This window comes from Coloeus monedula (assembly GCF_965178545.1).
Source record: "Coloeus monedula genome assembly, chromosome: 29".
Lineage (NCBI taxonomy): Eukaryota > Metazoa > Chordata > Aves > Passeriformes > Corvidae > Coloeus > Coloeus monedula.
The window spans coordinates 2,380,962-2,520,396 of NC_138809.1; the positions used below are offsets into that span (position 1 = coordinate 2,380,962).

At 62.3% G+C, this 139,435-nt stretch overlaps 9 protein-coding genes across 18 annotated transcripts in view; 2 read left to right on the plus strand and 7 right to left on the minus strand.

Annotated features, from left to right (window-relative positions):
- Positions 1-270: 270 nt before the first annotated feature.
- USF1 (upstream transcription factor 1) lies at positions 271-18,579 on the minus strand. The gene is made up of 11 exons (XM_082298547.1): positions 18,484-18,579; positions 14,663-14,731; positions 12,305-12,354; positions 10,522-10,640; positions 9,381-9,482; positions 7,461-7,650; positions 5,877-5,964; positions 4,960-5,018; positions 3,406-3,500; positions 3,194-3,322; positions 271-590 (listed from the first exon to the last, which is right to left on the minus strand). Exons 1-11 carry the CDS (start codon positions 18,540-18,542, stop codon positions 501-503), a joined length of 1,050 nt encoding a protein of 349 aa, XP_082154673.1. The 5' UTR covers positions 18,543-18,579; the 3' UTR covers positions 271-500.
- Positions 18,580-18,594: 15 nt separating this feature from the next.
- On the minus strand, positions 18,595-44,220 carry ARHGAP30 (Rho GTPase activating protein 30; the record flags this gene model as incomplete). The annotated part of the gene is made up of 13 exons (XM_082298614.1): positions 18,595-18,866; positions 30,227-30,536; positions 31,582-31,817; positions 32,396-32,785; positions 34,086-34,163; positions 34,252-34,352; positions 35,288-35,423; positions 36,150-36,277; positions 38,242-38,349; positions 38,489-38,571; positions 38,680-38,824; positions 42,431-42,533; positions 44,112-44,220. 13 exons carry the CDS (start codon positions 44,218-44,220, stop codon positions 18,595-18,597), a joined length of 2,199 nt encoding a protein of 732 aa, XP_082154740.1.
- A 5,066-nt stretch (positions 44,221-49,286) lies between these two features.
- On the minus strand, positions 49,287-64,024 carry NECTIN4 (nectin cell adhesion molecule 4; the record flags this gene model as incomplete). Its single annotated transcript, XM_082298732.1, has 9 exons — positions 49,287-49,565; positions 50,269-50,388; positions 52,559-52,637; positions 52,974-53,121; positions 55,637-55,800; positions 56,534-56,648; positions 57,739-58,029; positions 58,968-59,315; positions 63,955-64,024. 9 exons carry the CDS (start codon positions 64,022-64,024, stop codon positions 49,287-49,289), a joined length of 1,614 nt encoding a protein of 537 aa, XP_082154858.1.
- A 1,937-nt stretch (positions 64,025-65,961) lies between these two features.
- Positions 65,962-67,837, minus strand: LOC309583089 (lens fiber membrane intrinsic protein-like; the record flags this gene model as incomplete). Its single annotated transcript, XM_082298615.1, has 4 exons — positions 65,962-66,029; positions 66,846-66,980; positions 67,224-67,364; positions 67,669-67,837. 4 exons carry the CDS (start codon positions 67,835-67,837, stop codon positions 65,962-65,964), a joined length of 513 nt encoding a protein of 170 aa, XP_082154741.1.
- Positions 67,838-74,722: 6,885 nt separating this feature from the next.
- On the minus strand, positions 74,723-90,780 carry LOC309583274 (V-type proton ATPase catalytic subunit A-like; the record flags this gene model as incomplete). Its single annotated transcript, XM_082298885.1, has 14 exons — positions 74,723-74,860; positions 76,787-76,958; positions 79,090-79,184; positions 80,788-80,991; positions 82,270-82,333; positions 82,448-82,562; positions 84,289-84,411; positions 84,623-84,731; positions 85,025-85,187; positions 85,928-86,079; positions 87,565-87,702; positions 88,497-88,711; positions 89,742-89,870; positions 90,699-90,780. 14 exons carry the CDS (start codon positions 90,778-90,780, stop codon positions 74,768-74,770), a joined length of 1,854 nt encoding a protein of 617 aa, XP_082155011.1. The 3' UTR covers positions 74,723-74,767.
- Positions 90,781-94,319: 3,539 nt separating this feature from the next.
- PFDN2 (prefoldin subunit 2) lies at positions 94,320-101,955 on the minus strand. Its single transcript, XM_082298880.1, has 4 exons — positions 101,885-101,955; positions 98,786-98,874; positions 97,387-97,510; positions 94,320-94,581 (listed from the first exon to the last, which is right to left on the minus strand). Exons 1-4 carry the CDS (start codon positions 101,945-101,947, stop codon positions 94,399-94,401), a joined length of 459 nt encoding a protein of 152 aa, XP_082155006.1. The 5' UTR covers positions 101,948-101,955; the 3' UTR covers positions 94,320-94,398.
- A 65-nt stretch (positions 101,956-102,020) lies between these two features.
- Positions 102,021-110,825, plus strand: NIT1 (nitrilase 1). 2 transcript variants are annotated; one of them, XM_082298810.1, is made up of 7 exons: positions 102,021-102,052; positions 103,544-103,624; positions 104,951-105,205; positions 106,646-106,749; positions 107,058-107,191; positions 107,768-107,893; positions 108,394-110,825. In XM_082298810.1, the coding sequence occupies exons 3-7, from the start codon at positions 104,955-104,957 to the stop codon at positions 108,688-108,690; spliced, it is 912 nt and encodes a 303-aa protein (XP_082154936.1). In that variant the 5' UTR covers positions 102,021-102,052; positions 103,544-103,624; positions 104,951-104,954; the 3' UTR covers positions 108,691-110,825. The 2 variants fall into 2 exon arrangements, with proteins under 2 accessions (XP_082154936.1, XP_082154935.1); XM_082298809.1 differs by lacking the exon at positions 102,021-102,052 and adding an exon at positions 102,065-102,118.
- Positions 110,826-113,105: 2,280 nt separating this feature from the next.
- DEDD (death effector domain containing) lies at positions 113,106-135,035 on the minus strand. The gene is made up of 5 exons (XM_082298879.1): positions 133,721-135,035; positions 125,591-125,951; positions 119,847-119,954; positions 116,044-116,190; positions 113,106-113,501 (listed from the first exon to the last, which is right to left on the minus strand). Exons 2-5 carry the CDS (start codon positions 125,943-125,945, stop codon positions 113,125-113,127), a joined length of 987 nt encoding a protein of 328 aa, XP_082155005.1. The 5' UTR covers positions 125,946-125,951; positions 133,721-135,035; the 3' UTR covers positions 113,106-113,124.
- Positions 135,036-136,995: 1,960 nt separating this feature from the next.
- S100A10 (S100 calcium binding protein A10) overlaps positions 136,996-139,435 on the plus strand; it is a 9,858-nt gene continuing 7,418 nt past the window's right edge. For 5 of the 9 annotated variants that reach the window (XR_014227143.1, XR_014227144.1, XR_014227145.1 and 2 more), the window contains exon 1: positions 137,005-137,275. Coding sequence is in view for 2 of the 9 variants with exons in the window: in XM_082298811.1 (XP_082154937.1) it covers positions 137,066-137,275 (210 nt within the window). In the remaining 7 variants the exon portion in view is untranslated. Of the gene's footprint in view, positions 137,276-139,435 lie in introns of all 9 variants that reach the window. The other 4 variants (XR_014227140.1, XR_014227141.1, XR_014227142.1 and 1 more) reach the window with 2 other exon arrangements.

The following is a 139,435-nucleotide window of genomic DNA, read 5'->3' on the forward strand; positions in this document are numbered from 1 at the left end:
TCCCAAAATTTGTGGGGGATGGGGGGGGAATTTCCCAAAATTTTAGGGGTGGGGGAGGGGTCCCCTGAGGGTGGGGGAGGGGCGGGGCCGGCACCCACCGGGCCGAGAGCGTGGGGGGGGGGGAGGGGATGAAATTTTGGGGGGTGGGGGTGGATTTTGGGGGGGGGGGGGGGATGGGGCGGCATTTGAGGGGATTTGGAGGAATTTTGGGAATTTTGGGAAGGGGGGGGGGGGGGTCTCGGAGCTTCCTCCCCCCCCCCCCTCCGAGACCACGTGGGGGGGGTGGGGTGGGGGAGGGGTCGGTTCATGATTGGGGAATGGGGGGGGGAGGGGCACAAACCGAGCGTGGGGAGGGGTTTGGGGGGGAGGGGGGGATTTTGGGGGTGCTGAGGGGGATTTTGGGGGTTCCGGGGGGGGGTTTTGGGGGTGCTGAGGAAGATTTTGGGGGTGCTGAGGGGGATTTTGGGGGTTCCGGGGGGGATTTTGGGGTGCGGGGGGGGTCAGTGGGTGTCGTTTTTGATGACGATCTCCAGCCCGTGCTGGCGCAGCTGCGCCCGCAGCAGCAGGTTCTTGTTCTTCAGCTCCTCCACCTGCGTTTGGGGAGGGGTCCCGAGGGGATCAGGCACCCCCTGAACCCCAAAACATCCCCCTGCACCCCAAAATATCCCCCAGTGCTCTCCCAGTAACTCCCAGTAACTCCCAGTACCCCAAACCCGCAGCAGCAGGTTCTCGTTCTTCAGCTCCCCCGCCGGGATTTGGGGAGGGGTCCCGGGGGGATTGGGGGGGATTCAGGCACCCCCTGCACCCCAAAACGTCCTCCAGGACCCCAAAATATCCCCCTGCACCCCAAAACAGCTCCCAGTGCCCTCCCAGTACAGCCCAGTGCCCTCCCAGTACAGCCCAGTGCTCCCAATAGTCCCCAGTAACCCCAAGGGTTCTTCAGCTCCTACAACCGGATTTGGGGAGGGGTCCCGGGCCGGGAGGGGCCGGGAGGGGTTGGGAGGGGGTTCAGACCCTCCTGGCACGCCAAAACAGCCCCCAGCACCCCAAAATATCCCCCTGCACCCCAAAACAGCCCCCAGTGCCCTCCCAGTACAGCCCAGTGCCCTCCCAGTACAGCCCAGTGCTCTCCCAGTACCCCAAACCCGCAGCAGCAGGTTCTCGTTCTTCAGCACCCCCACCTGCGTTTGGGGAGGGGTCCCGGGGGGGGGTCAGGCACCCCCTGAACCCCAAAATTTCCCCCAAGACCCCAAAATATCCCCCTGCACCCCAAAACATCCCCCAGTGCCCTCCCAGTAACTCCCAGTGCTCTCCCAGTAACTCCCAGTGCTCTCCCAGTAACTCCCAGTACCCCAAACCCGCAGCAGCAGGTTGTTGATCTTCAGCTCCTCCGCCGGGATTTGGGGAGGGGTCCCGGGGGGGGTCAGGCACCCCCTGCACCCCAAAACATCCCCCTGCACCCCAAAACATCCCCCTGCACCCCAAAATATCCCCCTGTGCTCTCCCAGTACAGCCCAGTACAGCCCAGTACCTCCCAGTAACTCCCAGTACCCCAAACCCACAGCAGCAGGTTCTTTTTCTTCAGCTCCTCCGCCGGGATTTGGGGAGGGGTCCCGAGGGGATTGGGGGGGACTCAGGCACCCCCTGCACCCCAAAACGTCCTCCAGGACCCCAAAACAGCTCCCAGTGCCCTCCCAGTACAGCCCAGTACAGCCCAGTGCTCCCAATAGTCCCCAGTAACCCCAAGGGTTCTTCGGCTCCTACACCCGGATTTGGGGAGGGGTCCCGGGCCGGGAGGGGTTGGGAGGGGGTTCAGACCCTCCTGGCACCCCAAAACAGCCCCCAGCACCCCAAAATATCCCCCTGCACCCCAAAACAGCCCCCAGTGCCCTCCCAGTGCTCCCAGTAACTCCCAGTAAAGCCCCAGAACCTCCGGTGCTTCCCAGTTCCTTCAGCTCCCCCACCCGGATTTGGGGGGTCCTGGGCGGGTTTGGGGGGGGTCAAACCCTCCCCGCACCCCAAAATCCCCCCCAGTGCCATCCCAGTGCCCCCCAGTGCCTCCCAGTGCCTCCCAGTGCCATCCCAATGCCATCCCAGTATCCCCAGTGCCTCCCAGTGCCTCCCAGTGCCATCCCAGTCCCATCCCAGTGCCATCCCAGTCCCATCCCAGTCCCATCCCAGTCCCTCCCAGTGCCTCCCACTGCCATCCCAGTGCCTCCCAATCCAATCCCAGTCCATCCCAGTGCCTCTTAATTCAATCCCAGTGCCTCCCAGTGCCTCCCAATCCAATCCCAGTCCAACCCCAGTGCCTCCCAGTCCATCCCAGTGCCCCCCACTGCCATCCCAGTGCCTCCCAGTGCTCCCAGTTCCCCACCTGCTGCCGCAGGACCTCGTTGTCCATCTGCAGCTGGTCCAGGCCCCAGTCCCCTCCCAGTCCATCTCAATCCCATCCCAGTGCCTCCCAGTGCCTCCCAGTGCCTCTCAATCTCATCCCAGTGCCTCCCCATCCAATCCCAGTCCAACCCCAGTGCCTCCCAGTGCTCCCAGTTGCCCACCTGCTGCCGCAGGACCTCATTGTCCATCTGCAGCTGGTCCAGGCCCCAGTCCCCTCCCAGTCCAATCCCACTCCATCCCAGTGCCTCCCAATCCAATCCCACTGCCATCCCAGTGCCTCCCAGTCCATCCCAGTGCCCCCCACTGCCATCCCAGTGCCTCCCAGTGCTCCCAGTTCCCCACCTGCTGCCGCAGGACCTCGTTGTCCATCTGCAGCTGGTCCAGGCCCCAGTCCCCTCCCAATCCAATCCCACTCCATCCCAGTGCCTCCCAATCCAATCCCAGTCCCTCTCAATCCAATCCCAGTCCAACCCCAGTGCCTCCCAGTGCCATCCCAGTGCCTCCCAATCCAATCCCAGTTCCTCTCAATCTCATCCCAGTGCCTCCCCATCCAATCCCAGTCCAACCCCAGTGCCTCCCAGTGCCTCCCAGTGCCTCCCAGTGCTCCCAGTTGCCCACCTGCTGCCGCAGGACCTCATTGTCCATCTGCAGCTGGTCCAGGCCCCAGTCCCATCCCAGTCCAATCCCACTCCATCCCAGTGCCTCCCAATCCAATCCCACTGCCATCCCAGTGCCTCCCAGTCCATCCCAGTGCCCCCCACTGCCATCCCAGTGCCTCCCAGTGCTCCCAGTTGCCCACCTGCTGCCGCAGGACCTCGTTGTCCATCTGCAGCTGGTCCAGGCCCTGCAGCTCCTCGCTCAGCCGGAGGTTGCTCTGCCGCAGCTCCTGGATGTAATCGCAGGCCTTGGACAGGATCCCGCCCTTGCTCTGGGAATTCGGGAATTCGGGGTCACCGGGGGGATCCCCAAAACCCCAAATGCGGCCCCAAATCCCCGGGGAAGGGCTGGGACCTGTCCGGATTTGGTGTTTTCCATGGAGCAGTCGGGGATGATCTTGGAGAGCTGCACGATCCAGTTGTTGATCTTGTCCCGGCGCCGGCGCTCCACTGGGAACGGGATTGGGAATTGGGGTTGGGAATGGGGGTTGGGAATGGGGGGTTCCCAGTTGGAAATGGGGATTGGGAATGGGGGATTGGGAATGGGGGATTCCCAGTTGGGAATGGGGATTGGGAATGGGGGATTGGGAATGGGGGGTTCCCAGTTGGGAATGGGGATTGGGAATGGGGGATTGGGAATGGGGGGTTCCCAGTTGGGAATGGGGATTGGGAATTGGGGGTTCCCAGTTGGAAATGGGGATTGGGAATGGGGGATTGGGAATTGGGGTTGGGAATTGGGATTGGGAATTGGGGTTGGGAATTGGGGGTTCCCAGTTGGGAATGGGGGATTGGGAATGGGGGGTTCCCAGTTGGGAATGGGGATTGGGAATTGGGATTGGGAATGGGGGATGGGAATGGGGATTGGGAATGGGGGATTGGGAAGGGGGATTGGGAATGGGGGCTTCCCAGTTGGGAATGGGGGATTGGGAATGGGGGATTGGGGATGGGGAATTGGGAATAGGGGATTCACAGTTGGGAATGGGGGATTGGGAATTGGGATTGGGAATGGGGGATTGGGAAGGGGGGATTGGGAAGGGGGATTGGGAATTGGGGTTGGGAATGGGGGATTGGGAAGGGGGGATTGGGAAGGGGGATTGGGAATTGGGGTTGGGAATGGGGGGTTCCCAGTTGGGAATGGGGATTGGGAATGGGGGACTCCCAGTTGGGAATGGGGATTGGGAATGGGGGATTGGGGTTGGGAATAGGGGATTCACAGTTGGGAATGGGGGATTGGGAATTGGGATTGGGAATGGGGGATTGGGAATGGGGGATTGGGAAGGGGGGATTGGGAAGGGGGATTGGGAATTGGGGTTGGGAATGGGGGGTTCCCAGTTGGGAATGGGGATTGGGAATGGGGGGTTCCCAGTTGGGAATGGGGATTGGAAATGGGGTTTGGGAATTGGGAACGGGATTGGGAATGGGGTTGGGAACAGGGATTCCCAGTTGGGACTGGGGGACTGGGAACAGAACTGGGAACGGGATTGGGAATGGGGGATTGGGAAGGGGGATTGGGAATTGGGGTTGGGAATGGGGGGTTCCCAGTTGGGAATGGGGGATTGGGAATGGGGGATTCCCAGTTGGGAATGGGGGATTGGGAATGGGGGGTTCCCAGTTGGGAATGGGGGACTGGGAATGGGGGATTCCCAATTGGGATCGGAGCACTGGGAACGGGGGGATAACCCCACCATGGGGATGACCCCGGAACCAGGATGACCCTTCAGGATTGGGGTGACCCCTGGGAATTGGGGCGATCCCTCGGGTTTGGGGTGACCCCTGGGATTGGGGTGACCCCTGGGTTTGGGGTGACCCCTCAGCTTTGGGCTGACCCCTCAGATTTGGGGTGACCCCTCAGGTTTGGGGTGACCCCTGGGATTGGGCTGACCCCTGGGGTTTGGGGTGACCCCGGTACCTTCGTTGTGCTGTGCCCGGCGCTTCTCGTCCCGGGTGGCTCGGGGAGCCTCCGACTTCCTGCGGGAAACGGCACCGGGGGGGGGCTCAGGTGGGCACAGGGGTGCCTGGATGTGTCCCAGGTGTGCCCCAGGTGTGCCCGGGTGTGCCCAGGTGTGCCTGGATGTGTCCCAGGTGTGCCCCAAATATGCCCCAGGTATACCCCAGGTGTGCCTGAATGTGTCCCAGGTGTGCCCAGGTGTGCCCCAGGTGTGTCTGGGGGTGTCCCAGGTGTGCCCCAGGTGTGCCCCAGGTGTGCCCAGGTGTGCCTGGATGTGTCCCAGGTGTGCCCCAAATATACCCCAGGTATGCCCCAGGTGTGTCTGGGTGTGTCCCAGGTGTGCCTGGGTGTGCCCGGGTGTGCCTGGATGTGTCCCAGGTGTGCCCCAAATATACCCCAGGTATGCCCCAGGTGTGTCTGGGTGTGTCCCAGGTGTGCCTGGGTGTGCCCGGGTGTGCCCCAGGTGTGCCTGAATGTGTCCCAGGTGTGCCCCAGGTGTGCCCGGGTGTGGCCAGGTGTGCCCCAGGTGTGCCCAGGTGTGCCCCAGGTGTGCCCGGGTGTGTCCCAGGTGTGCCCAGGTGTGCCCCCAGTGTGCCCCAGGTATGACCCAGGTGTGCCCAGATGTGCCCCAGGTGTGTCTGGTTGCAGCCTGGGTCTGCTCAGGTGTGCCCAGGTGTGGCCCAGGTGTGGCCCAGCTGTGCTCAGGTGTGCCCAGGTGTGGCCCAGGTGTGTCCCAGCTGTGCTCAGGTGTGCCCAGGTGTGGCCCAGGTGCGTTTGGGTGCGTTTGGGTGTGCCCAGGTGCGCCCAAGTGTTCCCAACTGTGCCCAGATGTGTCCCAGGTGTTCCCAGGTGTGCCCCAGGTGTGCCCAGGTACTCACGGCGAGTAGGGGTGGGCACGGGGGGCGATGGAGCGCTGGGCCCCGCCCGGGAGCACCTCCTGAGGTGACATCATCACGAAAAACTGCCCTGCGAGCCCGAACGGGACAGGTGAGACCCCAAACCCCACAGGGGAGACCCCAAACCCCACAGGGGAGACCCCAAATGGGACAGGGGAGACCCCAAATCCCACAGGGGAGACCCCAAATGGGACAGGGGAAACCCCAAACCCCACAGGGGAGACCCCAAATCCCACAGGGGAAACCCCACAGGGGAGACCCCAAATGAGACAGGGGAGACCCCAAAAGGGACAGGGGAGACTCCAAACCCCACAGGGGAGACCCCAAATCCCACAGGGGAGACCCCAAATGGGACAAGGGAGACCCCAATCCCACAGGGGAGACCCCAAATGCATCCAGGTGACCTCAAACCCCACCCAGGTGCCCCCAAACCCCACCCAGATGCCCCCAAACCCTATCCAGATGCCCTCAACCCCACCCAGGTGAGTCCCAACCCCACCCAGATGCCCTCAACCCCACCCAGGTGCCCACAAACCTCACCCAGGTGAGTCCCAACCCCACCCAGGTGAGTCCCAACCCCACCCAGATGCCCTCAAACCCCACCCAGGTGAGTCCCAACCCCACCCAGGTGAGTCCCAACCCCACCCAGATGCCCTCAACCCCACCCAGGTGCCCACAAACCTCACCCAGGTGAGTCCCAACCCCACCCAGGTGAGTCCCAACCCCACCCAGATGCCCTCAAACCCCACCCAGGTGAGTCCCAACCCCACCCAGATGCCCCCAAAGCCCACCCAGGTGAGTCCCAACCCTGCCCAGGTGCCCACGAACCCCACCCAGGTGAGTCCCAACCCCACCCAGGTGAGTCCCAACCCCACCCAGATGCCCTCAACCCCACCCAGGTGCCCCCAAACCCCACCCAGGTGAGTCCAAACCCCACCCAGCTGCCCCCAAACCCCACCCAGGTGAGTCCCAACCCCACCCAGATGCCCCCAAAGCCCACCCAGGTGCCCACAAACCTCACCCAGGTGAGTCCCAACCCTGCCCAGGTGCCCACGAACCCCACCCAGGTGAGTCCCAACCCCACCCAGGTGAGTCCCAACCCCACCCAGATGCCCTCAACCCCACCCAGGTGCCCCCAAACCCCACCCAGGTGAGTCCAAACCCCACCCAGCTGCCCCCAAACCCCACCCAGGTGAGTCCCAACCCCACCCAGATGCCCCCAAACCCCACCCAGGTGAGTCCCAACCCCACCCAGGTGAGTCCCAACCCCACCCAGATGCCCCCAAACCCCACCCAGGTGCCCTCAACCCCACCCAGGTGAGTCCAAACCCCACCCAGGTGAGTCCCAACCCCGCCCAGGTGCCCCCAAACCCCACCCAGGTGAGTCCCAACCCCACCCAGATGCCCTCAACCCCACCCAGGTGCCCACAAACCTCACCCAGGTGAGTCCCAACCCCACCCAGGTGAGTCCCAACCCCACCCAGGTGAGTCCCAACCCCACCCAGATGCCCCAAACCCCATCCAGATGCCCTCAAACCCCCCCCAGGTGCCCACCCCGCCCCTCACCTGTGGGCGTGGGCTGCCCCAGCAGCGCCTCGGAGCTCTGGGTGGTGACGACGGCGGTGGCGGCGGTGGCTGCGGTGGCGGCGGCGCCGTCGGCCACGCCCGCGGCGGGGAAATAGGTGTAGTGGGTCTCGGTGGCCGCCGCCTCCGTCTCCACCGCGTCCTCGCTCGTGAAAGCGCCCTGGATCACCGCCTGCACAGGTGGGACACGGGAGGGACAGGGGGGACAGGTGGGGACAGGGGAGAGACAGGTGGGGGAGAGGTGGGGGGCAGATGGGGGACAGGGGAGGGACAGGGAAGGGACAGGTGGGGGAGAGGTGGGGGAGAGGTGGGGGAGAGGTGGGGGGCAGATGGGGGACAGGGGAAGGACAGGTGAGGGACAGATGGGGGACAGGGGAGGGACAGGTGAGGACAGGGGAGGGACAGGAGAGGGACAAGGGAGAGACAGATGGGGGACAGGGGAGGGACAGGGGAGGAGCAGGTGAGGACAGGTGAGGGACAGGGGAGGGACAGGGGAGGGGCAGGTGAAAGACAAGGGAGGGACAGGTGAAAGACAGGGGAGAGGGACAAGAGAACCACAGGTGAGGGACAGGTGGGGGACAGGGGAGGGACAGGGAAGGGACAGGTGGGGACAGGGGAGGGACAGGTGAAAGACAGGGGAGAGGGACAAGAGAACCACAGGTGAGGGACAGGTGGGAGACAGGGGAGGGACAAAGAAGGGACAGGTGAGGGACAGGTGAGGGACAGGTGAGGGACAGGGAAGGGACAGGTGGGGACAGGGGAGGGACAGGGAAGGGACAGGGGAGGGACAGGTGAGGACAGGAGAGGGACAGGGAAGGGACAGGTGGGGACAGGGGAGGGACAGGGAAGGGACAGGGGAGGGACAGGTGAGGACAGGAGAGGGACAGGGGAGGGACAGGGGAGGGACAGGTGAAAGACAGGGGAGAGGGACAAGAGAACCACAGGTGAAAGACAAGTGGGAGACAGGGGAGGGACAAAGAAGGGACAGGTGAGGGACAGGAGAGGACAGGCGGGGAAGGGGGGAGACAGGTGAGGGACAGGTGAGGGACAGGTGAGGGAGAGGGGAGGGACAGGGGAGGGACAAGGGAGCCCCAGGTGGGGGACAGGTGGGGAACAGGTGAGGGACAGGTGAGGGACAGGTGAGGGACATGGGAGGGACATGGGAGGGACAAAGGAGCCACAGGTGAGCCACAGGTGAGCCACAGGTGAGCCACAGGTGAGGGGGACATGGGTGGGGCAGGTGAAAGGCAGGTGATGGACAGGTGGGACAGGTAACGAACAGGTGAGCAACAGGTGGGCAACCGGTGAGGGGCAGGTGGGCAACCGGTGAGGGGCAGGTGGGCAACAGGTGAGGGGGACACGGGTGGGACAGGTGGCACAGGTGAGGGGAACACAGGTGACACAAGTGGGACAGGTGGCACAGGTGAGGGACAGGTGAGGGGGACGCAGGTGGTACAGGTAAGGAACAGGTGGCACAGGTGAGGGACAGGTGGCACACGTAAGGAACAGGTGGCACAGATAAGGGCGACGCAGGTGGCACAGGTGGAACAGGTGAGACACAGGTGAGGCAGGTGGGACAGGTGAGCCCCAGGGGCACAGGTGGGACACGGGGGCACAGGTGGCACAGGTGAGACAGGTGGGACACGGGGGGCACAGGTGAGACCCAGGGGCACAGGTGGGACAGGTGGGACACGGGGGGCACAGGTGGCACAGGTGAGCTCAGGAGCACAGGTGAGCCCCGAGGGCACAGGTGGGGCACAGATGAGCCCAGGGGCACAGCTGAGCTCAAGGCTACAGGTGGCACAGGTGAGATCCAGGGGGGTGTGGCAGGGGCGTGGCCAGGTGACCCACCTGTGTCACGGATGGCACAGGTGGCACAGAGGGCGTGCCCAGGTGACCCACCTGTGTCATGGACTGCGTGGCCGGGTAGCCGCTGATGGCGCTGGTGCCCTCGGTCTGCGCGTCCAGCTGCCCGTCAGCCACCTGGATCACCCGGTACATCACCTGGCACAGGTGGGCACATCGCACAGCTGGCACGCGGGCACCCCCCAGAGCCACCCCACCTGGTACCACACCTGCCACAGGTGGGGTACCTCACGTATGCCCAGGTATACCTGGGTGTGCCCAGGTGCCCACAGCTGCCTCCCAGGTGTATCCAGCTGTGCCCCAGGTGTACCCCAGGTGTCCCCAGAGTGTGCCCAGGTGTGCCCCAGGTACCCCCAGGTGTCCCCAGAGTGTGCCCAGGTGTGCCCCAGGTACCCCCAGGTGTGCCCAGGTACCCCCAGGTGTATCCAGGTCCCTCCCAGATGTATCCAGGTGTATCCCAGGTGCCCCCCACGTGTGCCCAGGTGCCCCCAGGGTGTGCTCCAGGTGTGCCCAGGTATCCCCAGGTGCATCCAGGTCCCTCCCAGGTGTGCCCAGGTGTATCCCAGGTGTGCCCAGGTGCATCCCAGGTGTGCCCAGGTGCCCCCCAGGTGTGCCCGGGTGTATCCAGGTGTACCCAGGTGTGCCCAGGTGTGCTCCAGGTGCCCCCCAGGTGTGCCCAGGTGTATCCAGGTGTACCCAGGTGTATCCCAGGTGTGCCCAGGTGTGCTCCAGGTGCCCCCCAGGTGTACCCAGGTGTATCCCAGGTGTGCCCAGGTGCCCCCAGGTGAATCCCAGGTGAATCCCAGGTGTACCCCAGCTGTTCCCAGGTGTGCCCAGCTACCTCCAGGTGTGCCCAGGTGTGCCCAGGTATATCCCAGGTACCCCCAGGTGTGCCCAGGTACCCCCAGGTGTGCTCAGGTGTACCCCAGGTACCCCCAGGTGTGCCCAGGTGCCCCCAGGTGTACCCAGGTGCATCCCAGGTGTATCCCAGGTGCCCCCCAGGTATGCCCAGGTGCCCCCCAGGTGTGCCCAGGTACCCCCAGGTGCATCCAGGTCCCTCCCAGGTGTGCCCAGGTGTATCCCAGGTGTGCTCCAGGTGCCCCCCAGGTGTGCCCAGGTGTGCTCAGGTGTACCCCAGGTGTGCCCAGGTGCCCCCAGGTGCCCCCAGGTGCGGTACCTGCGTGCCGCCGCCCTCGGTCCTGAACACATACTTGACGCCGGGGTCGGGGAAGGTGGCGGCCGATTGGATGCTGGCGATGGCCACGCTCGTGGGGTCCTCCCCGGTGGCCACCGAGCCTGGGGGGGGGTGGTGACACCCAAACTTGGGGGGGAGGCACCCCAAACTGGGGATGGGCACCCGAAACTGGGGAGGGGGCAACTCCAAATTCAGGGGAATACCTGAAATCGGGGAGGGGGCACCCAAACTGGGAGGGGGCACCCACAACTGGGAGGGGGCACCCAAAATTGGGGGGAGGGTACCCAAACTGGGAGGGGGCACCCAAAATTGGGGGGAGGGCACCCACAACTGGGAGGGGGCACCCAAAATTGGGGGGGGGGGTACCCAAAATTGGGGGGAAGGGGGCAGAGGGCACTGCCCCCTCCTCAGACCCACCCTCAGACCCCCCCAACCCCCCCCATAAGCCCTCTTGACCCCCCCAAACCCCCCCACAGATCCCCCCAGCCCCCCATAACCCCACAAGGCCCCCCCAAAACTCCCTCATGGACCCCCCAAAACCCCCCAAAACCCCCCCAAAATCACCCCGTACCCTCCCATAACCCCCCAAAACCCCCCAATATCACCCAAAAAACCCCCAAAACCACCCCATACCTCCCCATAAACCCCCAAAACCACCCCAAACCACCCCAAAATCACCTGAAAACCCCCCAATATCACCCCATACCCCCCATAACCCCCCAACCCCCCCCAAAACCCCCCCACACCACCTCATAACCCCCCCAAACCCCCCCAAAATTCCCCCATACCCACCAAAACCTCCCCAAAATCACCCCATATCCCCCCAAAACCCCCCAAAATCACCCCATACCCCCCATAAGCCCCCAAAACCCCCCCAAACCACCTCATACCCCCCCAAAAACCCCCCAAAACCCCCCAAAACTCACCCCAAACCCCCCAAAATTACTCCATACCCCCCAATACCCCCCAAAACCCCCCCAAAATTACCCCATACCCCCAATATCACCCCATACCCCCCAAAACCACCCCATATCCCCCCAAAAGCCCCCCCAAAATTCCCCCATGCCCCCCATAACCCCCCATATCACCCCCATAACCCCCCAAAACCCCCCCATAACCCCCCAAAACCACCTCATACCCCCCCAAAACCCCCCCAAAATTACCCCAAAATCATCCCATAACCCCCCAAAACCCCCCCAAAATTACCCCATAGCCCCCCAAAACCACCCCATACCCCCCCAAAACCCCCCCAAAATCACCCCATAACCCCCCAAAATCCTCCCAAAACCCCTCATACCCCCCCCAAACCACCTCATACCCCCCCAAAACCCCCCCAAAATTACCCCATAGCCCCCCAAAACCCCCCCATAACCCCCCAAAACCACCTCAAAGCCCCCCAAAACCCCCCAAAATTACCCCAAAATCATCCCATAACCCCCCAAAACCCCCCCAAAATCACCCCATAACCCCCCAAAATCCTCCCAAAACCCCTCATGCCCCCCCAAAACCACCTCATACCCCCCCAAAGCCCCCCAAAACTACCCCATACCCCCCCCATAACCCCCCCAAAACCCCCCCAATATCACCCCAAAATCATCCCATACCCCCATAACCCCCCAATATCACCCCATACCCCCCCAAAACACCCCCAAAACCACCCCGTACCCCCCAGACCCCCATAATCCCACCACAGCTCCCCCCAAAATAACCCCATAACCCCCCCAAAGATCCCCCCCAAACCCAATTTGGGGGGTCCCCCCCTCACCCTCCTGGATCTGCACCGTCCCCTCCTCCGTCTCAGCTGCTTTTTGCTGCCTGGGGATGGGCAGGGGGTTAGGGGGGGGTCCCTGAGCCCCCCAAACCCCCCAAACCCCAAATCCGGGACCCCCCAAATCACCCCCACCCCCCCCGGCCCCCCCCCCCCCCCACGGGGCAGTTTTGGGGGTCCCAGCATGGGGGGGATGGGTCCCTGTGCTGATTTGAGGGGGGGTCTTGGGACCCAGAGGGGTCCCAGAGCTGTTTTGGGGGTCCCAGATTGAATTTTGAGGGTCCTGGGGCAGTTTTGGGGGGGTCCCAGTGCTGCTTTAGGGAGGTCTTGGGGCAGTTTTGGGGGTCCTGGGGCCATTTTAGGGGTCTCAGAGCTGTTTTGGGGGTCCCAGATTGAATTTTGGGGGTCCTGGGGCAGTTTGGGGGGGGGGGGGTCCAAGGGTCGTTTAAGGGGTTCTGGGATGGTTTGGGGGGTCCTGGGGCCATTTTAGGGGTCCCAGATCGGATTTGGGGGGTCCTGGATCAGATTTGGGTGTCCCAGGGCAGTTTTGGGGGGGACTCGAGGGCCTTTTATGGGGTTCTGGGGCAGTTTTGGGGGTCCCAGCATGGGGGGGATGGGTCCCTGTGCTGATTTGAGGGGGGGTCTTGGGACCCAGAGGGATCCCAGAGCTGTTTTGGGGGTCCCAGATTGAATTTTGGGGGTCCTGGGGCCATTTTGGGGGTCTCAGAGCTGTTTTGGGGGTCCCAGATTGAATTTTGGGGGTCCTGGGGCAGTTTGGGGGGGGGGGTCCAAGGGTCGTTTAAGGGGTTCTGGGATGGTTTGGGGGGTCCTGGGGCCATTTTGGGGGTCCTGGATCAGATTTGGGTGTCCCAGGGCAGTTTTGGGGGGGACTCGAGGGCCTTTTATGGGGTTCTGGGGCAGTTTTGGGGGTCCCAGCATGGGGGGGATGGGTCCTTGAGCTGATTTGAGGGGGGGTCTTGGGACCCAGAGGGATCCCAGAGCTGTTTTGGGGGTCCCAGATTGAATTTTGGGGGTCCTGGGGCCATTTTGGGGGTCCCAGATTGAATTTTGGGGGTCCCAGATTGAATTTTGGGGGTCCTGGGGCCATTTTGGGGGTCCCAGAGCTGTTTTGGGGGTCCCAGATTGAATTTTGGGGGTCCTGGGGCCATTTTGGGGGTCTCAGAGCTGTTTTGGGGGTCCCAGATTGAATTTTGGGGGTCCTGGGGCAGTTTGGGGGGGGGGGTCCAAGGGTCGTTTAAGGGGTTCTGGGATGGTTTGGGGGGTCCTGGGGCCATTTTGGGGGTCCTGGATCAGATTTGGGTGTCCCAGGGCAGTTTTGGGGGGGACTCGAGGGCCTTTTATGGGGTTCTGGGGCAGTTTTGGGGGTCCCAGCATGGGGGGGATGGGTCCTTGAGCTGATTTGAGGGGGGGTCTTGGGACCCAGAGGGATCCCAGAGCTGTTTTGGGGGTCCCAGATTGAATTTTGGGGGTCCTGGGGCCATTTTGGGGGTCTCAGAGCTGTTTTGGGGGTCCCAGATTGAATTTTGGGGGTCCTGGGGCAGTTTGGGGGGGGGGTCCAAGGGTCGTTTAAGGGGTTCTGGGATGGTTTGGGGGGTCCTGGGGCCATTTTGGGGGTCCCAGATGGGATTTGGGGGGTTCTGGATCAGATTTGGGTGTCCCAGGGCAGTTTTGGGGGGGATTCGAGGGCCTTTTATGGGGTTCTGGGGCAGTTTTGGGGGTCCCAGATGGGATTTGGGGGAAGCCGGGTCAGATTTGGGGAATCCTGGGGTCAGTTTTGGGGGATCCCAGGTCTGTTTGAGGGGTCCCAGAGCAGATTTTGGGGGTCCCGTGTCAGTTTTGGAGGCCTTAGGTCAGATTTCAGGGGGTCCTAGAGCTGTTTGGGGGTTCTGGGGTAGTTATGGGGGGTCCTGGGTCCATTTTGGGGTCCTGGGCCAGATTTGTGAGGTTCCAGAGCAGATTTTGGGGTTCCAGGTCAGATTTGGGGTGTCCTGAGCCAGATTTGGGGGGGGGGGGGGGTGTCCCAGGGCTGTTTTGGGGATCCTGGGTTGGATTTAGGGGGTTCTGGGTTCATTTTGGGCAGTCCTGGGTCAGTTTGGGGGGTCCCAGGTCAGATTTGGGGGTTCCAGGTGAGTTTTGGGGGTCCCAGGTCAGGTTCTGGGGGTTCCAGGTGAGTTTTGGGGGTCCCAGATCAGATTTTGGGCGTCCCCGGTCAGATTTTGGAGTCCCAGGTCAGGTTCTGGGGGTTCCAGGTGAGTTTTGGGGGCCCCAGGTCAGGTTTTCGGGGTTCCAGGTGAATTTTGGGGGTTCCAGGTGAGTTTTGGGGTCCCCACTCACCCCTTCATGGCTCGGCTCCCTCGGGCATCAGCGGGGCGGGAGCGGAGCAGCCTCACAGCCTTCAGAGCCCTGCGGGGACAGCGGGGTCAGGGACAGGGGGACAGCGGGGTCAGGGACAGGGGGACAGCGGGACAGGGGGACAGGGGGACATGGGGACAGCGGGGTCAGGGACAGGGGGACAGCGGGACAGGGACAGGGGGACAGGGGGACATGGGGACAGCGGGGTCAGGGACAGGGGGACAGTGGGACAGGGGGACAGCGGGGTCAGGGACAGGGGGACAGCGGGACAGGGACAGGGGGACAGGGACAGGGGGACAGTGGGACATGGGGACAGCGGGGTCAGGGACAGGGGGACAGCGGGACAGGGGGACAGCGGGACAGGGGGACAGCGGGGTCAGGGACAGGGGGACAGCGGGACAGGGACAGGGGGACAGTGGGACATGGGGACAGCGGGACAGGGACAGGGGGACAGTGGGACAGGGACAGGGGGACAGCAGGGTCAGGGACATGGGGACAGTGGGACACGGGGACAGTGGGGTCAGGGACATGGGGACAGTGGGGTCAGGGACAGGGGGGTCAGGGACAGGGGGGTCAGGGACAGGGGGGTCAGGGACACAGGAACAAGGGGGCAGTGGGGTCAGGGACATCGGGATAAGGGGACACAGGGACACCAGGGTCAGGGACACCAGGACACAGGGACACTGGGGTCAGGGACATTGGGATAAGAGGATACAGGGACATTGGGGTCAGGGACACCGGGGTCAGGGACACCGGGATAACAGGACACTGGGGTCAGGGACATTGGGATAAGAGGATACAGGGACACCGGGATACAGGGACACTGGGGTCAGGGAAACCGGGATAAGGGATACAGGGACACCGGGATAAGGGATACAGGGACACTGGGGTCAGGGACATCGAGATGCAGGGATGGGGTCAGGGACACCGGGATATCGGGACACTGGGGTCAGGGACACCAGGATAACGGGACACTGGGGTCAGGGACACCAGGATAAGGGATACAGGGACACCGGGATAAGGGGACACTGGGACACTGGGGTCAGGGACATCGAGATGCAGGGATGGGGTCAGGGACACCGGGATATCGGGATACAGCGGGATGGGGCCAGGGATAGCAGGACAGGGGGGTACAGGGACACAGGGATGGGAACAGGGACACGGGGACAGGGTTAGGGACACAGGAATCCAAGGATGGGGACAGGGATAAAGGGACACACGGATGGGGACAGGGACACGGGGACTCGCATTTAGGGACAAGGAGGGTTGGGGATTGGGATAGGGGTGCAGAGACAGGGACATGGGAACAGGGATGGGGACAGGGACACAGGGATGGGGACAGGACAGGGATATGGGGACAGGGGGACAGGGATGGGGACAGGGACACAGGGATGGGGACAGGACAGGGATGGGCACAGGACAGGGATGTGGGAACAGGGGGACAGGGATGGGGACAGGGACACAGGGATGGGGACAGGACAGGGATGTGGGGACAGGGACAGGGATGTGGGGACAGGGACACAGGGATGGGGACAGGACAGGGATATGGGGACAGGGACACAGGGATGGGGACAGGACAGGAATATGGGGACAGGGGGACAGGGATGGGGACAGGGGGACAGGGATGGGGACAGGACAGGGATATGGGGACAGGGGGACAGGATGGGGACAGGGGGACAGGGATGGGGACAGGACAGGGATATGGGGACAGGGACACAGGGATGGGGACAGGGACACAGGGATGGGGACAGGGACAGGGATATGGGGTCACAGGGGGTCAGGGATGGGAACAGGGACTGGGACACCAGAATGGGACACCGGGATGGGACACCGGGATGGGACACCGGGATGGGACACCGGGATGGGACACCGGCCACCCTGACCAGACATTGGTCACCACGATGGGCCACTGGTCACCACAAACAGCCACCGGCCACCATGATGGGACACCGGTCACCACCATGGGACACCGGCCACCACAGCAGGACAGTGACCACTGGGATCAGACACCAGTGGGACACCGGTCACTGCTATGGGACACTGGTCATTGTGACTGGCCACTGGCCATGACAGGACACTGGCCACCACGACCACACACTGGCCACCCCAACTGGCCACTGGCCACCACTAAGGGACACTTGTGACCAGCCACAGCCACCATTCCCAGGTGTCCCCCTAGGTGACAACGTGTCCCCAAACCCCCACGATTTGTCCCCAAACCCACCAGCTCCCCCAGGGTGACACTTTGGGGTGGCCATAACCCCTCACCCCCCTCAATGGGGACACCCCGAGCGGTGGCAGGTCCCCACCTTGGGGTGGCACCGGGGGAGGTGACAAGTTGGGGGTCACTGAAGGGGGGGTGACAGATGGGGGTGGCAGAGGGGACAGTGACACACCGGGAGGGACAAGAATGAGGCCGGGGGGGACATTTAGTGGGGTGACAGAGAAAGGGGGACATGAAGGGGGGTGACAGTGACGGGGCAGGATTGACACGAAGAGGGGTGACATGAAAGGGGGGTGACAGTGATTGGGGGGGGTGACATGAAAGGGGGGTGACATGAAAGGGGGGGTGACAATGATTGGGGGGGTGACATGAAAGGGGGGGGACACCTGAAGGGGGGGGGGGGTGACAGTGACAGACCCCGGGGAGGGACACGGGGTGGGGGAATGGGGGGGTGACAGTGATGGAGGGGGTGACACCAAGAGGGGTGACATGAAAGGGGGGTGACACTGACAGGGGGGTGACACGAAGAGGGGTGACACGAAAGGGGGTGACAGTGATTGGTGGGATGACATGAAAGGGGGGTGACAGTGATGGAGGGGGTGACACCAAGAGGGGTGACAGTGATTGGGGGGGGTGACATGAAAGGGGGGTGACAGTGATGGAGGGGGTGACACGATGAGGGGTGACAGGAAAGGGGGGTGACAGTGACAGGGGGGTGACACCAAGAGGGGTGACATGAAAGGGGGGTGACAGTGACAGGGCGGGGGTGACATGAAGAAGGGTGACATGAAAGGGGGGGTGACACGATGAGGGGTGACAGGAAAGGGGGGTGACAATGATCGGGGGGGTGACACCAAGAGGGGTGACATGAAAGGGGGGTGACAGTGACGGGGCGGGGGTGACATGAAGAAGGGTGACATGAAAGGGGGGGTGACACGAAAAGGGGTGACAGGAAAGGGGGGTGACAATGATCGGGGGGGTGACACCAAGAGGGGTGACATGAAAGGGGGGTGACAGTGACGGGGCGGGGGTGACACGATGGCGGCTGAGGGACCGTGGGGGAGAAGGGAGGACACGGAGCAGGGGTGACAAAGTGAGGGGGGGGACACGAAAGGGGTGTCAGCGACACAACGGGGACACACACACGGAGCGGGTGGGGGGGGTGGGGGAGGCGACACAAAAGGGGTGACAAAGTGGGGGGGTGGGGGGGGAGGGGGAGGAAAAAGCCACCAAAGGGGCGACACTGACAGAACGGGCCGGGGGGGACACGAAGGGGTGACAAAACGGGGGGGGATGGGCGCGACACCGACACACGGGGGGGGTCGTTACCGAGCGCGGGGAGGGGACACGAACGGGGGACCTGGGGGGGTGACAGTGACAACCGGCTGCGCGCGCCTGAGGGGGGGGTCACCCCCACAGGCCTCCACCCCCCCCCACTCCCCTCCCCCGCCCCTCCCCGCGGGCCCGGCGGGCGCGGCCGCTCCCCGCCCGCGGCCGGGGCTGTGGCGGGGTCGCGGTGTCCCCGTTCACGGCGGGGTTCGCCCCTCGGTGTCCCCCGGGGACCCCCTCCCCCCGGTACCTCTCGGCCTCGGGCCCTGCGCGCCTTCGGCCCCTTGTCTCGCCATGGGCCCCGCACATGCGCACGGCGCCGCCGCGCCGCCATCTTGGGCGCGGGCGGAAGCTCCCCCCCTCACGCAGCCCCTGCCCGGCTTCGCGCCGCCATCTTGGGCCGGGGCGCCGCTCCGCGCCGCTCCGCGCCGCCATCTTGACGCCGGGCACGGCCGCCCTCACGGCCGGGCGCCATCTTAGCGCGCGGGGCCGCGCGCGGCGCCATCTTAGACGGCGAGGCCCGCGGCGCTTCCGCCCCGCCGCCGCCATCTTGGGTGAGGGCGGCGCCATGTTGGAAGAGGGAGGCGCTCGGTGAGGGTGGCGACGGGGATGGAGGAACAGGGCCGGACACTCCTGAGGGTGAGGGATGCCCGCCCGGTTCATCGGTCCCGGAGGGGTTTGGGGGCTGCGTTCCGAGAGCCCGGTTCGTCCCCGCTGTGAGGGCGCTGTGGGCGCCGCCATGTTGGGGCAAAGATGGCGGCGGTGTAAAACAAAGGCCTGGGTGTATTGCTGGGCTTGTGTCCTCTCAGGGTCCCCTCAGGGTCCCCACAGTGTCCCCTCAGTGTCCCGTCAGTGTCCCCTCAGGGTCCCCTCAGGGTCCCGTCAGTGTCCCCTCAGTGTCCCCTCAGGGTCCCCTCAGTGTCCCGTCAGTGTCCCCTCAGGGTCCCCTCAGGGTCCCCACAGTGTCCCTGCGTCTCTGTGGATCTCGATCCCAATATCCGCATGTTCCCCTGTCCCCATGTCCTCAACATCCCGCTGTCCTAATGTGTCCCTGTGCCCATCTCGCCATGTCCTCATAGCCCGGTTTCCCTGCGTCCCCGTGTCCCCATATCCCAATGTCCCCATATCCCAATGTCCCCATTCCACCATGTCCCAATGTCCCTATATCCCAATGTCCCCCTGTCCCCAATGTCCCCATTTCTGCATGTCCCCATATTCCAATTTTCCCAATGTCCCCCTTTCCCAATGTCGCCCATCCCAATGCCCCCAAATGTACCGATGTCCCCCCCATCCCAACGCCCCCAAATCTCCCAATGTCCCAATGTCCCAATGTCCCCATATCCTTCATCCTCCATTTCCCCATGTCCCCGATGTCCCCCCATCCCAACGCCCCCAAATGTCCCAATGTCCCGCTGTCCCCATGTCCTTCATCCTCCATTTCCCCCGTCCCCAATGTCCCCATATCCCCAAATGTCCCCAAATGTCCCAGTGTCCCCCTGTCCCCATGTCCCCCATCCCAATGTCCCCAAATGTCCCAATGTCCCGCTGTCCCCATATCCTTCATCCTCCATTTCCCCATGTCCCCAATGTCCCCATATCCCAACGCCCCCAAATGTCCCAATGTCCCGCTGTCCCCATGTCCTTCATCCTCCATTTCCCTGTCCCCAATGTCCCCATATCCCAATGTCCCCATATCCCAATGTCCCCATTTCTTCACGTCCCCATGTTCCAATTTTCCCAATGTTCCCCGTATCCCAACGCCCCCAAATGTCCCAATGTCCCCCCATCCCCATGTCCTTTATCCTCTATTTCCCCCTGTCCCCAATGTCCCCATATCCCAATGTCCCAATGCCCCTAAATGTCCCAATGTCCCCCGTCCCCAATGTCCCCATTTCTGCACATCCCCATATCCCGATTTTACCAATGTCCCCCTTTCCCAATGTCCCCATATCCCAATGTCCCCAAATCTCCCAATGTCTCCATATCCCAATGTCCCCAAATCTCCCAATGTCCCCCTGTCCCCATGTCCTTCATCCTCCATTTCCCCCTGTCCCCAATGTCCCCATATCCCCAAATGTCCCCGAATGTCCCAGTGTCCCCCTGTCCCCATGTCCCCCATCCCAACGCCCCCAAATGTCCCAATGTCCCGCTGTCCCCAAATGTCCCTATATCCCCATGTCCCCATATCCCAACGCCTCCAAATATCCCAATGTCCCCCTGTCCCCATGTCCTTCATCCTCCATTTCCCTGTCCCCAATGTCCCCATATCCCAATGTCCCCATATCCCAATGTCCCCATTTCTTCACGTCCCCATGTTCCAATTTTCCCAATGTTCCCCGTATCCCAACGCCCCCAAATGTCCCAATGTCCCCCCATCCCCATGTCCTTTATCCTCTATTTCCCCCTGTCCCCAATGTCCCCATATCCCAATGTCCCAATGCCCCTAAATGTCCCAATGTCCCCCGTCCCCAATGTCCCCATTTCTGCACATCCCCATATCCCGATTTTACCAATGTCCCCCTTTCCAATGTCCCCATATCCCAATGTCCCCAAATGTCCCAATGTCCCCATATCCCAATGTCCCCAAATGTCCCAATGTCCCGCTGTCCCCATATCCTTCATCCTCCATTTCCCCATGTCCCCAATGTCCCCATATCCCAATGTCCCCAAATGTCCCAGTGTCCCCCTGTCCCCAATGTCCCCCCATCCCAACACCCCCAAATGTCCCAATGTCCCGCTGTCCCCAAATGTCCCTATATCCCAATGTCCCCATATCCCAACACCTCCAAATATCCCAATGTCCCCCTGTCCCCATGTCCTTCATCCTCCATTTCCCTGTCCCCAATGTCCCCATATCCCAATGTCCCCATATCCCAATGTCCCCATTTCTTCACGTCCCCATGTTCCAATTTTCCCAATGTTCCCCGTATCCCAACGCCCCCAAATGTCCCAATGTCCCCCCATCCCCATGTCCTTTATCCTCAATTTCCCCCATCCCCAATGTCCCCATATCCCAATGTCCCAATGCCCCCAAATGTCCCAATGTCCCCCTGTCCCCAATGTCCCCATTTCTGCACATCCCCATATCCCGATTTTCCCAATGTCCCCCCATCCCAATGTCCCCAAATGTCCCAATGTCCCCAATGTCCCCATATCCCAACGCCCCCAAATGTCCCAGTGTCCCGCTATCCCCAATGTCCCCATATCCCAACGCCCCCAAATCTCCCAATGTCCCGCTGTCCCCATATCCTTCATCCTCCATTTCCCCATGTCCCCAATGTCCCCATATCCCAATGTCCCCAAATGTCCCAATGTCCCCCTGTCCCCGATGTCCCCCCATCCCAACACCCCCAAATGTCCCAATGTCCCGCTGTCCCCAAATGTCCCCATATCCCGATGTCCCCATATCCCAACGCCTTCAAATGTCCCAATGTCCCCCTGTCCCCATGTCCTTCATCCTCCATTTCCCCGTCCCCAATGTCCCCATTTCTTCACGTCCCCATATTCCAATTTTCCCAGTCCCCATATCCCAATGTCCCCGAATGTCCCAGTGTCCCCCTGTCCCCGATGTCCCCCCATCCCAACGCCCCCAAATGCCCCAATGTCCCGCTGTCCCCAAATGTCCCCATATCCCAATGTCCCCATATCCCAACGCCCCCGAATATCCCAATGTCCCCCTGTCCCCATGTCCTTCATCCTCCATTTCCCCGTCCCCAATGTCCCCATTTCTTCACGTCCCCATATCCCGATTTTCCCAATGTTCCCCGTATCCCAACGCCCCCAAATGTCCCAATGTCCCCCCATCCCCATGTCCTTTATCCTCTATTTCCCCCTGTCCCCAATGTCCCCATATCCCAATGTCCCAATGCCCCCAAATGTCCCAATGTCCCCCGTCCCCAATGTCCCCATTTCTGCACATCCCCATATCCCGATTTTACCAATGTCCCCCTTTCCCAATGTCCCCATATCCCAATGTCCCCAAATGTCCCAATGTCCCCATATCCCAATGTCCCCAAATCTCCCAATGTCCCGCTGTCCCCATGTCCTTCATCCTCCATTTCCCCATGTCCCCAATGTCCCCATATCCCAATGTCCCCGAATGTCCCAGTGTCCCCCTGTCCCCAATGTCCCCCCATCCCAACGCCCCCAAATGCCCCAATGTCCCGCTGTCCCCAAATGTCCCCATATCCCAATGTCCCCATATCCCAACGCCCCCAAATGCCCCAATGTCCCCATGTCCCCAAATGTCCCCATATCCCAATGTCCCCATATCCCAACGCCCCCGAATATCCCAATGTCCCCCTGTCCCCAATGTCCCCATTTCTGCATGTCCCCATATCCCGATTTTCCCAATGTCCCCCTTTCCCAATGTCCCCAAATGTCCCAATGTCCCCAAATGTCCCAATGTCCTTCATCCTCCATTTCCCCCGTCCCCAATGTCCCCATATCCCCAAATGTCCCCAAATGTCCCAGTGTCCCCCTGTCCCCATGTCCCCCATCCCAATGTCCCCAAATGTCCCAATGTCCCACTGTCCCCATATCCTTCATCCTCCATTTCCCCATGTCCCCAATGTCCCCATATCCCAACGCCCCCAAATGTCCCAATGTCCCGCTGTCCCCAAATGTCCCTATATCCCCATGTCCCCATATCCCAACGCCTCCAAATATCCCAATGTCCCCCTGTCCCCATGTCCTTCATCCTCCATTTCCCTGTCCCCAATGTCCCCATATCCCAATGTCCCCATATCCCAATGTCCCCATTTCTTCACGTCCCCATGTTCCAATTTTCCCAATGTTCCCCGTATCCCAACGCCCCCAAATGTCCCAATGTCCCCCCATCCCCATGTCCTTTATCCTCTATTTCCCCCTGTCCCCAATGTCCCCATATCCCAATGTCCCAATGCCCCTAAATGTCCCAATGTCCCCCGTCCCCAATGTCCCCATTTCTGCACATCCCCATATCCCGATTTTCCCAATGTCCCCCTTTCCCAATGTCCCCATATCCCAATGTCCCCAAATGTCCCCAATGTCCCCATCTCCCAATGTCCCCAAATGTCCCAATGTCCCAATGTCCCCATGTCCTTCATCCTCAATTTTCCCCTGTCCCCATGTCCCCCCATCCCAACGCCCCCAAATGTCCCAGTCCCCCATCCCAATGTCCCCAAATGTCCCAATGTCCCCCTGTCCCCATGTCCCCCATCCCAACGCCCCCAAATGTCCCAATGTCCCGCTGTCCCCATATCCTTCATCCTCCATTTCCCCATGTCCCCAATGTCCCCATATCCCAATGTCCCCAAATGTCCCAGTGTCCCCCTGTCCCCATGTCCCCCATCCCAACGCCCCCAAATGTCCCAATGTCCCCCTGTCCCCAATGTCCCCATATCCCAATGTCCCCAAATGTCCCAATGTCCCCATATCCCAATGTCCCCAAATGTCCCAATGTCCCGCTGTCCCCATATCCTTCATCCTCCATTTCCCCATGTCCCCAATGTCCCCATATCCCAATGTCCCCAAATGTCCCAGTGTCCCCCTGTCCCCAATGTCCCCCCATCCCAACACCCCCAAATGTCCCAATGTCCCGCTGTCCCCAAATGTCCCTATATCCCAATGTCCCCATATCCCAACACCTCCAAATATCCCAATGTCCCCCTGTCCCCATGTCCTTCATCCTCCATTTCCCTGTCCCCAATGTCCCCATATCCCAATGTCCCCATATCCCAATGTCCCCATTTCTTCACGTCCCCATGTTCCAATTTTCCCAATGTTCCCCGTATCCCAACGCCCCCAAATGTCCCAATGTCCCCCCATCCCCATGTCCTTTATCCTCTATTTCCCCCTGTCCCCAATGTCCCCATATCCCAATGTCCCAATGCCCCTAAATGTCCCAATGTCCCCCGTCCCCAATGTCCCCATTTCTGCACATCCCCATATCCCGATTTTACCAATGTCCCCCTTTCCCAATGTCCCCATATCCCAATGTCCCCAAATGTCCCAATGTCCCCATATCCCAATGTCCCCAAATCTCCCAATGTCCCGCTGTCCCCATGTCCTTCATCCTCCATTTCCCCATGTCCCCAATGTCCCCATATCCCAATGTCCCCAAATGTCCCAATGTCCCCCTGTCCCCGATGTCCCCCCATCCCAACGCCCCCAAATGTCCCAATGTCCCGCTGTCCCCAAATGTCCCCATATCCCAATGTCCCCATATCCCAACGCCCCCAAATGTCCCAATGTCCCGCTGTCCCCATGTCCTTCATCCTCCGTTTCCCCCTGTCCCCAATGTCCCCCCATCCCAATGTCCCCAAATGTCCCAATGTCCCGCTGTCCCCATATCCTTCATCCTCCATTTCCCCATGTCCCCAATGTCCCCATATCCCAATGTCCCCAAATGTCCCAGTGTCCCCCTGTCCCCAATGTCCCCCCATCCCAACACCCCCAAATGTCCCAATGTCCCGCTGTCCCCAAATGTCCCTATATCCCAATGTCCCCATATCCCAACACCTCCAAATATCCCAATGTCCCCCTGTCCCCATGTCCTTCATCCTCCATTTCCCTGTCCCCAATGTCCCCATATCCCAATGTCCCCATATCCCAATGTCCCCATTTCTTCACGTCCCCATGTTCCAATTTTCCCAATGTTCCCCGTATCCCAACGCCCCCAAATGTCCCAATGTCCCCCCATCCCCATGTCCTTTATCCTCTATTTCCCCCTGTCCCCAATGTCCCCATATCCCAATGTCCCAATGCCCCTAAATGTCCCAATGTCCCCCGTCCCCAATGTCCCCATTTCTGCACATCCCCATATCCCGATTTTACCAATGTCCCCCTTTCCCAATGTCCCCATATCCCAATGTCCCCAAATGTCCCAATGTCCCCATATCCCAATGTCCCCAAATCTCCCAATGTCCCGCTGTCCCCATGTCCTTCATCCTCCATTTCCCCATGTCCCCAATGTCCCCATATCCCAATGTCCCCAAATGTCCCAATGTCCCCCTGTCCCCGATGTCCCCCCATCCCAACGCCCCCAAATGTCCCAATGTCCCGCTGTCCCCAAATGTCCCCATATCCCAATGTCCCCATATCCCAATGTCCCCAAATGTCCCAATGTCCCGCTGTCCCCATATCCTTCGTCCTCCATTTCCCCCTGTCCCCGATGTCCCCGAATGTCCCCAAATGTCCCAATGTCCCCATATCCCAATGTCCCCCATCCCAATGTCCCCAAATGTCCCAATGTCCCCATATCCCAATGTCCCCCATCCCAATGTCCCCAAATGTCCCAATGTCCCCATATCCCAATGTCCTTCATCCTACATCTCCCCCGTCCCCAATGTCCCCGTATCCCAACGCCCCCAAATGTCCCAGTGTCCCCCTGTCCCCAATGTCCCCAAATGTCCCAATGTCCCCCTGTCCTCATGTCCCCATATCCCAATGTCCCCCTTTCCCAATGTCCCCAAATGTCCCAATGTCCTTCATCCTGCATTTCCCCCTGTCCCCAATGTCCCCATATCCCAATGCCCCCAAATGTCCCAGTGTCCCCCTGTCCCCAATGTCCCCAAATGTCCCAATGTCCCCCTGTCCCCAATGTCCCCATATCCCAATGTCCCCATATCCCAATGTCCCCCATCCCAATGTCCCCAAATGTCCCAATGTCCCCCTGTCCCCAATGTCCCCAAATGTCCCAATGTCCCCAAATGTCCCAATGTCCCCCTGTCCTCATGTCCCCATATCCCAATGTCCCCAAATGTCCCAATGTCCCCCTGTCCCCAATGTCCCCCATCCCAATGTCCCCAAATGTCCCAATGTCCCCATATCCCAATGTCCCCATATCCCAATGTCCCCAAATGTCCCAATGTCCCCATATCCCAATGTCCTTCATCCTCCATTTCCCCGTCCCCGATGTCCCCGAATGTCCCCAAAAATGTCCAAATTTCCATTCAAAGGAGCCATTTTTTGGTGTTTGATCTTTGCCACTTTCCAGCTCGGAGCGACGTCCAGAGGCCGGAAAAATCCATTTGTGGGACTCGTTCAAGGTCAGTCATTAATTAGGTATTAATTGCAGTATTGCATGTAATTATTTTATGTAACATTGATATTATTTATACGTAGTTCTATAACAATTTCTTTTTGTGCTTTTATTTTTATTAATATAGAGCTGTTACGTGTTGTATTCGAGTTGTGTATTTACGTGTATTTGCATATATTTGCGTGTGTTTGCATATATTTGCATACGGCTGTACTAGTTATAAATAATCCATGAATTAAAAATAGTAAAAAGTTGGTGTTGTTTTGGGCTGGATTTGACAACTCAACTGTAAAACACAAAATAAAATATTGCAAAGAGAAGAGAATGTAATCAGTACATAAATTATATTTATATTTATATTTATATTTGCATGATGTTTATATTTATGTTTGTATTTGTACTTATAGTTACATTTATATTTATATTTACACTTATATTTATACTCTTATATATATTTATATTTATATTTATATCTATATATTTATATTTATGTTTATGTGTATATTTATTTTTATTTTTGTGGTTTTTTATTTATTTTATATTTTTATTTTTATTCATTTTATATTTATACTTACACTTATATTTATATTTATATTTATATTTATAATTATATTTATATCTATATCTATATCTATATCTATATATTTATGTGTATACTTTTATTTTTATATTTATTTTTTGTTTTTATTTTTACTCATTTTATATTTATACTTTTATTCATTTTATATTTATATTTATATTTACATTTACATTTTTATTTCTATTTTTATTTATTTTTGTTTATATTTACATTTACATTTATATTTATATTTATGTTTATATTTATACTTATATTTGTATTTACATTTATATTTACATTTATATTTATATGTTTATATGTATATGTTTATGTATATGTATATATTTATATTTATGTTTACATTATATCTACATTTATATTTCTATTTCTATTTACATTTTTATTTATATTTATATTTACATTTATATTTATACATCTATTTATATGTCTGTTTATGTTTATATGTATATGTTTATGTATATATTTATATTTATATTTATATTATATTTACATTTCTCTTTCTATTTTTATTTTTATTTCTATTTATACTTATATTTGGATTTAGATTTAGATTTACATTTAGATTTAGATTTACATTTTTATCTATATTTCCTGCTGTTATTACAAATACTATTTCTATTATTCATATATTAAGTGTAAATCTAAATATTGATAACATTTTTTCTATAATTACATATAATTATTACGAGCTGCTACCTACATATAATTATTCTAAAAAATCTTAGATTTAGTTTTTAAGTTAAATTAAATTTAACTAAATAAAATTTGAAAAAATATAAAATAAAATAAAATAAAATAAAATAAAATAAAATAAAATATGTAAAAAATTAATAAAATAAAATAAAATAAAATGTATAAAAAATAAAATAAAATAAATTATATAAAAATAAAATAAATAAAATGTATAAAAAATAAAATAAATTATATAAAAATAAAATAAAATAAAATAAATAAAATAATATAAATAAAATAAAATAAAATGTATAAAAAATAAAATAAAATATTAGAAAAATAAAATGAAACAAATTAAATTAAATTAAATTTAAAAATAAAACAAAATAAAAAATAAAATATATAAAAAATAAAATAAAATAAAATAAAATAAAATAAAATAAAATAAAATAAAATTCAATTCAATTCAATTCAAAATAAAGTATAACAAAAAAATAAAATAAAACAAAACAAATAAAATATTTTAAAAATAAAATAAAACAAAATAAAATATTAAAATCTCTAAATAATTACAACCAACCACCCAGCATCTCTCGAGGGCGAATCGATCCCGTTGCTGGTTTTATCAATATTTTTATTTATTTTATTATTCTTTGCTCACCATTCCTTTGCCCTCCGCTCAGCGCTTGCCCCCCCCCAGGGCTGCGCTCGGGGCTCCCGGGGGGGCTCGGGGGGGGTCCCAGGGGAGTCCCAGGGGGGTCCCGGGGGGGCTCTCGGGGGTCCCGGGGGGTCCCAGGAGGGCACGGGCGAAGTGGGGCTTGGGGGGCACCACGGGCACGGCCCGGGCCAGCAGCACCCGGCCCCCCAAAATGGGGAGGGGGCGGCGGGAGCTGCGCGGGGGGAACGGGACGGGCTCCAGGGATTTGGGGCGCCCGTCCCGGAGCAGTTTTGGGGTTCCGGCGGTGTCCCAGGATTTGGGGGGATCAGCCAGGATCGGCTCCAAGGATTTGGGGCGTCCGTCCCGGATCAGCTCCAGGGGTCTGGGGGTGTTCCGGGATTTGGGGGGATCAGCCAGGATCGGCTCCAGGGGTCTGGGGGTGTCCCAGGATTTGGGGGGATCAGCCAGGATCGGCTCCAGGGGTCTGGGGGTGTCCCAGGATTTGGGGGGATCAGCCAGGATCGGCTCCAGGGGTCTGGGGGTGTCTCGGGATTTGGGGGGATCAGCCAGGATCGGCTCCAGGGGTCTGGGGGTGTCCCAGGATTTGGGGGGATCAGCCAGGATCGGCTCCAGGGGTCTGGGGGTGTCTCGGGATTTGGGGGGATCAGCCAGGATCGGCTCCAGGGGTCTGGGGGTGTCCCGGGATTTGGGGGGATCAGCCAGGATCGGCTCCAGGGATTTGGGGCGTCCGTCCCAGATCAGTTTTGGGGATCCAGCGGGGTCCTGGGGTTTGGGGGATTCATCCTGGATCAACTCCAGGGGTTCCGGGGGGTCCCAGGATTTGGGGGCGTCATCCTGGATCGCCTTCAGGGCTCTGGGGGTGTCCCAGGATTTGGGGGGATCAGCCAGGATCGGCTCCAGAGATTTGGGGCGTCCATCCCAGATCAGTTTTGGGGATCCAGCGGGGTCCTGGGGTTTGGGGGATTCATCCTGGATCAACTCCAGGGGTTCCGGGGGGTCCCAGGATTTGGGGGCGTCATCCTGGATCGCCTTCAGGGCTCTGGGGGGCTCATCCCAGATCGGATCCAGGGATTTGGGGGGCTCTGGGAATCTGGGGGGCTCATCCTGGATCAGCTCCAGGGATTTGGGGGGCTCTGGGAATCGGGGGGGCTCGTCCTGATTCGGCCCTGGGGATCTGGGGGGCTCTGGGGGCCCGGGGAGCTCATCCTGGATCAGCTCCAGGGATTTGGGGGGCTCTGGGAATCTGGCGGGCTCATCCTGGATCAGCTCCAGGGATTTGGGGGGCTCATCCCAGATCGGCTTTGGGGGTTTGGGGGTCTCCGGGGATTTGGGGGGCTCTGGGGGCCTGGGGGGCTCATCCTGGATCAGCTCCAGGGATTTGGGGGGCTCATCCCAGATCGGCTCCAGGGATTTTGGGGGCTCCTCCTGGACCAGCTCGAGGAGGCCGGGGGGCTCTGGGTGTCCAGGGAGCTCCGGAGATTTGGGGGGGTCAGCATAGACGGGCTCCAGGTTTTTGGGGGGCTCATCCTGGATAGAGTTCGGGGGTCTCGGGGGCTCATCTTGAATCAGCTCTGGGAATTTGGGGGGCTCTGAGGGCCTGGGGGGCTCCGGGAATTGAGGATCCTGGTCCTGGCTCAACTCCAGGTTTTTGGGGGGCTCATCCCAGATCGGCTCCAGGTTTTTGGGGGGAGCTGCAGGGGCCGAGGCAGAGGGAGAGGGAGAAGTTGGGGTGACCCCGGCCCCATCCGGGACAACCTCGGGAACAGCCCCAGGAATTGGGGGCTCTGGGGGCTCCCGGGGGGGCTCTGCCGGGGACGGGGCTGGGGGAGACCCCTCTAAAACCCGGGAATTCCCCTCCCCCTCCCCCGGGATGAGGGGCCGGGATCCAGCTCCGTCCTCTCCCCCATTCCCAGCGGGACCCCCGACCACCCCTCCCTCATCCCACATCCCCGTCCTGGGGCTGGAAGCTCCCTCCGCAGCCCCCTCCTCTTCACCCCCTTCCCCATGGGGGTCCCGGGGGGGGTCCCCTACTCCCGGACCATCCTTTCCCAAGGGTTTTGGGGTCGGCATCTCTGGGATCTCTGGGACTTTGGGGATCTTCAGGATCTCTGGGATCTCCAAGGTCTCCGAGATCTCTGGGATCTCCGGGGCCATCCCCACGCCCGGGGGTCCCTCGGGGCTGTCCGGGGCAGCCCCCAGCGGGCTGAGCTCATCGTGGGCGCTCAGGAAGATTTCGTCGGAGTCGGAGTCGGGATCGGAGGCGCCGGGAGCCAGGAAGAACATGTCCTGCTCCGTGCACTCCTCGATGGACAGGTAACTGTCCGGCTGCTCCGGCCGCCGCTCGCCGGGCTGGGGGTGGGGGGGACAGGGCTGAGACCCCCCGGGAACAGCTGGGACAGAGCCCCAGGACCCCAAGGATGTCACAGTGTCCATCCCATCCCATCCCATCCCATATTCCATTCGGTCCCATCCCATCCCATCCCATCCCATATCCCATCCCAAATTCCATCCCATCCCATCCCATCCCATATTCCATCCCAAATTCCATCCCAAATTCCATCCCATCCCATCCCATCCCATATCCCATCCCAAATTCCATCCCATCCCATCCCATCCCATATTCCATCCCAAATTCCATCCCAAATTCCATCCCATCCCATCCCATCCCATCCCATCCCATATTCCATCCCATATTCCATTCAGTCCCATCCCATCCCATCCCATCCTATATTCCGTCCCATATTCTATCCCATATTCCGTCCCGTCCCATCCCATCCCATATTCCATCCCAAACTCCATCCCATCCCATCCCATCCCATCTTATATTCCATCCCATATTCCGTCCCGTCCCATCCCATCCCATCCCATATTCCATCCCAAACTCCATCCCATCCCATATTCCATCCCAAATTCCATCCCATTCCATCCCATCCCATCCCATATTCCATCCCAAATTCCATCCCATCCCATCCCATATTCCATCCCAAATTCCATCCCATCCCATCCTATCCCATATTCCATCCCAAATTCCATCCCATCCCATCCCATCCCATATTCCATCCCAAATTCCATCCCATCCCATCTGCCATCTCAAATTCCATCCCATCCCATCCTATCCCATATTCCATCCCAAACTCCATCCCATCCCATCCCATCCCATCCCATCCCATCCCATCCCATCCCATCCCATATTCCATCCCATGTTCCGTCCTGTCCCGTCCCATCCCATATTCCATCCCAAATTCCATCCCATCCCATCCCATCCCATATTCCATCCCATCCCATCCCATCTTCCATCTCAAATTCCGTCCCATCCCATCCCAGTGTCCCCATCCCAAACCCTTTCCCTGCCCCCTTCCCACCCCAAATCCCGGGAATGCCGCCAGGAACTCACGTTCATGAAGCCGCTCTCCATCCCCTCCTCCACGGCCGGGAACCCTTCCCCGATCCCGGGGCTCTCATCCTCGATCCCGGGGGTCCCATCCTCGATCCCGGGGGTCCCATCCTCGATCCCGGGGCTCCGCGCCGCCGCCTCCGCGTCCCCGCCGCCCTCCAGCCACGTCTCGGGGCAGTCCAGGAAGGCGAAGGAATCCCGGAGCTCCAGGGACAGCCGGGTCTGCTCCGCGTCCTCTGCGGGGAAAACGGGAGCGGTCGGTCCCGGGATCGTCCCCATGCCGGTGTTCCCCAGATCCCGGTGTCCTCCCAGTCCCGGTGTTCCCCAGATCCCGGTGTCCTCCCAATCCCGGTGTCCTCCCCATCCCGGTGTCCCCCAATCCCATTGTCCCCCGATCCAGGTGTCACCCCCATCCCTGTGTCCCCCCGATCCCGATGTCACCCCGATCCCGGTGTCCCCCCGATCCCGGTGTCCCCCCGATCCCAGTGTCATCCCGATCCCAGTGTCACCCCGATCCCGGTGTCCCCCGAATCCCGGTGTCTCCCCGATCCCGGTGTCCCCCGATCCCGGTGTCCCCCCGATCCCGGTGTCCCCCCGATCCCAGTGTCCCCCCGATCCCGGTGTCTCCCCGATCCCGTTCTCCGCCCGATCCCGGTGTCCCCCCGATCCCGTTCTCCCCCCGATCCTGGTGTCCCCCAGATCCCGTTCTCCCCCCGATCCCGGTGTCCTCCCCATCCCGGTGTCCCCCGGATCCCGTTGTCCCCCAATCCCGGTGTCCCCCAGATCCCACAGCGATCCCACAGCGGGGTCTCACCGGAGCAGGACCGGGGGTCCCGTGCGGGCTCGGGGGGGCTGTCGGGGGCCGGTTCCCGTTCCAGCGCGGGGCACGGCAGCCCGCGGGTGAGGCGGGACAGGTTGGAGGTGATGTGGAACGGGACGGTGACCGAGAAGGGGCCCGAGATGTGGAGCCCCGCGCATTTCTCGGCACGGGAGCGGCCGGAGAGCCCCGGCCCGGCCCGGGGGGCTTTGGGGGTGGTGGGCTCCGATTTGGTGCTGCTCTCGGCCGCCGCTTCCAGCGGCTCCTCCAGGCTCTCATCCAGCTCCGGGTGGGATTCCGGGAGCGCCGGGGCGGCGTCCGAGCTCTGCTGCCGCTGCGGCCGCAGCTTCACCGACAGCTTCGGGAGCAGCCCGGCGGTGTCCGCGCCTGGAAGGGGCGAGTCCGGAGCGGGCACGGGGTGCGGGGGGGTCCCGGGGTGCCGGGGAGGGTCCCAGGGTGCGGGAGGACCCCGGGGTGCCGGGGGGGTACCGGGATATGGGAGGGATCCCGGGGTGCGGAGGGATCCTGGGGTGCGGGGGGATCCCGGGGGGGGTCCCGGGGTGCGGGGGGATCCCGGGGGGGGGGTCCCGGGGTGCGGGGGGATCCTGGGGTGCTGGGAGGGTACTGGGATATGGGAGGGATCCCGGGGTGCGGGGGGATCCTGGGGTGCGGGGGGATCCCGGGGGGGGTCCCGGGGGGCGGGGGGATCCCGGGGTGCTGGGGGGGGGTCCCAGGGTGCAGGAGGGTCCCAGGGTGCCGGCGGGATCCCAGGATCTGGGGAGCGAATCCCGGGCTCCAGAGGGGATTTCAGGGTCCAGGGGAAGGTTTTGGGTCAGGAGGGGGTCCCGGAATCCCGAAGGAAGGGTCAGGGTCCAGAGGGGATCCCAGAATCCCATCCCATTGATCCCAGAATCCCATCCCATCCCCGCTCCACTTCCCCCATTCCTGCCCTGGCCCAAGGATCCCTCCTTGGGATCAGGGACAATCCCAAAGGGTCAGAGGGACAATTCCCGAGGGATTGGAGGGACAATCCCAAAAGGTCGGAGGGACAAATCCCAAAGGGTCGGAGGGACAAATCCCAAAGGGTCAGAGGGACAATCCCAAAGGATCTGTGGGACAATCCCAAAGGATTGGAGGGACAATCCCAAAGGGTCAGAGGGACAATTCCTGAGGGATTGGAAGGACAATCCCAAAGGGCCGGAAGGACAATCCCAAAGGGGTCAGAAGGACAATCCCAAAGGATCGGAGGGACAATTCCCAAGGGATCGGAGGGACAATCCCAAAGGGTCGGAGGGACAATCCCAAAGGGATTGGAGGGACAATTCCCAAAGGATCGGAGGGACAATTCCCAAGGGATCTGTGGGACAATCCCAAGGGATCTGTGGGACAATCCCAAAGGGTTGGAGGGACAATTCCCAAGGGATCTGTGGGACAATCCCAAAGGGTTGGAGGGACAATTCCCAAGGTTTCCGTGGGACAATCCCAAAGGGTTGGAGGGACAATTCCCAAGGTTTCCATGGGACAATCCCAAAGGGTCAGAGGGACAATCCCAAAGGGTCAGAGAGACAATTCCCAAGGTTTCCGTGGGACAATCCCAAGGGATCAGAGGGACAATCCCAAAGGGTCAGAGGGACAATTCCCAAGGTTTCCATGGGACAATCCCAAAGGATCAGAGGGTCCCTCTTACCAGGGGGTCCGGGGGGGCCGGAGCTGAGCGAGTCCATGCTCTTGGCCGGCCGCAGACTGACCTTCCCGCACTTCTCCTCTGGGAATGGGGGTGGGAGAAGGGGATTGGGGTGGATTTGGGGACACAACCCCCCCCCCAATCCATGGGATCCCCCCGGAATTCCCACCTTTCTCCTCCGCCTTCCCCGGCTTCCGCTTGGCCTCGTGCCCAGAGCGGCCCAGGTTGAAGATGGATCTCCACTTCTTGGCCTTGAGGGAGCCCTTGCGCCTGTGGGGACACCTGGGATGCACCTGGGCACACCTGGGCACACCTGGGGGCACCTGGATACACCTGGGGCACACCTGGGGGCACCTGGGGGTATCTGGACACACCTGGGATACACCTGTGCACACCTGGGCACACATGGAGGCACCTAGATACACCTGGGGGCACCTGGATACACATGGGCTCACCTGGGGACACCTGGGCACACCTGGGATACACCTGGGCTCACCTTGGGGCACCTGGGCACACCTGGGGGTGCCTGGATACACCTGGGGCACACCTGGGGCACACCTGGATACACCTGGGGCACACCTGGGCACACCTGGGGGCACCTGGGCACACCTGGGGGTGCCTGGATACACCTGGGGCACACCTGGGCACAGCTGGGGGCATCTGGGCACACCTGGGATACGTCTGTGCTCACCTGGGGACACCTGGGGGAACGTGGGCACACCTGGGGGCACCTGGATACACCTGGGCTCACCTGGGGGTGCCTGGATATGCCTGAAGACACCTGGGGACACCTGGGATACACCTGGGCTCACCTGGGGGCACCTGGGCTCACCTGAGGGCACCTGGGCACACCTGGGGCACACCTGGGCACATCTGGGGTACACCTGGGATACACCTGTGCTACACCTGTGCACACCTGGGCACACCTGGGATACACCTGGATCATGCCCAGGTAGGACCACCTGAGCCACGCCCCAGCTGGGGGGTTCCCTGGGGGTCCCCGGGGTGGGCTGGGGGTGTCACCTGTCCCTGTCCCCAGGTGTCCCCAGGGTGGGGTGCAGGTGTCACCTGTCCCTGTCCCCAGGTGTCCCCAGAGTGGGCTGGAGGTGTCACCTGTCCCTGTCCCTGTCCCCAGGTGTCCCCAGGGTGGGGTGCAGGTGTCACCTGTCCCTGTCCCCAGGTGCCCCCAGGTGTCCCGGCCGTACCTGTGGTCGCCGAGCTCGATGATGGTGTGGTAGGGCCGCATCTGGGGGGGACCGTCCCCCTGGCTCAGCGCGGCCGGGACGTGCAGCGGGGGCGTCCCCCCGGGCAGCAGCAGCGAGCGACGGGGCGAGTCCCCACCTGGAGACCCCAAAAAGGTGGGACAGTGTCGCCCCAAAGACCCTCGGGACCCCCAACCCAGGATCAGGGAGTGACGGGGCGAGTCCCCACCTGGAGACCCCAAAAAGCTGTGACAGTGTCACCCCAGAGACCCTCGGTGTCCCCTGGGGACCCCCAACCCAGGATCAGGGAGTGACGGGGCGAGTCCCCACCTGGAGACCCCAAAAAGGTGGGACAGTGTCGCCCCAAAGACCCTCGGTGTCCCCTGGGGACCCCCAACCCAGGATCAGGGAGTGACGGGGCGAGTCCCCACATGGAGACCCCAAAAAGTCACCCTGGGACCCCTGGAGAATCCCCAGGACCCCCAACCCAGGATCAGGGAATGTCGGGGGAATTCCCCACCTGGAGACCCCAAAAAGGTGGGACAGTGTCACCCTGGGATCAGGGAATAACAGGGGAATTCCACACATGGAGACCCCAAAAAGGTGTCAGTGTCACCCTGGGATCAGGGAATAACAGGGGAATTCCACACATGGAGACCCCAAAAAGGTGTCAGTGTCCCCTAGAGACCCCCCAGAACCCCCACCTGGGGGCAGGCAATGATGGGGGGGATTCCACACATGGAGACCCCCAAATTGGGGTGTCCGTGTCCCACCAGGACCAGGGAACGCTGGGGTGAATCCCCACCTGGAGACCCCCAAATTGGGGTGTCCGTGCCCCCCGTGCCCCCCGGTGCCCCCCGGGTACCTCGGAGTGGGGCATCCCCGAAGAGCTGCTCCACGTGGGTGAGGATGAACTCCACCACGATGGACTGGACCCGCACCTCCATGAACGCGGCCGTGCCATTGAACCCCGAGGCCTCGATGTCCCTCGAGCTGGGGACAGCGGGGGACACGCGGGGTCAGCTCGGGGTGAGGGGGACAGAGAGGGACACGCGGGGTCACCTCGGGGTGGGGGGGACAGAGGGGGTCACCTCGGGGTGGGGGGGACAGAGAGGGACACGCGGGGTCACCTCGGGGGGGGGGGATATTGGGGTGGTGGGGATGGGAGAATAGGGACAGGGATGGGGGAATAGGGGCGGGATCAGGGATGGGATCAGGGATGGGATCAGGGGTGGGATCAGGGATGGGGGATCAGGGATGGGGGATCAGGGATGGGATCAGGGATGGGGGATCAGGGATGGGGGATCAGGGATGGGATCAGGGATGGGATCAGGGATGGGGGATCAGGGATGGGGGATCAGGGATGGGATCAGGGGTGGGATCAGGGAGGGGGGATCAGGGATGGGATCAGGGATGGGATCAGGGGTGGGATCAGGGGGGGATCAGGGGTGGGATCAGGGAGGGGGGATCAGGGATGGGATCAGGGAGGGGATCAGGGACGGGGGATCAGGAATGGGATCAGGGATGGGATCAGGGAGGGGATCAGGGATGGGGGATCAGGGATGGGATCAGGGATGGGGGATCAGGGATGGGATCAGGGATGGGATCAGGGATGGGATCAGGGAGGGGGGATCAGGGAGGGGGGATCAGGGATGGGATCAGGGATGGGATCAGGGAGGGGATCAGGGATGGGATCAGGGAGGGGGGATCAGGGAGGGGGGATCAGGGATGGGATCAGGGACGGGATCAGGGATGGGGGATCAGGGATGGGGGATCAGGGATGGGATCAGGGATGGGATCAGGGATGGGATCAGGGAGGGGATCAGGGATGGGATCAGGGAGGGGGGATCAGGGAGGGGGGATCAGGGATGGGATCAGGGATGGGATCAGGGAGGGGATCAGGGATGGGATCAGGGAGGGGGGATCAGGGAGGGGGGATCAGGGATGGGATCAGGGATGGGATCAGGGAGGGGATCAGGGATGGGATCAGGGAGGGGGGATCAGGGAGGGGGGATCAGGGATGGGATCAGGGATGGGGGATCAGGGATGGGATCAGGGATGGGGGATCAGGGATGGGGGATCAGGGATGGGATCAGGGGTGGGATCAGGGATGGGATCAGGGATGGGGGATCAGGGATGGGATCAGGGATGGGGGATCAGGGATGGGATCAGGGAGGGGATCAGGGACAGGGGATCAGGGATGGGATCAGGGATGGGATCAGGGATGGGATCAGGGATGGGATCAGGGAGGGGGGATCAGGGATGGTGAGGACCAAAGGATGGTTGGGACAAGGACAGTGGGGACCCTGGAGCGATGGGGACGGGGATGGTGGGGACAAGGGGTATGGGAGGGCAGGGGGTGGTGGGGACAACAGGATGGCAGGGACAGGGGGACGGCATCGGGGGGATGGCAGGGACAGGGATGGCAGGGACAGGGGGACGGCATCGGGGGGATGGCAGGGACAGGGATGGTGGGGACAGGGGGATGGCATGGGGGGCACGGCAGGGACAGGGATGGTGGGGACAGGGGGATGGCATCAGGGGGATGGCATCGGGGACACGGCAGGGACAGGGATGCTGGAGATGGACAGGGGGATGGCATTGGGGGGATGGCATCGGGGGGATGGCAGGGATCAGAGGGAGGCTGGTGACAAGGCTGGCAGGGACAGGGGGATAGCGGGGACATTCGGGCAGCGGGGACAGGGATGGTGGGAGGCGGGTGGCGATGCCAGTGACAAGGATGGCAGGGACCGGGATGTAGATGCCAGGGATGGCCGGACAAGGGACAGCGGGGCCGGAGCTGACAGGAACAAGGCTGGCGGTGACGGGGGCTGGCAGTGCCGGGGCTGGCAGTGCCGGGGCTGGGGGTGCCAGGGCTGACGGTGCCAGGGCTGACGGTGCCAGGGCTGGCAGTGCCAGGGCTGGCAGTGGCGGGGCTGTCCCCGCTGTCCCCTCACCGCAGCAGGTTGGGTGCCCACACGATGGCCAGGTTCCGCGCGTGCATGTTGGTGCGGCCGCTGTGCCCGGCCATGCGCAGCAGGTGCCGCATCAGGAACTCCAGCGTCCTGCCAACACCGGCGGCACCTCAGCCACCGCCACCCCGCCAGGGGACACCGGAGGGCCGCCAGGGGACACCGGAGGGCCACCAGGGGACACCGGAGGGCCGCCGGGATGTCCCCACCCCCCACCCCTCCCCCCCTTTACCTGTAGTGAGGCACCGGCAGCTCCTTGAGCACCTCTTTGATCTTCACCAGCCGCGCCTCCTCCATCTGGATGGCCACGGCATCCTGCGGGGACAGCGCGGCGAGCGGCGCGGTGACGCGGCCACCCGCGGCGCTGGGGACGCTCTGGGGACATTTAGGGACACTTGGGGACATTTGGGGACAGGGACTCACGGCGAACTTGTCGTAGAGCTGGTAGGTGAGCAGCGGGTTGGGCAGCTCGCGGCAGTAGGCCTTGCACAGGGAGCTGACGCAGTGAACGTCCTGCAGGTAAACGGGGCGGGCCAGCTCCGGGCTGCGCTGAGCCTCGAACTCGGCGCTGCGGGGGGATCGGGAATATGGGATCGGGAATATGGGATTGGGAATATGGGATTGGGAATATGGGATCGGGAAGATGGGATTGGGAATATGGGATTGGGATCGGGAATATGGGATTGGGATTGGGAATATGGGATTGGGAATATGGGATTGGGATCGGGAATATGGGATCGGGAATATGCGATTGGGATCGGGAATATGGGATCGGGAATATGGGATTGGGAATATGGGATCGGGATCGGGAATATGGGATTGGGATTGGGAATATGGGATTGGGAATATGGGATTGGGAATATGGGATCGGGAATATGGGATTGGGATCGGGAATATGGGATCGGGAATACGGGATTGGGAATATGGGATCGGGATCGGGAATATGGGATTGGGATTGGGAATATGGGATTGGGAATATGGGATTGGGAATATGGGATTGGGATCGGGAATATGGGATCAGGAATATGGGATTGGGATCGGGAATATGGGATCGGGAATACGGGATTGGGAATATGGGATCGGGATCGGGAATATGGGATTGGGATTGGGAATATGGGATTGGGAATATGGGATTGGGATCGGGAATATGGGATCGGGAATATGGGATTGGGATCGGGAATATGGGATTGGGAATATGGGATTGGGAATATGGGATAGGGATCGGGAATATGGGATTGGGATTGGGAATATGGGATTGGGAATATGGGATTGGGAATATGGGATCGGGAATATGGGATTGGGATCGGGAATATGGGATTGGAATATGGGATTGGGAATATGGGATAGGGATCGGGAATATGGGATTGGGAATATGGGATTGGGAATATGGGATTGGGAATATGGGATAGGGATCGGGAATATGGGATTGGGATCGGGAATATGGGATCGGGAATATGGGATCGGGAATATGGGATTGGGATCGGGAATATGGGATTGGGAATATGGGATTGGGAATATGGGATAGGGATCGGGAATATGGGATTGGGAATATGGGATTGGGATCGGGAATATGGGATTGGGAATATGGGATCGGGAATATGGGATTGGGATCGGGAATATGGGATCGGGAATATGGGATTGGGAATATGGGATCGGGATCGGGAATATGGGATTGGGATTGGGAATATGGGATTGGGAATATGGGATTGGGAATATGGGATCGGGAATATGGGATTGGGATCGGGAATATGGGATTGGGAATATTGGATCGGGATCGGGAATATGGGATTGGGATTGGGAATATGGGATTGGGAATATGGGATTGGGATCGGGAATATGGGATTGGGATCGGGAATATGGGATCAGGAATATGGGATTGGGATCAGGATTTGGGATCAGGATTTGGGGTTTGGGAATATGGGATCGGGATCGGGAATATGGGATTGGGATTGGGAATATGGGATCGGGATTGGGAATATGGGATCGGGAATATGGGATCGGGAATGTGGGCATCGGGATGGGCATTGGGATCAGGAATATGGGCATTGGGATCAGGGTCTGGGCTGCGCTGAGCCTTGAACTCCGCGCTGCGGGGGGATCGGGAATATAGGATTGGGATCGAGAATATGGGATCGGGATCAGGATTTGGGGTTTGGGAATATGGGATCGGGATCGGGAATATGGGATCGGGAATATGGGATTGGGAATATGGCATTGGGATCAGGAATATGGGATCGGGAATATGGGGTCAGGATCGGGAATATGGGATTGGGATCGCGGTCTGGGCTGCGCTGAGCCTCAAACTCAGCGCTGCGGGGGGATCGGGAATACGGGATTGGGATCGGGATTTGGGATCGGGATCAGGATTTGGGGTTTGGGAATATGGGATCGGGATCGGGAATATGGCATCGGGAATATGGGATTGGGAATATGGCATTGGGATCAGGAATATGGGATCGGGAATATGGGAATATGGGATCAGGATTTGGGATCAAGATTTGGGGTTTGGGAATACGGGATCGGGATCGGAAATATGGGATCGGGAATGTGGGCATCGGGATGGGCATTGGGATCGGGAATATGGGATCGGGATCAGGAATATTGGATCAGGATTGGGAATATGGGATTGGGATTTGGGGTTTGGGAATATGGGGTTTCGGTTCGGGGTCCGGGTTGTGCTGTGCCTCGAACTCCGCACTGGGATGGGATTGGGATCGGGATTGGTGTGTGGGGTATGGGAGGTGACAGGAAAAGGGGGGTGAGGACAGGGATGGAGGGGACAGGGGGAGGTGCCAGGGACACCGAGGATGTGGGAAAAGGTGGCATAGGAGGATCCTGGGCACGGGGGGACATTGGGGACACCATTGGGGACACAGAGGACCCCGGCAATTCTGGGGTTCCCCAGGAATAGGGGAGAAAAGAACTCAGGGAAAGAAGCAAAAGAGGGAAAAAACGGACCCAAAACCGGGGAGAGTGGAAGAGAAGGGGCAGGAAAACCCCAAAAGCAATAAAGAGGGAAAAGGGGAAGGAAAGGAGCGGGGGAAGAGGGGCCGGAGCGGGGTGGGGGGAAGGGAAGGGGCCGGGGGAAGGGAGGTGGGGGCTGGATCCGGCCAGGATGGGGAGAAATGGGGCTTTGGGGGGGAGGGAGGGGGTCCTGTGGCCCATCCCCCCCGGCCCTGTCACCCCAAGTCCGGTCCCATCCCCGGTTCCGCCTGATTTTATCCCATCCCCGTCCCCTCCCTCCCTCTCAGTCCCGGCATCCTCCAGTCTCCACCCCCACCCCATCCCATCCCATCCCATCCCATCCCACCCCATCCCATTCCACCCCATCCCATTCCATCCCATCCCACCCCATCCCACCCCATCCCATCCCATCCCATCCCACCCCATCCCATCCCATCCCATCCCATCCCATCCCATCCCATCCCATCCCATCCCATCCCACCCCATCCCATTCCATCCCATCCCATCCCATCCCATCCCATCCCACCCCACCCCATCCCACCCCATCCCACCCCATCCCACCCCACCCCATCCCACCCCATCCCATCCCATCCCATCCCATCCCATCCCATCCCATCCCGATTCCGATCCCCATCCCAATCCCGACCCCCGATCTGTCCCCATCCCCATCTCGATCCCCACTCCGTCCCAATCCCGCTCCCCATCCCCATCCCGCCCCGTTCCCATCCTGCTCCCAATCCCCGTCCCCACTCCGTCCCCATCCCGATCTCCGCCCCACCCCGATCCCGCTCCCGATCCCGCCCCGTTCCCATCCTGCTCCCAATCCCCGATCCCGCCCCGTTCCAATCCCGCTCCCGATCCCGCTCCCGATCCCGCCCCGTTCCAATCCCGATCCCGATCCTGCTCCCGATCCCGCCCCGTTCCCATCCCCATCCCCATCCCCGTCCCCGCTCCGTCCCCATCCCGATCTCCGCCCCACCCCGATCCCGCTCCCGATCCCGCTCCCGATCCCGCCCCGTTCCCATCCTGCTCCCAATCCCCATCCCCGCTCCGTCCCCATCCCGATCTCCGCCCCGCCCCGATCCTGCTCCCGGATCCCGCTGCCGATCCCTGCCCCGTCCCCATCCCGATCCCGATGCCGCTCCCGCCCCGCCCTGTGCCCGGTGCCCGGTGCCCGGTGCCCGGTGCCCGGTGCCCGGTGCCCGCTGACCGCAGCCGCTGGATGTTGGAGGACACCCCGGACAGGCGGTAGATGCCATCGACCACCCCGTGCTGCTCCACGAACTCCGTGCAGCTCCGGAGCACCTGCGGCACTGCGGGACACGGACCGCGATCCCACGGGATCCCACCGAGCCCGGATCCACCAGGGTCCCACCGAGCCCGGATCCCACTGAGGAGGGTCTGACTGAGCCTGGATCCACTGAGCCCAACTGAGCCCGGATCTGACAGGGTCTGACTGATCCCGGATCCTGGATCTGAGAGCATCCAACTGATCCCGATCCCACAGAGCCCAGCTGAGCCCAGATCGGAGAGCATCCAACTGATCCCGGATCCCACTGAGTCCGACTAATCCCGGATCCGAGAGCATCCAGCTGATCCCAGATCTGCCAGAGCCCAACTGATCCTGGTTCCTACAGAACCCAGCTGAGCCCAGATCCAACAGCATCCAGCTGATCCCGGATCCATCAGTGCCCACCAGATCCCGGCCCCAGCTCCAGATCCCAAATCCACCAACATCCACCTGAACCCAAACCCGAATCCTGGATCTGACATCGCCCACCTGGGCCCAGTCCCGGCCCCACCAGTGCCAAGGGAATGGGGAGGACCTCGGCCACCACCCCAGGTGTCCCCAGAGTCCCTGCACCAGTCCTGGGCCACCAGCTCCGCAGGGGTGGGGACACGGGATCCCCATGGGTGGAGACACCAACTTCATAGGGATGTGGCCACCGACCCCCAGGGGATGGAGCCACCAGGTCCACAAGGGCGGGGCCACCGTGGGGTCATCAGCTCTGCAGGGACAAGGCCACAGACCCCACAGGGAAGGGCCAGCAACTCCACATTGGGATCACTGATTCCACAGGGATGAGGCCACCACATCCCAGAGGACGGAGCCACCAACCCCACAGGGATGGAGCTACCAAATCCCAAAGGATGAGGCCACCAACCCCAGGGGATGGAGCCACCAACTCCAGAAGGACAGAGCCACCAAATCCCAAAGGATGAGGCCACCAACCCCACAGCGATGAGGCCACCAAATCCCAAAGGATGGAGCCACCAAATCCCAAAGGATGGAGCCACCAACCCCACAGGGATGAGGCCACCAAACCCTGAAGGATGGAGCCACCAACCCCACAAGGATGAGGCCACCAAATCCCAAAGGATGGAGCCACCAACCCCACAAGGATGGAGCCACCAACCCCACAAGGATGAGGCCACCAAATCCCAAAGGGTGGAGCCACCAACCCCACAAGGATGAGGCCACCAAATCCCAAAGGATGAGGCCACCAAATCCCAAAGGGTGGAGCCACCAACCCCACAGGGATGAGGCCACCAAATCCCAAAGGATGAGGCCACCAAATCCCAAAGGGTGGAGCCACCAACCCCACAAGGATGAGGCCACCAACCCCACAGCGATGAGGCCACCAAATCCCAAAGGACGGAGCCCCCAGTGCCGACCCCCCTGAGATTGGAGCCCCACCGAGCTCCAACCCCCCCAAATCCCGGCGGAGCCTCGGTGGCCACGGCGCTTCCTGGAGCGGCGATGACGCAACGCGTGGCGCAAGTCCCCCTCCCGTCCCCTCCGGGGCCCCCTCCCCGCTTCCGTCGGTGGCCCTGGTGGCCCCGGTGGCCCCCGGAGGGCTCGGGGGGCTGGGTTGGATGCTGGCACTCACCGTCCTGCCCCGAGCGCTGGAGATGCTCGCGGAGGTCGCAGCCGAAGAGCCGCTCCCGGGAGCCGCCCTTGCGCCTCGCCCGCTGCCGGGCCTTGAGCGCCAGGGACATGGGGACGGGGCCACGGGGACGGGGCCACCACGGGGCCGGCGCTGGGGACACGGCCGGGGCCACGGGGGCCACGCCAGGGGGGTCCCGGCGCTGTCCCCGCGAGGGTGACAGGAAGGCGGAGGCCGCGCTCGAGGCGCTTCCTGCTGCCGTGGCCGCGAAACCGCGGCGAGGGCGGGGACGCCTGCGCACACGCGTGTGCAAGGGACACGCCCTGGGGACGTGGGGACACAGGGGTGTGCAAGGGACACGCCCTGGGGACATGTGAGTGTGCAAGGGACACGCCCTGGGGACACAGGGGTGTGCAAGGGACACGCCCTGGGGATGTGAGTGTGCAAGGGACACACCCTGGGGATACAGGGACACACGGGTGTGCAGGGGACACTCCCTGGGGACACTCAGGTGTGCAAGGGACACGTCCTGGGGACACAGGGGTGTGCAAGGGACACGCCCTGGGGATGTGAATGTGCAAGGGACATTCCTGGAGGACACAAGGGTGTGCAAGGGACACGTCCTGGGAATGTGATTGTGCAGGGGACACGCCCTGGGGACACACGGGTGTGCAAGGGACATGCCCTGGGGACATGGGGACACATGGGTGTGCAAGGAACACACTCTGGGGACATGTGAGTGTGCAAGGGCCACGCCCTGGGGACATGGGGACACACGGGTGTGCAAGGGACATGCCCTGGGAATGTGAGTGTGCAAGGGACAGTCCCTGGGGACATGTGACTGTGCAAGGGACATTCCTGGAGGACACAAGGGTGTGCAAGGGACACGTCCTGGGGATGTGAGTGTGCAAGGGACACACCCTGGGGACACAGGGGTGTGCAAGGGACACGCCCTGGGGATGTGAGTGTGCAAGGGACACGCCCTGGGGACACGCATGTGTGCAAGGGACACACCCTGGGGATACAGGGACACACGGGTGTGCAGGGGACACTCCCTGGGGACACACGGGTGTGCCAGGGACACGTGCTGGGGACATGGGGACACACACATGTGCAAGGGACACGCCCTGGGGACATGTGAGTGTGCAAGGGACAGTCCCTGGGGACATGTGAATGTGCAAGGGACATTCCTGGAGGACACAAGGGTGTGCAAGGGACACGTCCTGGGGACATGTGAGTGTGCAAGGGCCACGCCCTGGGAATGTGATTGTGCAGGGGACACGCCCTGGGGACACACGGGTGTGCAAGGGACATGCCCTGGGGACATGGGGACACATGGGTGTGCAAGGGACACACCCTGGAAATATGTGAGTGTGCAGGGGACACGCCCTGGAGACACAGGGACACACGGGTGTGCAAGGGACATACCCTGGGGACATGTGAGTGTGCAAGGGACACGCCCTGGGGACACACACGTGTGCAAGGGACACGCGCTGCAGAGACGGGATGGGAATTCACACAAGTGCCCAAAGGGACACACGAGTGTGCAAGGGGACACACGAGTGTGCAAAGGGACACACGAGTGTGCAAGGGGACACACGAGTGTGCAAGGGGACACGCCCACAGGAGCCGGGCTGGGGACACAGGCGCGTGTGCAAGGCCGACGCGCACCCACAGCGCTCGAGCCTCGCCCTGGCACGCGCCGGTGCGCGCACCCCCTTGCACGCCCTCGCACACTCACTCATGGGTCACCCGTGTCATCCCCATGTCACCCGCGTGGCTCAGTGTCACCCCTGTGTCACCCATGTGTCACCCGTGTCACACGTTGTTACCTGTGTCACCTGTGTGTCACCCCCCGTGCCACCCCTGTCACCCATGCGTCACCTGTGTCACACGTTGTTACGTGTGTCACCCCTGTGTCACCCCCATGCCACCATGTCACCCTCATGTCACCCATGTGGCTCAGCGTCACCCATGTGTCACCTGTGTGTCACCCCTGTGCCACCGTGTCACCCATGTGTCACCCGTGTGTCTCAGTGTCACCCGTGTGTCACCCGTGTCACACATTGTTACATGTGTCACCTGTGTGTCACCCGTCTGGCTCAGTGTCACCCTCATGTCACCCGTGTGTCACCCATGTCACACATTGTTACGTGTGTTACCCGTGTGTCACCCCCATGCCACCATGTCACCCTCATGTCACCCATGTGGCTCAGTGTCACCCCTGTGTCACCCGTGTGTCACCCGTGTCACACGTTGTTACGTGTGTCACCCGTGTGTCACCCCCATGGCTCAGTGTCACCCTTATGTCACCCATGTGGCTCAGTGTCACCCGTGTGTCACCCGTGTCACACGTTGTTACTTGTGTCACCTGTGTGTCACCCGTGTGTCTCAGTGTCACCCCTGTGTCACCCGTGTCACACGTTGTTACCTGTGTTACCTGTGTCACCCATGTGTCTCAGTGTCACCCATGTGTCACCCATGCGTCACCTGTGTCACACGTTGTTATGTGTGTGGCCCGTGTGTCACCCCCGTGCCACCATGTCACCCTCATGTCACCCATGTGGCTCAGCGTCACCCATGTGTCACCTGTGTGTCACCCCTGTGCCACCGTGTCACCCCTGTGTCACCCGTGTGTCTCAGTGTCACCCGTGTGTCACCCGTGTCACACGTTGTTACCTGTGTTACCTGTGTGTCACCCTCATGGCTCAGTGTCACCCCTGTGTCACCCATGTGTCACCCGTGTCACACGTTGTTACCCGTGTCACCTGTGTGTCACCCGCGTGGCTCAGTGTCACCCCTGTGCCACCGTGTCACCCGCATGTCACCGTGACACCCTCACGTTACCTGTGACACCTGCATGCCACCGTGTCGCCCCGTGCCACCCACGTGTCACCCACGTGTCACCGTGTCACCCCCACATCACCCGCATATCACGGTGTCACCCCCACGTCACCCGTGTCACCCACGTAACCTCCGATGTCACCTGCGTGTTAGCCCTGTCACCCACGTGTCCTCCGTGTCACCCACGTGTCCCCCGTGTCACCCGCGTATCACGGTGTCACCCCCACTCACCCATGTCACCCGCGTGTCTCGGTGTCCCCCCTGTGTCACCCCCGTGTCCCCCATGTCACCCACGTGTCTCAGTGTCCCCGTCGTGTCCCCCCGTGTCCCCTGTGTCACCCGTGTCACCCACGTGTCACCCACATGTCCCCCGGGTCCCTCGTGTCCCCTGTGTCACCCACGTGTCTCGGTGTCCTCCCCAGTGTCACCCACGTGTCGCCTGTGTCACCCACGTGTCCCGGTGTCCCCCCCGTGTCCCCTGTATCACCCACGTGTCACCCACAGGTCCCCCGGGTCCCCCGTGTCCCCCATGTCACCCACGTATTACGGTGTCCCCCCCGTGTCCCTCGTGTCCCCCGTGTCACCCACATGTCCCCCGTGTCCCCCGTGTCACCCACGTGTCTCAGTGTCCCCCCAGTGTCCCCCGTGTCCCCCGTGTCACTCACGTGTCTCGGTGTCACCCACGTGTCTCAGTGTCACCCACGTGTCTCGGTGTCCCCCGTGTCCCCCGTGTCCCTCGTGTCACCCACGTGTCTCGGTGTCCCCCCCGTGTCCCCCCCGTGTCCCCAGGCTGTCACACTCGGGCCCAGCCCCGCGGGTCGTTTATTTACAGGGTCTATACACGGCTGTACAGCCCCTCCCCCAGCCCGGGGGGGAGGGGACACGGCTGTCACCAGTGCCACCACAGTCCCAGGGGGGAGGGGACACGGCTGTCACCAGTGCCACCACAGTCCCAGGGGGGTTTGGGGGCACGCGGGGGCTCCTGCCCCGCTCAGTCCTGGGGAGTTTGGGGAGTCCTGGGAGGTCGCCGGTGTCACCACGAGTGTCCCCAGCCTGGGGTCGGGTGACACCTGGGGACAGGAGCTTGTCCTGGGGTTTGTCCCCAAGTCGGTGCCAGCAAGGAGGTGGCACTTGGGGACCAGAGTCCATCCTTGACCCCACACCAGCAGGGAGGGGACACTTGGGGACCGGAGCATGTCCTAGGGGGTAGTGGTGTCCCCACGCCTATGACAGCAGGGAGGTGGCATCTGGGGACAGGAGTTTGTCCTGGGGGCTTGTCCCCAAGCCTGTGCCAGCAGGGGGGGTGACACTCAGGGACCAGAGAATGTCCTGGGGCTTGGTGGTGTCCCCAAGCCTGTGCTAGCAGGGAGGTGGCACTTGGGGACCAGAGCATGTCCAGGGGTGCCATGCGTGTCCCCAAGCCTGTGCCAGCAGCCAGGTGACACTTGGGGACTGCAGAATGTCCTGGAGCTTGGTGGTGTCCCCAACCTCATGTGCCAGCAGGGAGGTGACACTTGGGGACCAGAGTCCATCCTTGACCCCCCACCAGCAGTGAGGTGGCACTTGGGGACTGCAGAATGTCCTGGGGCACTGTCCTTGTCCCCAACCCCACACCAGCAGGGCGGTGACACTTGGGGCACTGTCCTTGTCCCCAGCCCCACACCAGCAGGGCGGTGACACTTGGGGCACTGTCCTTGTCCCCAACCCCACACCAGCAGGGCGGTGACACTTGGGGCACTGTCCTTGTCCCCAGCCCCACACCAGCAGCGAGGTGACACTTGGGGCACTATCCTTGTCCCCAACCCCACACCAGCAGGGCGGTGACACTTGGGGCACTGTCCTTGTCCCCAGCCCCACACCAGCAGGGCGGTGACACTTGGGGCACTGTCCTTGTCCCCAACCCCACACCAGCAGGGCGGTGACACTTGGGGCACTGTCCTTGTCCCCAGCCCCACACCAGCAGCGAGGTGACACTTGGGGCACTATCCTTGTCCCCAACCCCACACCAGCAGGGCGGTGACACTTGGGGCACTGTCCTTGTCCCCAGCCCCACACCAGCAGCGAGGTGACACTTGGGGCACTGTCCTTGTCCCCAACCCCACACCAGCAGGGCGGTGACACTTGGGGCACTGTCCTTGTCCCCAACCCCACACCAGCAGCGAGGTGACACTTGGGGACTGAAGTCCATCCTTGACCCCACACCAGCAGCGAGGTGACACCCGGGGACCGGAGCAGCGGGGGCAGAGCCAGGCGGGCGCGGGGTGGGGCTGGCTGTCCCCTGGCTGTCCCCTGGCTGTCCCCTGGCTGTCCCCAGGTGTCCCCCCGGTGCCCGGCTCACACCAGGTGGCCACGGCCGTTGATGTAGATGCCGTTGGAGCTGGGCTTGGCCTGCAGCATCCCGTTCTCCTGCACGAAGTGGGTCATGGCCTGCTTGATGGGGTCCCCCCCGCCGCCCCCCTCCTCCTCCTCCTCCTTGGGCTCCTTCCCGGCCGGGTCCGGCGGCGGCGGCAGCGTCGAGGGGACAACGGGGACGACAACGGGAACGTCCGTCTGCGTCTCGATCTCCCGCACCGTGGACAGCGTGGAGTAACTGCGGCCCTCGGGCTCCTCGCTCTGGGGACAAGGGACACGTCAGGGGTGCCAGCGGGCAGGGGGATGCGGGGATGGATGGGGACATGGGCACCGTGGGGACACGGGGGCTGAGAGGGATGTGGGCACTGCTGGGGACATGGGCACCGTGGGGACACGGGCACTGATGGGGACACAGGTGCCACCAGGAGCACGGGCACCGCTGGGGACACAGGGACCAACAGGGACACAGGTGCCACCAGGAGCACGGGCACCGCTGGGGACACTGGGACCAACAGGGACACTGGTGCCACCAGCGTCACGGGCACTGCTGGGGACACTGGGACCAACAGGGACACAGGTGCCACCAGGAGCACGGGCACCGCTGGGGACACTGGGACCAACAGGGACACAGGTGCCACCAGGAGCACGGGCACCGCTGGGGACACTGAGACCAACAGGGACACTGGTGCCACCAGGAGCACGGGCACCGCTGGGGACACTGAGACCAACAGGGACACTGGTGCCACCAGGAGCACGGGCACCGATGGGGACACAGGGACCAACAGGGACACTGGTGCCACCAGGAGCACGGGCACCGATGGGGACACAAGGACCAACAGGGACACAGGTGCCACCAGGAGCACGGGCACCGCTGGGGACACAGGGGCTGATGGGGACATGGACACCAGTGGGGACACAGACCCAGGTGGGGACACGGCCGGCACCAGTGTGCCCCGTGTCTCACCATGGCAGAGCAGATGCTGGTGCCACGCAGGCTGTCCCCTCGCAGGCTGTCCCCTCGCAGGCTGTCCCCTCGCAGGCTGCCCTGGCGACTCTCCGTCCGCAGCTGCAGCGTCTCCTCCAGCTGAGACGGGCTGGTCAGTGCCCAGGACACCCCACAGACACCCCCGGACAATGCCCAGACACCCCATGGACAATGCCCGGATACCCCATGGACACCCCCGGACAATGCCCGGATACCCCATGGACACTGCCCGGATACCCCATGGACACCCCCGGACAATGCCCGGACACCCCATGGACACCTCATGGACACCCCATGGACAATGCCCGGATACCCCATGGACACCCCCGGACAATGCCCGGATACCCCATGGACACCTCATGGACACCCCATGGACACTGCCCGGATACCCGATGGACACCCCACAGACACCCCCGGACAATGCCCGGATACCCCATGGACACCTCACGGACACCCCATGGACACCCCATGGACACCCCATGGACACCTCACGGACACCCCATGGACAATGCCTGGACACCCCATGGACACACCACGGACACCCCCAGACATTCCACAGACAGCCCAAGGACACCCCATGGACACCCCACTGTCCAGCCCTGTGGACACCCCATGGACACCCCTGGACACTCCATGGACTCTCCAAGGACACCCCATGGTCCAGCCCTGTGGACACTCCATGGACACCCCATGGACACTCCACAGACACTCCATGGACACTCCACAGATACCCCATGGACACCCCATGGTCCAGCCCTGTGGACACCTCATGGACACTCCATGGACACCCCACAGTCCAGCAGCCTGATCCCATGGACACCCCATGGACATTCCATGGATACCCCTGGACACTCCATGGACACCCCATTGTCCAGCCCTATGGACACCCCATGGACACTCCACAGACACCCCATGGACACCCCATGGACACTCCATGGACACCCCACTGTCCAGCCCTATGGACACCCCATGGACACTCCATGGACACTCCACGGACACCCCATGGACATCCATGGACACCCCAGGGACACTCCATGGACACCCCATGGTCCAGCCCTATGGACACCCCATGGACACTCCATGGACACCCTATGGACACTCCAAGGACACTCCATGGACACTCCATGGTCCAGCCCTATGGACACTCCATGGACACCCCTGGACACCCCATGGACACCCCACAGTCCAGCCCTATGGACACCCCATGGACACCCCATGGACACTCCACGGACACCCCATGGACACCCCACAGTCCAGCCCTATGGACACCTCATGGACACCCCATGGACAGTCCATGGACACCCCACAGTCCAGCAGCCTGATCCCATGGACACTCCACGGACACCCCATGGACATCCATGGACACCCCATGGACACCCCATGGACACCCCACTGTCCAGCCCTATGGACACCCCATGGACACTCCACAGACACCCCATGGACACTCCATGGACACTCCAAGGACACTCCACGGACACCCCATGGACATCCATGGACACCCCAGGGACACTCCATGGACACCCCATGGTCCAGCCCTATGGACACCCCATGGACACTCCATGGACACTCCATGGTCCAGCCCTATGGACACTCCATGGACACCCCATGGACACCCCATGGACACCCCACAGTCCAGCCCTATGGACACCCCATGGACACTCCACGGACACCCCATGGACACCCCACAGTCCAGCCCTATGGACACCTCATGGACACCCCATGGACACTCCATGGACACCCCACTGTCCAGCCCTATGGACACTCCATGGACATCCATGGACACCCCTGGACACCCCACAGTCCAGCCCTATGGACACTCCATGGACACCCCATGGACACTCCATGGACACCCCACAGTCCAGCAGCCTGATCCCATGGACACCCCATGGACACTCCATGGACACCCCACTGTCCAGCCCTGTGGACACTCCATGGACACCCCATGGTCCAGCCCTATGGACACTCCATGGACACCCCATGGACACTCCATGGACACCCCACTGTCCAGCCCTATGGACACTCCATGGACACTCCATGGACACCCCACAGTCCAGCAGCCTGATCCCATGGACACCCCATGGACACTCCATGGACACCCCATGGACACTCCATGGATACCCACAGACACCCCACAGTCTGACCCCACGGACACCCCACGGACACCCAACAGCCCAACCCAAGCCCCCCTTCCGTGGGTTCCCCCACCACCCAGGGCCCCCCAAGCCCCATCCCACGTCCCCCCCCCGTGTCCCCAAACCCCTGTCCCCACCTGTGCCCGGGGGTCGCTGCTGTGGCTGGAGTGGAGCCTCCGGATGGAATTTTCCCGGGTCAGCGTCAGCTCCTCCTCGCTGGGGACACGGGGGACACTCAGCACCGGCCCCGCCGTGGCCCCACCGTGTCCCCGCCGTGGTCCCGCCGTGTCCCCCGTGTCCTGCTGTGTCCTGCTGTGTCCTACTGTGTCCCCCCATGTCCCTCGTGTGCCCCCACATCCCCCGTATCCATCCCGTGTCCCTCTCATGTCCCCAATGTCCCATGTGCTGTCCACATCTCCCTGGGTCCCCCCCAATGTCCCCAATGTCCCTCATATCTCCTCCATGTCCCCATGTCCACCACACCCCTCCATGTACCTGTGCTCCCCCATGTCCTCCCCGTGTCCCCCAATGTCCCCGTGTCCCCTCCCTTACTACTTCTCGGAGATGCGCTGGGTCTTGCGTTTGTGGTACAGGGTCATGACCACGACGACGATGACGAGGACACAGAGCAGGACGGCGGCGATGACCCCGACCACGACCACCGAGGCCGACACCAGGTCCACGCGGCGCACGGGGTCCTCTGCGGGCACCCCACAGGGGTCAGGGGGACACCCCAAAGAGAGGGGACACACAAAGGGGTCGGGGGGACATCCAAAGGGGTCAGGGGGACACCCTGAAGAGAGGGGACACACAAAGGGGTCGGGGGGACACCCTGAAGAGGGGAGAGACCTCAAAGAGGGTCAGAGGGACATCACAAAGACAGGAGATACCTCAGGGGGTCAGGGGGACACCCCAAAGGATGGGGACACCCCAAAGAGGGGAGAGACCTCAAAGGGGGTCAGGGGACATCCCAGAGAGGAAGGACAACCCTAAGAGGGTCAGGAGACACGCCAAGGGGGTCAGGGGGACGTCCATGGATGGATGGATGGATGGATGGATGGACAGATGGACAAGTCCATGGATGGACAGATGGACAGGTACATCCATGGACGGATGGATGGACAGATGGACAAGTCCATGGATGGACAGATGGACAGGTACATCCATGGACGGATGGATGGACAGATGGACAAGTCCATGGATGGACAGATGGACAGGTACATCCACGGATGGATGGATGGACGGATGGATGAGTCATGGATGGACAGATGGACAGCTACACCCATAGATGGACAGATGGACAGATGGACAAGTCCATGGATGGACAGATGGACAGGTACATCCATAGATGGACAGATGGACAGATGGACAGATGGATGGATGGACGGATGGACGAGTCCATGGATGGACAGATGGACAGGTACATCTATGGATGGATGGATGGACAGATGGACAGGTCCATGGATGGACAGATGGACAGCTACATCCATAGTTGGACAGATGGACAGATGGACAGATGGATGGATGGACGGATGGACGAGTCCATGGATGGACAGATGGACAGGTACATCCATGGATGGATGGATGGATGGACGGATGGACAAGTCCATGGATGGACAGATGGACAGGTACATCCATGGATGGATGGATGGATGGACAGATGGATGAGTCCATGGATGGACAGATGGACAGGTACATCCATGGATGGATGGATGGATGGATGGATGGACAAGTCCATGGATGGACAGATGGACAGGTACATCCATAGTTGGACAGATGGACAGATGGATGGATGGACGGATGGACGAGTCCATGGATGGACAGATGGACAGGTCCATCCATGGGCAGATGAATCTAAGGACGGATGGACTGATAAATACCTCTGCGGTGGGTGGATGGGCAGATGGACAGAGAGACAATCCACAGATGGACAAGCCTATGGACAGTGGGTGAGTGGGTGACCAGTGGGTGGGGATGGACAGCGAGAGGTGCCGGAGGGACGGACGGACAGACGGACGGAACGATGGACGGACGAGCAGGAATCCAGAGGGATGAGCAGGCGGGTGAGTGGACGGAAGGGCGGGTGAGTAGGCAGTGAGTAAAGCAGGCGGGGATGAGCACACGGTGAGTGGACGGGCGTGGAAAAGGGACGGACGAGGGTGGGACGGGCACGGGATGGGCACGGGATGGGCACGGGATGGGAGGAGTGGGGGCGGGAGGGACGGACAGGTGGGTGAATGGACGGATAGACGGACGGACGGATGGACAGGTGGATGAATGGATGGATGGGTGGACAGACGGATGGGTGGGTGGGTGGATGGACGGACGGACGGACGGATGGACAGGTGGATGAATGGGCGGGTAGATGGATGGACGGATGGATGGACAGACGGATGGGTGGACAAACGGGTGGGTGGACAAGTAGAGGAATGGGTGGGCGGATGGATGGATGGATGGACAGACGGATGGGTGGGTGGGTGGATGGACGGACGGACAGACGGATGGACAGGTGGATGAATGGGCGGGTAGATGGATGGACGGATGGATGGACAGACGGATGGGTGGACAAACGGGTGGGTGGACAAGTAGAGGAATGGGTGGGCGGATGGATGGATGGATGGACAGACGGATGGGTGGGTGGACAGGTGGATGAATGGACGGATGGGTGGACAGACGGATGGGTGGGTGGATGAATGGACGGATGGACGGACGGATGGATGGACAGGTGGATGAATGGATGGATGGGTGGACAGACGGATGGGTGGGTGGACAGGTGGATGAATGCGTGGGCGGATGGACGGATGGATGGACAGACGGGTGGACGGATGGGTGGGTGGATGAGTGGATGAATGGATGGGTGGGTGGACAGATGAGTGGACAGACAGATGGGTGGGTGGACAAGCGGGTGAATGGACGGACAGATGAGTGGACAGATGAGTGGACAGGGATGGGTTGAGGAACAGACAGCTGAGTGGACAGGTGGGTGGGTGGGTGGACAAGTGGGTGAATGGATGGACAGAGGGACGGACAGACAGACGGATAATTGGATGAATGGACACACAGATAGATGGACACAGAAACAGACGGAAGAGTGGACAGATGGACGGCTGAATGAACGGATGGACACACGGACACGGAAACCAAACGCAGCTCTCCCCACTGCCACACTCCCGACCGCCCTGCTCCGGAGGTGCCCCCGCTGGCCCTGTCCCCACCTGTGGCACGTCCCCGGATGCTGACGTTGGCCCGGGCCTCCTTGGCGGCCACGCGGTTGGACACTCGGCACACGTAGTCGCCAGCATCGGCCACGGCCAAGGGCCGCTGGAACAGCAGCGTGTCCCCCTTGGCCCTGACGCCCGCGGGCAGCGGCGCGTCCACCCTGCGGGGACACCCCGGTGTCAGCCCCCGGTGACACCCCCCGGCCTGCCCAGGCGGGCGTGGGCGGGTGGCGGTGGCGGCATCAAAGCCGGCGGTGCCGGTTCCCACGGGTGACGCCCAGCCGGGCACCGCGGGACCTGTCCGGGCATGCGGCACTGCCAGGCACAGCCACGGCGGCACCGGCACAGGCGTGGGCAGGGACGTGGCGGGGACGGGCGTGGGAGAGGGATTTGGGGGGTGGGAGATGTGGCAGGGATGGGGGGACACAGCAGGGACATGGCACAGGCAGCCAGGACACCACAGGGACGTGGCAGGGACACGGACGTGGTCAGGGGACATGGCAGGGACATGGCACAGGCAGGGATGTGGCACAGGCAGCCAGGACACCACAGGGACGTGGGACACCACAGGGACATGTCAGGGACATGGAGGGACATGGCAGGGACATGGCAGGAACATGGCACAGGCAGGGATGTGGCACAGGCAGGGACATGTCAGGGACATGGAGGGACATGGCAGGGACATGGCACAGGCAGGGATGTGGCACAGGCAGGGACGTGGCACTGACATGGTCAGGGGACATGGTGGGGACACGGGACAGAGCTGGGGCTGAGGTGGGGACACAGCCGTGCACTGGGGACACAGAGGGACACGGGCGAGGGGATGCAGGGCAGGTGGCCGTGGGGAGGTGCCAGCAGGTGCCAGCAGGTGCCAGCAGGTGCCGGTGGCCTCACCGTGTCCAGTTGTAGGTCGGGGGGGGGTTGCCGTCCCCCAGGCAGGTCAGCGCTGCCCCCTCCATGCCCTCCTGCCACTCGGCCGTGTGGCCGAGCACGGACGCATCCGACAGGTCTGGGGACACCGAGGGGACAGTCAGGGGACAAGGTGCCATGGCCCCGCTGTGCCCCCCATGCCCACGGTGTCCCCCACTGTGTCCTTCATCCTGCCCCCCGCTTCCAATGCGCCACCCTCCGTGTCCCCAAGGTCCTCACAGTGCCACCGGTGTCCCCTAGGTCCTCACAGTGCCACCGGTGTCCCCCACGTTCTCAGTGCCACCTGTGTCCCCAGGGTCCTCACAATGCCACCTGTGTCCCCCACGTTCTCAGTGCCACCTGTGTCCCCAAGGTCCTCACAGTGCCACCTGTGTCCCCCACGTTCTCAGTGCCCCCTCTGTCCCCCGTGTCCCCAGTGCCTCTAGTGACCCCCGTGATTGCCATGTCCCCAAATGTCCCCCGAGTCCCTCAGGGCCCCTCCGTGTCCCCAACGTCCCCGGTGACTCCTGGCATCTCCATGTCCCCAGTGCCCCCGTCACCCTCCGTGCCCCCTGTACCCACGACGTCCCCGACGTCCCCAACGCCCTCGATGTCCCCCACATCCCTCAATGTCCCCGATGCCCCCCCAAAGGCCATCCATGGCCCCAATGTCCCCCACACCCCTAAAACCGCCCTTGTCCCCCAGTACCCAGCACACTCCCCATGTCCCCAGTGCCCCCCCACGTCCCCAGTGCCCCCATGTCCTCCATGTCCCCAGTGCCCCCCATGTCCCCCACACCCCTAAAGCTCCCCACGTCCCCCAATACCCATCACACCCCCCCCAGTGCCCCCCATGTCCCCAGTGCCCTCCACACCCTCGATGTCCCCAATGCCCCCCATGTCCCCAGTGCCCTCCACACCCTCGATGTCCCCAGTGCCCCCCATGTCCCCAGTGCCCTCCACACCCTCGATGTCCCCAGTGCCCCCCATGTCCCCAATGCCCCCCACACCCCTAAAGCCCCCCACATCCCCCAATACCCATCACACCCCCCATGTCCCCAGTGCCCTCCATACCCCCCACGTCCCCAATGTCCCCCACGTCCCCAATGTCCCCCACACCCCTAAAGCCCCCCACATCCCCATCTCCCTCCCCACATCCCCCTGCCCCTCGGCGGTGCCCGGTGGCTCACAGGCGACGCTGAGCAGGTGCGTGATCCTCTTCTCGTGGCGCAGGCCGGGGTGTGCCACCACGCAGGTGAGGCTCTTGCCGTTCATGCTGCGCCCGGGCACCAGGAAGAACTCGCTGGTGACCGAGGCCGAGCGGGCGTGGGCCGAGCGCCGCGTGGCATTGGTGCCACGCACCTCGGTCTCCCAGCGCACCGACGGCACCGGGCTGCCCTCGGCCGTGCACGAAGCCGCCAGCGTCCGGCCTTGGCCCTCCTCCAGCGGCGGGCCAGGGTTCAGGATGGGCAGCGGTGGCACTGCGAGGGTGGACGAGGCGGTCAGGTGGTGGGGGATGGTGCCAGGGGGGGTTTTGTGGGGGTGCTCAGTGGCCGGTGTGTCACCGGTGTGTGGCTTGTGCTGCATGGCCCTCAATGGCCCCCGGGGCACCAGTGCCCCCGGTGTCCCCTGTGCCCTCCACGTACCCCGTGTCCCCAGGGCTCCCCCATGTCCCCTGTGCCCGTCATGTCCCCAATGTCCATCACACCCCCACGTCCCCAGTGTCCCCTCCACGTGGCCAATGCCCCCCATGTCCTCTGCGTCCCCCGTGTCCCTCATGTCCCCCACGCCCCCTATGTCTCCCGTATCCCACATGCCACCTGTGCCCCCCATGTCGCCCGTGTCCCCTGTGCCCCCATGCCCCCCATGCCCCCCATGTCCCCTGTGCCCCCCATGCACCCTGTGCCCCTCATGCCCCCCATGTGCCCCATGTCATCTGTGTCCCATACCCCCTCTGTCCTCCATGTTCTCTGTGTCCTGTGCCCCTATAACCCCCGTGCCCCCCATGTCCCCTGTGATCCCCAAGCCCCCATGTCCCCCACGTCCCCTCTGTCCCCCATGCCACCTGTGCCCCTCATATCCCCCAAACCCCCCATGTTCCCCATGTCCTCTGTGCCCCCCATGTCCCCCATGCCACCTGTGCCCCCCATGTCCCCTGTGTCCCCCATGCCACCTGTGTCCCCCATGTCCCCCACGTTCCCGATGTCCCCCATGCCACCTGTGATCCCCAAGCCCCCCATGTCCCCTGTGTCCCCCATGCCCCCCATGCCCCCCATACCCCCCATGTCCCCCTGTGATCCCCAAACCCCCCATATCCCCCAAGCCCCCCAAGCCCCCCATGTCCCCCATGTCCCCCATACCCCCCATGTCCCCCAAACCCCCCGTGCCCCCCGTGTCCCCCATGCACCCCCGGGCTCACCCAGCACCCTGAGCGTGAGCCGCCCCTCGAAGTTGCCCATGGGGAAGGTGATGAGGTGACACTCGTAGTCGCCCTCGTCGCCCTGCACGGCGTTGCGCAGGAGGATGGCACCGTCCTCGAGGTCGCCGTGGCCGTGGCGCAGGACGCGCCCCACGAAGGGCTCCTGCACGTGCTCGCCGTGCTGCGGGTTCAGCACGGCCACCTCGGTGGCCACCGAGCCCGGCCCGCGCTTCAGCCACGTCACCTGCACCACCTGCTCCTGCTCCTGCGCCCGGTACCGGCACGGCAGCACCACGTCCTGGCCCAGCACGGCCGTCACGCTGCGTGGCACCTCCACGCGGCCGCCACCTGCGGGGACACGGGCACAGGGATGTGGCACTTCCGTGTGTCCCCTGTGCCACCAGGTGTGGGCACAGGCACCTCCACGCGGCCGCCACCTGCGGGGACTCGGGGACAGGGATGTGGCACTTCAGGTGCCACCAGGTGTGGGACTGAGCGGGCACAGGGACCCCCACGATGCCCCCACCCACAAGGACACAGCAGGACACGATGGGCACGCGGAGGTGGCATCTCCACCTGGCCCGCCGCTGTCACCTGTGGGGACACAGTGGGCACGGGCATGGGGGGGTGTCCCTTGTGTCACCGTCTGTGGGCACCGGGGGTGGGGCAGGGACGCCCACGTGGTCCCTGTGCCATCACCTGTGGGTGCCAGGTGTGATACCAGGTGTGCCAGGGGCTGTGGGACACCCACGTGGCCCCCGTGCCACCGCCTGCGTGTGGGACTGAGCGTGCAAAGGGCCCTGGCACCTGCACGTGTCCCCTGTGCCAGCACCTGCGGGCACCGGGGGAGATAGGGAGTGTGCAAGAGCACACCTGGGCACACCTGGGCACACCTGGGCACACCTGTGCTTGCACTCAGGTCTGTGCAAGAGCACACCTGGGCACACCTGGGCACACCTGTGCTTGCACTTGGGTCTGTGCAGGAGCACACCTGGGCACACCTGGGCACACCTGGGCACACCTGTGCTTGCACTCAGGTCTGTGCAAGAGCACACCTGGGCACACCTGGGCACACCTGGGCACACCTGGGCACACCTGTGCTTGCATTCAGGTCTGTGCAGGAGCACACCTGGGCACACCTGGGCACACCTGGGCACACCTGTGCTTGCACTTGGGTCTGTGCAGGAGCACACCTGGGTACACCTGGGCACACCTGGGCACACCTGGGCACACCTGTGCTTGCACTCAGGTCTGTGCAAGAGCACACCTGGGCACACCTGGGCACACCTGCGAGACTGGGGGTTTGGGGTGCGGGTTTGGGCTCCCAGATTTGGGGTGCGGGTTTGGGGTGCGGGTTTCAGGGGCTGATCGGGGTGCTTGAGGTGCATTTTTGGGGTGTAGGATTTGGAGTGCCAGATTTGGGGTGTGGGTTTGGGGTGCAGGATTTGGGGTGCGGGATTTGGGGTGCCAGATTTGGGGTGTGGGTTTGGGGTGCAGGATTTGGGGTGCGGGATTTGGGGTGCCAGATTTGGGGTGTGGGTTTGGGGGCCTGATCGAGGTGCTTGAGGTGCATTTTTGGGGTGCCAGATTTGGGGTGCAGGATTTGGGGTGCCGGATTTGGGGTGTGGGTTTGGGGGCCTGATCGAGGTGCTTGAGGTGCATTTTTGGGGTGCCAGATTTGGGGTGCAGGATTTGGGGTGCCGGATTTGGGGTGTGGGTTTGGGGGCCTGATCGAGGTGCTTGAGGTGCATTTTTGGGGTGCCGGATTTGGGGTGGGGGTGCTGGGGGCTGGCTGAGGGCTCGGGGGCAGCTGTGGGGTGCGAGTTTGGGGTGCAGGATTTGGGGTTCGGGTGCTGGGGGCTGATCGGGGAGTTCGAGGTGCAGCTTTGGGGTGCAGGATTTGATGTTTGGGGTGCAGGTGTAGGGGCTTGGGGGCTGCCTGGGGGTTTGAGGTGCAAAATTTGGGGTGCAGACTTGGGGTGCGCTTTTGGGGGCTGCCTGGGGGTTTGAGGGGCAGGTTTGGGGTGCAGGATTTGGGGTCCGGTTAGAGGGTTTGGGGTGCAGGATTTGGGGTGCGGTGTTTAGGGTGTGAGTCCTGGGGCTTGCCTGAGTGTTTGGGGGCAGGTTTGGGGTGCAGGATTTGGGGGTGCGGTTTTGGGAGATAATTGGGTGGTTTGGGATGCAGAATTTGGGGTGCAGGATTTGGGGTGCGGGTTTAGGGTCCCGGATTTGGGGAGCGGCTTTGGGGGAGGCTGATCGAGGAGAGCTTTGAGGTGCATTTTTGGGGGTGCAGGATTTGGGGTGCGGTTTTGGGGACCGGCTGGGGGATGATTGGGTGGTTTGGGATGCAAAATTTGGGGTGCAGGATTTGGGGTGCGGTGTTTGGGGTCCCGGATTTGGGGAGCGGGTTTGGGGGGGCTGATCGAGGGGGGGGCTTTGAGGTGCATTTTTGGGGGTGCAGGATTTGGGGTGCGGTTTTGGCTGAGGATTTGGGGCGCAGAATTTGGGGTCCCGGGTTTGGGGAGCGGCTTTGGGGGGGCTGATCGAGGGGGAGAAGTTGAGGTGCATTTTTGGGGGTGCAGGATTTGGGGTGCGGTTTTGGGGAGCGGCTGGGGGATGATTGGGTGCTTTGGGGTGCAGGATTTGGGGTGCGGTGTTTGGGGTCCCGGATTTGGGGGGGCTGACCGAGGGGGAGAAGTTGAGGTGCATTTTTGGGGGTGCAGGATTTGGGGTGCGGTTTTGGGGACCGGTTGGGGGGTGGTTGGGATGCAGAATTTGGGGTGCAGAATTTGGGGTGCAGGATTTGGGGTGCGATGTTTGGGGTCCCGGATTTGGGGGGGGCTGACCGAGGGGGAGAAGTTGAGGTGCAGGATTTGGGGCTGCAGGATTTGGGGGTGCGGTTTTGGCTGAGGATTTGGGGCGCAGAATTTGGGGTCCCGGATTTGGGGGGGGCTGACCGAGGGGGGGGGGCTTTGAGGTGCGTTTTTGGGGGTGCATTTTTGGGAGGGGGCGTGTCCCGGGGGGCGTCTCCCGCGGGAGGGAGGGAGGGGGGGGGCGTGTCCCGTCCCGCCGCCGCCGCCGCCGCCGCCGCCAGAAGCGGCCGGGCCGGCCCGTCCAGCCCAACCGGCCGGGACGGATCCGCGCTGCCGCCCCCACCGAGCCCCTCGAGGGCTCCCCAAAAAACCTCCCCGACCTCCCCCCCGCCCCCAAAAGAACCCCCCGACTCATTAACCCCTTCATTAACCGCGCCGCTGCCTCCCCGCGCCCGCACGTGCCTCAGTTTCCCCCAGCGCCGCCGCGCTCCCCAAGCGAACGGGGAGAGGTCGGGGGGGTGGGGAGGGGTCCCGGGAGGGGTCTGGGGGCGTCCCCACGGGGGTCGCGGCGGGTGCGTGTGTGGGGAGGAGGGGGGGGGGGGGGGGGAAGTTTCTGGGGTTCCGTGGGGAGGTTCCCCCCCTCGGGGCGTCCCCACCCAGCGGGGCCCGAGCGCGTGGGAACCGGAGCGGGGAACCGGCTGAACCGGCCCCGCGGCCCCCACGCCCCGGCCGCGCGCGGGGGGGGCCCCAAAACAGGCCGGGAACGGTTTGGGGGGGGTGGTCCCGAGAGCGTGGGGGGGGGGGGGGTGGGAATATCTCCCCCCCCCCCCCCCTCCTCCCTCCCCCAAATTCCCGCGGGGGTCTCGGGGGGCGCGGCGGGGGCGGTTGTTTCCCACGGGGACGCGCGCGCGCGCGCACGTGCGAGGCCACCCGCTGTCGCCCTGGTGCCGTGGGGGGGGGGACACACACACGAGTGATGGGAAACCCCCCCCCCCCTCACCCCCCCCGAACGGGACCCCTTTGCACACGCGTGTGCGCCCCGCACCCCCGCAGGGCTCCAAGGCCTTGGCGCGACGGGGGCGAGCGTGGGGACCCCCCCCCCCCGGGACCCCCGTGGGGTGCGAGCCGCGTGGGGGGGGGGGGAGGGGTCAGCACCCCGCGGGGGGAGGTGGGGGGGGGGGTCCCCGGCCCGTTCCCACGGGTCCCGTGGGGAAACTGAGGCACGGCGGGCTGGGAGGGGGCGGGGCAGAGCAGGGGATCCCCCCCCCCCATCCTTGTGCAGCACCCGTGGGTGCAGCCCCCCCCCCCCCGCAATCCTGCGTGGGAGACCTCGCGGGGGGAGACCCCCAAAGCGGGGGGGCGTGGGGGACAACGGGGAGGGGGCGGGACCCCCCCGGGCCATGGCGGGGTCGCCGTTCCCACGGTTTGTCCCCCCCCCACCCCCCTCGTGTCCCCAGAGGGGTCCGCGCCCCCTTCCCCCCCCCCCCCCCCCGGCATTCCCTGAGGGGGGGGGAGGGGAGCCCACGCAGAGCCGCAGGTGCGCACCCACGGGCACGCGCGCAGGTGTGCGCGCACACGCGTGTGAAGCGCCCGAGGCGCGGCGGCCCCACCAAACCCCCCCCCCTCCCCTCCCCAGCTCCCCCCACGGCGCGGGGGAGCCGCGGGCACGAGCCCACGGACGCTCGGACACTCGGACACGGACGCTCGGACACTCGGACACGCGCCCACGGACCCGCGCGCGGCCGCAGGTGCACACGCGGGCGCTCCCACGTACACACGCGCACACGCGAGCGCGCACCCGCGCGTCCCCCCACCGTCCCCACCGCAGCTCCCGGTGCCGCTTTCAGTGTCCCGGTCCCAGTTTCAGTTCCCGGTCCCAGTTTCACCATCCCGGTCCCAGTTTCACCATCCCGGTCCCAGTTTCACCGTCCCGGTGCCGGTTTCATCCCCCTCCTTTCCTTCCCCCGCTCCGTGGCAGCCGCTGTCCCCCCGGTCCCGGTTCGCCCCTTCGGGCGCTGCCGGTGCCCCCCGGGACCTCCCCCCCGCGTGGGAAGCGGTGGTCCCGGTCCCCTCCGCGCCCCTCGGTGCCGGTTCCGTGCAGCCGGTGCCGCCGCCCCCCCCATGCTCATCCCCGTCCCGGTGCCGGTGCCGCCGTGTCCCCACCCGGGCCTTACCGGTAACGGCGAGGAGGAAGGTGAGGAGGAGGAGGACGGGCGCCCCGGGCCGCATCCCGCGGGGGTCCATGCGGAGCGCTCCGGGCTCACGGCGCGGCTCGGCCCCCGGCCAGCACCATCCGGGCGGGACCGAGCCCCACCGACACCCACCGGGACCCACCGCGGGGGGGGGGGGGCACCGGTACCCACCGGGACACCCCGGTACCCACCGGGACAAGCCCGGTTCCCACTGGGCAGAGCCTCGGCGGGTCCCTCCGGGCGGGACAGGGAGCCACCGGCACCCACCGGGAGCCACCGGGATGCAGCGGGAGCCACCGGAGGGGCTCCGGGCTGAGCCTGGCCGGGCCGCGCCGGGCGGGACCGGGCGGGACCGGGGCCGATCGGGCCGAGCCGGGCCGGTGGCGGCGGAGGGGCCGGTGGCGGCGGAGGGGCCGGTGCTGCTCCGCTGCGGGACGGGACGGGAGCGGGCAGGGGGCGGGGCCTCGGCGCCCGGGGGGCGGGGCCTGGCGGGCAGGGGGCGGGGCCGGGCGGGGCGGACCGGTCCGGCAGGTCCGGCCGGGGGCGGGGCCGAGGGCGCGGCCTTAAAGGGGCGATGGCCGCGGGGGGAGCGGTGGGGCCACACCCGGGCCGGGCCCCGCGGGGAGAGCGCGGGCGCCCTCCCAGTGCTCCCAGTGCTTCCCAGTGATTCACTCGTGGCACTCCCAGTGGCTCCCAGTGGCTCCCAGTGCTCCCAGTGATCCCCCCATGGACCTCCCAGTGCTCCCAGTGCTTCCCAGTGCTTCCCAGTGATTCACCCATGACACTCCCAGTGGCTCCCAGTGCTCCCAGTGCTTCCCAGTGATCCCCCCATGGCACTCCCAGTGGCTCCCAGTGCTCCCACCATGGATCTCCCAGTGCTCCCAGTGCTTCACAGTGCTTCCCAGTGATTCACCCATGGCACTCCCAGTGCTCCCAGTGCTCCCAGTGATCCCCCCATGGACCTCCCAGTGCTCCCAGTGGCTCCCAGTGCTCCCCGTGCTCCCAGTGATCCCCCCATGGACCTCCCAGTGCTCCCAGTGCTTCCCAGTGATTCACTCGTGGCACTCCCAGTGGCTCCCAGTGGCTCCCAGTGGCTCCCAGTGATCCCTCCATGGACCTCCCAGTGCTCCCAGTGGCTCCCAGCGCTTCCCAGTGATCCCCCCATGGCACTCCCAGTGCTCCCAGTGATCCCTCCATGGACCTCCCAGTGCTTCCAGTGCTTCCCAGTGCTTCCCAGTGATTCACTCGTGGCACTCCCAGTGCTCCCAGTGCTCCCAGTGATCCCTCCATGGACCTCCCAGTGCTCCCAGTGGCTCCCAGTGCTCCCCGTGCTCCCAGTGATCCCCCCATGGACCTCCCAGTGCTCCCAGTGCTTCCCAGTGATTCACCCATGGCACTCCCAGTGGCTCCCAGTGGCTCCCAGTGATCCCTCCATGGACCTCCCAGTGCTCCCAGTGCTTCCAGTGATTCCTCCATGGCACTCCCAGTGCTCCCAGTGCTTCCCAGTGCTCCCTCCATGGCACTCCCAGTGCTCCCAGTGGCTCCCAGTGCTCCCCTGTGGCACTCCCAGTGCTCCCAGTGATCCCCCATGGACCTCCCAGCGTTCCCAGTGATGCCCCATGGACCTCCCAGTGCTCCCAGTGGCTCCCAATACCCCCTCCATGTCCCTCCCATTTACCCCCCCCCCACATATCCCAGTTCCTTCCCGGGGAACGGGGCGGGGGGGAGCGTCACCGACACCCTCAGGAAATTTTGGGACCCCCAGGAAATTTTGGGACCCCCAAATCCCCCCGGATCCCACAGGGAAACCCCGGGGGGATGGGGGGGTGTCATTTATTGGCACAGCAAAATTTGGGAAAAGGGGGAAAAAACCGGGAATTGGGGGGGGGGAGGGGACCAGCAGAGGCCGGACACAGCTCAGCACAGCAGTGACCACACCCACGGCACCCCAAATTGGGGGGGGGACCCCCCCAGGGCACCCAGGACCCCTCAGGACCCCCCAACTTCGGAGCTCTCCCGGGACGGATCCTTGGAAGCGGCGCAGAGGTGGAAAAGCCCTGGGGGGGGAGGATTGAGGGGGGTTGGGGACCCCCAAAATGCCCCCAAAAATTTGGGGGGGGGGGGGTCCCCCACCCCATTGCAGAGCCCGGGCAGAGCTCAGTGCAGCAGTGACCCCCCCCCCAGTGCTCGGGACCCCCCGAATCCGCTTGACCCCCCACTCCCGTGACCCCCCCCCAAATCCCCGGGACCCCCCCAAAATCCCCGTGACTCCCCCCAAATCCCCTTCACCCCCAATTCCCCGTGACCCCCCCCAAATCCCCTTCACCCCCCAATTCCCCGTGACCCCCCCAAATCTCCGTGACCCCCCCAAATCCCCTTCACCCCCCAATTCCCCGTGACCCCCCCAAATCCCCCCATTCCCAGTGCAGAGCCCGGGCACAGCTCAGGGCAGCAGTGACCTCTCCAAATCCCCATGACCCCCCCAAATCCCCATGACCCTCCCGACCCCCGGGACCCCCCAAATCCCCTTCACCCCCCAATTCCGTGACTCCCCCCAAATCCCCTTCACCCCCCAAATCCCCGTGACCCTCCCAAATCTTCTTCACCTCCCAAATCCCCGTGACCCTCCCGACCCCCGTGACCCTCCCAAATCCCCTTCACCCCCCAAATCCCCGTGACCCCCCCAAATCCCCCTATTCCCAGTGCAGAGCCCGGGCACAGCTCAGCGCCGCAGTGACCCTCCCAAATCCCCTTCACCCCCCAAATCCCCTTCACCCCCCCACCCCCATGACCCCCCCAAATCCCCTTCACCCCCCAAATCCCCGTGACGCCCCCCGACCCCCGTGCCCCCCCCGTGCCCCCCGTGCCGCTACCTGCGGAGCCCAGCAGCACCACGGCCACCCAGCCCAGGATGTAGGACCAGGAGAAGCTCCAGGAGCCGCGCAGAGGCCCCAGCAGGGTCAGGGTCCCCCCCGAGTACACCCCGAGCCCCAGCAGCGCCAGCAGCCCTGGGGGACACGGGGGGGGGCAGGGGCGGGGGGGGTCAGGGGGGGTCAGGGGACACGGGATGGGGGGCAGGGGGCAGGGGGGGGTCAGGGGACACGGGGGGGTCAGGGGGAAGAGGGACTCGGCAGAGACCGGGCACAGCTCAGCGCACTGATGCCCCCCCCCCCCCAATTCCCACCCTGCCGAGCCCTGTCCCCGCTCAGCCCAGCGATGCCCCCCCCCGTGTCCCCTCTGTCCCCACGTACCCGCCAGCAGCAGGGTGGCCCCGGCCACTCGTGCCCTCGCCCGCCGGCCCCCGCTGGCCCCCACGGACAGGCCCAGGGCGAGTCCGGCGGCGGCGGCGACCACCGAGAGCAGCATCAGCACCCGCGTGGCCTCCAGGAGCGCTGGGGGAGGGGGGGGACGGGACGGGACACGGCTTGGGGACACCGCGGGGACACGCGGGGGTGACCCCCCCCCCCCACCCACCCGGGGGTGACACCTGCGGGGGGGTGACACCCGTGAGGACATTTGGGGGTAAGCGGTTCCCCGGCGGTGGCACCTTTGGGGACCCTCTGGAGTGGAGGGGGACACCGGGGACATCCCGAGGGGACACCACAGGGGGGACCCAGGGGTGGGGATATTGGGGACAGCTCCCGACCCCCTCCCCCAATTCCCGCCCTGCTGAACCCCCCCAGCCCCGGGGCGTACCTGGGGTGGTGGCGTGGGGGTGGCACTGTCCCCCGAGGCAGCCGTGCCACAGCCCCAGGCTGGCCGTGCCCCCCGGCGCCCGGCGCTGCACCCAGAAATGGGTGGCGGTGGCGGCCACCAGCAGGGCCAGGCCACTGGCCCCGCACAGCAGCCCCCCGGCCGCCGGCATCCTGCGGGGACACGGGGACAGCGTGGGGACAGCATGGGGACAGTGGCAGGGACGTGGGGACAGCGGTGGGGACAGCGTGGGGACAGCATCAGGGATGTGGGGACAGCGGTGGGGACACGGGGACAGCGGTGGGGACAGCGGTGGGGACACGGGGACAGTGAGGGGACAAGGGGACAGCAGTGGGGACAGTGTGGGGACAGCATCAGGGATGTGGGGACAGCGGTGGGGACAGCGTGGGGACAGCATGGGGACAGTGGCAGGGACGTGGGGACAGCGGTGGGGACAGGGGGACAGTGTGGGGATATCTCTGGGGGACATCAGGACAGCGTGGGGACAGCGTGGGGACAGGGGGACAGCGAGGGGACAAGGGGACAGCAGTGGGGACAGGGGGACACGGGGACAGCGTGGGGACAGTGGCAGGGACATGGGGACAGCCCTGGGGACATCTCTGGGGGACACAGGGACAGTGTGGGGACATGGGGACAGCGTTGGGGATGTCTCTCGGGGACAGGGGGACAGCGTGGGGACAGCAGCAGGGACGTGGGGACAGTGGCAGGACACGGGGACAGCGTGGGGACATTTCTGGGGGACATCAGGACAGTGTGGGGACAGCGGTGGGGACAGTGGCAGGGACATGGGGACAGCCCTGGGGACAGCAGCAGGACACGGGGACAGCGTGGGGCCATCTCTGGGGTACACGGGGACAGCCCTGGGGACACCTGTAGGGGACAATGGGGGACACCCACGGGGACATTTCTGGAGGACACCCGTGGGGACACATCTGGGGGGACGTGGGGGGACACGGGCGTGGCATCTGGAGGGGACACGGGGGATAATCATAGGGACACTTGTGGGGACAGGGGGGACACGGGGGTGGCATCTCCAGGGGGTTTTTGGGGACACTTTTAGGGACATCTCTGGGGCGCACGGGGGTCCCCAGGCTGGCATCTCGGGGGACACCCGTGGGGACATTTCTGGGGTAAGGAGCCACCCGGGGGTGGCCCTGGGGACCCTCTGGAGTGGAGGGGGACACCAGGGACGTCCCTAGGGGACACCAGAGGGGGGACCCAGGGGTGGGGACACTGGGGACATCGGGGACATTGGGGACATCGGGGACATTGGGGACAGTCCCCCCGGCACTCACCCGCCTTCAGCAGCCGCTGCGCCGCTGCCCCATGGCCACCTGTCCCCGTGTCCTGCTGTCCCCGTGTCGTGCTGTCCCCGTGTCCCCGCTCCGTCCCCCGGGAGGGGACAGGGCCCCTGGCACGTGGCACTGCCATTGTTGGGGACACAATGGGGGAAGGCTCTGGGCGCTGCGGCCACCCGGCTGCTGAGGTGGCACGAGTTTGTCCCCACCCGGGTGACACTGAGGGGGAGGGGGGGGGACACGGCCGGGGTCACCCCCGGCGACACAGGCGGGTCCCGCCAGCGCCTTGGGGACAGCAGGTGACATCCCCGAGGCAGGGCCAGCCCAGGGTGGGCTCGGGACCCTGCGGGCAGCCGGGTGGAGAGGGGACATTGGGGACAGCGGGGACAGGACAGGGGGGACACGGGGATATGGGGACATGGGGACAGAGGGGGTCAGGGACATTGGGGACATGGGGGAAAGGGACATTGGGGATGGGACACTGGGGGCATGGGGACATGGGGACATGGGGACAGGGACACCGGGGACATGGGGGAAAGGGACATTGGGGATGGGACACTGGGGACATGGGGACAGGGACACTGGAGATACGGGGGACATTGGGGACAGCGGGGACAGGACGGGGATATGGGGGAAAGGGACACCGAGGATGGGACATTGGGGACACGGGGACATGGGACAGAGGGGACATGGGGAAAGGGACACTGGGGATGGGACACTGGGGACATGGGGACAGGGACAGTGGGGATGGGACATTGGGGACATTGAGGACAGGACATGGGGGACACGGGGATATGGGGACATTGGGGTCAGGGACAGTGGGGATGGGACATTGGGGACGTGGGGAAAGGGACACTGGGGATGGGACACTGGGGATGGGACACGGGATGGGACACTGGGGACATGGGGACAGGGACACTGGAGATACGGGGGACATTGGGGACAGCAGGGACAGGACATGGGGACATGGGGACAGCGGGGACAGGGACAGTGCAGATGAGACATTGGGGACATGGGGGACAGAGGGACCATCGAGACATTGGGGTCAGGGGGACAGGGACACCGGGGACACCGGGGACACTGGGGACACCGGGGACACTGGGGACACTGGGGACACACACACGGGTGTCAGCGCCCGCGGGCCGGTGGCAGCAGCAGGAGCGCGGTGACAGCGACAGTGACAGTGACGATGATGACGATGCCGCGGCCGCCGTGGGGAGGGGTCCCGGAGCAGGGGGGGCTGCAGGGGACACCTGGGGGGGAGGGGCGACAGGTGAGACCCTCAGGGGCTGCACCCCCAAATCCCACAGAGCCCCCTCAGAGCCCCCCCAAAATCCCACAGAGCCCCCCCAGAGCGACCCTACACCGGTGAAGGTCTCAGGGCGGGGGTCCCGGGATGGGGGTCCCGGGGTGGGGGTCTCGTGTGAGGGTCTCAGGGCGGGGGTCCCAGGGATGTTCCTGGGTGGGGGTCTCAGTGTGGGGGTCTTAGGTCGGGGGTCCCGGGGTCTCAGGTCGGGCGTGTTCCCGGGCGGGGGTCCCGGGGTGGGGGTCTCAGAGCGGGGGTCCCGGGGTGGGGGTCTCAGGGGAGATCCCGGGGGTCTCCGGGGAGTCCCGGGGGCCTCGGGGGGGAGTCCCAGGGGTCTCGGGGGGGTCCCAGGGGTCTCGGGGGGGTCCCGGGGGTCTCAGGGGAGGTCCCGGGGGTCTCAGGGGGGGTCCCAGGGGTCTCGGGGGGTCCCGGGGGTCTCAGAGGGGGGTCCCAGGGGTCTCGGGGGGTCCCGGGGGTCTCGGGGGGGTCCCGGGGGTCTCAGGGGGGAGTCCCAGGGGTCTCTGGGGTCTCAGGGGGGGGTCCCAGGGGTCTCGGGGGGGTCCCGGGGGTCTCGGGGGGGTCCCGGGGGTCTCACCGGCGCGCAGCCGCAGTGTCACCGTCCCACAAGCGCAGTCGCTGTCCCCCACGAGCAGACACGTGAAGGTGCCACTGTCCCCCCCCCGCACGTCCCGCAGCACCAGCGAGCCGAGGGGGACATCGGGGGCCACCAGCGTGGCCCTGTCACCGTAGGGGGGGTGACATCGCGGGGGACCCCGGCCCCGGACGCACACGAGGACAGCGGGGAGCTCGGGGTCACCCCGAAAGTGCCACCGCACCGCCAGCACCCGGCCCAGGGGAGCCCCCGCCGCGGGACACCCCAGGGTGACATTGGCGCCCAGCGTGGCGTTGGTCACCGCACGGCCACCGTGGGAGCTGTGGCACGACCCGCAGCCCCCCGAGGGGTCACCGGGGCCTGGGGACAACGGGGAGCGTCACCGGAGCTGGGGACAACGGGGAGGGACAGCGGGTGGCACTGGGGATTACGGGGACAGGGGACACTGGCACCCACCCGTGGTGGGGCCGGGGGGGGGACCCTGGGGGCTGTCACTGTCCCACGGGTGGTGGGGACACTGCTGAGGGACCCTGGGGGCTGTCGCTGTCCCACGGGTGGTGGGGACACTGCTGAGGGACCCCGGGGGTGACACCGTGACCGTGACGGGGGGGACTCGCCACTGAGGGACACTCGGGGACCGCCACCAGCCCCAGCTCCGGACCGGGGCGGGGACGGCGACATCTCCCTCAGCCCCGGCTCCCGCAGCCCCCCCAGCCCGCAACCCCAACGCCCCGCACCCCTCAGATCCCTTCCCTGGACCCCAAAACCCCCCGCACACCCCAACCCCCCCTGTATCCCCAGGGACCCCCCCGGACCCACTGAACACTTCTCTCCCCCCCACAAAACCCCCCTCTGACCCCCTGCACCCCCGAGACCCCCGGACCCCCTGCACCCCCCTGACCCCCTGCACCCCCTGCACCCCCAGCACCCCGAAGCCCCCAAGACCCCCCTGGACCCCCATCACCTCCAGCACTCCCCGCACCCTCTAAACCCCCCCGAACCCCCGCTGAACCCCCAGGACCCCAGAGACCCCCTGACCCCCTGCACCCCAAAACCCTCCAGCACCCCCCTGACCCCCTGCACCCCCCTGGCCCCCAGCACCCCAACACCCTCAAGCACCCCCTTGGCCCCCAGCACCCCGAAGCCCCCAAGACCCCCCTGGCCCCCCATCACCTCCAGCACTCCCCGGACCCTCTAAACCCCCCCTGAACCCCCTTGAACCCCCAGGACCCCCTGCACCCCAAAACCCTCCAGCACCCCCCTGACCACCAGCACTCCCCTGACCCCCAGCACCCCGAAGCCCCCAAGACCCCCCTGGACCCCCATCACTCCCAGAACTCCCCGCACCCTCTAAACCCCCCTGAACCCCCAGGACCCCCCGGACCCCCTGCACCCCCAGCACCCCGAAGCCCCCAAGACCCCCCTGGACCCCCATCACCTCCAGCACTCCCCGGACCCTCTAAACCCCCCCCGAACCCCCCGACCCGCAGAACCCCAGAGACACCCGGACCCCCTGCACCCCCCTGACCCCCAGCACCCCCCTGACCCCCAGCACCCCGAAGCCCCCAAGACCCCCCTGGACCCCCATCACTCCCAGCACTCCCCGGACCCTCTAAACCCCCCCTGAACCCCCTTGAACCCCCAGGACCCCCTGCACCCCAAAACCCTCCAGCACCCCCCTGACCCCCAGGACCCCCCGGACCCCCTGCACCCCCTGACCCCAAAGACCCCAAGACCCCCCTGGACTCCCCTGACCCCCAGCACTCCCTGGACCCTCTAAACCCCCCCTGAACCCCCGGGACCCCCAGCACCCCGCATCCCCCCAGCACCCCCCTGACCCCCAGCACTCCCTGGACCCTCTAAACCCCCCCTGAACCCCCTGAACCCCCTGCATCCCCTGCACCCCGCATCCCCCCAGCACCCCCCTGACCCCCAGCACCCCATAGACCCCGAGACTCCCTGAACCCTCTGAACCCCTTCAGAACCCCCGACCCCCCCGGGACTCCCGGGACCCCCCCAGCACCCACCGGGGGTCTCCAGGGCCGCCCCCAGCCCCAGGGGCAACAGCAGCAGCAGCAGCAGCGGCTCCCACATCGCGGGCGGCGGCTCGGCCGGGCCGGGGCGGGGACACGGGGACGGCGGGGGGGGGGACACGGGGGACACGGGGGACACACGAACGACCCCCGGCCCCCGCCACACACACACCCGGGGGGTTGGGGAGGGGGGGTCACACCTCCCCTGCCCAAAAGGGTCCGATCCTGCCACGTGGCAGCGCTGGGGGTCCCCGAATGTCCCCGCGGGGTGTCCCCCCCCCCCACCCGCCGCGTCCTGAGTCACCTCCTGTGACGGGCGTTGTCCCCTCCAAGCGGCCGCTGTCACTTCCAAGGTGTCCCCGTGTCCCATCCAGGGTGGCCCTGTCACCCCCAGGGTGCTCCTGTCACCCCTGTGTCCCATCCAGGGTATCCCTGTCACCCCCAGGGTGTCCCTGTCACCCCCGTGTCCCGCTCAGGGTGGCCCTGTCACCCCCAGGGTGCTCCTGTCACCCCCGTGTCCCGCTCAGGGTGGCCCTGTCACCCCCAGCATGTCCCTGTCACCCCCGTGTCCCGCTCAGGGTGTCCCTGTCACCCCCAGGGTGCTCCTGTCACCCCTGTGTCCCATCCAGGGTATCCCTGTCACCCCCAGGGTGTCCCTGTCACCCCCGTGTCCCGCTCAGGGTGTCCCTGTCACCCCCAGGGTGCTCCTGTCACCCCTGTGTCCCATCCAGGGTATCCCTGTCACCCCTAGGGTGTCCCTGTCACCCCCGTGTCCCGCTCAGGGTGTCCCTGTCACCCCCAGCATGTCCCTGTCACCCCCGTGTCCCATCCAGGGTGTCCCTGTCACCCCCAGGGTGTCCCTGTCACCCTGTGTCCCATCCAGGGTGTCCCTGTCACCCCTGTGTCCCTTCCAGGATGTCCCCGTGTCCCACTCAGGGTGTCCCTGTGTCCCCCCGGGGTGTTCCTGTCACCCCTGTGTCCCATCCAGGGTGGCCCTGTCACCCCCAGGGTGCTCCTGCCACCTCTTGTGTCCCAGTTAGGGTATCAGTGTCACCCCCATGTCCCCCCCAGAGTGTCCCTGTCACCCCCTGTGTCCCACTCAGAGTGTCCCCTGTCACCCCCAGGGTGTTCCTGTCACCCCTGTGTCCCTTCCAGGATGTCCCCGTGTCCCACTCAGGGTGGCCCTGCCACCTCTATGTCCCAGTTAGGGCGTCGCTGTCACTGCCGTGTCACCCCCAGGGTGTCCCCATAGCCCACCCAGGTGTCCCTGTCACCCCCCGAGGTGTCCCCATATCCCACCCAGGTGTCCCTGTCACCCCCCGAGGTGTCCCCATAGCCCACCCAGGTGTCCCTGTCACCCCCGAGGTGTCCCCATATCCCACCCAGGTGTCCCTCCCACCCCCCGAGGTGTCCCCATATCCCACCCAGGTGTCCCTGTCACCCCCGAGGTGTCCCCATAGCCCACCCAAGTGTCCCTGTCACCCCCAGGGTGTCCCCATATCCCACCCAGGCACCCCTCCCACCCCCGTGTCCCCCCCCCAGCGTGTCCCCCCTCCCCAGAATGTCCCCGTCACCCCCCTGCCCCCCTCCCCCAGCCTGTCCCTTCGTGCCCTCCCCCCCCTCCGGGTGTCCCCATCCCCCCAACACCCCACAGAGGTGACAACACCCGAACCCCACCCCCACCCCAACACCCCCTGACACCCCCCCCCTCCAGGGGAAAGCCACGCCCGGAGCTCGAGTGCCACCACCGGCCCTTTATTGGGGGGGGGGATGGGGGCGAGGCGACCTCGGGGGACCCCTCCTCGCCCACCCTGTGTCCCCCCCGTCGCTCTCAGTCCTCCAGGTTGCGGAAGGCGGCCACCATCTCCTCCTGCAGCTGCGCGTAGGAAGCCAGGATGCGCTGCTCGCCATCCTTCACCGGGTCCTGGCCACGCGGGCGACACGGCGGGGTCACCCCGGGAGCCGCACGGGAGGGGGGGGGACCCCCCCAGATCCCCCCAAAAATCCACCGTGGGGGAGGTGGTGACGTCATCCCCGAAATGGGGTCACCCCCCCAACACCAACCCCAGACACGGCGGGGTCACCCCGGGAGAGGGGGGGGGAGCTTCGGGTGGGACCCCACCCCAAAATCCACCGTGTGGGACCCCCCAAATGGGGTCACAGCCCCCAGGGATCCCTCCCCCCAAAACTTTGTCCTTCACCAGGGGACCTCCATGGGGGTCTCTGCCCCCTTAACCCCCCCTTTAACCCCTCATAGGACCCCCCCAATGGGGGTCTCACCCCCTTTTCCCCCTTTAAACCCCCATAGGACCCAAAATTGGGGTTTCGTCCCCCTTTACGCCCCTTAACCGCCCCATAGGACCCCCCCAAAGGGGGTTTCACCCCCTTTATCCCCCCTTAAGGCCCCCCACGGGGGTCTCACCTCCCTTTTCCCCCCTTAAACCCCCCATAGGACCCTTTAAACCCCCATAGGACCCCCCAGTGGGGGGTCTCTGCCCCCTTTTCCCCCCTTAACCCCCCAATAGGACCCAAAATGGGGGTCTCAAGCCCCTTTGCCCCCCCATAGGACCCCCCAACGGGGGTCTCACCCCCTTTTCACCCCCTTAACCCCCCCATAGGACCCCCCAATGGGGGTCTCACCCCCCTTAACCCCCCCATAGGACCCCCCAATGGGGGTCTCACCCCCCTTTTCCCCCCTTTAATCCTCATAGGACCCCCCCAATGGGGGTCTCACCCCCCTTTACCCCCCCTTAAGACCCCCCCACGGGGGTCTCACCCCCTTTCCCCCCCTTTAACCCCCCATAGGACCCCCCAATGGGGGTCTCACCCCCCCTTTACCCTTCCATAGGACCCCCCAATGGGGGTCTCACCCCCTTTACCCCCCCATAGGACCCCCCAATGGGGGTCTCACCCCCCTTAACCCCCCCATAGGACCCCCCAATGGGGGTCTCACCCCCCTTAAACCCCCCATAGGACCCCCCAATGGGGGTCTCACCCCCTTTACCCCCCCATAGGACCCCCCAATGGGGGTCTCACCCCCCTTAACCCCCCCATAGGACCCACAATGGGGGTCTCACCCCCCTTAACCCCCCTTAAATCCCCCATAGGACCCCCCCATGGGGGTCTCACCCCCTTTTCACCCCCTTAACCCCCCATAGGACCCCCCCAATGGGGGTCTCACCCCCTTAACCCCCCCATAGGACCCCCCAATGGGGGTCTCACCCCCCTTAACCCCCCCATAGGACTCACAATGGGGGTCTCACCCCCTTTACCCCCCCATAGGACCCCCAATGGGGGTCTCACCCCCCTTTACCCCCCCTTAAGACCCCCCCACGGGGGTCTCACCCCCTTTTCACCCCCTTAACCCCCCCATAGGACCCCCCAATGGGGGTCTCACCCCCTTTCCCCCCCTTTAACCCCCCATAGGACCCCCAATGGGGGTCTCACCCCCTTAACCCCCCCATAGGACCCCCCAATGGGGGTCTCACCCCCCTTAACCCCCCCATAGGACCCACAATGGGGGTCTCACCCCCCTTAACCCCCCTTAAATCCCCCATAGGACCCCTCAATGGGGGTCTCACCCCCTTAACCCCCCCATAGGACCCCCCAATGGGGGTCTCACCCCCCTTAAACCCCCCATAGGACCCCCCCACGGGGGTCTCACCCCCCTTTACCCCCCCTTAAGACCCCCCCACGGGGGTCTCACCCCCTTTTCACCCCCTTAACCCCCCCATAGGACCCCCCAATGGGGGTCTCACCCCCCTTAACCCCCCCATAGGACCCCCCAATGGGGGTCTCACCCCCCTTTTTCCCCCCTTAAGACCCCCCTCACCCCCCCCAGCCCCCCCACCTTGAACTTCATGGCGCTCAGGCGGTACAGGATGTCCCCGAGCCCCTCGCGGATGGTGGCCCAGGTGACCCTGTGCTCCTCGGGGCCCGCGCCCTCCACGGCCCCCCGAGCCAGGTCGTAGAAGGTGACCAAGTTCTGCAGCATCCCCACGGTCTTGTAGAAGGGGCAGAACCTGGGCGAGGGTCCCGGGGGGGGCGTGAGGGGCAAGAGGAGTCAGGGTGAGGGGGGGTTTGGGGGGGTCAGGAGGGGTTTGGGGGGGTCTGGGGGGGTTTGGGGGGGTCAGGAGGGATTTTGGGGGGGTCTGGGGGGGTTTGGGGGGGTCAGGAGGGGTTTGGGGGGGGTTGGGGGGGTCAGGGAGGGATTTTGGGGGGATCAGGAGGGGATTTGGGGGGGTCAGGAGGGATTTGGGGGGGTCAGGAGGGGATTTGGGGGGGTCAGGAGGGGTTGGGGGGGTCAGGAGGGGATTTGGGGGGGATCAGGAGGGGTTTGGGGGGGGTCAGGAGGGGTTTGGGAGGGTCTGGGGGGATTTTGGGGGGGTCAGGAGGGATTTTGGGGAGGTCAGGAGGGGTTTGGGGGGTCAGGAGGGGATTTTGGGGGGGTCAGGGGGGATTTTGGGGTGGGTCAGGAGGGGTTTGGGGGGATTTGGGGGGGATTTGGGGGGGTCAGGAGGGATTTGGGGGGGTCAGGAGGGGTTTGGGGGGGTCAGGGAGGGGATTTGGGGGGGTTTGGGGGGGTCAGGAGGGATTTGGGGGGGTCAGGAGGGGATTTTGGGGGGTCAGGAGGGATTTGGGGGGATCAGGAGGGGATTTGGGGGGATTTGGGGGGGATTTGGGGGGGTCAGGAGGGGTTGGGGGGGTCAGGAGGGGTTTGGGGGGGTCAGGGAGGGGATTTGGGGGGGTTTGGGGGGATTTGGGGGGGATTTGGGGGGGTCAGGAGGGGTTTGGGGGGGTCAGGAGGGGTTTGGGGGGGTCTGGGGGGATTTTGGGGGGGTTGGGGGGGTCAGGAGGGATTTTGGGGGAGGGCAGGAAGGATTTGGGGGGGGTCAGGAAGGATTTGGGGGGGGTTGGGGGGGATTTTGGGAGGGATTTTGGGGGGGTCTGGGGGAATTTGGGGGGGTCAGGAGGGATTTTGGGGTGGTCAGGAGGGGTTTGGGGGGGTCAGGGTGGGGGTCAGGGTGGGGGTCAGTGGGGGTCAGGGTGGGGGTCAGTGTGGGGGTCAGTGTGGGGGTCAGTGTGGGGGTCAGTGGGGGTCAGTGGGGGTCAGTGGGGGTCAGGGTGGGGGTCAGTGGGGGTCAGGGTGGGGGTCAGTGGGGGTCAGTGTGGGTCAGGGTGGGGGTCAGTGGGGGGGGTCAGTGGGGGTCAGTGGGGGTCAGGGTGGGGGTCAGGGTGGGGGTCAGTGTGGGTCAGTGGGGGTCAGTGGGGGTCAGGGTGGGGGTCAGGGTGGGGGTCAGTGGGGGTCAGTGGGGGTCAGGGTGGGGGTCAGGGTGGGGTCAGTGTGGGGGTCAGTGTGGGTCAGTGGGGGTCAGGGTGGGGGTCAGGGTGGGGGTCCCGGTACCGGTCATAGGCGGAGTGGGGTCAGGGTGGGGGTCAGGGTGGGGTCAGTGGGGGTCAGGGTGGGGGTCAGTGGGGGTCAGTGGGGGTCAGGGTGGGGGTCAGGGTGGGGGTCAGTGGGGGTCAGGGTGGGGGTCAGTGGGGGTCAGTGTGGGTCAGGGTGGGGGTCAGTGGGGGGGGTCAGTGGGGGTCAGTGGGGGTCAGGGTGGGGGTCAGGGTGGGGGTCAGTGTGGGGGTCAGTGTGGGTCAGTGGGGGTCAGTGGGGGTCAGGGTGGGGGTCAGGGTGGGGGTCAGTGGGGGTCAGTGGGGGTCAGGGTGGGGGTCAGGGTGGGGGTCAGTGGGGGTCAGTGGGGGTCAGGGTGGGGGTCAGGGTGGGGGTCAGTGTGGGGGTCAGTGTGGGGGTCAGGGTGGGGGTCAGGGTGGGGGTCAGTGGGGGTCAGTGTGAGTCAGTGGGGTCAGGGTGGGGGTCAGGGTGGGGGTCAGGGTGGGGTCAGTGGGGGTCAGTGGGGGTCAGTGTGAGTCAGTGGGGTCAGGGTGGGGGTCAGGGTGGGGGTCAGTGGGGGTCAGTGGGGGTCAGTGGGGTCAGGGTGGGGGTCAGGGTGGGGGTGCCGGTACCGGTCATAGGCGGAGTGGGGTCAGGGTGGGGGTCAGGGTGGGGGTCAGTGGGGGTCAGTGGGGGTCAGGGTGGGGGTCAGTGGGGGTCAGTGTGAGTCAGTGGGGTCAGGGTGGGGGTCAGGGTGGGGGTCCCGGTACCGGTCATAGGCCGAGTAGCCGTTCTGCTGCAGGAAATCGTCCTTGAGCAGTTTGGCCACTTCCAGCGTCACTTTGTCACCCTCGGCCAGCGACGCCTGCGGGGGATGGGGAGGGGTCCTGTCCCTGCCCCTTCCCACATCCCAGACCCCAACCCCACATCCCAGACCCCATAAACCCCATAAATCCCACGAATTCTATAAATTCCATCAATCCCATGAACTCCATAAATTCCATCAATCCCATAAATCCCATGAATTCCATAAACCCCATAAACCCCGTAAATTCCATAAACCCCATAAACCCACCTTGCCCACGAGCTGCAGCTCCTCCTGCAGGACCCCAGATCCCACATCCCAGACCCCATAAACCCCATAGATCCCATAAACCCCATAAACCCCATAAATCCCATAAACCCCATAAATCCCATAAACCCCATAAACCCCATGAATCCCATAAACCCCATAAATCCCATAAACCCCATGAATTCCATAAACCCCATAAACCCCATAAATCCCATTAATTCCATAAATCACATAAACCCCATAGATTCCATAAACCCCATAAACCCCATAAACCCCATAAAGCCTGTAAATTCCATAAACCCCATAAACCCCATAAACCCCATGAATTCCATAAATCCCATAAACCCCATAAACCCCATGAATTCAATAAACCCCATAAATCCCATTAACCCCATAAACCCCATAAACCCCATAAATCCCATAAACCCCATAAACCCCATAAACCCCATGAATCCCATGAACCCCATAAACCCCATAAACCCCATAAACCCCATAAACCCCATGAATTCCATAAATCCCATAAACCCCATGAATTCCATAAACCCCATAAATCCCATGAATTCCATAAATCCCATTAATCCCATAAACCCCATAAACCCCATAGATTCCATAAACCCCATAAACCCCACGAATTCCATAAATCCCATAAATCCCATCAATCCCATAAATCCCATAAACCCCATGAATCCCATAAACCCCATAAACCCCATAAACCACTTTGTCCACGAGCTGCACGATCTCGGCCAGCTCCTCCTGCAGGACCCCACACCCCGAACCCCATATCCCACATCCCACCCCACATCCCAGACCCCATATCCCATTCCCTATGCCCCAACCCCACATCCCAAACCCCACAGACCCCATAAACCCCATAACCCACCTTCCCCACGAGCTGCACGATCTCGGCCAGCTCCTCCTGCAGGACCCCACACCCCGAACCCCATATCCCACATCCCAGACCCCATATCCCATTCCCTACGCCCCAACCCCACATCCCAAACCCCACAGACCCCACAGACCCCACAAACCCCATAAAGCACCTTCCCCACGAGCTGCACGATCTCGGCCAGCTCCTCCTCCTCCTGCAGGACCCCAAACCCCGGACCCCACATCCCACATCCCACCCCACATCCCAGACCCCATATCCCATTCCCTACGCCCCAACCCCACATCCCAAACCCCACAGACCCCACAGACCCCACAGACCCCACAAACCCCATAACCCACCTTCCCCACGAGCTGCACGATCTCGGCCAGCTCCTCCTCCTCCTGCAGGACCCCAAACCCCGGACCCCACATCCCACATCCCACCCCACATCCCAGACCCCATATCCCATTCCCTACGCCCCAACCCCACATCCCAAACCCCACAGACCCCACAAACCCCATAACCCACCTTCCCCACGAGCTGCACGATCTCGGCCAGCTCCTCCTCCTCCTGCAGGATGCGCCGGGCGCGGTCGCGCAGCGCGGGCAGCTCGGGGTGGGCGCGCTCGTAGTGCGGCTCCAGCGCCCGCAGGTAGCGCGAGTACGAGATCAGCCAGTTCACGGACGGGAAGTGCTTGCGCTGCGCCAGCTTCTTGTCCAGCCCCCAGAACACCTGCGAGTGTCACCCAGTGTCACCCAGTGTCACCCAGTGTCACCCGGTGTCACCCAGTGTCACCCAGCCTGTCCCCGAGCTTCTATCCCCCCGGAACACCCAGCGGTGTCACCCCCGGGTCACCCGCGGTACCCGTGTCCTTCTTATCCCTCGTGTCCAGCTCCCAGAACACCTGCGAGTGTCACCCAGTGTCACCCAGTGTCACCCGGTGTCACCCAGTGTCACCCAGTGTCACCCAGCCTGTCCCCGAGCTTCTATCCCCCCGGAACACCCAGCGGTGTCACCCCCGGGTCACCTCCTGTGTCACCCGCGGTACCCGTGTCCTTCTTATCCCTCGTGTCCAGCCCCCAGAACACCTGCGAGTGTCACCCAGTGTCACCCAGTGTCACCCACTGTCACTCCTGTGTCACCCAGCCTGTCCCCGAGCCTCTTATCCCCCCCGGAACACCCAGCGGTGTCACCCCTGTGTCACCTCCTGTGTCACCCGCGGTACCCGTGTCCTTCTTATCCCTCGTGTCCAGCTCCCAGAACATCTGCGAGTGTCACCCACTGTCACCCAGTGTCACCCAGTGTCACCCCTGTGTCACCCAGTGTCACCCAGTGTCACCCCTGTGTCACCCAGTGTCACCCCTGTGTCACCCCCTGTGTCACCCCCGGGTCACCCACAGTACCCGTGTCCTTTTTCTCCCTCTTGTCCAGCCCCCAGAACACCGGGGAGTGTCACCTCGTGTCCCCACACAGGGGATCCTTGTGGCCCTCATGTCTCCCGCAGCCTGTCCCATCCCTGTCCCCTCCCTGTCCCCATCCCTGTCCCATCCCTGTCCCCTCCCTGTCCCATCCCTGTCCCCATCCCTGTCCCATCCCTGTCCCCTCCCTGTCCCATCCCTGTCCCCTCCCTGTCCCATCCCTGTCCCCATCCCTGTCCCCTCTGTCCCCATCCCCGTCCCCATCCCTGTCCCATCCCCGTCCCCATCCCTGTCCCCTCTGTCCCATCCCTGTCCCCATCCCTGTCCCATCCCTGTCCCCATCCCTGTCCCCTCTGTCCCATCCCTGTCCCATCCCCGTCCCCATCCCTGTCCCATCCCTGTCCCCTCCCTGTCCCCTCCCTGTCCCCCCTCTGTCCCCTCTGTCCCCATCCCTGTCCCATCCCCATCCCTGTCCCCTCCCTGTCCCCTCTGTCCCATCCCTGTCCCCTCCCTGCCCCATCCCTGTCCCCTCTGTCCCATCCCTGTCCCATCCCCGTCCCCTCTGTCCCCTCTGTCCCCTCTGTCCCCTCACCTGCACGATCCCCAGCGTGGCCGAAGTGACGGGATCCGAGAAATCCCCTCCGGGCGGGGACACCCTGCGGGGGGATGGGGGCGAAGAGGGCGGGTTGGGGCGAGCTGGGGGAGGGGTCCCCCACCCTTGTCACCCTTTGTCACCCTTTGTCACCCTTTGTCACCCAGGGGACACTCACGCTCCCACGATGCTGACGCTGCCCTCGCGCTCGGGGGTCCCCAAGCACCGCGCCCGCCCCGCGCGCTCGTAGAACGAGGCCAGGCGAGCGCCGAGGTACGCGGGGTAGCCACTGTCTGCGGGGCGACACCGCTGGCACCTCCCCGGCCACCGCCGGGGGTCCCCGCGGCCCCTCCGGGGGGCACCCGGACACTGCCAGACCGGGCCGGGGGTGCCCCCCAAAACCCCAGACCCCGCGCAGTTTGGGGTTGGCAGCGCCCCGCGCGCTGATTTTGGGGATGGGGAGGGGGCGCGGGGTCCCCCCCCCCCAGCTCGGATTTGGGGTCACTCGGGGATGGGGAGGGGGCGCGGGGTTCCCCCCCCAGCTCGGATTTGGGGTCACTCGGGGATGGGGAGGGGGCGCGGGGTCCCCCCCCCAGCTCGGATTTGGGGTCACTCGGGGATGGGGAGGGGGCGCGGGGTCCCCCCCCCAGCTCGGATTTGGGGTTCGGCAGCTGCTCGGTGCGGATTCCACAGGCAAGGGGTGGGACCCCCCCCCCGAATTCCCAGGATTTTGGGGTTCCCCATCCTCTCAGCTCCATTTTCCCCCCCGAATTCCCGGGATTTTGGGGTTCCCCATCCTCTCAGCCCCATTTTCCCCCCCAATTCCCTGGATTTTGGGGTTCCCCATCCTCTCAGCCCCATTTTCCACCCGAATTCCCTGGATTTTGGGGTTCCTCATCCTCTCAGCCCCATTTTCCCCACAATTCCCGGGATTTTGGGGTTCCCCATCCTCTCAGCCCCATTTTCCCCCCCAGTTCCCGGGATTTTGGGGTTCCCCATCCTCTCAGCCCCATTTTCCCCCCCAGTTCCCGGGATTTTGGGGTTCCTCATCCTCTCAGCCCCATTTTCCACCCGAATTCCCGGGATTTTGGGGTTCCCCATCCTCTCAGCCCCATTTTCCACCCCAATTCCCGGGATTTTGGGGTTCCCCATCCTCTCAGCCCCATTTTCCCCCACAATTCCCGGGATTTTGGGGTTCCCCATCCTCTCAGCCCCATTTTCCACCCCGAATTCCCGGGATTTTGGGGTTCCCCATCCTCTCAGCCCCATTTTCCCCCCGAATTCCCAGGATTTTGGGGTTCCCCATCCTCTCAGCCCCATTTTCCCCCCCAATTCCCGGGATTTTGGGGTTCCCCATCCTCTCAGCCCCATTTTCCCCGGAATTCCCGGGATTTTGGGGTTCCCCATCCTCTCAGCCCCATTTCCACCCGAATTTCCAGGATTTTGGGGTTCCCCATCCTCTCAGCCCCATTTTCGCCCCCCAATTCCCGGGATTTTGGGGTTCCCCAACCCCTCAGCCCCATTTCCCCCCCCCAATTCCCAGGATTTTGGGGTTCCCCATCCTCTCAGCCCCATTTCCCCCCCCCAATTCCCAGGATTTTGGGGTTCCCCATCCTCTCAGCCCCATTTTCCCCCCCGAATTCCCAGGATTTTGGGGTTCCCCATCCTCTCAGCCCCATTTTCCCCCGAATTCCCGGGATTTTGGGGTTCCCCATCCTCTCAGCCCCATTTTCCCCACAATTCCCGGGATTTTGGGGTTCCCCATCCTCTCAGCCCCATTTTCCCCACAATTCCCGGGATTTTGTGGCTCCCCATCCTCTCAGCCCCATTTTCCCCCCCGAATTCCCAGGATTTTGGGGTTCCCCATCCTCTCAGCCCCATTTTCCACCCGAATTCCCGGGATTTTGGGGTTCCCCATCCTCTCAGCCCCATTTTCCCCCCGAATTCCCAGGATTTTGGGGTTCCCCATCCTCTCAGCCCCATTTTCCCCCCCGAATTCCCGGGATTTTGGGGTCTCACCCGCGGGCATCTCCGCCAGGCGCCCCGAGATCTCGCGCAGCGCCTCGGCCCAGCGGGACGTGGAGTCGGCCAGGAGGCAGCTGTGGAGCCCCATGTCCCGAAAGTACTCGGCGAGCGTGATCCCTGTGACACACGCGTGTGCAAGGGGTGTCACACACACCCAGGGACAGCGGGAGCCCTGTGACACACGCGTGTGCAAGGGGTGTCACACGTGTCACACACCCAGGGACAGCGCAATCCCTGCCCGGCCCCCTCCCCGTGTCCCCTTTGTCCTCCCCCGTGTCCCCATCCCCACCGTGTCCCCGTCCCCCCCGTGTCCCCGTCAGTCCCCCACCGGTGTAGATGGAGGCCTCGCGGGCGGCCACCGGCATGTTGGACGTGTTGGCCACGAGCGTCGTGCGCTTCATGATGGACTCGGAGCGGCCGCCCACCTCCATGGTCAGCTGGGGACATCGGTGGCAGTGTCACCTCCTGGCACCTCCTGGCACCTCCCTGTCACCCGCTGTCACCCCCGTGGCACCTCAGGGAAGCCCCTGAGGACCCTCCATGAGCACCCGTGTCACTGCCACCTCCCTGCCACCCATGATGTCCCCGTGCCACCCCAATGTCCCCGTGTCACCTCAAGAAGCCCCTGAGGACCCTCCATGAACACCCGTGTCACTGCCACCCACGATGTCCCCGTGCCACCCTGCTGTCCCCCGTGTCACCCCGTGCCACCCCAATGTCCCCGTGTCACCTCGGGGAAGTCCCTGAGGACTTCGGACATTTCGTTGCCGCGCTCGCCGCAGCCCACGTAGACGATGACGTCACTGTTGGAATACTTGGACAGGGATTGGGAAATCACCGTCTTCCCGCAGCCGAACGCACCCGGGATGGCCGTGGTGCCCCCCTGGACACACCTGGGGACACGGCACAGGGGTGGCGGGATCCCGGTGCCACCCTGTGCCTGTCCCCATTGCCTGTTCCCATCCCAATCCCTGTCCCCAAATCCATCTCTCCCTGTCCCCATCCCCATCCCAATCCCTGTCCCCAAATCCATCTCTCCTTGTCCCCATCCCTATCCCAATCCCTGCCCCCAAATCCATCTCTCCCTGTCCCCATCCCTGTCCCCATTCCCCATTCCTTATCCTCAACTCCATCTTTCCCCGCCCTCATCCCTGTCCCTGTCCTTTTCCCCATCCCTGTTCCTGTCCCCACCCCTCCCTCCCCTTCTCCCTCTTGTCCCCCACCCCGATCCCACCCTTTTCCCTCCCCCGAATCCCTGCGGGAACAGCGCAAAGCTCCCGACTCCAATCCCGATCCCAAACCCGATCCCCGTGGAAACAGCGCACCCCCCAAGCTCGATCCCAATCCCGATCCTTATGGGAGGAGCACAGCCCCCGATCCCAATCCCGATCCCAATCCCGACCCCGATCCCGATCCCAATCCCGATCCCAATCCCGACCCCGATCCCGATCCCAATCCGTATGGGAGGAGCACAGCCCCCGATCCCAAACCCGATCCCAATCCCAATCCCAATCCCGATCCCGATCCCGACCCCGATCCCGATCCCAATCCCGATCCCGATCCCAATCCCAATCCCGACCCCGACCCCGATCCCGATCCCGACCCCGACCCCGACCCCGACCCCGATCCCTACGGGAAGAGCGCGTCCAGGACCCTCTGGCCGGTCAGCAGGGGGTGATTGGCCGGGAGCTTCTCGGCCACGGGCCGGACCTGCCGGACCGGCCACACCTGGATCATGGAGAGCGGCTCCCGGACCCCCTGGAATTCCAGCTCCAGCACCACGTCCTGCGGGATCAACCCGGGATCAACCCGGGATCAACCCGGGATCAGCCCGGGATTGGCCCAGGATCGGCCCAAACCCCCCGGTCCCAATCCCGATCCCTGCGGGAACAGCGCATCCCTCCAATCCCGATCCCTCCCGGTTCCTACGGGAGCCGCGCACTCGCCCGATCCCAATCCCGACCGCGATCCCGATCCCAATCCCGATCCCGATGATCCCCATCTCAATCCCGCCCCATCCCCCCCCCGATTCCAACCCCGATCCGATCCCCCCGATCCCAATCCCGACCCCGATCCCCCCCCAGCCTCGACCCCGACCCTGATCTCAATCCCGATCCCGACCCTCATCCCGTTTCCCACCCCCAAGTCCCAACCCCGATCCCGATGATCCCGCTCCTGATCCCGCTCCCGATCCCAATCCTCCGATCCCTACAGGAGCAACGCAACCCTCGGATCCCAATCCCGACCCCAATCCCCATCCCGCTGCTCCCAACGATCCCGACCCCGACGGTCCTGATCCTGATCCCCCCCACCCAGTCCTGACCCCAATACCCCGATCCCGATCCCTACAGGAACAACGCAACCCCCCCGATCCCGATCCCGATCCTGATCCCGAACCCTACAGGAACAACGCAACCCCCCCGATCCTGATCCCGATCCTGATCCCGATCCCTACCGGAACAACGCAACCCCCCCGATCCTGATCCCGATCCCGAACCCTACAGGAACAACGCAACCCCCCCGATCCCGATCCCGATCCTGATCCCGATCCCGAACCCTACAGGAACAACGCAACCCCCCCGATCCCGATCCTGATCCCGATCCCGAACCCTACCGGAACAACGCAACCCCCCCGATCCCGATCCCGATCCCGATCCTGATCCCGAACCCTACAGGAACAACGCAACCCCCCCGATCCTGATCCCGATCCCGATCCCGAACCCTACAGGAACAACGCAACCCCCCCGATCCCGATCCTGATAATGATCCCGATCCCGATCCCTACAGGAACAACGCAACCCCCCCGATCCCAATCCCGACCCGAACCCGACCCCAATCCCGAACCCTACAGGAACAACGCAACCCCCCCGATCCCAATCCCGACCCCGATCCCGATCCCGAACCCTACCGGAACAACGCAATCCCCCCGACCCCAATCCCGACCCCGATCCCGATCCCAAACCCTACATGAACAACGCAACCCCCCCGATCCCGATCCCGATCCCAAACCCTACAGGAACAACGCAACCCCCCCGATCCTGATCCCGATCCCGATCCCAAACCCTACAGGAACAACGCAACCCCCCCGATCCCAATCCCCATCCCGATCCCGAACCCTACAGGAACAACGCAACCCCCCCGATCCCAGTCCCGACCCCGATCCCGATCCCGATCCCGAACCCTACAGGAACAACACAACCCCCCCGATCCCGACCCCCCAGATCCCCAAGGACCCCCCAGATCCCCAGGACCCCCCCGAGCCCTGCTCACCGCCGCGCCGTAGTGCCCCGGGGGGGCGATGTAGGTGACGGTGCCGCGGCTGCGGGGGGGGACCATGAGCCGGTGCTGCAGCAGCGAATTCTCCGCCACCGTCCCGTAAATGTCCCCGCCCGTCACGTGGCTCCCGACCTGGGGACACGGCGGCGACACCGCCAGGGGACACCGTGAGGGACCCCCGGGGGACACTCCCGGCCCCCCGTCCCGGGTGCTGGGGGAAGGGCGGTGGTCGTGTGCCCCCCATGTCCCCCCTCCCTCCATGTCCCCCCGTGTCCCTCCGTGTCCCCATGTCCCCGTGTCCCCCCCGTGTCCCTCTGTGTCCCCCCATGTCCCCGTGTCCCCCTGTCCCTGTGTCCTCTGTGTCAGTGTGTCCCCACCCCCTTTTTTGGGGTGCCCTCCTTGGCAGGAGGGACAGGGAGGGGACAGGGGAGGATGGAACGAGGGGACAATGCGGGGACAGAGCGGTTGGGGGGGACAGGGAGGGGACAGGACGGGGGAACGGGGCGGGATGGAGGGGACAGGGAGGGACAGAGGGAGGGGAAGACAGGACAGGAGGGACAGGGAGGGGACAGAGGGGACAGGACGGGGAGGGGACAAGGAGGGGACAGGGAGGGGACAGGGAGGGGACAGAGGGGACAGGAGGACAGGACAGGGAGGGGACAAAGGGAAGGGGAGGACGGGGATGGGACAAGGAGGGGACAGGGAGGGGACAGGGAGGGGACAGAGGGAAGGGGAGGACGGGGATGGGACAAGGAGGGGACAGGGAGGGGACAGAGGGGAGGGGAGGACAGGACGGGGAGGCGACAAGGAAGGGACAGGGAGGGGACAGGGAGGGGACAGAGGACCTGGGAAGACAGAAGGGAAAAGGGGACAGGACAGGGATGGGACAAAGGGACAGGACGGGGGTAGGGGAAGGGGCCACGCACCCGGATGTCCTTGCTGGGGACGAAGTCCCAGGCCAGGTGTCGCGGCAGCGCGGGGACGTTGGTGCCCCGGGGGATGTAGATGCTGCGCGTGGCCTCGGCGATGTCGCGCAGCGGCCGCTGGATCCCGTCGAAGATGGAGCCCAGGATGCCCGGGCCCAGCTCCACCGAGAGCGGCTTCCCCGTGCGCCGCACCGGGTCCCCAACCTGCACCCCCGCTGCGAGCGCTCAGGAACGTCACCGAGGGAGGGGACAGCGGGGGGACAGCGGGGGGATGGGGAGGGGGCGCGGGACCCCCCCCCAGCTCGGATTTGGGGTCACTCGGGGATGGGGAGGGGGCGCGGGGTCCCCCCCCCAGCTCGGATTTGGGGTCACTCGGGGATGGGGAGGGGGCGCGGGGTCCCCCCCCCAGCTCGGATTTGGGGTCACTCGGGGATGGGGAGGGGGCGCGGGGTCCCCCCCCCAGCTCGGATTTGGGGTTCGGCAGCTGCTCGGTACGGATTCCACAGGCAAGGGGTGGGACCCCTCCCCGAATTCCCAGGATTTTGGGGTTCGCCATCCTCTCAGCCCCATTTTCCACCCGAATTCCCGGGATTTTGGGGTCCCTGCCCGATTCCCATGAGCCCAGAGCCCATTTTCCCCCCCAATTCCCAGGATTTTGGGGTTCCCCATCCTCTCAGCCCCATTTCCCCCCTCAATTCCCAGGATTTTGGGGTTCCCCATCCTCTCAGCCCCATTTCCCCCTCAATTCCCAGGATTTTGGGGTTCCCCATCCTCTCAGCCCCATTTTCCCCCCTCAATTCCCAGGATTTTGGGGTTCCCCATCCTCTCAGCCCCATTTCCCCCGGGGCGGGGATGGGATGGGCTGGGGGGGACAGCGAGGGGATGGGATGAGCTGAGGGGGGACAGAGGGACCACAGGGACAATGAGGGATGTGGGGCAGAGGGACTGAGGGGGACAGAGGGAACGGGACGGGCTGAGGGGGGACAGGGGGACAGCGAAAGGACGAGGGGACCGGGCGACGGGGAAGGGACAGGCCAGGGGGGACAGGGGAGGATTGGGGGGGGGGGACAAGGGAGGGGACAGGAGAGGTGACAGGAGAGGAGGGACAGGACACAGGCTCAGGGGAAGAAGGGAGGGTGCGGAACAGGGAGGGGACAGAAGGAGGATGGCAGGGACAGGGCGGGCGGACAGAAGGGTGGCGGGGAGGGGACAGAGGGGACAGAGGGGACAGCGGGGACAGGATACAGGTCTCCTCGTACACCTGGAGCGTGGCCATGTCCCCCTCGAGCCGGATGATCTCCCCCACGAGCTCCGCGTGTCCCACCCGCACCAGCTCGTACATGGCCGCCCCCGCCATGCGCGTGGCTGTCACCACTGCGGGGACACGCCGCTGTCACCCCGGCCCGGGGCCACCACCCCCACCGGCACCCGCTCAGCCCCCGGGGTCACCACCCCACCGGGGACACGCGTGTCCCCATCGCTGTCCCCTCCCCACCGCCACCCCCGGGTCATTTCCCCCAGCACTGGCCCCCCTCCTGTCCCCAGGGTGTCCCCAGGGTGTCCTCAAGGTGTCACCTCCCGTTCCCACCCCTGTCCCCTCTCCGGCTGTCCCCCTGTTCCCACGATGTCCCACGATGTCCCACGATGTCCCCAGGATGTCCCCTCCCGCTCCCAACCCTGTTCCCTCTCCCGTCCCCATTTCAGCGCCACCAATCGGGGTTCCCGTCCCAGCTGTCCCCACGATGTCCCAGAGTGTCCCCAGGGTGTCCCCAAGGTGTCCCCTCCCGCTCCCAACCCTGTTCCCTCTCCCGTCCCCATTTCAGCACCACAAAACCCTTCGGGGTCCCCGTCCCGGCTGTCCCCAGAGTGTCCCCAGAGTGTCCCCGCGATGTCCCCTCCCGTTCCCAACCCTGTTCCCTCTCCCATCCCCATTTCAGCACCACAAAACCCATCGGGGTCCCCATCCCGGCTGTCCCCAGGGTGTCTCCAGGGTGTCCTTAAAGTGTCCCCAGGGTGTCCCACGATGTCCCCAGGATGTCCTCACGATGTCCCCAGGGTGTCCCCAACCCTGTCCCCTCTCCCGTCCCCATTTCAGGGCCACAAAACCCATCGGGGTCCCCATCCCGGCTGTCCCCCTGTCCTCAGCGTGTCCCCAGGGTGTCCCCGCGGTGTCCCCACGATGTCCCCGCGGTGTCCCCGTACCGGGCCCGGACACTCCATGCACAGCCCCCATCAGATTCTCCCTCTCGGCCTCCTCCAGCCGCGTCCCCCGTGTCCCCTCCATGCTGTGTCCCCACCCCGCCGCGGTGGCAGCGCCGTTAAATGTCCCCGAGCGCCGGTGACAACCGGCCGGGCCCGGTGACAAAGTGCCAGCCGCAGGTGTGGCACTGTGTGCAGTCAACAGCCGCGCCCCGCTCCTCTGGGTGACACCGGGTGACACCGGGTGACACCGGCACGCGCCGAGCTCGGCCCGGCTCGGGGCCATGGGGACACGGCCCCGGTGTCCTTGTCACCCCCCACCGTGTCCCTGTCACCCCCCCTCGTGTCCCTGTCACCCCTCGCCGTGTCCTTGTCACCCCCCCCGTGTCCCTGTCACCCCTCGTCGTGTCCCTGTCACCCCTCGCCGTGTCCTTGTCACCCCCCCCGTGTCCCTGTCACCCCTCGTCGTGTCCCTGTCACCCCTCGCCTTGTCCCTGTCACCCCTCGTCTTGTCCCTGTCACCCCTCGCCGTGTCCCTGTCACCCCCCGCCGTGTCCCTGTCACCCCTCGCCGTGTCCCTGTCACCCCCTCTCGTGTCCCTGTCACCCCTCGCCGTGTCCTTGTCACCCCCTGCCGTGTCCCTGTCACCCCCCACCGTGTCCTTGTCACCCCTCGTCGTGTCCCTGTCACCCCCCGTCGTGTCCCTGTCACCCCCCACCGTGTCCCTGTCACCCCCCGTCGTGTCCTTGTCACCCCCCCTCGTGTCCTTGTCACCCCCCCTCGTGTCCCTGTCACCCCTCGCCTTGTCCCTGTCACCCCCCCTCGTGTCCCTGTCACCCCTCGCCGTGTCCCTGTCACCCCTCGCCGTGTCCCTGTCACCCCCCCTCGTGTCCCTGTCACCCCTCGCCGTGTCCTTGTCACCCCCCGCCGTGTCCCTGTCACCCCCCCTCGTGTCCCTGTCACCCCTCGCCGTGTCCCTGTCACCCCCCCTCATGTCCCTGTCACCCCCCACCGTGTCCCTGTCACCCCTCGCCGTGTCCTTGTCACCCCTCGCCGTGTCCCTGTCACCCCTCGCCGTGTCCCTGTCACCCCCCCTCGTGTCCCTGTCACCCCTCGCCGTGTCCTTGTCACCCCCCGCCGTGTCCCTGTCACCCCCCCTCGTGTCCCTGTCACCCCTCGTCGTGTCCTTGTCACCCCCCCCGTGTCCCTGTCACCCCTCGTCGTGTCCTTGTCACCCCCCCACCCCGGTGTCCCCTGCGCCCGCCCCTTGCGGTGGCACCGACACCGTTTGAGGTCCCACTCCCCTATTTTGGGGTCCCACTCCGCTATTTTGGGGTCCCACTCCCCTATTTTGGGGGCCTCACTCCCCTATTTTGGGGTCCCACTCCGCTATTTTGGGGTCCCACTCCCCTATTTTGGGGTCCCACTCCGCTATTTTGGGGTCCCACTCCCCTATTTTGGGGTCCCACTCCCCTATTTTGAGGTCCCACTCCCCTATTTTGGGGTCCCACTCCCCTATTTTGGGGTCCTACCCCCCCTATTTTGGGGGCCTCACTCCCCTATTTTGGTATCCCAGGCCCCCAATTTTGGGGGTCCCACCCCCGCAATTTCAGGGGTCCCAGCCCCCAATTTTTGGGGGTCCCACTCCCCTATTTGGGGGTCCCAGCCCCTTAATTTTGAGGACCTCACTCCCCAATTTTTGGGTCCCACTCCCCTATTTTGGGGTCCTACCCCCCCTATTTTGGGGGCCTCACTCCCCTATTTTGGTATCCCAAGCCCCCAATTTTGGGGGTCCCACTCCCCAATTCTGGGGTCCCAGCCCCGCAATTCTGGGGGTCCCACTCCCCTATTTGGGGTCCCAGCCCCCCAATTTTGGGGGTCCTACCGCCCCTATTTTGGGGCCCCACTCCCCTATTTGGGGGTCCCACCCCTTCAATTTGGGGGGTCCCACTCGGCTATTTTGGGGTCCCACCCCCTCAATTTGGGGGTCCCACCCACCCCCTCAATTTCGGGGGTCACACTCCCCTATTTTGGGGTCCCACCCCCGCAGTTTTGGGTGTCCCACTCCCCTATTTTGGGGTCCCCCCACTCCCACACTTCGGGGTTTCACCCCATCCATTTTAGGGTTGTCCCTCCCCAATTTGGGGACCCCCCCACTCCCATTTTTGGGGTCCCCCTCCCCAATTCAGGGTCCCCCCAGCTCCCACATTTTGGGGTCTCCTCACTCTCAAATTTTGGGGTCCCCCCTCCCCAATTCAGGGTCCCCCCAGCTCCCACATTTTGCGGTCCCTCTCCTCAATTTGGGGACCCCCCACTCCCATTTTCGGGTCCTCCCTCCCCAATTCGGGATCCCCCCACTCTCAAATTTTGGGGTCCCCCTCCCTAACACAGGATCCCCCCGCTCCCACATTTTGGGGTCCCCCCACTCTCAGATCTTGGGGTCCCCCTCCCCAATTTGGGGACCCCCCCCACTCCCATTTTTGGGGTCCCCCCTCCCCAATTCAGGGTCCCCCCAGCTCCCACATTTTGGGGTCCCTCTCCTCAATTTGGGGACCCCCCCACTCCCATTTTTGGGGTCCCCCTCCCCAATTCGGGGTCCCCCAGCTCCCACATTTTGGGCTCTCCCCACTCTCAGATTTTGGGGTCCCCCCTTGACACTCCACCCCCATTTTGGGGTCCCCACTCTCAAATTTTGGGGTCCCCATCCCAATTCAGGATCCCCCCCGCTCCCCTATTTAGGGTCCCCCCACTCTCAGATTTTGGGGTCCCCCTCCCCAATTTGGGGTCCCCCAGCTCCCACATTTTGGGGTCCCCCCACTCTCAAATTTTGGGGTCCCCATCCCAATTCAGGATCCCCCCGCTCCCCTATTTAGGGTCCCCCCACTCTCAAATTTTGGGGTTCCCCCTCCCCAATTCAGGGTCCCCCCAGCTCCCACATTTTGGGGTCCCTCTCCTCAATTTGGGGACCCCTCACTCCCATTTTCGGGTCCTTCCTCCCCAATTCGGGATCCCCCCACTCTCAAATTTTGGGGTCCCCATCCCAATTCAGGATCCCCCCGCTCCCCTATTTAGGGTCCCCCCACTCTCAAATGTTGGGGTCCCCCTCCCCAATTTGGGATCCCCCAGCTCCCACATTTTGGGGTCCCTCTCCTCAATTTGGGGACCCCCCCACTCCCATTTTTGGGGTCCCCCTCCCCAATTCGGGGTCCCCCAGCTCCCACATTTTGGGGTCCCTCTCCCCAATTTGGGGACCCCCCCACTCCCATTTTTGGGGTCCCCCATCCCAATTCGGGGTCCCCCAGCTCCCACATTTCGGGGTCCCCCTCCCCAATTTGGGATCCCCCAGCTCCCACATTTTGGGGTCCCTCTCCCCAATTTGGGGACCCCCCCACTCCCATTTTTGGGGTCCCCCTCCCCAATTTGGGATCCCCCAGCTCCCACATTTTGGGCTCTCCCCACTCTCAGATTTGGGGTCCCCCCTTGACACTCCACCCTCATTTTGGGGTCCCCCCACTCAAATTTCGGGATCCCCCCTTGAAACCCCCCCCCCCATTTCACCTTCCCTCCCCCCCCCCAAACCCTTCCCACCCCCCCCCCACTCCCACACAAACCAACCCCCGCGAATTGTCCCAAATTCCCATTTATTCCCCCCAAACCCACCCGGAAGGAGCCCAAATCCTTTTGGGAATGTGAGGGGGGGGTGTCAGGACACCAAGACCCCCGCGGAGCCCCCCTTGGGACCCCCATCGGGGGCGTCGCGGGGGGAGGGGGCGGCTTTGGGGTCGTCCTCGCCCACCAGGCGGATGTTGTGGCGCTCCCGGAATTCCGTCAGCTCGCGGCCCTTGGCCTGCAGCTGCTGCGTCAGAGCCTCGATGAGCTTGGAGATCTGGGGGGAAAAAAGGGGAAAATGGGGAAAAACGGGGCTGGGACAGCTTGGGAATGGGGGAATGGGGGGGAATGGGGAAAAATGGGGGGGAAATGGGGAAAAACGGGGCTGGGACAGCTTGGGAATGAGGGAAATGGGGGGAAATGGGGAAAAATGGGGGGGAAATGGGGAAAAATGGGGGAAAATGGGGGGGAAATGGGGAAGAACGGGGCTGGGACAGTTTGGGAATGGGGGAAATGGGGGGGAAATGGGGAAAAATGGGGGGGAAATGGGGAAAAACGGGGAAAAATGGGGAAAAATGGGGAAAAACGGGGAAAAACGTGGAAAAACGAGGAAAAACGGGGAAAAACGGGGCTGGGTCAGCTTGGGAATGGTGGAAATGGGGGGGAAATGGGGGGGAAATGGGGGGGAAATGGGGAAAAATGGGGGGAAAATGGGGGGAAAATGGGGGGAAAATGGGGGGAAAATGGGGGGAAAATGGGGAAAAACGGGGCTGGGACAGCTTGGGAATGGGGGAAATGGGGGGGAAATGGGGAAAAATGGGGGGAAAATGGGGAAAAACGGGGCTGGGTCAGCTTGGGAATGGGGGAAATGGGGGGGAAATGGGGAAAATGGGGAGGAAATGGGAAAAATGGGGGGGAAATGTGGGAAAAACGGGGCTGGGACAGCTTGGGAATGGGGGAAATGGGGGGAAATGGGGAAAAATGGGGAAAAATGGGGAAAAATGGGGAAAAATGGGGAAAAATGGGGAAAAACGGGGCTGGGTCAGCTTGGGAATGGGGGAATGGGGGGGAAATGGGGAAAAATGGGGGGAAATGGGGGGGAAATGGGGAAAAACGGGGCTGGGACAGCTTGGGAATGGGGGAAATGGGGGGGAAATGGGGAAAATGGGGAGGAAATGGGGAAAATGGGGGGGAAATGGGGGAAAACGGGGCTGGGACAGCTTGGGAATGGGGGAAATGGGGAAAAATGGGGAAAAATGGGGAAAAACGGGGCTGGGTCAGCTTGGGAATGGGGGAAATGGGGGGAAATGGGGAAAAACGGGGCTGGGACAGCTTGGGAATGGGGGAATGGGGGAAATGGGGAAAAATGGGGAAAAATGGGGAAAAACGGGGCTGGGACAGCTTGGGAATGGGGGAAATGGGGGGAAATGGGGAAAAATGGGGGGAAAATGAGGGGAAAACGGGGCTGGGACAGCTTGGGAATGGGGGAAATGGGGGGGGAAATGGGGAAAAATGGGGGGGAAATGGGGAAAAACGGGGCTGGGACAGCTTGGGAATGGGGGAAATGGGGGGGAAATGGGGAAAAATGGGGGGAAATGGGGAGGAAATGGGGCTGGGACAGCTTGGGAATGGGGGAAATGGGGGGAAAAAAGGGGAAAAATGGGGAAAAATGGGGCTGGGTCAGCTTGGGAATGGGAGAAATGGGGAAAAATGGGGGGGAAATGGGGAGGAAACGGGGCTGGGACAGCTTGGGAATGGGGAAAATGGGGAAAAATAGAGAGAAAATGGGGAAAAACGGGGCTGGGACAGTTTGGGAATGGGGGAAATGGGGAAAATGGGGGGAAAATGAGGGGAAAATGGGGAAAAACGGGGCTGGGACAGTTTGGGAATGGGGGAATGGGGGGGAAATGGGGAAAAATGGGGAAAAACGGGGCTGGGTCAGCTTGGGAATGGGGGAAATGGGGAAAATGGGGGGAAAATGAGGGGAAAATGGGGAAAAACGGGGCTGGGACAGTTTGGGAATGGGGGAAATGGGGGTAAATGGGGAAAAATGGGGAAAAATGGGGAAAAACAGGGCTGGGTCAGTTTGGGAATGGGGGAAATGGGGGGGAAATGGGGAAAAATGGGGGGAAATGGGGAAAAACGGGGCTGGGTCAGCTTGGGAATGGGGGAATGGGGGGGAAATGGGGAAAAATGGGGGGAAAATGGGGAAAAATGGGGCTGGGACAGCTTGGGAATGGGGGAATGGGGGGGAAATGGGGAAAGATGGGGGGAAAAGGAAAAGGAGGAAAAATAGGGGGGAAAATGGGGGGAAATGGGGGATCCCAGTGGATTTTTAGAGGATCCCAGTGGGTTTGGGGATCTCCTAGTGGATTTGTAGGGGATCCCGGTGCATTTTTAGGATCTCCCAGTGCATTTTTTGGGGATCCCAGTGCGTTTTAGGATCTCCCCGTGCATTTTTAGCATCTCCCAGTGCATTTTTAGCATCTCCCAATGCATTTTTTGGGGATCCCGGTGCATTTTTAGAGGATCCTGGTGCATTTTTAGAGGATCCTGGTGCATTTTTAGAGGATCCTGGTGCGTTTTTAAGGGATCCCGGTGCGTTTTGGGATCTCCCAGTGCATCTTTAGAGAATCCTGGTGCATTTTGGGATCTCCCAGTGGATTTTTAGAGGATCCTGGTGCATTTTGGGATCTCCCAGTGCATTTTTAAGGGATCCCGGTGCATTTTTGGGGGATCCCAGTGCATTTTTTGGGGATCCCAGTGCATTTTTTGGGGATCCCAGTGCATTTTTAAGGGATACCAGTGCATTTTTAAGGGATCCCGGTGCATTTTGGGATCTCCCAGTGCATCTTTAGAGAATCCTGGTGCATTTTGGGATCTCCCAGTGGATTTTTAGAGGATCCTGGTGCATTTTGGGATCTCCCAGTGCATTTTTAAGGGATCCCAGTGCATTTTTAGGGGATCCCAGTGCATTTTTCGGGGATCCCAGTGCGTTCTGTGATCTCCCAGTGGCATTTGGGATCTCCCAGTGGCATTTGGGATCTCCCAGTGGCATTTGGGATCCCCCAGCAGCCCAGACCTGCTCCTTGTTGCTCTCCAGTGCGGGCAGCACCTCCTTGACCGTCCTCTCCACCAGCACCCCCCCGACCATGCGGAAGCACTTCCGGGTGGGATCCACTTCCCGCAGCGTCTCGATCACCAGGCTGGGAAAAGCGGCATCAGGATCCCCCAAATCCACCCCAAATCCACCCCAAATCCATCCCAAATCCATCCCAAATCCTCACCAAACCCATCCCAAATCCTCACCAAACCCATCCCAAATCCTCACCCCAAACCCATCCCAAATCCTCACCCCAAACCCATCCCAAATCCTCCCCAAACACACCCCAAATCCATCCCAAATCCACCCTAAACCCACCCCAAATACACCCCAAATGCACCCCAAATCCTCCCCAAATCCACCCCTAAACACACCCCAAATCCATCCCAAATCCTCCCCAAATCCACCCCAAATCCTTCCCTAAACCCACCCCAAATCCATCCCAAATCCACCCCAAATCCTCCCCTAAACCCTCCCCAAACACACCCCAAACCCTCCCCAAACCCTCACCAAACCCTCACCAAACCCATCCCAAAACCTCCCCAAGTGCCCCCCTAAATCACCCCAAATCCCCCCAAACCCTCCCCAAATACAGCCTAGACCCACCCCAAATCCCCCCCTAAACTCACCCTAAATCCTCCCCAAACCCACCCCAAATCCTCACCAAATCCACCCCAAATCCATTCCAAACCCACCCCAAATCCCTCTAAATCCCCCAAACCCTCCCCAAACACACCCCAAATCCTCCCCAAATCCACCCCAAACCCACCCCAAACCCACCCCAAACCCACTCCAAATCCATCCCAAACCCACCCCAAACCCACCCCAAACCCTCCCCAAACTCACCCCAAATCCTCACCAAATCCTCCCCAAACCCACCCCAAATCCTCACCAAATCCACCCCAAACACACCCCAAACCCACCCCAAACACACCCCAAACCCACCCCAAATCCTCCCCAAACACAGCCCAAACCCTCCCCAAATCCACCCCAAATCCTCCCCAAATCCACCCCAAACACACCCCAAATCCTCCCCAAAACCCAACCCAAATCCATCCCAAATCCTCCCCAAATCCCCCCCAAACCACTCCAAATCCACCCCAAATCCACCCCAAATCCACTCCAAATCCACCCCAAATCCACACTAAACCCACCCCAAATCCCCCCCTAAACTCACCCCAAATTCTCCCCAAACCCACCCCAAACCCTCCCCAAATCCACCCCAAATCCATCCCAAATCCACCCCAAATCCCTCTAAATCCCCCAAACCCTCCCCAAATCCACCCCAAACCCTCCCCAAACCCTCCCCAAATCCCCCCCAAACCCCTTTAAATCCCCCAAATCCCCCCCAAATCCCCCCAACCCCCCCCAGCCCCACCTGTGCTCGTTGAGCTCCAGCTCCAGCTCGGCCGCTTTGGAGGCCAAACCTCGCTGGTCCTGCCGGAGCCGATTGAAGCGGGACACGACCTGCGGGAACGGGATGGGGCTACCAGAACTGCGATTGGGCTACCAGAGCCGGGATGGGGCTGCCAGAGCCGGGATGGGGCTGCCAGAGCCGGGATGGGGCTACCAGAACTGCAATTGGGCTACCAGAGCCGGGATGGGGCTACCAGAACTGGGATGGGGCTACCAGAGCCGGGATGGGGCTGCCAGAACTGCAATTGGGCTACCAGAGCCGGGATGGGGCTGCCAGAGCCGGGATGGGGCTGCCAGAGCTGGGATGGGGCTGCCAGAGCCGGGATGGGGCTGCCAGAGCCGGGATGGGGCTGCCAGAGCCGGGATGGGGCTGCCAGAGCCGGGATGGGGCTGCCAGAGCCGGGATGGGGCTGCCAGAGCCGGGATGGGGCTACCAGAACTGGGATGGGGCTACCAGAACTGCAATTGGGCTACCAGAGCCGGGATGGGGCTGCCAGAGCTGGGATTGGGCTGCCAGAGCCGGGATGGGGCTGCCAGAGCCGGGATGGGGCTACCAGAACTGCAATTGGGCTACCAGAGCCGGGATGGGGCTGCCAGAACTGGGATTGGGCTGCCAGAACTGGGATTGGGCTGCCAGAACTGGGATTGGGCTACCAGAGCCGGGATGGGGCTGCCAGAACTGGGATTGGGCTGCCAGAACTGGGATGGGGCTGCCAGAACTGGGATTGGGCTACCAGAACTGCAATTGGGCTACCAGAGCCGGGATGGGGCTGCCAGAACTGGGATTGGGCTGCCAGAACTGCAATTGGGCTACCAGAGCCGGGATGGGGCTGCCAGAACTGGGATTGGGCTGCCAGAGCCGGGATTGGGCTACCAGAACTGGGATGGGGCTACCAGAACTGGGATGGGGCTACCAGAGCCAGGATGGGGCTACCAGAGCCGGGATGGGGCTGCCAGAGCCGGGATGGGGCTGCCAGAACTGGGATGGGGCTACCAGAGCCGGGATGGGGCTGCCAGAGCCGGGATGGGGCTGCCAGAACTGGGATGGGGCTGCCAGAACTGGGATGGGGCTGCCAGAACTGGGATGGGGCTGCCAGAGAAAGGATTGGGCTACCAGAACTGGGATGGGGCTACCAGAACTGGGATTGGGCTACCAGAACTGGGATGGGGCTGCCAGAGCTGGGATGGGGCTGCCAGAGCCGGGATGGGGCTACCAGAACTGCAATTGGGCTACCAGAGCCGGGATGGGGCTGCCAGAGCCGGGATGGGGCTGCCAGAGCCGGGATGGGGCTACCAGAACAGCAATTGGGCTACCAGAGCCGGGATGGGGCTGCCAGAGCCGGGATGGGGCTGCCAGAGCCGGGATGGGGCTGCCAGAACTGCAATTGGGCTACCAGAGCCGGGATGGGGCTGCCAGAGCTGGGATTGGGCTGCCAGAGCCGGGATGGGGCTGCCAGAGCCGGGATGGGGCTACCAGAACTGGGATGGGGCTACCAGAGCCGGGATGGGGCTGCCAGAACTGCAATTGGGCTACCAGAGCCGGGATGGGGCTGCCAGAACTGGGATGGGGCTGCCAGAACTGGGATGGGGCTACCAGAACTGGGATTGGGCTGCCAGAACTGGGATGGGGCTGCCAGAACTGCAATTGGGCTACCAGAGCCGGGATGGGGCTGCCAGAACTGGGATGGGGCTGCCAGAGCCGGGACGGGGCTGCCAGAGCCGGGATGGGGCTACCAGAACTGGGATGGGGCTACCAGAACTGCGATTGGGCTACCAGAACTGGGATGGGGCTACCAGAGCCAGGATGGGGCTACCAGAGCCAGGATGGGGCTACCAGAACTGGGATGGGGCTACCAGAACTGGGATGGGGCTGCCAGAACTGCAATTGGGCTACCAGAGCCGGGATGGGGCTGCCAGAACTGGGATGGGGCTGCCAGAGCCGGGATGGGGCTGCCAGAGCCGGGATGGGGCTACCAGAGAAAGGATTGGGCTACCAGAACTGGGATGGGGCTACCAGAGCCGGGATGGGGCTGCCGGAGAAGGGATAGGGGTAGGAAACTCGAGGATGGGCTACCAGAGCCGGGATAGGGCTGGGAAACTTGGGGATGGGCTACCAGAGCCGGGATAGGGCTGGGAAACTTGGGGATGGGCTACCAGAGCCGGGATAGGGCTGGGAAACTCAAGGATGGGCTAGCAGAGCTGGGATGGGGCTGGGAAACTCAAGGATGGGCTAGCAGAGCTGGGATGGGGCTGGGAAACTCAAGGATGGGCTACCAGAGAAGGAATTGGGCTACTAGAGCCGTGATTGGGCTACCAGAGCCGTGATTGGGCTACCAGAGCACTGAGGGCACAGCGAGACCCTCAGGGATGAGGGGGAAGCCTCGAGGGACAGAATCCCCTCAACCTCACCCCAGGACCCCCCTTTGTGATCCCAGAGAGCCGATGCCCCTCTCTCCCGGGATCAGGGACCCCTCCCCGGGATCAGGGACCCCTCCCCGGGATCAGGGACCCTTCCCCTCCCCACAGACCCCTCCCCGCCCCCACAGACCCTTCCCCGGCCCCACAGACCCCTCCCCACCCCACAGACCCCTCCCCACCCCCACAGACCCTTCCCCACCCCACAGACCCTTCCCCGGCCCCACAGACCCTTCCCCACCCCCACAGACCCTTCCCCACCCCCACAGACCCTTCCCCGGCCCCACAGACCCTTCCCCGGCCCCACAGACCCTTCCCCATCCCACAGACCCCTCCCCACCCCCACAGACCCCTCCCCACCCCACAGACCCTTCCCCGCCCCACAGACCCTTCCCCGGCCCCACAGACCCCTCCCGGCCCCACAGACCCTTCCCCGCCCCACAGACCCTTCCCCGGCCCCACAGACCCTTCCCCTCCCCACAGACCCCTCCCCACCCCCACAGACCTCCCCTCATCCCCCACCTTCCCCTCACGCCCAGACCCAACCCCCCTCTCCAATACCCCCCACAACCCCAACCCCCCCAGCACCTCCCGGGGACCCCTCCCCATTCCAAACCCCTTCCCCAACTCCCTTTTCCCCCCTGACCTGCTCGGCGCTCAGCCCCTTCCCCGCCGGGGCCGCCCCTCGCCCCTTCCCCGGCTCCGCCATCTTTTCCCGCCCCGTCCCGCCTTTTCCGCTCCCGCACCGGAAATGGAGCCGCCACTTCCGGCCGCCATCTTGGACTCGGGTGAGGCGGAGCCGGCGCCATCTTGGGTGAGGGCGAGGAGGGATTGGGGGAGGGGGGGGGGGACTTTGCCCGCGCTGCTTCCGGCGGGGAATGTGAGGGAATGGGGCTAAAAACGGGGAAAACGGGGAAAAGTGGAGCGGGAGAAGGGGTTTTGAGGCTGACGGGGGGTTTGGGGATTGGAGGCCCTGAGGGGGTGATTGGGAGGGGGGGGTTGAGGGTGGTTTGGGGGGGGCTGGGGGTCGTTTTTGAGGGGGTTGGGGCAGTTTTGGGGGGGCTGGGGGTGGTTTGAGGGGCTTTGCGGGTGCTTGGGGTGGTGTGGGATCTGAATTGGGGCAGTTTGGGGGTGTTTGGGGCAGTTTGGGGGTGTTTGGGGCAGTTTGGGGGTGCCTGGGGTACTTTGGGATCCGAACTGTGGCAGTTTTGGGGGTGTTTGGGGCAGTTTTGGGATACCTGGGGTACTTTGGGATCCGAATTGGGGCAGTTTGGGGTATTTGGGGCAGTTTTGGGGGTATTTGGAACAGTTTTGGGGGTGTTTGGGGAAGTTTTGGGGGGGCTGGGGGTGGTTTGAGGGGGTTTGCGGGTGCTTGGGGTGGTGTGGGATCTGAATTGAGGTAGTTTTGGGGTGTTTGGGGCAGTTTGGGGGTGTTTGGGGCAGTTTGGAGGTGTTTGGGGCAGTTTGGGGGTGTTTGGGGCAGTTTTGGGATACCTGGGGTACTTTGGGATCCAAATTGGGTCAGTTTGGGGTATTTGGGGCAGTTTTGGGGGTATTTGGAACAGTTTTGGGGGTGTTTGGGGAAGTTTTGGGGGGGCTGGGGGTGGTTTGAGGGGGGTTGCGGGTGCTTGGAGTGGTTTGGGATCTGAATTGGGGCACTTTTGGGGTGTTTGGGGCAGTTTGGGGCAGTTTGGGGGTGTTTGGGATCCGAATTGGGGCAGTTTTGGGGGTATTTGGGGCAGTTTGGGGGTGTTTGGGGCAGTTTTGGGGTGCCTGGGGTACTTTGGGATTGGAACTGGGGCAGTTTGGGGCAGTTTGGGGGTGTTTGGGGCAGTTTGGGGGGGCTGGGGTACTTTGGGATCGGAACTGGGGCAGTTTTGGGGGTCTGGGGGGGTGTTTGGGGCAGTTTTGGGGGTGTTTGGGGCAGTTTTGGGATGCCTGGGGTACTGTGGGATCTGAACTGGGGCAGTTTTGCGGGTCTGGGGCAGTTTGGGGCAGTTTTGGGGGTGTTTGGAGCAGTTTTGGGGGTGTTTGGGGCAGTTTTGGGGGTGTTTGGGGCAGTTTTGGGATACCTGGGGTACTTTGGGATCCGAATTGGAGCAGTTTTGGGGTGTTTGGGGTGCTTTGGGATCCAAATTGGGGCAGTTTTGGGGGTGTTTGGAGCAGTTTTGGGGGTGTTTGGGGCAGTTTTGGGATACCTGGGGTACTTTGGGATCCGAATTGGGGCAGTTTTGGGGGTGTTTGGGGCACTTTTGGGGGGGTGGGGAGCCGTGTGACCCCTCCCCAATTTGGGGTGTCCCCCCAGGCTGAGGGTGGCCCCCCGGGCCCTCCTGCGCTGCCCCCCGAGAGCCCCCAGAGCCCCCCAGAGCTCCAGCACCGCGGGCAGGTACAGGGGGGACCCCAAAAACACCCGGGGGGAGACCCTAAATACCCCAGGGGGGGGACCCGGGGGTGCTCCTGTTCCCAGGGGTGACCCCGGTCCTTTTGGGGTGACCCTGTGGGTGTCACAGTCCCTTTGGGGTGACCCTGGGGTGTCCCCATGGGTGTCACAGTCCCTGTGGGGTGATCCCATGGGTGTCACAGTCCCTGTGGGGTGACCCTGGGATGACCCATTGGGTGTCCCAGTACCTGTAGAGTGACCCTGGGGTGTCCCTGTGGGTGTCACAGTCCCCGTGGGGTGACCCTGGGGTGTCCCATGGGTGTCACAGTCCCTGTGGGGTGATCTCTGTCCCTTTGACGTGACCCCATGGGTGTCACATGTCCCAGTCCCTAGGCAATCACCCCCAGTGCCTCTGAGGTGCCCCACGGTGTCCCCAAGGCCATGCCAGTGTCCCCAAGAACAGCGGTGTCCCCTGTCCCTTTGAGATCCCCCATGGTGCCCCTGCCCATGGCAGTGCCCCTGTCCCCTCTGAGGTGCCCCACGGTGTCCCCAAGGCCATGGCACTGTCCCCAGTCCCCTCTGAGGTGCCCCTGTCCCCTCTGAGGTGCCCCAGTGTCCCCTCCCCGCAGTGCCCCCAGTCCCTCTGAGATGCCCCACGGTGTCCCCTCCCCGCAGTGCCCCAGTCCCCTCTGAGGTGCCCCATGATGTCCCCAAGGCCATGGCACTGTCCCCAGTCCCCTCTGAGGTGCCCCAGGGTGTCCCCAAGGCCATGGCACTGTCCCCAGTCCCTCTGAGGTGCCCCAGTGTCCCCTCCCCGCAGTGCCCCTGTCCCCTCTGAGGTGCCCCACGGTGTCCCTGCCCATGGCACTGTCCCCAGTCCCTCTGAGGTGCCCCAGGGTGTCCCCAAGGCCATGGCAGTGCCCCTGTCCCCTCTGAGGTGCCCCACGGTGTCCCCAAGGCCATGGCACTGTCCCCAGTCCCTCTGAGGTGCCCCAGTGTCCCCTCCCCGCAGTGCCCCAGTCCCTCTGAGGTGCCCCACGGTGTCCCCAAGGCCATGGCACTGTCCCCAGTCCCTCTGAGGTGCCCCAGTGTCCCCTCCCCGCAGTGCCCCAGTCCCTCTGAGGTGCCCCAGGGTGTCCCCAAGGCCATGGCACTGTCCCCAGTCCCTCTGAGATGCCCCACGGTGTCCCTGCCCATGGCACTGCCCCCAGTGCCTCTGAGGTGCCCCAGTGTCCCCTCCCCGCAGTGCCCCAGTCCCTCTGAGGTGCCCCAGTGTCCCCTCCCCGCAGTGCCCCAGTCCCTCTGAGGTGCCCCAGTGTCCCCTCCCCGCAGTGCCATGGCGGCGTCCCCGTGCCCGGTGCTGTGCCCGGGGGGGGTGGTGGCGGTGGCCCAGGTGACATCGACGGCGGACAAGGAGCACAACTGGCGGCAGTGCGCGGCGCTGGTGCGGCAGGCGGCGGCGCGGGGGGCACGGGCCGTGTTCCTGCCCGAGGGCTTCGACTTCATCGGGGACAGTCCCCAGCAGAGCCTGGCGCTGGCAGAGCCCCTCGACGGGGACATCGTGGGGCGCTACCGGCAGCTGGCCAGGTACGGGCACACCGGGGGCACCTGGGGATGGCTGGGGATGGCTGGGGGTGCCAGGGGACAGCTGGAGACATTGGGGGTGCCAAGGGACACCTGGGGGTGCTGGGGGTGCCAAGGGACACCTGGGGGTGCCAGGGGACACCTGGGGATGGCTGGGGGTGCCAGGGGACACCTTGGGGTGCTGGGGATGGCTGGGGATGGCTGGGGGTGCCAGGGGACAGCTGGAGACATTGGGGGTGCCAGGGGACACCTGGGGGTGCTGGGGGTGCCAGGGGACAGCTGGAGACGTTGGGGGTGCCAGGGGACACCTGGGGGTGCCAGGGGACAGCTGGAGACATTGAGGGTGCCAGGGGACACCTGGGGGTGCTGGGGGTGCCAGGGGACAGCTGGAGACGTTGGGGGTGCCAGGGGACACCTGGGGGTGCTGGGGGACAGCTGGGGACATTGAGGGTGCCAGGGGACAGCTGGGTCACCTGGGGACACCTGGGGATGGCTGGGGGTGCCAGGGGACACCTGCGGGTGCTGGGGACGGCTGGGGACATTGGGGGTGCCAGGGGACACCTGGGGGTGCCAGGGGACAGCTGGAGACATTGGGGGTGCCAGGGGACACCTGGGGGTGCCAGGGGACAGCTGGGGACATTGAGGGTGCCAGGGGACACCTGGGGGTGCTGGGGGTGCCAAGGGACACCTGGGGATGGCTGGGGGTGCCAGGGGACAGCTGGGGACATTGGGGGTGCCAAGGGACACCTGGGGGTGCCAGGGGACAGCTGGAGACGTTGGGGGTGCCAAGGGGATACGTGGGGACATTGGGGATGCCAAAGGACACCAGGGGATGCCAGGGGACACCTGGGAATGCTGGAGGTGCCAAGGGACAGCTGGGGACACCTGGAGACATTGGGGGTGCCAGGGGACACCTGGGGGTGCCAGGGGACACCCGGGGATGCAGAGGGACACCTGGGGACGTTGTGGGTGCCAGGGGACACCAGAGGGGACCTGGGGATGCTGGAGGTGCCAGGGGACACGTGGGCACATTGGGGGTGCCAGGGGACACCAGGGCACACCCAGAGCTGTTCAGAGCCGTGTCCTCGTTGTGCAGCTCTGTCTCTGCTGTCCCCGTTCCTGACCCATCTCCTGTTCCCAGCTGTCCTTGATGCCACCCCTGTCCCCGTGCCCATCCCTGTGCCCACCCTTGTGCCCGTGCCTGTTTCCATCCCTGCCCTCCCCTCCTGTCCCTGTCCCCTTCCCCGAATTCCTGTCCCTGTCCTTGTGCTCAGCTCCATCCCTTGGATTGGGGTGGGAACAGGGATGGGGATGGGATGGGGACAGGGATGGGATGGGATATGGGGATGGGATATGGGGACAGGGATGGGATATGGGGACAAGGACAGGGACGGGGACAGGGACGGGGCCAGGGCCGGCCGTGCCAGGTGCGTGTGTCCCCAGGGAATGCGACGTGTGGCTCTCCCTCGGGGGCTTCCACGAGCGCGGCCACGACTGGGACAGCACCGGCCGCATCTACAACTGTCACCTCCTGCTGGACAGCTCCGGTGGGACACGGCGCTGCCGGGCCCCGTGTCACCCCCTGTCACCCCGTGTCACCCTCTGTCACCCCGTGTCACCCCCGTGTCACCCCCTGTCACCCCCCTGTCACCCCCCTGTCACCCCCCTGTCACCCCCCGTGTCACCCCTGTGTCAGCCTCGTGTCACCCCTGTGTCTCCAATCCCTGTGTCCCCAACACTCCTGACCCTCCTGATGTCCCCGTGTCCCCCCTGGATGTCCCCAACACTCCCACCCCCCTCCATGTCCCCTGGATGTCCCCTGGATGTCCCCTGGATGTCCCCTCGCTGTCCCCAGGCCGGCTGGTGGCCGCCTACCGCAAGCTGCACCTGTTTGACGCGGAGCTGCCGGGGGGCCCGGCCCTGCGCGAGAGCTCCTTCACCAACCCCGGCCGGGAGCTGCTGCCGCCCGTCGACACCCCCGTGGGCAAGGTACGGCCCTGGCCCCGAGGGTCCCCGAGGGTCCCCAGGGGTCCCTGAGTGTCCCCAAATGTCCCCAGGGGTCCCCGAGTGTCCCCCAGGGTGTCCCTGCGGGAGAGCTCCTTCACCAGCCCCGTGGGCAAGGTACGGCCCTGGCCCCGAGTGTCCCCGAGGGTCTCCAGGTATCCCCAGGGCTGTCCCAGGGCTGTCCCCAGGTGTCCCCAGGGCTGTCCCTGGCTGTCCCCGGGTGTCCCAGGGCTGTCCCCAGGCTGTCCCTGGCTGTCCCCGGGCTGTCCCCAGCTGTCCCTGGCTGTCCCAGGGCTGTCCCAGGGCTGTCCCAGGGCTGTCTCCGGGTGTCCCAGGGCTGTCCCCAGGGCTGTCCCCGGGTGTCCCCGGCTGTCCCAGCTGTCCCAGGGCTGTCCCTGGCTGTCCCCAGGCTGTCCCCAGGCTGTCTCCGGGTGTCCCCGGCTGTCCCTGGCTGTCCCCAGGGCTGTCTCCGGGTGTCCCAGGGCTGTCCCCGGCTGTCTGCGGCTGTCCCAGGCTGTCCCCGGCTGTCCCCTGCCCTCGCTGACCCCCGTGTCCCCCCAGCTGGGTCTGGCTGTGTGCTATGACCTGCGCTTCCCGGAGCTGGCCCAGGCCCTGCGCGGGGCCGGGGCCCAAATCCTGACCTTCCCCTCGGCCTTCACCGTCCCCACCGGAGCCGCGCACTGGGAGGTGAGGGGACACCCTGGGGGGGTTGGGGACACCCTGGGGGGGTTGGGGACACCCTGGGAGGGAGTTGGGGACACCCTGGGAGGGGGCTGGGGACACCCACGGGGGGCTTGGGGACACCCACGGGGGGGGGTTGGGGACACTCCCAAAGGGTCGGGAATGCTCCCCGAGGGTTGGGCACCCTTCCGAGGGGTTTGGGGACATCCCAGGTGCCCCCAGTGTCCCCCCAGCTGCTCGTCCATCCATGCCCAGGCCCTCCCGTGCCACCGAGTGTCCCCTGGCACAAGTGCCATGTCCCGTGCCATCCCCGTGCCACCAAGTGCCATGTCCCGTGCCATCTCCTGTGTCCCCTGGCACAAGTGCCATCCCCGTGCCATCCCCATGCCCCCACCGTGCCCTCCCCGTGCCATCTCCCATGCCATCTCCCGTGCCACCCCCGTGCCATCCCCGTGCCCTCCCCGTGCCCTCCCCGTGTCCCCTCGCTGACGCCGCTGTCCCCGCAGGTGCTGCTGCGTGCCCGCGCCATCGAGTGCCAGTGCTACGTGGTGGCCGCGGCTCAGACCGGCCGGCACCACGCGGGCCGGGCATCCTTTGGCCACTCGCTGGTGGCCGATCCCTGGGGCACGGTGGTGGCCCAGTGCCAGGAGGGGCCAGGGCTGTGCCTGGCCCAGCTCGACCTGGGCTACCTGGAGAGGGTGCGCAGGGACCTGCCGGTGCACGGCCACCGCCGCGGGGACGTCTACGGGGCACAGGGGCACCGCGAGGGCACCGGGGCGGCACCGGCAGCGACTTCGGGCTGAATCTGCCCCGAACCCGCTCCGAATCTGCACCCAATTTGCACTTTTGGCCCTAAAATGAGATGGGATGATGTGTCCTCCCCCTCTGTTGGCTTTTTGGGGGGCTGGATTTGTATCAAGTCTGCATCAAATCTGCATCAAATCAGCCCCGAATCTGCATCAAATGTGCATCAAATCTGCCTCAAATCTGCCCCAAATCTGCATCAAATCAACCCCAAATGTGCATCAAATCTGCATCAAATCAGCCCCGAATCTGCCCCAAATCTGCCCCAAATCTGCCCCAAATCTGCCTCGAATCTGCATCAAATCAGCCCCGAATCTGCATCAAATCTGCATCAAATCAGCCCCGAATCTGCATCAAATCTGCCTCAAATCTGCCTCAAATCAGCCCCGAATCTGCATCAAATCAACCTCAAATCTGCCTCAAATCTGCCTCAAATCAGCCCCGAATCTGCATCAAATGTGCATCAAATCTGCCTCAAATCTGCCCCAAATCTGCATCAAATCAACCCCAAATGTGCATCAAATCTGCATCAAATCAGCCCCGAATCTGCCCCAAATCTGCCCCAAATCTGCATCAAATCTGCATCAAATCAGCCCCGAATCTGCCCCAAATCTGCCCCAAATCTGCCCCAAATCTGCCCCAAATCTGCCCCGAATCTGCATCAAATCTGCCCCAAATCTGCATCAAATCTGCCTCAAATCAGCCCCGAATCTGCATCAAATCAGCCCCGAATCTGCATCAAATCAGCCCCGAATCTGCATCAAATCTGCCCCAAATCTGCCTCAAATCAACCTCAAATCTGCCCCAAATCTGCATCAAATCAGCCCCGAATCTGCCTCGAATCTGCATCAAATCTGCCTCAAATCTGCCTCAAATCAGCCCCGAATCTGCCCCAAATCAGCCCCGAATCTGCATCAAATCTGCCTCAAATCAGCCTCGAATCTGCATCAAATCAGCCTCGAATCTGCCCCAAATCTGCATCAAATCTGCCCCAAATCTGCATCAAATCAGCCCCAAATCTGCATCAAATCAGCTCTGAATCTGCCCCGAATCTGCATCAAATCTGCCTCAAATCTGCCTCAAATCTGCCATCAAATCAGCCCCGAATCTGCCCCAAATCTGCATCAAATCAGCCCCGAATCTGCATCAAATCTGCCTCAAATCAGCCCCAAATCTGCATCAAATCAGCCTCAAATCTGCCCCAAATCTGCCTCAAATCAGCCCCGAATCTGCATCAAATCTGCCTCAAATCAGCCCCAAATCTGCATCAAATCTGCCTCAAATCAGCCCCGAATCTGCCTCAAATCAGCCCCAAATCTGCATCAAATCAGCCCCGAATCTGCATCAAATCAGCCCCGAATCTGCCTCAATTCAGCCCCAAATCTGCCCCAATTCAGCCCCAAATCTGCCTCAAATCTGCCCCAAATCTTCCCCAATTCAGCCCCAAATCTGCCTCAAATCAGCCCCAAATCCGCATCAATTCAGCCCAAATTTGCCCCAAATCAGCCCCAAATCTTCCTCAAATCCACTCTGAATTTGCACCCAATTTGCACTTTTGGCCCTAAAATGAAATGGGCTGACGTGTCCCCCCCCCCCCCCGCTCTCTTTTTGGGGTCCTAAATCTTCCCCGAATTTGCATTTAATCTGCTTAAAATCTGCCCCAAATCAGCCCCAAATCTGCTCTGAATTCAGCCCCAAATCCGCATCAATTCAACCCAAATTCAGCCCCAAATCTGCCCCAAATTTGCCCCAAATCCGCATTAATTCAACCCTAATTCAACCCCAAATCTGCCCCAAATTCAGCCCCAAATTTGCCCCAAATCTGCCCAAATTCAGCCCCAAATCAGCCCCAAATCCGCATCAATTCAGCCCAAATTCAGCCCCAAATTTGCCCCAATTCAGCCCCAAATCCGCATCAATTCAGCCCAAATTCTGCCCCAAATTCAGCCCCAAATCCGCATCAATTCAGCCCCAAATCTGCCCCAAATCTGCTCTTTCCTCCTGAAAATGCGCCTTTTTTTGGGGTGATTCCCCCTTTTTTGGGGTGTTTCCCTTTTTTTGGGGGGAATCCTGGGGGAGGGGAGGAATTTCCTTCTGTTGAAATTTGAAAAATACAAAAATCCCAGGAAATGACCCCAAAGTGTGGAGCAATTTTGGGATGGGAGGGATTTGGGGGGGGGATGGGGGGAGGAGAAGGAGCTGAACCCCTCAAGTGCTGGGTGGGAAATGGGGGAAAACCCAAAGAAAATGGGAAAAAAAATAAAAATTTCCCTGTTACGTTTTGGGGAGGGCGGAAATGAGAATTTTTTGAAGGGAAAACTGGGGAATTTTGGGGCGGAAAAATGGGAATTTTGGGGGTGGGAATGGCCAGTTTGCTTTTGGGCGTTGTTTTTGATGGCTGGAAAGAGGAAAAAAAAAAAATCATGGAAAACACCAGGAAAAGGAGGAATTTTGGGAATATTCCACAGCTGGAATCCCCAAATCCCAGCGAGTTTCACCCAGGGGAGTTTGGCCTTTCTGTCGTGGTTTTTAATGGACACAAAAGAACAGAAAATGGGGAAAAACAGGGAAAATCATGGAAAACACAAGGAAAAGGAGGAATTGACAGAGAAAAGTGAGGAATTCTGAAATATTCCCATTTTTCCAGAGCTTTCTGCAGCTCCAATCCCAAATCCCAGCGAGTTTCACCAAGGGGAGTTTGGCCTTTCTGTTGTGGTTTTTAATGGATACAAAAGAACGGAAAACGGGGAAAAACAGGGAAAAAACAGGGAAAACATAAGGAAAAGGAGGAATTGACAGGGAAAAGTGAGGAATTCTGGAATATTCCCATTTTTCCAGGGCTTCCCACACCTCCAATCCCAAATCCCAGCGAGTTTCACCCAGGGGAGTTTGGCCTTTCTGTCGTGGTTTTTAATGGATACAAAAGAACAGAAAATGGGGAAAAACAGTGAAAAAACAGGGAAAAATCATGGAAAAGGAGGAATTGACAGAGAAAAAGGAGGAATTCTGGAATATCCCACACCTCCAACCCGGAATATCCCATTTTTCCAGAGCTTTCTGCAGCTCCAACCCCAAATCCCAGCGAGTTTCACCCAGGGGAGTTTGAGCCTTTCCGTCGTGGTTTTTAATGGATACAAAAGAACAGAAAATGGGGAAAAACAGGGAAAAAACAGGGAAAAATCATGGAAAACATAAGGAAAAGGAGGAATTGACAAGGAAAAGTGAGGAATTCTGGAATATTCCCATTTTTCCAGGGCTTCCCACACCTCCAACCCCAAATCCCAGCGAGTTTCACCCAGGGGAGTTTGAGCCTTTCTGTCGTGGTTTTTAATGGATACAAAAGAACAGAAAATGGGGAAAAACTGGGGAAAAACAGGGAAAACACAAGGAAAAGGAGGAATTGACAGAGAAAAAGGAGGAATTCCGGAATATCCCACACCTCCAACCCAGAATATCCCATTTTTCCAGAGCTTTCTGCAGCTCCAACCCCAAATCCCAGCGAGTTTCACCCAGGGGAGTTTTGCCTTTCTGTCGTGGTTTTTAATGGATACAAAAGAACAGAAAATGGGGAAAAACAGGGAAAAAACAGGGAAAACACAAGGAAAAGGAGGAATTGAGAGAGAAAAGGGAGGAATTCTGGAATATTCCCATTTTTCCAGGGCTTCCCACACCTCCAATCCCAAATCCCAGCGAGTTTCACCCAGGGGAGTTTGGCCTTTCTGTCGTGGTTTTTAATGGATACAAAAGAACAGAAAATGGGGAAAAACAGGGAAAAAACAGGGAAAACATAAGGAAAAGGAGGAATTGAGAGAGAAAAAGGAGGAATTCCGGAATATCCCACACCTCCAACCCGGAATATTCCCATTTTTCCAGAGCTTTCTGCAGCTCCAACCCCAAATCCCAGCGAGTTTCACCCAGGGGAGTTTGGCCTTTCTGTCGTGGTTTTTAATGGATACAAAAGAACAGAAAATGGGGAAAAACAGGGAAAAAACAGGGAAAAATCATGGAAAAGGAGGAATTGACAGAGAAAAAGGAGGAATTCTGGCACATTCCGCGCCTCCAATCCCCAATTCCCACTGCACCAACGGGAGTTTCGCCTTTCCATCGCCGTTTTTTAATGGATACAAAAGCAAAATGGAGGGGAAAACCCCATGGAAAAAACCACAAGGGAGAACCCAGCAGGAACCCCAAAAAAAGCGCCAAATCCTGGAACATCCCAACCCTCCAACCCTCCCCAAATCCTCGCCATCGCCTCCAACAAAAAACCACCGGGGGGGGGGGGAAAGAATCACCAAAAACGAGGAGGGGAAAAAAAAAAAAAACCAAAACCCCCAACCAAAAACTGGGTGAAAACCCCTTAAAAAAACCCCCCAAAAAAACCCAAAAACCAAGATGGGGTGGGGGGGGGGGGGGGTTGGAGGAGGATGAATCCCTCAAGGAGCCGTGTGGAGCATCAAGTTCCTGAGGAGTTTCTGGCGGCCCAACTCGTAATCCTCCTCGTCCACGTTGACCAGCAGCTTGATGGCCTCGTGGCCCACGGCTTGTTTGAGCGAGTCCGTGATGAAGACGCCCTTGAGCGCCTCGAGCAGGGAGCCGTTGATGTAATCCCGCCAGAAGGCGTCGAGGTAGGTGAGCTCCGAGAATTTGATGTCGCAAATGATGGAGCCCAAATCCCGGGATTTAAGGATGGTGTTGGCTTGGTTGAAACGCTCGAATTGGCGTTCCAGAGGGTCCTGCTTGTTGGAGAAGACGTTGCCGTGCAGGGCGGAGTCGTGCTGGCAATACTCGGCGCGCACGCGCAGGCGGATGTCTGCCGGAGGGGGGGTTGGGGGTTGAAGGAAAGGGGTTTGTGGTGGGTTTTTGGGGGTGGTGGGAAGGGGATTTGGAGGGGTTTTGGGGTTGGTCGGGGTTTTGTTGTGAAGGGATTTGTGGTGGAGGTGGGATTTCTTTCCAATTTTTTTTTTTCTCGGTTTTGTTCTAATTTAATTCATCTCTCAGTTCTCAGCTCAGTCTCAATTCCCTCCCCAGTCCTTGGATCCCCCCACAATCCCAGTCCCTCCCCAATCCCAGTCCCTCCCCAATCCCCATTCCCCACAATCCCAGTCCCTCCCCAGTCCCCATTCCCCACAATCCCAGTCCCTCCCCAGTCCCCATTCCCCACAATCCCAGTCCCTCCCCAGTCCCCATTCCCCACAATCCCAGTCCCTCCCCAATCCCAGTCCCTCCCCAGTCCCCATTCCCCACAATCCCAGTCCCTCCCCAGTCCCCATTCCCCACAATCCCAGTCCCTCCCCAATCCCAGTCCCTCCCCAGTCCCCATTCCCCACAATCCCAGTCCCTCCCCAGTCCCCATTCCCCACAATCCCAGTCCCACCCCAATCCCCATTCCCCACAATCCCGGTCATCCCAACCCTAAGGAGCCCCCAATCCCGGGGGAAAAGGGATTCAGGGATTCAGGGATTCAGGGATTCGGGGAGGTGGGGCTGCTCCTGAGTTTTGGGGTTTTTTGGGGTTATTTTCCTCTCTTTCAGGGCTCCTCCACTGAAGAACTCGCCCCCAAATCCCTGGGATTTCCCCAATCCTGGAGATCCCTTTGATCCCAGAAATCCCCATCCCAATACCAGGGATCCCCTCACAGCCCAGTTCTTCCCACAATCCCAGTCCCTCCCCAGTCCCCATTCCCCACAATCCCAGTCCCTCCCCAGTCCCCATTCCCCACAATCCCAGTCCCTCCCCAATCCCCATTCCCCACAATCCCGGTCATCCCAACCCTAAGGAGCCCCCAATCCCAGAGGAAAAGGGATTCAGGGATTCAGGGATTAGGGGAAAGATGATGGGAGTGGGGCTGTTCCTGAGTTTTGGGGGTTTTGGGGTTTTTTTCCTCTCTTTTGGGGCTTCTCCGCTCACAAGTTTACCCCCAAATTGGAATTTCCCCCCAATTTCAGGATGTCCCGATCCCATTCCCAATCCCACAATCCCGATCCCAATCCCATTCCCACCATCCTATTCCCAATCCCACAATCCCGATCCCAATCCCCGTCTCACCGCAGCTCTGTTTCTCCTTGGGGATCCCATTCCCAATCCCATTCCCACAATCCCATTCCCAATCCCACATTCCCAATCCCAATCCCATTCCCCTCTCACTGCAGCTCTGTTTCTCCTTAGGGATCCCATTCCCATTCCCAATCCCACATTCCCATTCCCAACCCCACAATCCCAATCCCAATCCCGATCCCCTCTCACCGCAGCTCTGTTTCTCCTTGGAGATCCCACTCCTGATCCCACGTTCCTGATCCCATTCCCGATCCCACAATCCCGATCCCCTCCCCCTCTCACCGCAGCTCTGTTTCTCCTTGGGGATCCCATTCCTGATCCCACAATCCCATTCCCAATCCCAATCCCGACCCCACAATCCCGATCCCGATCCCACATTCCCCTCTCACCACAGCTCTGTTCCTCCTTGGGGATCCCATTCCCAATCCCAATCCCGATCCCAATCCCGATGCCAGTCCCAATCCCAATCCCCTCTCCCTCTCACCGCAGCTCTGTTTCTCCCTGGAAATCCCATTCCCAATCCCACATTCCCAATCCCACATTCCCAATCCCACATTCCCAATCCCACATTCCCAATCCCGATCCCCTCCCCCTCTCACCGTAGGTCTGTTTCTTCTTGGGGATCCCATTCCCAATCCCAATCCCACAATCCCAATCCCAATCCCGATCCCACAATCCCAATCCCATTCCCACAATCCCAATCCCAATCCCACAATCCCAGTCCCAATCCCAATCCCACAATCCCATTCCCAATCCCACAATCCCAATCCCAATCCCACATTCCCAATCCCATTCCCGATCCCCTCCCCCTCTCACCGTAGGTCTGTTCCTCCTTGGGGATCCCATTCCCAATCCCAATCCCACAATCCCAATCCCACAATCCCAATCCCATTCCCAATCCCACATTCCCAATCCCACAATCCCATTCCCAATCCCACATTGCCATTCCCAATCCCACATTCCCAATCCCAATCCCAATCCCATTCCCACAATCCCAATCCCATTCCCATTCCCACAATCCCAATCCCAATCCCACAATCCCAATCCCACATTCCCAATCCCAATCCCGATCCCCTCTCCCTCTCACCGCAGGTCTGTTTCTCCTTGGGGATCCCATTCCCAATCCCAATCCCACAATCCCACATTCCCAATCCCACATTCCCAATCCCAATCCCACAATCCCAATCCCACAATCCCAATCCCAATCCCACAATCCCAATCCCACAATCCCAATCCCACATTCCCATTCCCACATTCCCATTCCCACATTCCCATTCCCAATCCCGTCCCCCTCTCACCGCAGGTCTGTTTCTCCTTGGGGTCGGGGGTCGCCGACTTTCTCCGTTTCCGTTGGTTCCCGAGGAGGCTCCGGGCCCGGCCCGGGCGCTTCGGGCCCAGCTGGGGCCCCCCCGGGGGGCAGCACAGGGACGGGTGGGGGGCAGGCACTGGGGAAACAGCGGCGTCAGGGACCCCAAACCCACCCTGGGACCCCAAACCCATCCCAGGGACCCCAAATCCACCCTGGGAACCCCAAATCCATCCCAGGGAACCCCAAATCCACCCCAGGGACCCCAAACCCACCCCGGGGGGCAGCACAGGGACGGGTGGGGGGCAGGCACTGGGGAAACAGCGGCGTCAGGGACCCCAAACCCACCCTGGGAACCCCAAATCCACCCTGGGAACCCCAAACCTGATAGGGAACCCCAAATCCACCCCAGGGACCCCAAATCCATCCCAGGGAACCCCAAATCCACCCTGGGAACCCCAAATCCATCCCAGGGACCCCAAACCCACCCTGGGAACCCCAAACCTGATAGGGAACCCCAAATCCACCCCAGGGACCCCAAACCCACCCTGGGACCCCAAATCCATCCCAGGGACCCCAAACCCACCCTGGGACCCCAAATCCACCCCAGGGACCCCAAATCCCGAAATCCCCCCCAGATCTGGGCAGAGATTCCTGAGGGGAATGGGGACCCCAAAGGGGGGTGATGACCCCAAAAGGGTGACCCCAAAATGGGGGTGATGACCCCAAAGGGGGATTGGTGACCCCAAAAGGGCAGTGGTGACCCCAAAGGGGGCGGTGGTGACCCCAAAGGGGGCGGTGGTGACCCCAAAGGGGCAGTGGTGACCCCAAAGGGGCAGTGGTGACCCCAAAGGGGCAGTGGTGACCCCAAAAGGGCGGTGGTGACCCCAAAAGGGCAGTGGTGACCCCAAAAGGGGCAGTGGTGACCCCAAAGGGGGGGTGGTGACCCCAAAAGGGGCAGTGGTGACCCCAAAAGGGCAGTGGTGACCCCAAAGGGGGTTGGTGACCCCAAAGGGGGTTGGTGACCCCAAAGGGGCAGTGGTGACCCCAAAAGGGCAGTGGTGACCCCAAAGGGGGTTGGTGACCCCAAAAGGGGCGGTGGTGACCCCAAAAGGGGCAGTGGTGACCCCAAAAGGGCAGTGGTGACCCCAAAAGGGCGGTGGTGACCCCAAAAGGGGCAGTGGTGACCCCAAAAGGGCAGTGATGACCCCAAAGGGGGGGTGGTGACCCCAAAAGGGCAGTGGTGACCCCAAAAGGGCAGTGGTGACCCCAAAAGGGCAGTGGTGACCCCAAAGGGGGAGTGGTGACCCCAAAAGGGGCAGTGGTGACCCCAAAAGGGGTTGGTGACCCCAAAAGGGGCAGTGGTGACCCCAAAGGGGGGGTGGTGACCCCAAAGGGGGTTGGTGACCCCAAAAGGGGCAGTGGTGACCCCAAAGGGGGTTGGTGACCCCAAAAGAGCAGTGGTGACCCCAAAAGGGCAGTGGTGACCCCAAAGGGGGTTGGTGACTCCAAAAGGGGCAGTGGTGACCTCAAAGGAGGGTTGGTGACCCCAAAAGGGCAGTGGTGACCCCAAAAGGGGTTGGTGACCCCAAAAGGGGCAGTGGTGACCCCAAAGGGGGGGTGGTGACCCCAAAAGGGGCAGTGGTGACCCCAAAGGGGGTTGGTGACCCCAAAAGGGGCGGTGGTGACCCCAAAAGGGCGGTGATGACCCCAAAGGGGCAGTGGTGACCCCAAAAGAGCAGTGATGACCCCAAAAGGGCAGTGGTGACCCCAAAGGGGCAGTGGTGACCCCAAAAGGGCAGTGGTGACCCCAAAAGGGGGGGTGGTGACCCCAAAAGGGCGGTGGTGACCCCAAAAGGGCGGTGGTGACCCCAAAGGGCGGTGGTGACCCCAAAAGGGGCAGTGGTGACCCCAAAAGGGCGGTGGTGACCCCAAAGGGGGTTGGTGACCCCAAAAGGGCAGTGGTGACCCCAAAAGGGCAGTGGTGACCCCAAAAGGGCAGTGGTGACCCCAAAAGGGCGGTGGTGACCCCAAAAGGGCAGTGGTGACCCCAAAGGGGGCAGTGGTGACCCCAAAAGGGGCAGTGGTGACCCCAAAGGGGGCAGTGGTGACCCCAAAAGGGCAGTGGTGACCCCGAAAGGGCAGTGGTGACCCCAAAGGGGGTTGGTGACCCCAAAAGGGCAGTGGTGACCCCAAAAAGGCGGTGGTGACCCCAAAAGGGCAGTGGTGACCCCAAAAGGGCGGTGGTGACCCCAAAGGGGGTTGGTGACCCCAAAAGGGCGGTGGTGACCCCAAAAGGGCGGTGGTGACCCCAAAAGGGCAGTGGTGACCCCAAAAGGGGCGGTGGTGACCCCAAAAGGGCAGTGGTGACCCCAAAAGGGGCAGTGGTGACCCCAAAGGGGGCAGTGGTGACCCCAAAGGGGGCAGTGGTGACCCCAAAGGGGCAGTGGTGACCCCAAAAGGGCAGTGGTGACCCCGAAAGGGCAGTGATGACCCCAAAGGGGCGGTGGTGACCCCAAAAGGGCAGTGGTGACCCCAAAAGGGGCGGTGGTGACCCCAAAAGGGCAGTGGTGACCCCAAAAGGGCAGTGATGACCCCAAAAGGGCAGTGGTGACCCCAAAAGGGCAGTGGTGACCCCAAAAGGGCAGTGGTGACCCCAAAAGGGCAGTGATGACCCCAAAAGGGCGGTGGTGACCCCAAAGGGGGCAGTGGTGACCCCAAAAGGGCAGTGGTGACCCCAAAAGGGCAGTGATGACCCCAAAAGGGCAGTGGTGACCCCAAAAGGGCAGTGGTGACCCCAAAAGGGCAGTGATGACCCCAAAAGGGCAGTGGTGACCCCAAAAGGGCAGTGGTGACCCCAAAAGGGCAGTGGTGACCCCAAAGGGGCAGTGGTGACCCCAAAAAGGGCAGTGGTGACCCCAAAGGGGGTTGGTGACCCCAAAAGGGCAGTGGTGACCCCAAAAGGGCAGTGGTGACCCCAAAAGGGGCGGTGGTGACCCCAAAAGGGCAGTGGTGACCTCAAAAGGGGCAGTGGTGACCCCAAAAGGGCAGTGGTGACCCCAAAAGGGCGGTGGTGACCCCAAAAGGGGGGGTGGTGACCCCAAAAGGGCGGTGGTGACCCCAAAGGGCCGGTGGTGACCCCAAAGGGGGTTGGTGACCCCAAAAGGGCAGTGATGACCCCAAAGGGGGTTGGTGACCCCAAAAGGGCAGTGGTGACCCCAAAAGGGCAGTGGTGACCCCAAAAGGGCGGTGGTGACCCCAAAAGGGCAGTGGTGACCCCAAAGGGGCAGTGGTGACCCCAAAAGGGCAGTGGTGACCCCAAAAGGGGCAGTGGTGACCCCAAAAGGGCAGTGGTGACCCCAAAAGGGCAGTGGTGACCCCAAAGGGGCAGTGGTGACCCCAAAGGGGGTTGGTGACCCCAAAAGGGCAGTGGTGACCCCAAAAGGGGGGGTGGTGACCCCAAAAGGGCGGTGGTGACCCCAAAGGGCCGGTGGTGACCCCAAAGGGGGTTGGTGACCCCAAAAGGGCAGTGATGACCCCAAAGGGGGTTGGTGACCCCAAAAGGGCAGTGGTGACCCCAAAAGGGCAGTGGTGACCCCAAAAGGGCGGTGGTGACCCCAAAAGGGCAGTGGTGACCCCAAAGGGCCGGTGGTGACCCCAAAAGGGCAGTGGTGACCCCAAAAGGGGCAGTGGTGACCCCAAAAGGGCAGTGGTGACCCCAAAGGGGGTTGGTGACCCCAAAAGGGCAGTGGTGACCCCAAAAGGGGCAGTGGTGACCCCAAAAGGGCTCGGTACCTGATTTGTGGGGGTGGCCCAGGCCGGGCGCGGTGCCCCCGGGCGCGCGGGGGGTGACGTAGCGGATGGACGTCTCCTCCAGGTACTTGTCCACCAGGTCCGGGCACACTGCGGGCACGGGAAGGGCACCGGAATGGGAACGGGAACGGGAACGGGAATGGGAACGGGAATGGGGAATGGGAATGGGAACGGGAATGGGAACGGGCACCGGGAATGGGAACGGGCACCAGAATGGGAACGGGAACGGGAACGGGAATGGGAACGGGAATGGGAACGGGAACGGGAAGGGCACCGGGAATGGGAACGGGAATGGGAACGGGAATGGGAACGGGAAGGGCACCGGGAATGGGAACGGGAATGGGAACGGGAATGGGAACGGGAACGGGAAGGGCACCGGGAATGGGAACGGGAATGGGAACGGGAATGGGAACGGGAAGGGCACCGGGAATGGGAACGGGAAGGGCACCGGGAATGGGAACGGGAATGGGAACGGGAATGGGAACGGGCACCGGGAATGGGAACGGGAAGGGCACCGGGAACGGGAACGGGAATGGGAACGGGAATGGGAACGGGAAGGGCACCGGGAATGGGAACGGGAATGGGAACGGGAAGGGCACCGGGAATGGGAACGGGAATGGGAACGGGAATGGGAACGGGAACGGGAAGGGCACCGGGAATGGGAACGGGAATGGGAACGGGAATGGGAACGGGAAGGGCACCGGGAATGGGAACGGGAATGGGAACGGGAATGGGAACGGGAACGGGAAGGGCACCGGGAATGGGAACGGGAATGGGAACGGGAATGGGAACGGGAAGGGCACCGGGAATGGGAACGGGAAGGGCACCGGGAATGGGAACGGGAATGGGAACGGGAATGGGAACGGGCACCGGGAATGGGAACGGGAAGGGCACCGGGAACGGGAACGGGAATGGGAACGGGAATGGGAACGGGAAGGGCACCGGGAATGGGAACGGGAATGGGAACGGGAAGGGCACCGGGAATGGGAACGGGAATGGGAACGGGAATGGGAATGGGAACGGGAACGGGAATGGGAACGGGAATGGGAACGGGAAGGGCACCGGGAATGGGAACGGGAATGGGAACGGGAAGGGCACCGGGAATGGCACCGGGAACGGGAACGGGCACCGGGAATGGCACCGGGAACGGGAACGGGCAGGGCACCGCGGGCACCGGGAATGGGAACGGGAATGGGAACAGGAAGGGCACCGGGAATGGGAACGGGCACCGGGAATGGGAACGGGAACGGGAACGGGAAGGGCACCGGGAATGGGAACGGGAATGGGAACGGGAATGGGAACGGGAACGGGAAGGGCACCGGGAATGGGAACGGGAATGGGAACGGGAATGGGAACGGGAAGGGCACCGGGAATGGGAACGGGAATGGGAACGGGAATGGGAACGGGAACGGGAAGGGCACCGGGAATGGGAACGGGAATGGGAACGGGAACGGGAATGGGAACGGGAATGGGAACGGGAACGGGAATGGGAACGGGAATGGGAACGGGAAGGGCACCGGGAATGGGAACGGGAAGGGCACCGGGAATGGGAACGGGAACGGGAACGGGAATGGGAACGGGAATGGGAACGGGAAGGGCACCGGGAATGGCACCGGGAACGGGAACGGGCACCGGGAATGGGAACGGGAAGGGCACCGGGAATGGCACCGGGAACGGGAACGGGCAGGGCACCGCGGGCGCCCCATGGGACCCCAAACCCGGGGAGGCACCGGGAGCCAGCCGGGATCGTCCCCAGAGCGCCACTCGGGGGGTGGCACACGGACCCCGACCCCACAGAGACCCCAAAGTGACCCCGACCCCAAAGTGACCCCGACCCCACAGAGACCCCGACCCCAAAGTGACCCCAAAGCGACCCCGACCCCAAAGCGACCCCAAAGTGACCCCGACCCAAAGAGACCCCACAGTGACCCCGACCCCGAAGTGACCCCGACCCCACAGAGACCCCAAAGTGACCCTGACCCCAAAGTGACCCTGACCCCAAAGAGACCCCGACCCTGACCCCAAAGCAACCCCGACCCCAAAGTGACCCCGACCCCAAAGTGACCCCGATCCTGAACCCGAAGTGACCCCGATCCTGACCCCGAAGTGACCCTGATCCTGACCCCAAAGTGACCCCGACCCCACAGAGACCCTGACCCCAAAGTGACCCCGACCCCAAAGTGACCCTGAATGACCCCAAAGTGACCCCAACCCCACAGAGACCCCAAAGTGACCCCGACCCCAAAGAGACCCCGACCCCAAAGAGACCCTGACCCCAAAGAGACCCCGACCCCAAAGTGACCCTGACCCCAAAGTGACCCCGACCCCAAAGTGACCCCGATCCTGAACCCGAAGTGACCCCGATCCTGACCCCAAAGTGACCCCGACCCCACAGAGACCCTGACCCCAAAGTGACCCCGACCCCAAAGTGACCCCGAATGACCCCAAAGTGACCCCAACCCCACAGAGACCCCAAAGTGACCCCGACCCCAAAGAGACCCCGACCCCAAAGTGACCCTGACCCCAAAGTGACCCCGACCCCAAAGGTGACCCTGACCCCAAAGTGACCCCGACCCCAAAGTGACCCTGACCCCAAAGTGACCCCGACCCCAAAGAGACCCCGACCCCAAAGAGACCCCAAAGTGACCCTGACCCCAAAGGTGACCCTGACCCCAAAGTGACCCCGACCCCAAAGTGACCCTGACCCCAAAGAGACCCCGACCCCAAAGAGACCCCAAAGTGACCCTGACCCCAAAGTGACCCCGACCCCAAAGAGACCCCAAAGTGACCCCGACCCCAAAGAGACCCCGACCCCAAAGTGACCCTGACCCCAAAGTGACCCCGACCCCGAAGTGACCCTGACCCCAAAGAGACCCCGACCCAAAGAGACCCCACAGTGACCCCGACTCCGAAGTGACCCCGACCCCAAAGTGACCCTGACCCCAAAGTGACCCCAAAGTGACCCTGACCCCGAAGTGACCCCGATCCCAAAGTGACCCCGATCCCAAAGTGACCCTGACCCCAAAGTGACCCCGATCCTGACCCCAAAGTGACCCCGACCCCAAAGTGACCCCGACCCCACAGAGACCCCGACCCCAAAGTGACCCCGACCCCAAAGAGACCCCGACCCCAAAGAGACCCTGACCCCAAAGTGACCCCGACCCCAAAGGTGACCCCGACCCAAAAGTGACCCCGACCCTGACCCCAAAGCAACCCCGACCCCAAAGTGACCCCAACCCCGATCCTGCTCAGGGGTCTCTGAGGGGCAAGGGGCCGCTATCACGACATGGACGGGCTATCGCGACACGGGGCCGCTATCGCGACACGGGGCCGCTATCGCGACACGGACGGGCTATCGCGACACGGACGGGCTATCGCGACACGGGGCCGCTATCGCGACATGGACGGGCTATCGCGACACGGACGGGCTATCGCGACACGGGGCCGCTATCGCGACATGGACAGGCTATCGCGACACGGGGCCGCTATCGCGACACGGGGCCGCTATCGCGACACGGGGCCGCTATCGCGACACGGACGGGCTATCGCGACACGGGGCCGCTATCGCGACAGCCCCTCCTGACCCGCCCGCCCCTCTGGGGCTGCGGCAGCGGCTCGTGGCGGGGGACAGAGTGACCCCAATACCGCCGTATGTCGCGATATATCGCGACAGCGACTCCTTAAATCGCGACAGCGACCCCTTCTATCGCGATATATCGCAACAGTGACCCCATATATCGCAACAATGATCCCCTATATCGCGACAATGATCCCCTATATCGCGATATATTGCAACAATGATCCCCTATATCGCAATATATCGCGACAGCGACTCCTTACATCGCGACAGCGACCCCTTCTATCGCGATATATCGCAACAGTGACCCCGTATATCGCGACAATGATCCCCTATATCGCGATATATCGCGACAGGCACTCACCGGGCCGGCGGCGCTTGAGGCTGATGTACCCCAGCAGCTCATGGCGGGTGATGACGTGACCCCAATACCCCCACATATCGCGATATATCGCGACAGCGACCCCGTATATCGCGATGTATCGCGACAGGCACTCACCGGGCTGCCTCTGCTCGAGGCTGGTGTAGGGCAGCAGCTCGTGGCGGGTGGTGATGTGACCCCAATACCCCCGTGTATCGCGATATATCACAACAATGACCCCGTATATCACGATATATCACGACAGCGACCCCGTATATCGCGACAATGACCCCACATATCGCGATATATCACGACAATGACCCCGTATATCGCGATATATCGCGACAGTGACCCCGTATATCGCGACAGTGACCCCCTATATCGCGATATATCGCGACAGGCACTCACCGGGCCGGCGGCGCTTGAGGCCGACGTACCCCAGCAGCTCGTGGCAGGTGATGACGTGACCCCAATACCCCCACATATCGCGATATATCGCGACAGTGACCCCATATATCCTGCTATATCACAACAGCGACCCCACGTATCGCGATATATCACGACAATGACCCCGTATATCGCGACAATGACCCCGTATATCGCGATATATCGCGACAGGCACTCACCGGGCCAGCAGCGCTTGAGGCTGACGTAGGGCAGCAGCTCGTGGCGGGTGATGATGTGACCCCAATACCCCCACATATCGCGATATATCACGACAGTGACCCCATATATCACGATACATCACGACAGCGACCCCGTATATCGCGATATATCACGACAATGACCCCGTATATCACGATATATCATGACAATGATCCCCTATATCGCGATATATCGCGACAGGCACTCACCGGGCCGGCGGCGCTTGAGGCTGACGTAGGGCAGCAGCTCATGGCAGGTGATGACGTGACCCCAATACCCCCACATATCGCCACAGTGACCCCGTATATCGCGATATATCACGACAATGACCCCGTATATCACGATATATCACGACAATGACCCCCTATATCGCGATATATCGCGACAGGCACTCACCAGGCCGGCAGCACTTGAGGCTGATGTACCCCAGCAGCTCATGGCAGGTGATGACGTGACCCCAATACCCCCACATATCGCGATATATCGCGACAGTGACCCCGTATATCGCGATATATTGCAACATCGACCCTGTATATCGCGATATATCACGACAGTGACCCCATATATCACGATACATCATGACAGCGACCCCATATATCACGATATATTACGACAGCGACCTTGTATATCGCGATATATCAGGACAGTAACCCCGTATATCACGATATATCGCGACAATGACCCCCTATATCGCGATATATCGCGACAGGCACTCACCGGGCCGGCGGCGCTTGAGGCCGATGTACCCCAGCAGCTCATGGCAGGTGATGACGTGACCCCAATACCCCCACATATCGCGATATATCACGACAATGACCCCGTATATCGCGACAGCGACCCCATATATCGCGATATATCGCGACAGGCACTCACCGGGCCGGCGGCGCTTGAGGCCGATGTACCCCAGCAGCTCATGGCGGGTGATGATGTGACCCCAATACCCCCGTATATCGCGATATATCACAACAATGACCCCGTATATCGCGATATATCGCGGCAGGCTCTCACCGGGCCGGCGGCGCTTGAGGCTGACGTAGGGCAGCAGGTCGTGGCGGGTGGTGATGTGACCCCAATACCCCCACATATCGCGATATATCACAACAGTGACCCCGTATATCGCGATATACCGCGGCAGGCACTCACCGGGCCGGCGGCGCTTGAGGCTGACGTAGGGCAGCAGGTCGTGGCGGGTGATGATGCGCAGCAGCTGCAGCAGCTGCCGCAGGTTGCTCTCGTCGCAGCGGCCCTGCCGCTCCAGCGCCAGCAGGAAGTCGCGGCCCGAGCGGATGCGGCCGCGCTCGGCCTCGTCCAGCACGTCCACGAAGAGGAAGGAGAGCACGCGCACGTCGCGGTGCGTCAGCTGCGCGCCCACGATGTCGAACATGCGGTGCAGCGAGTAGAGCCCCTGCTCGCGCTCGCCCGCCTCCTCCGGCCACGGCGCCGCGCCGCCGCCAATGCCGGCCCCGGTGCCGCCCGCACCGCGCTTCCGGCCCGCCATGGGCACCTGCGGACAGGGAAGGGGGCACGGGGTCAGGGTGGGATTGGTGCTGGGGCTCGGCTGCTTCTTCTGGTCATGGCACTGACCCCGTGCTGCCAGTGCCACCCATGGCAGTGTCACCCACGGCAGTGCCACCCACGGCAGGGCCACCCACGGCAGTGTCACCCATGGCAGTGTCACCCATGGCAGTGCCACCCATGGCAGTGTCACCCACGGCAGTGTCACCCACGGCAGTGTCACCCACGGCAGTGTCACCCATGGCAGTGCCACCCATGGCAGTGTCACCCATGGCAGTGTCACCCATGCCAGTGTCACCCATGGCAGTGTCACCCACGGCAGTGCCACCAGCAGTGTCACCCATGGCAGTGCCACCCATGGCAGTGCCACCCATGGCAGTGTCACCCATGCCAGTGCCACCCATGGCAGTGTCACCCACGGCAGTGTCACCCACGGCAGTGTCACCCACGGCAGTGTCACCGGTAATGCCACCCATGGCAGTGCCACCCACGGCAGTGCCACCCACGGCAGTGTCACCCACGGCAGTGTCACCCACGGCAGTGTCACCGGTAATGCCACCCATGGCAGTGCCACCCACGGCAGTGCCACCCATGGCAGTGCCACCCATGGCAGTGTCACCCATGGCAGTGTCACCCACGGCAGTGTCACCCACGGCAGTGCCACCCACGGCAGTGTCACCCACGGCAGTGTCACCCATGCCAGTGTCACCCATGGCAGTGCCACCCATGGCAGTGTCACCCACGGCAGTGTCACCCACGGCAGTGTCACCCACGCCAGTGTCACCCATGGCAGTGCCACCCATGGCAGTGTCACCCACGGCAGTGCCACCCACGGCAGTGTCACCCATGGCAGTGCCACCCATGGCAGTGCCACCCATGGCAGTGTCACCCATGGCAGTGTCACCCACGGCAGTGTCACCCACGGCAGTGCCACCCACGGCAGTGTCACCCACGGCAGTGTCACCCATGCCAGTGTCACCCATGGCAGTGCCACCCATGGCAGTGTCACCCACGGCAGTGCCACCCACGGCAGTGCCACCCACGGCAGTGTCACCCACGGCAGTGTCACCCATGGCAGTGTCACCCACGGCAGTGTCACCCACGGCAGTGCCACCCATGGCAGTGTCACCCACGGCAGTGTCACCCATGGCAGTGTCACCCATGGCAGTGTCACCCACGGCAGTGTCACCGGTAATGCCACCCATGGCAGTGTCACCCATGGCAGTGTCACCCAGGGCAGTGCCACCCATGGCAGTGTCACCCATGGCAGTGTCACCCATGGCAGTGCCACCCACGGCAGTGCCACCCATGGCAGTGTCACCCACGGCAGTGTCACCGGTAATGCCACCCATGGCAGTGCCACCCACGGCAGTGCCACCAGCAGTGTCACCCACGGCAGTGTCACCCATGGCAGTGTCACCCACGGTGCCAGCTCGCCACGGGCACCTGGGCACACGGGGACAATGGGGTGAGGGGTCAGGGGGATGTGGGACTGGGGAGGGATCCCGGGATTTGGGGTCAGGGATAAGGGGATCCCAGGATGCAGCAGATCCAGGGATTTGGGATTTGGGGTCAGGGATAGGGGGATCCCAGGATGCAGCAGATCCAGGGATTTGGGATTTGGGGTCAGGGATAGGGGGATCCAGGGATTTGGGATTTGGGGTCAGCCAGAAGGAAACACAGGGATCCAAGGATTTGGGATTTGGGGTCAGGGATAGGGGGATCCAGGGATTTGGGGTCAGGGATAAGTGGATCCAGGGATCCCGGGATTTGGGATTTGGGGTCAGGGATCCAGGGGCCCCAGGGATTTGGGGTCAGCCAGAAGGAAATACAGGGATCCAGGGATTTGGGATTTGGGGTCAGGGATAGGGGGATCCAGGGATTTGGGGTCAGCCAGAAGGAAATACAGGGATCCAAGGATTTGGGGTCAGGGATAAGGGGATCCAGGGATCCCTGGATTTGGGATTTGGGGTCAGGGATAAGGGGATGCAGGGATCCCTGGATTTGGGATTTGGGGTCAGGGATAAAGGGATACAGGGATCCAGCAGATCCAGGGATTTGGGATTTGGGGTCAGGGATCCAGGGGCCCCAGGGATTTGGGATTTGGGGTCAGCCAGAAGGAAACACAGGGATCCAAGGATTTGGGATTTGGGGTCAGGGATAAGGGGATCCAGGAGATCCCGGGATTTGGGATTTGGGGTCAGGGATAGGGGGATCCAGGGATTTGGGATTTGGGGTCAGCCAGAAGGAAATACAGGGATCCAAGGATTTGGGGTCAGGGATAAGGGGATCCAGGAGATCACGGGATTTGGGGTCAGGGATAGGGGGATCCAGGGATCCCGGGATTTGGGATTTGGGGTCAGGGATAAGGGGATCCAGGGATTTGGGGTCAGGGATAAGGGGATACAGGGATTTGGGGTCAGGGATAAGGGGATCCAGGAGATCCAAGGATTTGGGATTTGGGGTCAGGGATAAGGGGATCCAGGGATCCTGGGATTTGGGATTTGGGGTCAGGGATAAAGGGATACAGGGATGCAGCAGATCCAGGGATTTGGGATTTGGGGTCAGCCAGAAGGAAATACAGGGATGCAAGGATTTGGGATTTGGGGTCAGGGATAGGGGGATCCAGGGGCCCCAAGGATTTGGGATTTGGGGTCAGGGATAGGGGGATCCAGGAGATCCCGGGATTTGGGATTTGGGGTCAGGGATAAAGGGATCCAGGGATTTGGGATTCGAGCTCAGGGACCGAGGTCTGGATTGCCCCCAAAGGCAGCTGGGTGAGCCCCGTCCCCACAGATTTGGGGCTAAAAACCCCCAAAACGAAGGATCCCAAACCCCCAGCGATGGAGGAACCCCAAATCCATCCCAGGAATCCCCCCAGGAATCCCCTTTCCTTTATAAATTCGGGATAAAATTCCCGCTCTCCAACACAACTCCCCAAAACATTCGGGATCGAGCTCCAGCTCCACCCCAAATCCACGGAAAACAACGACCCCAAATCCTCCAAAGTGCCACCAAAACCACCCCCAGGGCAGCCAAAATCCCCCAAAATCAGCCCAGAACGGGGCAGGAATTCCCAAGGAATTCCAGAGCCTCCGGAACCACCCCAAAAATGGGGATTTTCCCCCCCCCCCCCCATCCAAGGGATGCATCCCAAAAAAATCCCTCGGGAATTTGCGGGATCGGCGGCTCCTGGGTGGGATCCCCCCGTGGGGAGGAAATTCCCATAAAATCTTCGGGGAAAAAGCGGGAATGGGAAGGAGGTGGTGCCGTGATCCCGGTTTTTTTTTGGGGGGGATGGGGGGAATTTTCCTGAAATTGTCCCGTTTTTCCTCGGATTTGGGAGTTAAACGGTAAAAAAGTTGGGAAAAATCTTGGGATTCTTCAGTTTGGATTCCCCCCGCTGGAATGATCCCGGGATTGTTTTCTTCCCATGGAAAGCAGGAAGAGGGGGAAAAAAAGCAGGAATTGGGTGTTGAGAGCCTTAAAAATCTGGGGAAAAAAGGAGATTTTAGGGATTCTCTGGGAATTTTGGGATGGAATTTTCCCGGGGGAGAAAACCAACAGAAATAAAATGAAATCCACCAAAATGGTTCCGTGGAATTCCGGCCGTGGAGGGGATCCCGAAATTCCCACGGCTCCCAAAATCCTGAAATCCTTGGGAATTTCCCCAAATCCAAGGAGATAAATTTGGGATGAACGGGAAAAACGAGTTCCTGGAGCTTCCCGGGGGCTCAGCTCGGGTGGGAAAAATCTCAGTGGGAAATTTGGGGATTTTCCACATTATCCCAAGAAAAATCCTTGCCTGGCTGAAGGGTCAAAAAAACCCCAAATCCCAATTTTTAGACGGAATTTTCCCCCCAGGGAAAAAAAACACGAGGGAGCTTCCGGGTGAATTTTTTCCCAAATCAACAAAGAGGAAAAAAAAAACCCCCAAAAAATCGGGATTAATCCCAGATTTTTCTCTCTGGGGGAGATTCCTCCTCTTCAATCCCTTGGGAATTCCCGAAAAATCCATTCCCAGCTGCAAGAAATGGGATTTTTTGGGATCAAAGAGGAGCTGCTGAGGTTGGGAAGGGGAGAAAGGAGGAAATTCCAGAGAAAAGATCCCGGAGGAAAAAAGGGACCCTTTGGAAAAGCGGCTTTGGGGCGGGAATTTGGGAATTCGGAGCCTCGGGAATGTGGGAATTTCATTTCCCAGCGGGTTGAGCTTTGATGCCGGCGATGCCAAGAGATCCCAAAATGTCATTCCGGGCCCGAATTCCCAAATTCCCGGGTGCCCGGAGCTCTCCAGGTGGGAACGATCGGCTGGAGCAGGGAGGGAGAGCCGAGGGAGCCATCGCGAATTCCTGGAGCCATCCCGAATTCCTGGAGCCATCCCGAATTCCTGGAGCCATCCCGAATTCCTGGAGCCATCCCGAATTCCTGGAGCCATCCTGAACCTCCCTGGATCCTGAACTTCCCTGGATCCATCCCGAATTCCTGGATCCATCCTGAGCCTCTCCAGACCCATCCTGAGTCTTCCTGGATCCACCCTGAACCTCTCCAGATCCATCCCAAACCCCCCTGGATCCATCTGGAGACCCCCAGGGTCCATCAGGACCCTCTGGATCCATCCCAAATTTCCCTGGATCCATCCTGAACTCCCCTGGATCCATCCCGAATTCCTGGATCCACCCTGAACCTCTCCAGATCCATCCCAAACTTCCCTGGATCCACCCTGAACTTCCCTGGATCCATCCCAGACCTCTCCAGATCCATCCCAAAGCTCCTTGGATCCATCCCAACCCCCCCTGGATCCATCTGGAGCCCCCCGGGGTCCATCAGGACCCTCTGGATCCATCCCAAATTTCCCTGGATCCATCCTGAACTCCCCTGGATCCATCCCGAATTCCTGGATCCACCCTGACCTTCCCTGGATCCATCCCGAATTCCTGGATCCATCCTGAACCTCTCCAGATCCACCCTGACCTTCCCTGGATCCATCCCAGACCTCTCCTGGATCCATCCTGAGCCTCCCTGGATCCATCTGGAGCCCCCCAGGGTCCATCAGGACCCTCTGGATCCATCCCAACTTTCCCTGGATCCACCCTGAACCTCTCCAGATCCATCCCGAATTCCTGGATCCTGAACTTCCCTGGATCCATCCCGAATTCCTGGAGCCACCCTGAACTTCCCTGGATCCACCCTGAACCTCTCCAGATCCATCCTGAACCTCCCTGGATCCATCCCAGACCTCTCCAGATCCACCCTGAACTTCCCTGGATCCATCCTGAACCTCTCCAGATCCATCCCAAAGCTCCTTGGATCCATCCCAACCCCCCCTGGATCCATCTGGAGCCCCCCAGGGTCCATCAGGACCCTCTGGATCCACCCCGAACTTCCCTGGATCCATCCTGAACTCCTGGATCCACCCTGAACCTCTCCAGATCCATCCTGAACCTCCCTGGATCCACCCCAAATTCCTGGATCCATCCCAGACCTCTCCAGATCCATCCTGAACCTCCCTGGATCCACTCTGACCTTCCCTGGATCCTGAACTTCCCTGGATCCATCCGGAATTCCTGGATCCATCCGGAATTCCTGGATCCACCCCAAACTTCCCTGGATCCACCCTGAACCTCCCCAGATCCACCCTGAACTTCCCTGGATCCATCCCAGACCTCTCCAGATCCATCCCAAAGCTCCTTGGATCCATCCCAACCCCCCTGGATCCATCTGGAGCCCCCTGGGGTCCATCAGGACCCTCTGGATCCATCCCAACTTTCCCTGGATCCATCCTGAACTCCTGGATCCACCCTGAACCTCTCCAGATCCATCCTGAACCTCCCTGGATCCACTCTGACCTTCCCTGGATCCTGAACTTCCCTGGATCCTGAACTTCCCTGGATCCATCCTGAACCTCCCTGGATCCATCAGGACCCTCTGGATCCATCCTGAACCTCTCCAGACCCATCCTGAGTCTTCCTGGATCCACCCCGAACTTCCCTGGATCCATCCCAGACCTCTCCTGGATCCATCCTGACCTTCCCTGGATCCATCTGGAGCCCCCCAGGGTCCATCAGGACCCTCTGGATCCATCCCAAATTTCCCTGGATCCACCCCAAATTCCTGGATCCATCCCAGACCTCTCCAGACCCATCCTGAGCTTCCCTGGATCCATCAGGACCCTCTGGATCCATCCTGAGCCTCTCCAGACCCATCCTGAGTCTTCCTGGATCCACCCTGAACCTCCCCAGATCCACCCTGAACCTCTCCAGATCCATCCCAAACCCCCCTGGATCCATCTGGAGCCCCCCAGGGTCCATCAGGACCCTCTGGATCCATCCCAGCTTTCCCTGGATCCATCCCGAATTCCTGGATCCATCCCAGACCTCTCCAGATCCATCCCAAGCACCCTGGATCCATCCGGAACTTCCCTGGATCCAGCTGGAGCCTCCCTGGATCCATCAGGACCCTCTGGATCCATCCCAAACCCCCCTGGATCCATCTGGAACCTCCCTGGATCCATCAGGACCCTCTGGATCCATCCTGAGCTTCCCTGGATCCATCCTGAGCCTCTCCAGATCCATCCTGAGTCTTCCTGGATCCAGCTGGAGCCCCCCTGGATCTATCAGGACGTTCTGGATCCATCCCAAACCCCCCTGGACCCATCTGGAGCCCCTCTGGATCCATTTGGAGCCTCCCTGGGTCCATCAGGACCCTCTGGATCCATCCTGAACTTCCCTGGATCCATCCCAAACCCCCCTGGATCCATTTGGAGCCTCCCTGGGTCCATCAGGACCCTCTGGATCCATCCTGAGTCTTCCTGGATCCCTCCCAGACTTCTCTGGATCCATCAGGACCCTCTGGATCCATCCTGAACCTCTCCAGATCCATCCCAGACCTCTCCAGATCCATCCCGAACTTCCCTGGATCCATCTGGACCCCCCCTGGATCCATCCCAAACTTCCCTGGATCCATCCCAAACTTCCCTGGATCCATCTGGATCCCCTCTGGATCCATCCCAACCCCCCCTGGATCCATCCCAAACTCCCCTGGATCCATTTGGAGCCTCCCTGGCTCCATCAGGACCCTCTGGATCCATCCCAAACCTCCCTGGATCCATCTGGATCCCCTCTGGATCCATCCCAACCCCCCCTGGATCCATCCCAAACCCCCCTGGATCCCTTTGGAGCCTCCCTGGCTCCATCAGGACCCTCTGGATCCATCTGGATCCCCCCTGGATCCATTTGGAGCCTCCCTGGCTCCATCAGGACCCTCTGGATCCATCCCAAACCCCCCTGGATCCATCAGGACCCTCTGGATCCATCCCAAACCCCTCTGGATCCATCTGGACCCCCCTGGATCCATCCCAAACCCCCCTGGATCCATTTGGAGCCTCCCTGGCTCCATCAGGACCCTCTGGATCCATCCCAAACCCCCCTGGATCCATCAGGACCCTCTGGATCCATCCCAAACCCCTCTGGATCCATCAGGACCCTCTGGATCCATCCCAAACCCCTCTGGATCCATCTGGACCCCCCTGGATCCATCCCAAACCCCTCTGGATCCATCTGGACCCCCCTGGATCCATCCCAAACCCCCCTGGATCCATCTGGATCCCCTCTGGATCCATCCCAAACCCCTCCTGGATCCATCTGGATCCCCCCTGGATCCATCCCAGATCCCTCCCCGCCTCCCTCGCTTCACGCAGCGCTGGAGAAATCCCGAAAATTCCCAGGGAAAATTCCCAAAACTCCAGCGCAGGACACTCACCTCAGCCAGCAGCAACCCCAGCCGTGCCTGGATCCCCGAGCAGGAGCGTTCCGAAGGAATTTTCGATCCCCTTTTTCCTTTGTTTTTTCACTTTTTTTTTTTTTTTTTTTTTTGTCCTTAAATTCCTTTTTTTAAATAAAATCCTCCCCCCCCCCCCAAAAAAAAAAAAAAAAAAAATCCCAAAATTCCCGCGGATGCTCCCAAAATGCCACTCGCCGCCGGAATTCCAGAGGCCGGGATCGCTGTCAGTCCTTGGGGGCTGCTCCACTTGCCCCCCTCCCCCCAAAAAAAAAACCCCCCAAAAAACCAACAAAAATGATTTTTTTAAAATTTTTTGTTGCTTTCCTAATTAATAATTTAGCCAAGAAAAACAAAAACAACAACAACAAAAAAAAATCAAAACAAAACCAACGCCGGGTTTGGCTTTGAAGTCATTCCTGGTTTCAGGGCCAGCATTCCCGAGGGATGAATTCCCTGGAGCTCGGATTTTAGGAGGATTTTGGGGCGATTCCGGCCTCGCTCAAAGGGAAAAACGCAAGGAAAAAACCCAAAAAAGCTCCCTGGAGGGAAGAAATCCTTGGAATTTCATGCCGCTCCTCCTTGCGCTTCAAATCCCGGGATTTTTTTGATTTGTTTCGATCCTCGGGAAGAGCCGGAATCCTGAGGGGAGGGGGAAAAAACCGAGGGAAAAGCGCTGTTGTTAAATACGACCAAAAAATATAAAATAATAATAATAATAATTAAAAAAAAACCCAACCGAAAAACCTCCGATTTGACCGCGATTTCCACTGAAATCGCCTCAAAATTCCAACGCTAAAGAAGCAGAACGGAGAGAACCGCGAGGGTTCTTCCCGTTAAAGGCTTTTAAAGCCCCGGGAGCTCCCGGTAAGACCCCAAAAAGATCCCGGGGAGGCTCCGGTTCACCCCGGGAGGCTTCGGAAAGGGCCCGGTTGGACCTCAAAAAGCTCCGGTCAAACCCCGGGGAGGCCTCAAACCAGCTCCGCCAAACCCCGGGGAGGCCCCAAAAGGCCCCGGCGAGCCCCGAAAAGCAGCGGGGAGAACCCGGTAAGGCCCCGAGCAGGCCCCGCTTCTCCCCCGGGGGAAGCTCCGGGGAAGCTCCGGTCAGGCCCCAGGGAGGCTCCGGCGGAGGCAGCGTCGCGAGGAGCGGCGGGGGGAGCGGCGGGGCCCCCCCTGCGGCCCGTCCCAGCCCCGCCGTGCGCGGGGGCCCCTCCCGGCCCCTCACGGCCCCTCAGGGCCGGCCCAGCCCCGGCGCCGCCATCTTGGCTCCGTCCGCTCCGCTCCCCCGCTCCCCGCGGGCGGCTCCGCCCTGACGTCACTTCCGGGAAGCCGAAGCCACGCCCAATAGGCGCGGCGGGAAAACAACACGACCACGCCCACATCCGGGCACCGCGAGCGCGCCGCGGCTTCACGCCCATAGGGGAACACGGGGAGGGCGCCGCCATGTTGGGTGAGGGCAATATGGCGGCTCCATCCGGGATGCTGCTGGTTGGCTTCAGCGCCATTGGTTAGCACGGGAGGGCGGGCGCCATCTTGAGTGAGGGCAAGCTGGCAGCGCGGAGCCGCGTGGCGGCGCGGGCGCCATCTTGGGAAAGGCGAGGCGGGGGCGCCGCCATCTTAAGTGAGGGCAGAGAGGCCGGAAAAGGGGGGGGGGGGGGATTTTGGGGCTTTTTGGGGCGTTTTGGGGCGTTTTGGGGTGTGAGGGAAAGGGTGAGGAGGGCAGGGGTTGCTGTGAGGAACGGGAGAGCGTTGGGGTGGGGTGGGTTGAGCACGGGGATAATGCGGGGTGGGGGGGGGGGAGGGGACAATGTGGCGCTGTGGGGACAAGGGAGGGGGTCCCTCCTGAGGGGGAGGGGGGGGAGGCGGGGACACAATGGCGACAAGGAGGCGACCAAAAGGGGGGAGGGGGCTACTGGTGCCACCCCCTGCGAGAGCTCCCCGCCCCCACCCATGGGTGCGGCCCGTCCTTCACTTTTGCCCCGGGCTGGGTGGGGACACCGAGGCAGGGCCAGGGTGGGGAGGGGACACGGTGGGGGAGGGGGAACCTGGGTGTGTCCCCCCTCCCTTTTTCCCCTCCGGGCCCCCCCACGCCCTGAGCGCAATTAGTGAATGATAATTGTAATTAACGCGGCACGCGCCGGGACGGCGCCGGGCCTTGAGGGGGGAAGGGGGGGGAGACACAGCGGGGAAGAGAGAGGGGGACACGGGGAGGGGTCCCGAGGAGAGTCCGGTGTCCGGGGGAGGGGCCCGGAGGAGGCCCCGGAGCAGAACTGGGGGTCCCAAAGGGGGTCCCGGTGTTCAAGGAGGGTCCCGAGGGGGGTCCCGGTGTTCAGGGTGGGGTCCCGGTGTCCGAGGGAGGGTCCCGAGGAGGTCCCCGGTGTCGGGGGAGGGGTCCCGGTGTCGCGGGGGGAGGGTCCCGAGGGGGTCCCGGTGTCCTCGGGGGGGACTCGGAGGAGGCCCCGGAGCAGAACTGGGGGTCCCAAGGGGGGTCCCGGTGTTCAAGGAGGGTCCCGAGGGGGGTCCCGGTGTTCAGGGAGGGTCCCAAGGGGGTCCCCGGTGTCCGAGGGAGGGTCCCGAGGGGGTCCCCGGTGTCGGGGGAGGGGTCCCGGTGTCGCGGGGGGAGGGTCCCGAGGGAGTCCCGGTGTCCTCGGGGGGGGCTCGGAGGAGGCCCCGGAGCAGAACCGGGGGTCCCAAGGGGGTCCCCGGGTCTGAAGGAGGGGTCCTGAGGAGGGCCCGGTGTCCTCGAGGAGGCCCCGGAGCAGAACTGGGGGTCTCAAGGGGGTCCCCGGTGTCCAGGGGAGGGTCCTGGAGTCCGAGGGGGGGGTCCCAAGGGGGGTTCCCGGTATCCTTGGAGGGGTCCCGGTGTCCTCGGTGGGGACCCGGTGTCGGGGGAGGGGGTCCCGAGAGGGTCCCGGTGTCCAGGGGGGGGACTCGGAGAAGGCCTCGGAGCAGAACTGGGGGTCCCAAGGGGGTCCCGGTGTCGGGGGGTTCCCAAGGGGGGTCCCCGGTGTCCGAGGGGGTCCCGGAGGAGGCCCCGGAGCAGAACTGGGGGTCCCAAGGGGGTCCCGGTGTCCGAGGGGGTGTCCGGTGTCCGGTAGGGGGGTCCCGGGGGGGTTGTCCCCAGTGTCCGAAGGAGCTCGGGGAGGGTCCGGAGAGTCGCCGCTGTCCGGAGAGGGACACGGGAGGGGTCCCGGGGGGTGTCCCCGGTATCCGAGGGGGTGTCCGGGGGGTGTCCCGAGGGGTATCCCCGGTGTCCGGGGGGTGTCCCGGGGGGTGTCCCCGGTGTCCCGAGGGGTGTCCCCGGTGTCCGGGGCCTGTCGCGGGCAGATGGCGGTGCCGGGGGGGGGGAGGGGGGGTTGCCCAGGCTCGGGGCGGAGCGCTGGCCCCGGGCGGTGTCCGGGCGGTCCCGGTGAGTCACGGCGGCCTCCCCGCGCCCCCCCCCGCCCCCTCCGTGCTTATCCCGGGCCCGGCCGCGCCCCGCCAGTGTCCGCAGCGAGCACCGAGAGCCGCCCGCAGCAGCCCCGCAGCCCCCGCACGGTGAGAGCCGCGACCCCGCCCTGCCCCGGGAACGGGAACCCCATCCCGGTGTCCCCAAATCCCGGGTTGGGGGGGTCACTCTGCTCGGGGGGGGGGGGCTCGGTCCTGCACCCCAAAAAGGGGGGCCCCATCCCGGTGTCCCGGTTTGGAGGGGGGGGGACTCGGTCCTGCACCCCAAAAAGGGGGGGGTTCATCCCTAAATCCCATTTTGGGGGAGCCCCGCCCTGCTCCGGTAACGGGAACCCCATCCCGGTATCCCGGTTTGGAGGGGGGGGGGGCTCGGTCCTGCACCCCAAAAAGGGGGGACCCCACCCCTAAATCCCGGTTTGGGGGGGTCATTCTGCTCGGGGGGGACTCGGTCTTGCACCCCAAAAAGGGGGGACCCCACCCCTAAATCCCATTTTGGGGGAGCCCCGCCCTGCTCCGGTAACGGGAACCCCATCCCGGTGTCCCGGTTTGGAGGGGGGGGATGGGTCCTACACCGAACTTTGGGGGACCCCACCCCTAAATCCCGGTTTGGGGGGGTCACTTTGCTTTGGGGGGGCTCGGTCCTGCACCCCAAAAAGGGGGGACCCCACCCCTAAATCCCATTTTGGGGGGGTCACTCTCTTCTTAGGGGGGGGGGCTCAATCCTGCACCCCCATTTTTGGGGGACCCCGCACCCCGTTTTTGGGGGGGGGGGTGTCTCTATCCCCCACCCCCCATTTTGGGGGTGCTCAATCTCATCCCTAAATTTGGGGACCCCCCCCCCCCCCCAATCCCCCATTTTGGGGTGGGGGGGGCTCAGCCCTGCCCCCCCCCCCCCCATTCAGAGGATTTGGGGACCCCAATCCTGCCCCTCCCCCCCCCCTTTTAGGGTCACCCCAAATCCGTGCCCCCAAGATTTTGGGGTGCTCAAGTGACACCCCCAAACCCTGGAGGGGGGGGGGGGCACAACCATCACCCCAAATTTCCGCCCCAAAATTTGGGGTCCCACCCCTTTTTGGGGTGGAGGGGGGGAGTCACGTCCTTGGGGGAGTCACTTTTGGGGGGGTTCCCCCCTTTTTTTTGGGAGATTCTTTTTTTGGGGTGTTCCCCCCTTTTTTGTGGAGTTTTTGGGGGGCGCCTCTTTTTTTGGGGAGATTTCTCCTTTTTTTGGGGTGTTTCCCCCTTTTTTGTGGAGTTTTTGGGGGGATTCCTCCTTTTTTGGGGGAGTTTTCTCCTTTTTTTGGGGTGTTCCCCCCTTTTTTGTGGAGTTTTTTGGGGGGGCTCCTCTTTTTTGGGGGGATTCCCCCTTTTTTGGGGGGAGTTTTCTCCTTTTTTTGGGGTGTTCCCCATTTTTGTCGAGTTTTTGGGGGGGGCTCCTCTTTTTTTGGGGAGGTTTCTCCTTTTTTGTGGAGTTTTTGGGGGGGCGCCTCTTTTTTTGGGGAGATTCCCCCTTTTTTTGGGGTGTTCCCCCCTTCTTTGTGGAGTTTTTGGGGGGATTCCTCCTTTTTTGGGGAGGTTTCTCCTTTTTTTGGGGTGTTCCCCCCTTCTTTGTGGAGTTTTTGGGGGGGCGCCTCTTTTTTTTGGGAGATTCCCCCTTTTTTGGGGGAGTTTTCTCCTTTTTTTGGGGTGTTCCCCCCTTTTTTGTGGAGTTTTTGGGGGGGCTCCTCTTTTTTGGGGGGATTCCCCCTTTTTTGGGGGAGTTTTCTCCTTTTTTTGGGGTGTTCCCCCATTTTTGTCGAGTTTTTGGGGGGGGCTCCTCTTTTTTTGGGGAGGTTTCTCCTTTTTTGTGGAGTTTTTGGGGGGCGCCTCTTTTTTTGGGGAGATTCCCCCTTTTTTTGGGGTGTTCCCCCCTTTTTTGTGGAGTTTTTGGGGGGGCTCCTCTTTTTTGGGGGAGTTTTCTCCTTTTTTGGGGGGTGTTCCCCTCTTTTTTGGGGAGTTCCTGCTTTTTTGGGGGAGTTCCCCCCTTTTTTGTGGAGTTTTTGGGGGGATTCCCCCTTTTTTGTGGAGTTTTTGGGGGGGCGCCTCTTTTTTTGGGGAGATTTCTCCTTTTTTTGGGGTGTTTCCCCCTTTTTTGTGGAGTTTTTGGGGGGATTCCTCCTTTTTTGGGGGAGTTTTCTCCTTTTTTTGGGGTGTTCCCCCCTTTTTTGTGGAGTTTTTGGGGGGGGCTCCTCTTTTTTGGGGGGATTCCCCCTT

Bases quoted from the DNA above. Each gene is read 5' to 3' on its own strand.
- PFDN2 (XM_082298880.1), bottom strand. From the start codon at position 101,947: ATGGCGGAGCCGGGGAAGGGGCGAGGGGCGGCCCCGGCGGGGAAGGGG. The intron at 98,875-101,884 runs GTCAGGGGGGAA...CCGTTCCCGCAG, and splicing joins AGGGGCTGAGCGCCGAGCAG to GTCGTGTCCCGCTTCAATCG. The intron at 97,511-98,785 runs GTGGGGCTGGGG...CGCTTTTCCCAG, and splicing joins CTGGAGCTCAACGAGCACAG to CCTGGTGATCGAGACGCTGC.
- NIT1 (XM_082298809.1), top strand. The intron at 105,206-106,645 runs GTACGGGCACAC...GTGTGTCCCCAG, and splicing joins CGCTACCGGCAGCTGGCCAG to GGAATGCGACGTGTGGCTCT. The intron at 107,894-108,393 runs GTGAGGGGACAC...CTGTCCCCGCAG, and splicing joins CCGGAGCCGCGCACTGGGAG to GTGCTGCTGCGTGCCCGCGC.
- DEDD (XM_082298879.1), bottom strand. From the start codon at position 125,945: ATGGCGGGCCGGAAGCGCGGTGCGGGCGGCACCGGGGCCGGCATTGGC. The intron at 119,955-125,590 runs GTGAGTGCCTGC...CCGTGCCCGCAG, and splicing joins CCTCAAGCGCCGCCGGCCCG to TGTGCCCGGACCTGGTGGAC. The intron at 113,502-116,043 runs GTGAGAGGGGGA...CCCCTCCGGCAG, and splicing joins CAAGGAGAAACAGACCTGCG to ACATCCGCCTGCGCGTGCGC.
- USF1 (XM_082298547.1), bottom strand. From the start codon at position 18,542: ATGTGCGGGGCCCATGGCGAGACAAGGGGCCGAAGGCGCGCAGGGCCC. The intron at 10,641-12,304 runs GTGAGGGGGGGA...ACCCCCCCCCAG, and splicing joins GACGGTGCAGATCCAGGAGG to GCTCGGTGGCCACCGGGGAG. The intron at 3,323-3,405 runs GTCCCAGCCCTT...CCGAATTCCCAG, and splicing joins AAAACACCAAATCCGGACAG to AGCAAGGGCGGGATCCTGTC.